General features: G+C 38.0%; 1 protein-coding gene and 1 pseudogene across 4 annotated transcripts; both read right to left on the reverse strand.

Annotated features, from left to right (window-relative positions):
- Window positions 1–9,636: 9,636 nt before the first annotated feature.
- Gucy1a1 (guanylate cyclase 1 soluble subunit alpha 1) lies at window positions 9,637–77,357 on the reverse strand. 4 transcript variants are annotated; one of them, XM_074041768.1, is made up of 10 exons: window positions 77,218–77,353; window positions 76,757–76,830; window positions 47,662–48,023; window positions 40,577–40,638; window positions 36,205–36,263; window positions 34,314–35,023; window positions 31,959–32,444; window positions 27,975–28,118; window positions 23,023–23,177; window positions 9,637–15,977 (listed from the first exon to the last, which is right to left on the reverse strand). In XM_074041768.1, the coding sequence occupies exons 3-10, from the start codon at window positions 47,914–47,916 to the stop codon at window positions 15,773–15,775; spliced, it is 2,076 nt and encodes a 691-aa protein (XP_073897869.1). In that variant the 5' UTR covers window positions 47,917–48,023; window positions 76,757–76,830; window positions 77,218–77,353; the 3' UTR covers window positions 9,637–15,772. The 4 variants fall into 4 exon arrangements, with proteins under 4 accessions (XP_073897869.1, XP_073897868.1, XP_073897870.1 ...); XM_074041767.1 differs by lacking the exon at window positions 76,757–76,830 and having other exon boundaries at window positions 77,218–77,357; XM_074041769.1 differs by lacking the exons at window positions 76,757–76,830; window positions 77,218–77,353 and adding an exon at window positions 76,327–76,464.
- LOC141410930 (oxidative stress-responsive serine-rich protein 1 pseudogene) lies at window positions 36,750–40,551 on the reverse strand (annotated as a pseudogene).
- Window positions 77,358–144,179: the final 66,822 nt, after the last annotated feature.

The following is a 144,179-nucleotide window of genomic DNA, read 5'->3' on the forward strand; positions in this document are numbered from 1 at the left end:
ATATAAAAACTGTGATTAATCCAAACATTTATGGAGCTTGAAAAAAATTATCTGATTTTTATAAGGCTAGATAGACCATGATATCTCAAAGATTCATCTGTTTTGAGCAACAAAAGGTATTTTAGCTATCATTTAGTTAAATTTTTTTCCTGCTGTATTGGGGATTGAACCCAGGGCCTTATACATGCTAAGTAAGCATTCTACCCCAGCCCATGAGGCCTATTAATGTGCCTTACCTCTTCAGCATTAATAAAAAAATAAAATATTATCTAAGGAGAAATAGTAAACTAATGAATTATTTTCAGAATCCGTGGAGTATTTTTTTAAGATTTCCATTAAGTTAGAGAAAAATGAACTTTTCTAAAGTCTCACTCACTGGTAGTCAGAATCTGGCACTATTATGTATCTGTTTCAAAAGCAGATACTCTTAAAAGTATGCAGATATTGTACTAAAATAATGCTCTTCTGTAGCTTATGTTCAATTACATACTGAATATTATGGGTACAAAAGGAAACAGCAGAGCATGAGAGCCACTAATCCAAGTGCCTGGTTACTTCTCTTTTCATCTCCTGCTGTCTGAAGGAAAACGTCTGGGCATAGTATGGCACAATTGTTAATCACATCATGCTTTGACTCAAAGTGCTTGGGTTTTAACATTTCATAGACAGGTGATGTTGGGCAAGTTACTTAACTTCTTCAAATTACACTATTTTTAACTCGCAAAATAAAGTGAAATAAATACCATTTGCAAAAATAATAGGTCAATATTATTTTCTGATAATATTCCAAAATTCTCCAGCATTTAGAAGATTAAAAATAGTACCTACCTCTCATGTTGGTGTGTGCAGTAAATGTCTTAATGCAAGTATGTTGCTCAAAGCAGTGAATGGCACTTGTTAGGTCAATAGAAATTGTTATCTGATAGTATTTTTGAGGTTGCCATTACCACTGTTTTGGAAATCAACAATTAATGTGACTAAATTCTCTTTCCACCTTATTGAAGTGAATGTGTCCACTGGTAGCAATGCATTGGAAAAGAACTGAAACACAGCTACTAAAAGATGCAGATCAGTCTTGTTATTTTTTTGTTCAGTCATCTTGATTGAGCCTGGAAATCCCATTGTAATGTAGTAACCACCTAACCAACCTTCTTCAGTTAAGGTATTGTAAGGATCAAATGAAAGCTTTCCACAGGACCACACGACCTGTTACTGATTGCATGGAATTAGTAATTTAATAACTGAATAAGCAAGTACTCATCTACTAAAAGGCAAACATTCTTTGCTTGGCCAAACTATTGAAAGGTTACTCAAACTTCTGCTAAGTTCATCTGTGGGCTTCCTTGTAAAATCTAGTTTTGCTAAGAAGTATAAAATCCCTGTGTTCTCCTGGAGATCTGACCAGCTTTCTCATCCTTCACCATCCCAAGGTAATCTCTGATCATCTAGCCAGACTTCAGTAAGATTCCTGTTAGGTCAGTTTAGCCAGAATCCCCCTTATTCTTGTCCTCTTCACAATTTTCTGTTCCTTAACTTTTCACACTCCTTCTTGGCTATAAGTTTCCACTTGCCCAATCTTTCTATGCCACATTTGAAGAACCCATTCCAGTGGTCCCTATCCCTACCATAATGGTCCTGAATAGTCTTTGTTAACACATTTTAATAAGTATCATTGAATACTTCTTTGTTTAATAGAATCACTGGTTGATAGTGATAATCTACTAGAAAATCAGTATACTGGCTTCATCTACTTTTCACAATCATATTACTATTCTTTCATTCTTGTTAAAAACAAAATTCACATCTAACTAGATGATACAACTATATGATGTTAGTTTCTCATAAGTATAATAGGAATTAAAATAATAGAAATGAGGTAAATTGTTCATTAAACCAGTTACCTAGAAGACAAACTTTTTTTTCTCCCTAAGTTTAGGTCACTTAAAAATTCATAAAGGTGAAATTCGCTTTCACCAATGACACAATAAAATCTTGGCAATATAAGTGCATTGAATATAACTACTAGTGTGTTTGCCAACCATCAATATTGAACAAAGAGTCAGTTAGAATTCATTTTGAAGGATCTTAACTATGTTTTTTTAAATCTCTCTATGATAATTTCTACATGCCAAAAAATATAAAAGTGCAAGACAGAAACAGAAAGTCCTACACTGGTTTCACCAGATTCAAAAAGTTATTAAAGATGCTTCCTGTGAGAAGCATCAATACCCTATGGAAAAGACTCAAGTGTGAAACAATATTTGTTCCAATGGAATGATTTCTAATGCTATTAAGTTAAAAAAACAAAACAAAACAAAACTTGCCTCTAAATAACCTTAGAGGTTATAAAGTACTTTCATACATATTATCTCCTCTGGCTTTCTGCTAGGTACATGTCACTGATGCCCAGGAAAGTAAGCGATTGGTACTTTAGGGACTCAGTGATCCTTGCAGAGCATTGACACAAAATTCAGGCCTCTTTCTTCATACCATGTTTTCGCTTCAAGTTGCTGTTTGTTTGTTACAGTATCTAATTGCAGAAAGAAGACAAATCTAGAAACATTTAGTAAAGTAGAAAGGTTATAGAAGGGAAGTATCTACAACCTGAGAGTTATGCAAATTGAGGGAGTCACATCCATTCCATTCCATGAAGTTTTCTTCTCTGCAAAACAAAGGCACTATAGTAGCGTCTTGTACACTATCTGTAGTGTTTTTGAAGTGAGTTGACAAAGGGAGTTAACATCTATGAAAGCATTTTATATAGAATACAACTTAGTGCACATTATATTTCCCAGCATTATGATTATCTGAATTACTTGGATTTTAAACATCCTTCATGCAAGAAAATACCCAAAAGAGATCTGAGAAGGTGTTCATATGACCTCTGGTCTTTGGCTCTATTGTGAACAAATTGCTGAGCCTCTCTAAACCTCAGTTTCATCTCCTGAAAATAAGATAATTGTGGGGATTAAATGTGATTGTACTTGTAAAGGACATATTACAGTGCTTGGCACATGGTGAATACTCATCAAATGAGAGCTTTATAATCCATTTAAGCAATGTGTTTATAAAAATATAATCATTTCACATGTGGTGTGTTTGAGTTAAAATAAATTGTTTAAATCCTATACTGGCATTGTAGAGAATATAAGCCAGGATTTCTTATCTCTTCCTTTATTATCTGTCTAGCCCCACAGACAAGAGCCAATGTCAACAGAATAAAGCAACCTTGGATGTGTTCCATTCTATTATTGCAAGTGAATGAAAGTCAGCCCATCCTGGGGTGTGTTTTTAGTGTTCTATCTTCTAAACAATATGCATTCAGTTCATTGAACCACTGCTCATCTTTCTTTCTTCTTTGTACTCTGTTACTTTCATTTGCACTCTGCCAAGAGGCTAATTAAAAAGTCCACAAATAATTGGCCATCATCTTCAAGGCAACTCAGGCCTACTCTTTAGCACCTAAGGGCTGCTATGGGAATGAGGGGGTGGTCTTCAATGTGATCCAAATTAAAACTGATTTTACTCCAGCTAGGGTTTTCTTATATGAAAAAATGGCAGAGTAGTGTGAACTAAGTTAGGGAATCCTGAACTTTGATCTGGATCATCCTACATATATAACACTAAATATGCTGTAGTTGACAGGCTAACGCTTCCACTACAAAATACCTGCTTCCTAATTCCAAGAGCCTTAGACCATGTCACCGTACACATAAAGGGATACAGCAAATGCGTTTGGCAAGGGTATTGTTATTGAAAGATTATCCTGAATGATCTCCCATGGCTCAGTTTTATTACACAGGTCCTCATAAAAGAGAAGTAGTGTTTCAAAGTCAAGGAACCAGAAGTTAGAATCAATAGAAGAAGCTATAAACCAAGATGCTGGAAAAGGGAAAGAAAGAGATTATCTCGTAGGACTTCCAGACAAAAAGTAACCCTGTTGACACATTGATTTTGAGACTTCTGACCTTCAGAATTTAAGTTAAAAAATTTCTTAAGTCACCAGATTTATTATTTTTGTTATTTTTTGCTGCTGTGATTTGTTAGAGCAAATTAGATTGAATTTGTGTGTCCCTCTAAAAATCATATATGATGCTACTTGGGGCCTTAGGGATGGTAATTCAGTTTAGATGAAGATATGAAGGTAGGTCCTCCAAGATGGGATCAGTGTCTATACAAGAAAAGAGAGGCCAGAACATCCTCCCTATCACGTGAAGGCACATGAAGAAGTCAAATCAGGGAAAGGACCCTCACCAAGAACTGCACCAACCAGCTTCATGACCTTTGACTTCCCAGCCTCCAGAACTTCGAGGAAAAAAAAAATGTCTGTTGTTTAAGCCACTCTGTAGGATTTTGTGATAGCAGCCCAAGCTGAGTAAGACAAGTGTACAAGTTTCATTCCTCTATGTTAATCTTTCAGGGAGGTCAATAACAACAGAAAGTCTTCCTGCCTCTACACACATCTCATTACTGTGTGTATCAGCCACTATTCTTCTACCGACTGTGTTGTGTTTCATTGAGAAAAATGGCCATACTGATTCACTGAGCCTTCTGACCTTCAGACCTTCTATGTAAGATAGGATTCCCTGCTCATGGAGGCAAGTTTTTTGGTTTCGTATTTTCCTTGAATGTAGGTGTGTCTCCCTAAGATGGTCAGGAAGATTTTTAGACTCTCTATCACAATTCTATATGACAAGCAACAAAAAAGAGCTATGGATGACTTAAGCAAAAGAGAAATTTATGGATATTAGGTAGCTCAGAAAATCATAAGGAAAACTGAAAAGATGGTAAGAGAAGCATAAACTAGATATAAAGTCTACTCACTTCTTCCATGAAAATTGATGTAAAAGATGAAGATTAGATAAGTGTGATGTATATGTTACAAAATTACAAAGATTTTGGGGTGTCTCTTCACAAAGATATAATAACCGTGTTTAAGAGCTAGTTTTTTATTTGGGCAGTTAACAAAATTGCCTTTGTTCTTTGTGCCAGAAGGTACATTATAGGGTTGAAAGTGATTTTTCCCTTCCATCTTCTCACAGGTAGAAAATTATCTTCCAGCCCTATCAAAATCTGTGGTCAGTTTCCCAAAACTCATCATCTTTTTCATTTTATTTGCACATCAGAAATGTATAGAGGGAAGCAGTTCATCCTGGGAGCTGAAAATTAAGTTTGAGAAAAAGTGGGAAGGCTGAGAAGGAAAAGGGAAATGCCACATGCAACTGCTTATCTCTGTGACAGGGAAAAATGATTCAAAGGAGGTGATAACATTTCAATGACAAGCCTATGAATGAAAACCAAAACTGCTATTTGTCATATATAGCACTGAAAATTATTGATTACGCAATTGAATATAAATGCAGTAAGACCCCCATAAGACTTTCCTAGACCCTACCTCTACTATTCCTCTTTCAATCTATGACTTGTTACTATAATTCCCCATCTCAGACTCTCAGTAGGAATCCTTAACCTTTGTTCCATATGTAACCCTGTGGTGTATGGTCTGGCATTTTAGGGTTCATCCATCTCTTGCTCTAGCTTCAGTAGAGTGAACCAAGGTTATCATTACTCTAACCTACTAAGCATGATGATAAGTATTTTAGAGATCCTGTTGTTCCTTTGCTTTCCTAAATATGCTCATTGTCCAGGAAGCAGGGAGACTATAGATTGAAATGCTTTCCTAGAAATCTGCCTACTTTGAGAAATGCTAGCAGTTAGCAGAGCTTGCATCCAGTGGCAAGACTAGTAGAGTTACCCCTACTTGGGAAAAAGAGATACAAGGATTGCAATTCCAGGCCAGCCCACACGGAAAAAAAAAAAAAAAAAAAAAAACCAACGAGACTCTGTCTCAAAAAGGCCAATGTTTATTATCCCAGCTACTGGGTGGGGAGAAGACAAAGGTAAGAGAATTGAGATTGCAGGCTGGCCTGGGCAAAAACATCAGACTTTTTCTGAAGAAACACTAAAAGTAAGAGGACTGAGACATGGCTTAAGTGTAGAGCTCTTGCTTACCCTAAGCTTCTAAGTTAAAGTACCAATACAAATTAGAAAAATAAAACTACAGACTTTTGTCCAGCTCTGTTATTTTAATTATTGGATATGTAATTATTTTTAAGAATCTGCCACTTTAGCAGGTACTCCTCTTCTAACGATTTTCAAGCAGGTGAATCATTTAGAGTTCTACTATCTGGTTTCCAGATAAAGTAGTAAAGAAGTACAGTGCGTTGTACTTCTGGGCTCCTTTCATCTGATCTCAAGGTTGAAAAACAAATGGCACTCAGTGTGCAGAGAACTCCCTGTGAAAATCTACCAGGGTTCCCTAAGTAGGCTGCAGCCACTACAAGATGAATTCATACAGATGATTTCCAACTCTGGCAGCAATGAGCTTCTCTTAGCAACTGCTTGGCCACAGTCCTGATCTTTGTACCAAATTCCTCCTGGGAAGAAGCTTTCCAATGCGCTGGTAATAAGGGAGGTGACCAGACTGACTACAAACAAGGACTAATTTTCCAGAAGCAGATTCATTCTCCCTTAAACATGTAGACAACATGAGGGAGGGAGCCCTGAAGTCCCTTCTCAGCCCACACCAAGCCAATGACAAGTGGCACACCTATCCACACCTGTCAGGGAAAAGACCCTTCTTTGCCTTTATCAGGTGATAGGGATCCCCTTTGTTTGGGTGTAGGGTGTTCTGCATTCTCCACTTGCAAACATCCCAGGTGTATAAATAAGGAGGACTGTTCTTACTCTCAACTCAGGTGTGTTTTCTCTTTCTCTGGAGCTAAAGAATACAGGCTGTGGTCCAGTAGGCACAGCAAATGTTGGGCATAGTCCAGGGAGCACCATCAACGGTTTTCCTGAAGTGGGAGAGGGAAGAAGGAACTTTAAGCTTTGCCCATGGAGACATATGTTTTCACATGAAGAGTCTTCCTCCACATTCATCTGCTTTCAGTGCCAAATTGCTTCCTAAGCTGAAGGTGGACCTAGTCTATACAAAATCCATGAATGGCATGAATACATGAAACTCTGAAATAATAGACAGTACAAAGTACAGAACATTGCCTGGCAACAACTAAGCCTTCAGTGGGTATTTACAATATGTACTGTGTTGATCACCCAAATCAGCCTCATTTTTCTGAGCATCCCTTACAATGAGAATGCCCATGTCACTATGTTCAAGCTAACAGAATGTGTAAAGAAAGTATGTGTGTCACTGCCAGGATTTAGTATAGCTATTAAAAAGTAATTTTCACACGTTAGCTAACATGAGCACAAATATCACCTTGACATTGAAGGCATTAAGTTTAGACTCACCCCATTGGCTGGGGTCCTTATGAATGGTAGTCACCCTAGATTTTCTTCTCCTGGGCCAAAGTGGAGTCCTATAGCTGCTAACACACCCTGATGTGTCAGGAATAATGTCTATGGCCATTAGAGAAACCTGAGGCTTTGATTTGCTTTGTCACAAGAGTCCCTCTGTTGGAAGTTTGGTCCTCAGCGTGATGATGTGAAAGGTGGTAGGACCACTACAGGTGGGTCTAATGGGAATTCCTTGGGGTACTGTACAAACTTTCCTGGGAAAAGATAAAGGTAGTTTTCATGGAACTCTTACTTAGCACTGATAGAGTTATTATAAAATGAACAACCCTGGCTCCACCAAGCTCTATGGTGTCCTGATTTGTGATGCAATCTCTTGGTCCTATCCTACACCATGGGGCCCTCACTAGACCAAGTACTATGCTTTTAAATGTTTACCTTCCAAAACCATTAGCTAACTAAACCTCTTCTTTATAGTGTTAGCATATCTTAGGGATTTTGTTATGGTAATGAAACATGGGTTTGGAAAATTGGTACCAAATGTGGCAAAAGTCAGAAGATTTGGAAGAGCAGGCTAGTAAAAGCCTAGTATGCTGCAAGTACCACATCAGGTGAATCTGATGTGATTCACCTCAGGAGGTGAGGCTAGTAGGGAAGTGAGACTGGCCAACTGTTGGTGGCAGAGTGTGGATAGAAATGCAGTGAAGGTTAGGCTGTGAGGTCTTAGATGGAAATGATGAATGTATTAGAGATAGGAACATCCAGGGCCCACATGTCTCAAGTGAGCTAGCGAAGTTTTGGTTTGCTCATAGTAGCTATAGATTTCCTCCTTTGCCTTCGATGTAAATGTATATGTAAATGGTCAAAGGATACAAAATTTCAGTTAGACAAGATCAATAAGTTCAGAAGATCTGTACAACATGATGAAACTAGTAACAAGGTATTGTGTACTTGAAAATTGCTGTGAGAGTACATTCTACATGGTCTTACCACAAAAACATGTGGGTGAGACAATGGATATGTTGTCTTGACTTATCCTTCCCACAGTGTATCTACATTTCAATACATCATGCTCTAAATCATAAATATGTTAATTTTTATTTGTCAGCTAATTGTTGCTTTTAAATGTACCTGGTTGACTGTTGCCTGAAGAAGGTCCCAGCCTTGGTCTTGCCGAGAATGGCTGTTTATACTAGTCATGACAGTGAAGTGTACTTGAGGGTGTCAGTCCAGCTGGAGGGAAATACTGCTCTCCCAGAGGAAAGCTAACAAAAAAACAACCAATCAATGTTCTTGAATTTGTTGGTGAATCTTCTTTCATATAGCTGATGTGCAACAATTTCTTCATTCTTCTTAAGTGGACAGTAAGATGTGCACCATTTATTAAAGTGTTGACTATACAATTTGGCTATTACATTTGCTACCAATTCCCATCAACTTTTGCCTCTGACTTCATTAATTAGCCTACTAGATCCTTACCATTCCTCCTCCAGAAGGCCAAGTTTCTGTTGGCACTCATCTTCCTTGCCAGAACTGACAGTAATTAGGAAGGTCTGAGATCTTGCAAGTTAGCAAGTTAGAATGTCACACTTTTCAGACTACACAAGACTCCTCACAATCTTAACAGTAGAGAGTGGGCATCAGTGAGACCTTGCATTGATTCTCTATGTGACAGTTTCTCCAGGACAGCATTACACCTACACAGAGAACCAGTGATACCATGCAGACAGTGGGTGTCATGGTAGGATATGAGAAATCCTGAGTTTAGGAGCACACATCTTTTATACTAGCAATAAACATACCTGTGCTTTGACATCATCTCCATCTTCTAAGGGTGCTTGCTGTAAAACATCCTTAAGAAGATGACTTACAATGAAGACAACCAACACCCTTTTAAAATCTACCAAATGCAAGGGATTGGTGGAAAATTGTGTCCGAAAAGAATGCAGTGGAGACAGATTGACTCTCAAGTTTGTGCTACTAACCATTATATTTACATAAGCAAGTGCATATTTTAAATTTTATTGAAAATAAAATTATTTTTATTTTAAATTTAGTTGTGTTAAATTATCATTTTACATGTGATTTGAAAAACTTCATGAATTTTGCTGGAACTAGGAGCTTCATATATCTAAAGATGTATATTTGAGTTATAATCATACCTTATTTAAAAGTCACTTACATCTATACTGTTGTGTTGGAGGTGTTCTCCATCTCTAGCAGCAAGCTCTACATCAGAACAGATGTATTTGTGTATCTTAGAACAATATTGTTTTTACTTGATTCAACAGTTCATTGTTCTCTTTAGACAAAATTCAATTTAAATTTTAAGAGGATTTTTATTTCAACACTTTTATTACAGTATTTATGTAGCAGCAATATGTAACAAACTTCTGAGACATAAAGTAATGTTTTGATAGATTTTGCAACTTTGCCAGAAGAGAACTCAAAATAAATGTTATTTAAAGCAAATATAAAAGTAATAATAAAAGGAGTGCTGTTAGTTCCAAGCAGGTTTTCAATGCAAAAAGTCTAATAATGATCCTTCTTTGCATAGAAGCAAAATTAAAAGAATTAGTTAATTTAGAAAAGTGAAACACTGATAGCAATGAGCATTTATCAAAAGCTGGAGGAAAATGTTGACATGTATATTAAATGGTTGCTGAAAAGAAAACATTGCTTCCCTGTGGATGAAGTTCCACAAATCATGCCAAACAGTAGGACTGAAACCAAATATTCCCTTTATTCCTCAAAAATCAGAAGTGGTCTCATCTAAACTATTAAGTCATAGACCTTGCCACTTAGTCATTCCCTCCTCATTTCAAACATTATTTACTACTCTCCCTCTCTAGACAGTAAGTTCTTGGTCAAAATTTGCTATTTTGGTTTATTTAGACAATATGGCCCAAGGTACCCTACTAGTGTGTTCTTGGGGTACATTACAGGGAGTTCCAACCTCTGCAAGTCTATATGCCTTGGGGTACAAGAACATATGCATATTTTTGGAAGGGTGATAGTAAATATCTTTTATTTTCTATCCAGTTCTCCAAGTGACATGTGACTCAGTTTAAATGAAGAGCCACTGGCCAATTGTAGGCATTTCTGAAGGAAAACATAACAATGATTCACTGGGGGTATATGACAAAAGCACTATACTTATATTCATGATCATTTAGAAAATAAAGTAAACTGTTCTAGTATGTAGTATATGGATTGATAGAAGCACGTATTTATAAATCAGTATATGTGTGTGGGTGTGGATGTGTGTATGGGAAGAGAGAGAGAGAGACAGAGATAGAGAGAGACAGACAGAGAGAGAGGATGGAGAGAGAGAGAGAGAGAGAGAGAGAGCTGAGATATTGTACTAATAGCATGAAAGAATTCAAAAGGTTGGAGAACACAGTTCTGAGGCAGTGAATACAAAGCCTTAAATTGCAAGACATCCGTAATTTCCATGTGAGAGGAGGTGATGGAACAGTATATTCTCAAATACAAATATATTTCTATCCACTTCAAGTTTACAAGATACAATATATTCAGGTAGGAAGGCAACTCACTGTGATTTAACAGTGCTGGATGCTGCACAGCCTTAGGTCACTGGAAATTGCTACAATATTTTTAAAGGCAGAGAATCCCATGACCACTGTCAGCATAACTTTGCAAAGAGCTTCATTTTTGCTGCTCTTACTCCAGGTATGATACTTAACACACTGTCTGCCCGATTTCTATAACAGCAGTTTAGTTTTGCTTTATTTGTCTTGTTTTGTCTTAGTTTCCTCTAAAATTACCTCGCAGTTCTTTTCTCAATAAAACAGGTTTGGCAGCATTTGGACCAAGCAAACATCCTTTAGGATTTCAGCATCATACTAAGTCACTTTGTGCCAAGCAATTTTCTTCACAACTTGGAAGGTTTGCTTGTAATAGTTTTCTGACATTATATACATTAAAAAATTTTTTTCCAAGGTTTTCAAATACATGAGATGAAGTCCTGGATGAGCCACTTAGACTTTGTCTTGGTTTTTATCCCAAAGATATCAATGTGTCATGAGACTACATTTATTATGATCACAATAAATCTGAAATGATTAAAAAAGCTTGGCCATTAGAATATTGCATTTTCCTTTTGCTTTAACTAAAAATCTATGCACTTATGAAGATTGCTACTTTTTTTTGCAGGCGCTAAAAATAGGAATAAACGGACATAGATGAGAAGGTAAGGTTGACAGTTTTAGATAAGAGAATGAGTGGATTATGTGGCTAGTCCAAACAGATGCAGGTATGTCTAAGAGCAAAGCTGCTTCAAGGGCAAGATAGAGGGTGATAAAATGTACAATGTTTGAAGAGACTTAAAACTGGTATGGAACCTTAGTGTGTATTGTCAGAATAATCAAAGAATCATTTAAAAAGGAGCAACACTTCATCAAAAAACCTGGAAGCTGGCATGCTAAGAGCAGAAGGAAACTGAACTCAACACTACAAGGAACTAATTGGTTCTATCTCTGTGAGTATTTGGCTTTCACGACTGGAGTGATTCTTCCCAGATGAACAAAGACTTTCACATCATGGAAAGTATCCCAACAAAGGCTGCACATTCTGACACTGTAAATCATGGTTCAAAATGACATTTTGATGGTGTCTGCTTAGTACAACAAGCTGTCTGTGCTGCTAACATGTGTATAGACAAGTGAATCGCACTTCCTACTGACTGCTGAGTTTCTGTTCTGGAGGAGATGGTAAATTGTTTTTTGTAGGGATTGCAATACATCTTGCTGAGATCTCCGTAATGACTGCCTATTCACCTCTCACATGTGTTATGTCACCCTCCCTGTACCCTTAAAGTATTTCTCAATTAACTAACCAAGCCCCACTATCTAAAGGGTGAATTAGCACCAAAGTAAGTACATTAGGTCAAATAAACGATGTTTTGCTGTTCAATGAAAGGTAGTGATCTGCTATAGTTTGGATCTGGAATGTCTATGAGTTAAAGGCTTAGTCCCTAGCTTGGCACTGCTGGGAGGCAGTGGAAATGTTGAGAGATGGGGTCTAGTGGGAAGTCTTTAAGCCGTTGAGTACATGCCTTTGAAGGGGATAGTGGAAACTCTGCCCTTAATTGTTCCTCCAGTTCACTTCCCAGCCATAAGGTGAATAGTTTGTCCCACCACATGTTCCTCTTACCTTGATGTGCTGCCTCTTCCACCAGCATTAGGCCCACTCAGTCATGGGTTAAGATCAAAATAAACTGTTCTTCTTTGTAATGATTGCCTCGGTATGTGTGACAATAATAGAAAGCTGACCAAGACCAATACAAGATCTATCAAGTCATTCCAACAAACATATATTAAAGATTCCTTTCACTTATTAATAATATTTAAGCAGGTCAAACACATGCACTGAAAACTGCTGCAGTAATTCATTACCCATTCTCTTTGGAACTATAACAGGTGCTTTCAAGGGCACTTGAGTACAAGTGTCAATTAAAATAAAATACTTTAAAAAAAAAAGAATTATATAGTTAGCCCCTAACTTCCTTGCGGCTTTGTATGTAAGGCTCTTTGGGGACAGTTTCCTACCTGGGTTATCTCAGGGGGCCCAGGTCTATACCCAGCCAACACTTGGATGAAAAACTCATTTGTTCATCTCCTTCATTTGGTCGGCCCACACCACATCCTGTTCTTTTCTGTGCCTTCTTTTAACCTGAACACAGGACAGATCTGGGCAGGGGCTGCCATGGTGTGACTGGTGATATTAGGAGAAGCAATTTGGAAGAAAGGTTAGTAAAAATGCTGAAGTAACTGTTCTTTCCTCCCTAACAAGAATCTGAAGTACTAATGGCTTCAAATTTACATGAAATTCCAGTGTTAGATATCCCAGGCTGCTGTTAATACTTTTGGTAAAATATCCAGGGAACAGAATGAATCATTTTCCTTTGAGATGCAGCCACATGTTCCTGTAGTGAGAGTAAGTCTCTATTCTTATTCCTGAATTATCTGAAACTGCCTTTCAAAAACACCCATCTCCTACCACACTCTTCCTTTAAGAGTTAGTATCTTCCTTGTCTAAAAGTATAACCTGTTGCAGAGGAAGGCAGAAGCCAACAGAGCTGCTTTTGCTTCTTTCCTTTTCTTTTTCCCTAATTGACAGGTCTTCATATGCTAGAGAATCTATCACAAATAATTTATCTTGGAAAATACATTTTTATTTTTTAACAACTTTTTATTTAAATAAAATGCCAAAACTATTGAAAAGTTGCAGGAATAGTACAAGGAACTCCCATACAGCTCTTTACCCATTTCCCCCCATCTGCTCTGTGTGTACATGTGTGTGTTATCACATATACACATGAAAGACACCATTTTTAATTCTCTTCGCAGTGCTAGGATTAAACCCAGAATCTTATGCATGCATGGCAAGTGCTCTGTCACTGAGCTACATCCCAAGCACTGAAAGATACTTTGAATCCTAATTAATTTACAAATTTTTGAGCAGATTATAGTACTAAATTAAGGTCCATTTTAAATGTACATTTGATGAAGATGATATTCTATCTTATGCCTTTTAATTTCCTTAGTTCTTATTATTTTCCCTATAGTAAAGATTCAGTTCCAGAAACAAAATGTTTCTACATCTTTACTTTTTATTTTTAAAAAATGCTTATTGAATTTCATATCATGGTGAGACTAAATATACTTCCCCAAGGCCTATGGTACTTCCCTATAACAGGATGGGTATCCAGTGAAATAATCCAGTCCTTTTAGACTTTGATCAATGTGACACTTTAAACAGTAAACTTTGTAGTATTTACAGTAGTGCTCTTGGGATACTAGAGGCTATCCATGATGACTTTTATTCCTGATGTCATCATGGACAACCTAGGGGCTAAACAGACAGTTAAAGCATTTTTAAACTGAGCTATTTTTCAGAACCCCAATTAAGAATTCAGTGTATTTATGGTTCTGCCAATACTGATTTAAAAACTATAATTAGTTCATCTTTCTCTTATTTTAAAATTTAACTTTTAAAAATCAAAACATTTCTGCAAATCAAAGTCTGTGGTCTTTTTATTTCACTAGAAAACTTAGACTGACATCATTAAAAATAAAAGTCCAAGCTTCAGTTTGTAGCATTGCTCTGTGGTGAAAGCATTTGCCTGGCACACACAAGAACCTGGGTTCCATCTCAAGTATCAAAAACCATTTAATATCCAGAAAAATGTTTAGAAATTTCTAAACATCTAGGAAAATGTTTAGAAATCACAGTATCATTTGCTCCATCAGTACTAGTGGTCTCTTAGAATAAAAATATTCACAGATATATGCCTAATAACATAAAAACTTGATTCTGTTATGCATACACACACCAAAATGGTCAGCACAAATACTTAAGAAAAACAAGCTATCAAAGTATTATATGTCAAAGTCTTATAGTTTCCCACTTCTGAACTTAGACTTTCTTCTTGGAACTTCATATGGGTCACCATGGCACTGGAGGATGTCTGCTGAAGTAGGTTCGAATTATTCCAGGTATGTGAGCAAGTGCATGTGTGTATGAACATTTTATTACTTTCCTTTATGGCAAGTAAAGGCATTTTATTACTTTCCTTTATGGCAGGTCCCTCGGATGCATACTTTCATCCCATGTCACTTCTGACTAAGTTAGAATATTATTGCCTTTTAATATAGATTGGAAGCCACTCTTATCCTGAATATTTTGCTATTATGATACTTAAAAGAATTATTAGGAATTAAATTCATAATGTGAATTAAAACAGCCTTTACAATGTATAGAATAAAAAATAATAAATGTTAAACAAAAGAATATTTTTATTATATGACATATTGTATTATGGAGGATAGTTTTAACTTGAAAAATTGGAACTATTCTTTAATATTTACAGAACTATTTTATATCATATTGCATCTAACCCTTAATTGCTTATTTTTTTAAAAAGATTCAATAGAGAAAAAAAAGCCTATTTTATTATATATGCTAGCAGTTAAATAAAGAAATATAATCAAATGCAAAGCTGAAAGAACTTATAGTACTAAAGGCTATAACTTCTATTCAAAAACTTTTTTAAGATGACACTATCACAAACACAGTTTAATATCCATGGCATTTTACCAGGGCACAGAATGCAGGTGACTCCATCACTTTCACGATGACTGTTGTGACCTGGTATAAGTACAATGTGCTGAATTTTGAGTGCAGGAAGTAAGTGATTGCCACAGAACAAAAACATGCCCTCAAAAGCCACATTTTGAGGTTTGTTTTCTTTAAGAAGAAGAGTAAAAGTATTGAAGTGATTACATTTTTGTCATGTTAAATAGGAGAAAGAGTAGATTGTGACTTAGTTCCTGAAATTTTAATACTGCTTTTCAGCCTTCTCATCCTCTCAGAGTCCCACAAATCCTCAAAGGAGTCAAACCCAGAGAATAACAAGCAAACGCGTGGCTCGCTAATCTATTCCTGATGCTTTGCCTAGAAAATTGGCATTGCCATATTCGACATCTTTCTTTTGGAACCATGGTTTTGAATTTGTTCCTTGTTGTTGATAAGCATCCAGAAAGTGACAGATTCCAGGAATTTCACTAGGGAAATTTGGTGGAAGTTCCTCCCTTGATCGAGGGGTAAACACAAAGCCAGGGCAGTCTCTGAGCAATCTGAAAAGATTAAAATAAAGATACTAGCATTAAATGCTGGCATAAATATTTGACAATTCAAGAAAAGAAGATATTATGACAAAATGAGTATTACTAAACCAGCCAATTTTAGGTGCAATTGACAGAAAGAGTCTAGTGGTGTTTCACCAAAGAAAAATAATTAAAATTGAAATTCACAATAAGAATTTGACTAATATATTTGACCCATATTAGAAAATAATAATTATGAAATATTTTTGTAACAACACAATTCCCAATATTAAAAAACCCAAAATAATCCGTAGACCCAATAATAGTAAAATAAACCCACACATAATTACAATGTAATAATAACTCTGGATAAAGTTTTCTAAATTGAAAATAGTAAGTCATTGTCCATTTGTCAAACATTAATCATATAAATATTATTGAGAAGAAATCAAGGGCAAGAAGTTGTGAAAGAAAAACAAAACTTTAAAAGTGATGTGAAAACAACTTTTGGGTATTTCAGTAGCATTTTTCAAATTAACTTCAGTTGTATATATTGGCATTCTACTTCTATTTGCTATGTGTTTGAATATTAGTTTTCTTAAAATCATCTGTGCTATCAAGTTTTCTTATTTGTTACTTACTTCTTGTCCATTATGCTTAACTCATTTTAAAAAGTGAATCCTACTGATTAATTGATACCTCTTCCCAGTTGTTTCCCTAGCTTTCTATTGAATTCAAACTTAATAAGCACTCTCTAGAACCTACTATTCAGGCATAGATGAAAAATGTTGAATGGCTCTTGGTTCTTAACAACTACAGAAGAATCACTTATCATTTCTGCTTAACCAGACTGTGGCCTTCTATCGACCAGTCTGTTGTGATATGTCTAAATGAAATACAATGATGGTACAGAATTAGATTTTGGTACTGAGATACTCTGTACTGAAGAAACCAATAGAATAGAAATCTGTATCTCAAGAATGAGTCTTTGACAGGGGCTGGGGATGCAGCTCAGTGGTACAACATTTACCTAGAAAGAGCTGATGCCCTGGTTCAATCCCCAGTATCACCACCATCAAAATAAAAGAATGAGTCTTTGAGAGTAACACAACATTGTGTGTTGTGTTCAACTAATTTTTAAAATCAGTGCATCAATAAACATGCTATCAGCAAAATAACAAAACTAATGAAAACTATGCTTTCATCATGAACATCAACATTTTTGAGTGGTTCTTTTATTTATATGGCATACCATTTGGTGAATACACTCTAAATTAGTCATGGATAGAAGACAGACTCTGGCTTACTCATACTCTAAATACATATTATATAATACATGTAGCATGTGAATATAGTGATATACTATATTTGACTCATACTGGCTTATGAGCCAAGAATTAAACATTCAGGAATTCTGCAAGACAGTTAAACCATCTGTAGCCTGAACCCTGTCGAAGGAGGCATACTAACACCACAGCAAATGAAAAATGCGACAAATCAGATTTACTAAGACATAATCACTGCATTAGGAATAGTCAAAATGTATAAACTACATTTATATGAATTTGATCTATATTTCATGTTTTAAAAAATCTTGAAACCATAGTATTGAGTGAATTCAAAGCACACAGGAAAAAGATATGAATATGTCAAGTGGGAACCTATTTTTCTCTGGTTTTATTATTTTTCATTTGGAGGGACCCGAATGAGAGTTACACTCCTGGCCTCTCTCTGCCCTTTATCCTTCCTGATAAGCAGGATTGACGTATCTTATTGGTGAACTGTGGAGAGACTGCTGAACATGCTGTACACAGTGCCCTCCTGTCCCTCTATTTGGGACCCGTCTGCAGGAAACACAGGTTCTCAGCTGTTCCCTCAAACAGGGATACAAGGTCTATTGTGTCAGAGAGTGGGACTACAGATAAGTAATATTTTATTTCATTTACTTTTTATCTCGTATTTCTATTTTATTTCTAATGTTATATTTGTTTATACCTATAATGCATTTCATGTTTTATATGTTATATTATACCTGTTGATTTCATATTTTTGAAGCAGGAGTCTGAAACAAATGTGGTGAATTGTTGACATGTTAAATATTAGTACTGGTTACATGGATATCATTATTATTTTCCTCTGTATGTATTTGAAGATGTTTTGTAGATGTTTAAAAGTTAAATATAAAATGTATGAAACTACATGCATAAAATGTATAAACACTACAAGTGTTTAATAAAAATGTACAAAACTACAGGTGATTGATAAATTTATTTTCCTATCTGCATCAAATTCTAATTTGTAATTATAAGCATAATTTTATGCTTAAATTCATACAAAAGTGTTCAGTATTTACAAGAGGCTTTAAAGTATAACATTTGAATTTAAGTGATTTGCTGAAAAACATCTGGGAAGTGTTCAGAATGCCAAAGCATGTCTTCTGAATATAAGTTCTATGGTATTTTTAAAGACAAAACACAAGCAGAGTGTCATAAAGTTAGAAATGTTCAGTACATTGTCTTTTTTTTTTAAAGACCAGGATTACAAGCAAAACATTTAGATAAAAATGTGATTGCAGAATACCCAGGAATGTCATCAATCATCTGTGCATTCACACAAGACTGAAGGAATTCTCTACTCTAGCTGACCAGACACTACATTATTGCATGCACTCTCCTATTTTTGCTGTATCTCCTATGCTTCTTTATTCACTTTGTTCTTTCAAGTCCTGCTTCTTTATGACTGTATTCTCAGAGCTCCTCTATAAAGGAAAGTATCTGCCTCTCAATAGGCAGCATTCATGTGTACTCCCAGCTGCCCTTTTTACCTTAGTGATCCCAGGATGACCATGAAAACCTGCACCAATAATCCCTTGATGTGCAACTTGAACAATATTGAATGTAGTCTTTCTTAGTTTTCTTTATATCATGATAAGCAAACAAAAATGCAGAATACTGTTGCCTAAAATAAAATTCTTTATGACGGGCAGAAGAAAGCATGTATAATTGTCATTAGGACTATAAAATAGGTATAGTGTGGGTACTGGTGAGAGAGGGAGGGTGAATGGAGGAGCTGAAGGTGAGGCAATATGGTTGATAGGTTCATATATGAAATAGAATGATGCAATTGCTTTAAGGGGGTGGGGAGGGGTTCAGGGGAGATGGTGAGGGTGATCTAACCAATGTACAAAATGCAAGGTTGTAAGGAATTGTCACAATGAATCCCCCCTGTATAACAAATATATCCTAATAAAAATGGGGGGAAAAAGTGAAATTGTAAAGGTAAAGATTTTTCATATGGTTATGTATTCTACATCCTAAATATACACATGCTCCATAAATGTATCAAGGGAGATACTTATATATGATATCAAACAGACTATTTTATTATATGAGAAATGGCATTCCAGAATCCTATGTACTGCTAATAAAGCTCTTCAAAGAGCTTTTTATCTGTTTGTAAGTTTTTTTTTTTTACCTTTTTGTAAAATTTGTATACTATCTACTGTCTTTTTATAAAATACTTTTTAATAAAATTTGTATAGTGTCTACTGCTTGTCTTGAATTTTGAGTGAAACTAAAATGATGTACCCATTATTAATCAAATTTAACAAAGCACGGACATAATTGAAATTTACATTACCTATTTCAAGTTTTCCTATTGCATGTAAACAATGAAATATCTCTAAAAGAAAGAATTTTTTAAATGTTGCTTAACATTTAGTATTTATTTCTTGCCTGAATAAAGTAGATTAAGTATTGCTTCCTCTTTAAATAAGAAATAAGTATTTATAAAAAGTCAGTTATTAAAACCAATAAAAAAATAAAAATGCTGTACTATACTGACTACAAAAAGTAAGCAGGAGAGAGCCGGGCACTGGTGGCTCACATCTGTTATCCTGGCTATTTAGGAGGCTGAGACTGGGAGGATTGAGGTTACAATATACAAGTCTGGCAAATAGTTTGTGAGACCTTATCTCCAAAATAACCAGAGCAAAATGGACTAAAGGTGTGGCACAATTGTTAGAGCACTTGCTTCGCAAACATGAAGCCCTGGTTTCAAGCTCCAGTCCCACGAAAAAAAAAGAAAAAGTAAGTGGAAGACTGGAAAATGGGGAAGATGATCCTGATCTGGTTCAGGTGGGACAGACAAGGGTGTCTTGACTTGGACTGTGGTGGTGAGGAAGATGAGAAAAACTGCATACAGGATGCAACTTTTAGTGAGTGGGAAGGAAGAGAAAGGTCCACTCACAATAAGGTTTATGGTCTGAGTAACTAAGTAGATTGTAATGTCATTTCATGGTGATTAATACAGCATGGCTGGAGGAGACATGACTTTTCTCAGAGCATGGAATATGGAAATCACTCAATCAAGTTCATTTAAAAATGTCCATTAGTCATCATCCAGGAGGAAACACGGAATAAGATATATGAGTCTGTAGCTCTGGGGGAGACCTAGGGAATGGGCTAGAGATTAAAAAAGAGTAAGAGGCATAAAAGGTAATTTTAAAATAAAATTTAATTAATTTATTTTTAGATGAGGACTTGCTTCCTTTCCCAGGCTGGCCTTGTACTCCTGGGCTCAAGCAATCTTCCTGGCTCAGCCTTTCCAGTAGCTGAGACTGGAGGTGTGCACCCTGAGCCCAGCAAGACAGGAGCAAAGGGCAACAATGAAAGGTCCGATGGGGAAGAGATGGTGAAACCATTGACAAAGAGAAAACCAGGTGGGTGTAGCACCAAAAATCTGGTGGGAGAGCCTTGCCCAGCAATCATGAGGCCCTGGGTTCATCCTCAACATGGTAGTGCGTATGTGGTGGTGGTAGGGGAAAAGATAAAGAAGAAACTATTTAAAGAAGGGACTGCTTCTCATCCTACTCAGTTGCTGCTGTGAAGGTGAGGAAGATCAGCAGAGCAAATGGACCAGGGTGTTAGCAAGTATGCAGATGCCCCATAAGGACCATTTCAATGAAGTCGAGGGACAAACCCTAATCGCTGTGAGTTAAAGAGTAACAAGAGAGGGAAAAACTAAAATAGAGACGGTGAGTGTAGCCAGCTCCTTTGAGTTGTTTTGTACAAAGGAGCAGAAATATAAGGCAGTAGCAGGAGGATGACTTGGAAATAAGGAAAATTATCTGTTTTCAAGGTTTTATAGTAAGATACACTTGAATTCGGTAGGAAGTAATCATTTCATCCAAGAGAAGCTGATCATGGAGGGAACAGTTATTTTTAAGCAGCAAAGTTCTTCAGAAAGTGACAGGAAATAGCAAAACTGTATTCAGCAGGGCAGGGCAGCTGATCCATCCAGTACAACAGGACACAGGCCAGAGTCATAGCACTGGAGTCACTATGCTGACGGCACTCCACTCGGATGCCGGGCAGTTCTTATTCCACTGGTCTGTTGTTCCTGAGAAATAGGATACAAAGCTTTCAACCATGTTTGGGCCGGAAATGAAACATTGTTGGAGCTTTCAGGAGAAAAACATACTCCAAAAGTATTCTCATAGGACTGCATGCTGGTGTGCGACTGTAATCCCAACTACTCAGGAGGGTGTGGGTAAGAGAACTGTTTTCCCATGCCAGCCCAAGCAAAAGAAGATGGACTCCATCTGAAAAACAACTAACCAAAAGGGGCTGCAGGCATAGGCCAAGTGGTAGAACAGTTGCCTAATAAGCATAAGGCCCTGAGTTCTAGCCCCAGGAACCTCCAAAAAAGATATCCCTGAAAATTAGAAAGACAATTTGCTGATCTACCAATGTATATCTGGAAATCTTTTTTTTTCTTTTTTAATTTAAGGGTTTCCATTAAACCTTTTTTCTTTTTTAAATGTGACAAAATTTATAGGACAGATTCATTTCTACCTAGAGGAAGTAGCTTATTTTCTAGTTGAAGTAGGACAAGTGAGACCATAATGGCAGATTTTATTGGCTCAGTTTGCCCACTGCATGTTATTAAAGAGACAGAAAAACAGGCCCTCTTGATGCTAGATGACAGAGGCTCCTCTCTTACTATGTCAACTTTTGTTGCTAGTCCACAAAACTCTGCAAACTTTGAAAATGTTTAATGATCTAACAGTTTTCTCTAGTAAATTCTTCACTGTTGTCTTATAATAGGGAATTTGATTGGCATGTGCCCTTGGTAGCAAAGAGGGAGAGTCTAAAACTCTTGGATTTCTTGAATTATAGGAATGTCCTTGTTTTTTGTGGGCCCTTCCAGGGTTTATTCTATAAGATGACTCAGAATGGGGCAGGATTCCAGAACCATCAATCAGGTAATTAGAGGGTTAGTGTGTTGGTCCATCCTGATCCTGGGAGAGGAGAAAAGAGTTGGAAAATGAGTTCAATTAGAACTCCAATGAGCCAATCAATCATGCCTACATAGTGAACCCAATGAATTTAGACACGAGAGCTTAAACCACAGTGGAGATTCTTTGTTGTTGAACCTCCTAATGTGGTCAGAGGGTGACATGTCCTACTCATGGGAAGGGGCCATAGGAGCTCTGCATTCCAGACACTTCCAGACCTCACCCTATCTGTTTCTGCTCTTGGCTGGTCCTGATTTGTATCTTTTATAATTATACTGTAAGTACTGTGAGAGTCAGTCTAGCTAATTATTTGACTTGCGGGAGTCCTGGGCACATTTGAATTTGTAGGCAGTTAGTTAAAAGTGCTGGTAGCCTGTGGACCCATGAAGTGAAGCAGGCATCTGATTAAAGACAGGGTATTGTACCCTCTAAGTTGTGCTTATAATTAGGTTAACTCTGGGGATTAGTGCTAGAACTGTGCTGGAGGACACCAATTGATGTCAGAATGCCTACTGACACAACGAGAGTATTAATAAATGCTTTTAATGGAGATGATGGAGGAAGATGCTAAGAGTTTCTGTTGGGCTACAATCACCTTATGAAGCTAATGAATAGATTAAACATAGGTTAAAATTAGGCTGAAAAAATGTATTGACTTTCATTCTCTTATACGATTACTGAAGTAGAAAAGAGTTACAGAGAATAAATCAAAGCAATAGGAAAAAATGACAATTGTATATAAATAAAGAGATTGAAGGTGCTTAATGCAATTAGTACCTGTAGGTTGTTGGACTGACATTGATTTTCCTTGGAACACTGCAGGACTCAAATTTGTTAGCCAGAGTGACATTGTTTCCAAAAAGACAGTAACGAGGCATTTTGACTCCAACAACTCCTGCAAAAACTGACCCAGAGTGTAGTCCAATTCGCATCTGAAAGCAAAGAATGACACAATGTTCCCTGTCATTGGCAAACCGCTACCCACTTGTTCCTGTTGCCTGAACATGCTGTCTAAATGTTTCCACCAGTAAATCCTACCCACTACTCCCTTGCTCAAAACCCCCAGTCCACTTCCCTCTATGCAAGTAAATGTCACTAGGGCAGAATCAGAAGTTACACCTGGTGACTCCCCTCCATTATATGCTCAGGTTTATTCTTCGGACTATCTTCATTTCACCTCTCTTCAATATCTAAAAGAAATTTCCATACACACCTCTTATTGCTCACTGCTGCAGCATATCAAGGAATCTGTGGGCTGTTGATGTAAATCTGCTCTGTCCATCAAGTGAGAAAGACATCACTTCCAGACTGTAGCAGTGGTTTCTCAAAATTGTGACACAGAAGTGCAAAAGAAGCTAATTCTGAGGCTCTAAAATGGTTTTTATTATAAGCCAGGTGCAGTGGTACACCAGTAGGACCAGCTACTCAGGAGGCTGAGCAGGAGAATGTCTTGATGGTTCAAGGCCAGCATAGACAATAAAGCAAAATCCCATTTCAAAAAAAAAAAAAATCAAACATTTTAAAGGACATTTTGCTTTAAAATAACTTTATATCAACCACCATTCCATTATTCAAATGAATAACAACTGAGGAGAGGAAATTGCAATATTTAAACAGAAAATGACAAAGGAAAAAGAAAATCAGAGTTGCTGAGTGATTATAATCTATACACTATCCTAAACTTCAGACTCATGTGGCACCAAAGCTAGGCCATGCTTAGAGGCAGCCTGGGATGTGCTGAGTTGAAAGTTTAGGAATTATGAATGATTTGGGGAGGCACTGAAGTGGAATATTTTCACGTAGTGTCATCTAAAATATGATTCCTTGATTATCTGAGACGATGTACTCATTCTTAATTCCTGGCTACAACAAAGCAGTAGTGTTACTGGTAATCAGACACCATGCTCAGGATTTTCTAATTCTACATTTAGTTGGCCATTTGAAAAAGTTTTATTAGACATATGCACAACACAAATGTCAAAGACTCAGTAGCTTAGATGTAATTATAAATCAGATGACTTTAATTTTGTCAAAATCCCAGAATCAAGTTTTCAAGGTGTCATATCACAAATCCTGAGAAATTTTCAAAATACATCGTGAGTTAGGAGATTTGCCTTCCGAAACAAACTCTACTAAGTAACTGGCCATATGGCTTTCTGTGTCTTTATTTTCCTCTGATTATTTTCTCATCTATAAAATACAGGATTGGATAATTCTGTTTTTGTTTGTTTGTTTTTTGGTGCTGGGGATTAAACTCAAGGCCTCAAGCTTTTTAAGCAAGTGCTCTACAATCTAGCCTCACTCCTAGTCCTTTTGCTTTTTTAGTTTGTTTTCCAGTCTGTGCTTTTGTGTGGAGAGGCCTTGGAGATCACAATCCTCCTACCTCCACCTCCCAAGTAGCTGATATTACAGGTGTTTACCCCCACTCCCAACCCTTGAATGATTCTTAAAGTCAAGGTTTTACTCTGAAGTAAAACTTAGATATCTGCTATATCTGGCTTTTTCTTTTTAAGAGAACATGGTTTCACAATATAATAATTGCACAATATAAAAAGATGAGAAATGACTATCATCTGCCCAGAAATATAAGCCATGACTATAGTACAATTAGATTGAGACATTTTTTCTCTATTAGACATTCTTTTCCTTAAAACATTTTTTTGTGTAAATAACTTTTCTAGCTTTTCAGATGATAAATATTCCATGGTATTTTAATCTTTCTATTTATTTGTTTATTTTTGGCAGTACGGGGATTTGAACTCAGGGCCTCCTGCTTGGTAGGGAGGCCCTCTATCACTTTAGTCACTCGCCAGCACTTGATCTATTTATTTCATAAATAATATGTAAGTACATTCTCACAGATAAAGCCAAAGCCTCTGATTCTTCCCATACTGCTCTCCTTGATTCCCCTTCTCCAGTTCTCAATCTCACACTGACTCCAAAATTTTCCTAGAGAACTTTTCAAACTTCATGATCATGAAAACAATCCAGTATTGAAGACATCATGCAAGAATGCATCTCTTTTCACTGGAAATAGGCTTTTATGTGAAACAATGCAAGACAAAGAAAATTCTGTCTCCCAATAAATTATGAATGCTAACCTTCTGCAGTAGTTTTCCCACTGGGGACTACTTTTGGTATAGCTCATTTCTTATCATAGTCTTCTAGAGATAGGAAAGGTGGGTACATGTTTGTTTCCTTGTTCACTACCACTTACTGAGTCTGACTGTGATAGTCAGCCCTCAGGGCTCAACCTTCTGTCCACTTGCACTTGTCTAAGCTTAAGTGGATGGATGTTAATGAGGACATCCATAGCGCAAAGTTGGTAGATGTATGATTTGCGCACATGACCCGAGTTTGGTAAAAAAGGGAAACATTCACCGAGTGCCTGTGGCTCACACATGTAATCCTAGCTACTCAGAAGGCAGAGATGGGGGGATCATGGTTTGAAGCCAGCTCAAGGCAAATAGTTCAAGAGATACTATCTCAAAAATACCCAACACAAAATAGGGCTAGTGGAGTGGCTCAAGTAGTAGCATACCTGCCTAGCAAGCATGAGGTCCTGAGCACAAACCCCAGTACTGTCCAAAAAACAAAGAGAGAAGATTGGAGAGAGACAAAGGGAAGTATTTTTTATTCTTTTACTTCAACAGAATTGCATGCAGTAACAGGCAAAAAAAGTAGAAGAAGCCTGGACTTGAAAGCTGAATGGCCAAAACTCCAAATCTGGGCTCCTAAGAGACTTGGCTATTCTTGTTCATCAGTCAGTTGTGGCTTAGTTTTCAGAATGTAGTTAAAAGTACTCAGTGATAACACCTTCATGGCTTCCCTGCCTCTTAAAAATATTCTCCACACTGCCTCTGTGATTTTTCACAGGTGCTCCTGAAGCCATCAGATATTTCCCAGGGCTGTCTTTGAGTACACAAAGAAAGGTATGTTTAATGTCTCACTTGCATGAGGTTTCCAGGTCACTAAAGCTAATCTGTTATTACTCAGGTAACTATTTTTAAAGCTAGCTATTAAGCACTTCTTCCAACTGCAAAATTAAAAAAATACGTTTAGACAAATAACAAAAATCACGCCATTAATTCTGTTCCCCCAACATATATATGTTAAGTACAAAATTCATTTGTGTGGAAATCACTAGTCTTGTTGTTAATGGTCTAGATATTTTAATATTTACTTTGTTGCTATGAATTCTCTCACAAAAAGGAGAAAGAAATGCATAATTATAGAAATAAAATCTGGGAAAGTCAGATGTTATAATTATTTCACTCTCCTGCTACTGAGACATGGGTTCTAAGCCCTTCTTCTCCAGGCAGACTATGATTGTTCTGACAATAGAATGAAATGTCAATGTGTGAAATCCAGGGGTAGGTCATAAACGGCTATGCAGATTCAACCAATCTTATTCACAGGGCTATGAGCCACCATGTAAGAAGTATGACTATTCTGGGACTACAAGCTTCAGCTTGTAGCACTTGGGTTGACAATACCAGCAGAACACAAGCTTTTCCCACCATCTTCATGAAGAACCCAAGCAAACAAGGAAAGTGGTCATCTTGGAATGGATCCTCCAGCTCAGGGTGAAGCAATCCCAGCTATTCCAGGCACCCTTAACTACTTGCTTATTCTTAGTTAAGGTCTCAGATATTATGGATTAAGGACATAGTAACCCTTCTACAACTTATCCAAATTCCTGATACACAGAATCAATGCACTAATAAAGGGTTTGTTGTTTCATACCACTAAATATAGAGAAGTATGTTATACAGCCAATGAGATGACAGCTAGCTTAGAAAATAGTTGTGTGGCTTAGGCCTGTTAAGATTTAAAAAAGCCAAGGCTAATTCTCTATTATAGTTTTGGGTTCTTTTTTTCCTTCTTTCTATACATTATAGCTCACCAGATGAGGTTCAACATTATTTTAAGGGCCCTTTACTTAAGACTGTCACCAATTGATGACCAAAACTAAATGGCAGATTCACTATGAGTGTGAAAAATAAATGTAGGTGTCTCATATTTTATCTATTAAATCAATTCCAGGCATGCTAATTTATTTTTAATTAATTAAAAAAATGTCTAGTATAACATTTTAGCCATGTTATGTCCCTTGGAAAATACTGGTGGATTTGTAATCAATATCTATTCTAATGTATGGTCTACTCTGGCAGGTACTGGAGAACTAGAAACTACATATTTCAAAGTGCCTGCCACCTTCTTAATGCATTCATTGAAGTTTGGTGAATCACAGCATGAGATTTGGAAGACGTGTTTTCATTGTGCCTGCAGGTCTTTTGCTTCACATGAAAGCACATTTGTGGGAGCCTTTGGGGTTTCTATGATGGTCAAAATGTAGGATTTCCATCTTGCTGTTTCCAATCACTGTAAGTGCAGTTTCATTCTGTAGCCAGCAGTAGAGGCAGCAGCTTTCTGAATATGGTAGTTTCCTGACAATGGCTCTGCTGCTTTAGCTCTGGAGTCAGCTTCCAGACTCTGGAGAAAGCAGTGGTGATCTCAGGAGACATGTTCTGAAAGTCCAATTTGTTAAATGGTTTCTCCACTCATCTCATTCTGTAATCTATTTTGTAGCCTGTAGTTAATTTCTTCCCATTTGAACAAGTTAGAGCAGATTTTACTTTCTGCAACTAAACCTCAACTACCACTCTAGTGTTTTGATAAATATTTGCTTCCACGACATCTCCTCAACACCATATCACCTGTCATACCTTGATAGGTTCTCCATGGGGAGACATGACTTCATCAGAGAGCTCCATCATCTTCAGGGCCATCAGCGCTATCTGTACAGCGTGGGTATCACTTTCTCTGTGTAATCCCCCAGCTACACAATATGCATCACCAATGGTCTCCACCTAAACACAATGTATTTTCCATGTTATGGATAGAAGCTCAGGAAATCACTGCGTACCACACATAGCAGAAATCAAGAACCACATAGCAAACACAGATACCTTAAAAGCAACTGAGGCCAATAGGAGAAGGGGACCAGGAACTAGAGAAAAGGTTAGATCAAGAATTAATCTAGAAGGTAACACACATGCACAGGAAATCAATGTGAGTCAACTCCCTATATAGCTATCCTTATCTCAACTAGCAAAAACCCTTGTTCCTTCCTATTATTGCTTATACTCTCTCTTCAACAAAACTTAGAGATAAGGGCAAAATAGTTTCTGCTGGGTATCGAGGGGGTAGGGGAGAGAGGGAGGGGCGGGGTGGGTGATAAGGGTGGGTGGTAAGGGGGGAGAAATGACCCAAATATTGTATGCACATATGAATAAAAAAAAAAAAAAGAACCACATAGCAGAAACTATCGTGCTCAGGACCCACAGAGAATCAGGATTCTACGGAGAATCTCATGAGACCTTCAGATCCTCTCAGAATTGCCTTTCCTTTTCAGGAAGTTCACCCTCTTACTTCAGTGCAGTGAACACTAGATTCACAGGATCACTGACTTCTACTCTAGACTTGCCACTCACCATGTCATTTATCCTCTTTTTTTAAAAAGTGATTTAAAATAGCTTTTATAGAAACAAATGATGTATTTTATATTTGGGATATATAATAAATTGCTTATGATACTGGTATGGGGAACCATTATAAAATAGTGCTTCTCATGAAGTCACCTCCTCAATAAATGTCATATGAATGTGGAAAATGTGTAATATAAAAACTAAGACACTAAAAGTCATAAGAGTAAAAGCAATGTGGCTTTTCTAAAGAACTTTTGCAGATCTTACAGCAATTAAGTGTCCATGTGAATGTGAATCACAAAGGTTAGAAACCAAGTCGTCAAACCAAGTTGTCAAACCAGGAGATAAAACAATGGTGCTTGGAAGGCTATGTGAAATGAAGCTGTTATATAAATTCCAAGTGTTAGCACTATCATCATCGTTGTTGTTAGCCTTTTTTATCTCTCTGTGGTACTGACTACAGAAAGCTAAATGCTAATTTAAATCCAGAAATAAGTCTCCTAATTTTAATACTTGCAAGTTTCTTCTACAAATATTATTTTAAATACTAGGTCACATCACTCTTCTTATCATAGGTTTCTATTATGCAGGGATGAGGGTTAGAAAGGAACAGAAGAAAGGAGGCACAAGCCTTCAGTGGTTACCTTCAATAATTTCCCCTTAACTCAGAGGAAGTGCTGAGGTGCTTATAAAGCCTCCAAAGTTGTGTTTCTATTAATCTCTCTCTTATAATTCTGCCTCCTGCTCATGTTGCTCCAGTATCACTACCCTCATGTTACCCTTCAAACACAGCAAACATGTTCCTACTTGCTCATACTTTTCCTGGCTAAACAACCATTTGGCCTGTTCCTCATTTCCATCAGACCTTAGTAAAACATCACAAAAGATCTAACCACTTCCTGTAAAGAGCTATCACCTTTTACCCTCTGCACTTCTCACCCTTAACCAGCTTTATTTTTCCTCCAAAATATTATGCAAACTGAATACTACAAGCATATTAATTTGTTTAGTCTTTCTCCCCCTCCTAAAATGTAAGCAATCTGAGTTTGTCCATTGTATTCACTTTTATATTGTCAGTGCACAGTAATGAATGAACAGACAGCAATGCCTTCACATAAGGTTTTTCTCAGTAATACATTTATCAGAGGTGCTCATCATAATGGCTAATATATCACAGGTGCTCAACCGTACACTATTCATGTGAGATCCCACCACCCGCTCCTACTTGGAGTGAGGCATCTATTCTCTCTGCTCCTGTAGCAATTATTACCCACTTGAATTGAACTGTCACATTATGAAGAAATCTGGTATTTGTTAATTCTGCTCTTCTTTCACTCTCCCCTCTCCCCCACACGTGAACTCTTTTCACAGGGGTTAGAAACTCTTTCCCCTCCTTCTCTATAGGTATTGCCTATCATGTGGGTAAATACTGGATAACCAATAAAAGTTAGCTATGAGAATGGATAAAGGAATACAGAAATAAGGTAATGATAAAAAGACTGTGAGAAAGAAAATGAAATCAAATAAAGCCCTGGATCAACCAGCTCCTGGAATGAATAATGAAGGCACTGGAAGCCATTACACTTATAAGTCAGTCTATGGTTATCTACTTTGTATATATTAAATATATTCATGGATAAGATCTTCCTTACTCACTTTCAGCTATCTATCGGTATTTTGGTGCAAATTGGGAAACAAAGCGGGGACTGGCAGAGAAGGTGATACACGATCCAGCTACAGTTGCAGCTGGATTAGGCACGGAACCCTATGGCTACCATATTATGGGACAGAGCAGTTTCCAAATCCTTGACAGGGTGTTTGGAAGCTGGAAGTAGAAGCAGGCTACTTGTCTGTCAGTAATCACAGCAACTCACAATGGAGAAAAACCACTTCCTTATCACAGTTCTGAGAGCAGATATTCTCAAGAGAAAAAATGACCACAAATAAACACAGTAAATTCCACATGAGACCATCACACACTTAACTGAAGCCAATTATTTTATCTGTAATTATACATAGACCTCTTTTTTCCCCCAAGGGATTCATGGCTCTGTCTGGAATTTCCTGTTAGAAATTTCAAAAGGAAAAGTTTTGCTTCCTAGCATCTCCAATGACATAAGGCAAGAGTTTAAGGATGCCCATAAATATGTGTTTCCTCATCAATCATTTATTTCACATTGGGCTAAGCTCTCAAATGCCAGATTGGTATGTGGCAAATTAAACATGATTCAAGTCAGAGAAATGGATGAGTGCCACTATCTAAATGGGGCAAAATAACTAAAATCAATAAAAACTCTCAATTCTAATGAACTAGGCTGAACTTGAAATTGCTTCACTGGTTTTCTTCCTAACAGTTACGTATTAGGTGTCTGAAACGGACAGTCCGTTCTGTATCTCAGTGCCCAGAAAGATGCTAGCTCATCATGGGCACTTGATAAACCCTGGATACCTGCTCCATAACATACATTATCTACCACAATCCTGGTTATGAGGATTATGGGGACACCTTGTTATTCATACATATAAACTCTGCTGGTGGATATTGCTTTCTCTGTTCTAGAAATGAGAAAGTTTTTTGCACTTGCTCAGTGCTCAGTTTATAAAGCAAGAAAAGTGGAGAGTTGAGGGCAGATCTCTCTCTCTCTCTCTCTCTCTCATTCAAATGCCTCTGACATTAGCCAAACTGCAAAAATGCCTTAAGTAGGTAACTTTTAGTTTCTGTTAAATGGGTATGAAAAGTATCAGGTAAACTCTTCATTGAGTTGATCTATTTAAAGACAATTTTTATAACACTCCTGTTTCTTTACTTTTAAAGATACAAAGGATAAAGTTTCCCTCTGTGAGTACACCTTGAAGTAGCTCATGCTGAATAATTCAGCTCAGTTTCCACAGTGAAGTGGCTGGTCCACTGACTATTAAATGCTGCCTTTTCACCAGTCTTCCATTCAGCCAGTCCTCCTTCCATTCTATGCTCATTCTTTGAGAAGATACAGTGGCAGCCCTTTCCTGGAGCAATCAGCTCTGTTTCTGAGCAAATTTAGAGCTATTCCTGGCTGGAGAACACCCACATAATTAGGGCACAATGCCTGTTCCCAGGGGTAGCCTGCATGACCCTGCGGAGAAAGCTTCTCAGATGCATTGCAATGCAGAGTGTGGGCACCTCACTTTTTTTCCACAGTGACTTTTACCAGCAAGACAGCCATTGCTTTGCTCCTCCCCTACCTTGTAGACATCCAGCTCTCCACACTGCTGATCAAAGCGAGTGTAGAGGGCATTGAGCATGGTGATGACCTGCAGCGGTGAGCACTGGGAGCAGATGGCGGTGAACCCCACGATGTCCGAGAACAGCATGGTGACGTTACTGAACTTCTTGGCTTGCACTACCTGGCCCTGCCACAGCTGCTGAGCCACCTCACAGGGAAAGATAGAGCACAGAAGATCCACAGTCTTCTTCTTCTCTTCCTCCAGTGCTTGGTGGGCATGCTCTAGGGTGGCCTTGAGCTTCCCCAGCCTCTTCTTCAGGCTGTCTTGAGCTCGAGCTTGTTCACCTATTAAGACCACATCTCTCAGTGCGTTATGGATTGGGATGTCAGACAGGTAGAGCCCTCGTCCTGTAAAGTCTTCTAATCTGTCCACACAGGGTGACCCCAAGAACAGTATCACGCTGGATTCAACAATGTATATCATTTGGCCTTTGAGATCCATAACCTATAAAGCAAAGGAGAACCATTTGGTGCTTTTTTTTTCAAGTTCCCACACTTTTCTGAGACAAAAGGAGTAGATACAATCATAATCCTTTTGTGCTTAAACTCTGTTTTTCAACTTGCTATAGAAGAACAATAGGGTTTTTAACAGTTCTTATTCTCTATGCAGTCTAAAAACCATGCAGATAGATATTCAAAAAATATATTGGAATATAAACTAACAGAAATTATGATTTGCAATGAACATGCAAAGCATTCTTGCTTCAAGGCCTTCCACACATGTGGTGGTGCCTTTGATGCTGTATGCTTTTGATAGTCCCTAGTTAATCTAGAGTTGATTATTTGCATGAAGACCTAGTCTTTCCTTATTTCTTTCTCTCTTTTCCTTTTTTTCTTTCGCTTTCTTTATTTCTTTCTTCCTTTTGCTCTCTCTCTCTTTTCTTTTTTTTCAGTCTTCTATTCTAGCAAGCTTCTCTTCTCTTCCTCTCTCTCCTACAAGCTAATTGTTCCACCTGACAGATATGGAAGGTAAAAAGCCTCCAAAATTTGTCCTAACATTCCTTCTGTCCTGAGACAGAGCTACCTTTTGGACATCATTATCTCCTCAGGGTCTACAGCATGACATAGCTGGGCTGTACTGGGAGGTCATATCCTTTTTTCAATTTTGCCTCAAGCACCTAACCAAGCTGTGCTCCATACCACAAACAAAAGAACAAAGCAGCCGCAGAAAGAAATGTAGCCAGGTGCCCTGAAAGATGCAGGCCTCCAGTGCTCATCCCTTACTATGAGATTTACCTGCGAGGACGTGGGAGGACAAGTGTGCACATGCGTATTCACTATCGCAAGGAGTCAAAAACAGCCCAAAGGCTCTTTAGTAGGAGACTAGTTAAATTAAATGGAATACAACCATGTAAACTGTTTAGTTACAAAAGTAATTGTAAAACAATATATATATTTTTGCTGTAAACAAAAATTTTTTTGTAATAGATATCTTTGAGTAGTACCCGTTTTTAAACATCTAGATATATCACTTTATGATAATAATGATAAAGCTTTTTTTTTGGACATTGGGGATTGAACTCAGGCTTGGCACTTGAGCCACACACCCCAGTCCTTTTGCTTTGTAGAATTTTTTGGTTTTGGTTTTTTCAATATAAGGTCTCATGCTTTAGCCCAGCCAGCCTCAGACTACTATGCTCCTACGTCTGCCTCCCAAGCAGCTGGGATTACAGAAACGCACAACCACATCCAGACAAGGTGCTTTGATTTTGGGGAACAAACAGTGCTTCTGATGGGATCAGATATTTCTAAGACCTCTCTCATATCTGTTTGCCATGTCAACTATGAGTTAGCAAACTTTCTTTACTGAAAGTAAATAATTGTCAAAGTTCTCTACTATGAAATGGCAGAATATGTCTGCATTCTGTAGCAATTAATGAAACAAATTATTTTTCTATGTCTCTTAAATATTGATTAAAAATCCATTTAGTTGTCTCCTAGAACACACAGTTTTTGTTTATTGCAAAATGATATCTTTTTTATTCAAACCAAATCAATTATTTGATAATAGTTGAAAACAATTTTCATGTAAACATTTATCTAATTTAGTCACAAAGCAATCCATTAAGATTTTAAAAGGCAAACTGCATTCAATAAATATTTGTGAAGAAATGAATAAACTAAGGGAGCAAATGAATAGAGAAAAGATTCTGTTTTAAGTCTATCCTAGCCTTAAAATTATTTGAGTTGTTTTAAACATAAATGTGTTATCAATGCATTTGAAGTGGTGTGTACATTTTTACCTTTGAGCGTTTTGGTCCTTGACTATGAAATAACTTACTTTATATTAAATATAATATTATGCCTTCCTTACCCTTGAAGACTTCTTCTCAGAGTTGTCCCATCTCCTCACTCGGATGACAAACTGCATGTTCAACATAGTCATGATCCCACTGAAGGTTTGGTTGATCTTTGGAGTCAGAATTTCAAAGTGCTCTTCAAAACTGGGCTTTCCTTGGAAGTCCCTCTTGTTCAGCAGCCTTCTAATGCCATTGCCAAGTTGCAGGATAGTCAGGTCTCTGTCAAACATGAAGTGGAATGGGAACGTCTTACAGAAGAGGGACACAGGGATCACCAGCGAGGACTGGGGTTTGCCAGGAGACAGGGATGGCTTGGTGCTTTTCACAAGAACAGAGTACAGCAAATAGGGCTGATTGACAAATTCAGGGCAGTCGCTTTGGAAACAGGGAGGCATTAGGGACACTTCCACTTCGCTTTCGTACAAAATGTGAGCAGCTGCCTTAATGACGCCGGGAAGAATCAGGGCTGTGATTCTCTTTGGGAAGAAATAGTAAACATTCAAGAAATCATGATCTTTATCCAGGCATAGGATGGAGGCGTCTTCCAGCCTGCCCTTCTTCTCAGCTTCTTGGCAATGGCTGCTCTGCTTCAGAAGGGTGCTGAAGCTGTTTAAAAAGTCCTTCAGAGTGCCACCCACCACGCCCAGGATGTGCTCGTCTTCCTCGTAACAAATTTTGAAAAGTTCTTCTCCCAGAGATTCTTTGATGCGCTCCACTGGAACTCCTGGAAGCAGATAGCATATTTTCTGCCTCATCAAACAAGTCAAGTGGTAGCACTGTGCTTTTACACCTATTTTCAACTTATTTAATTTGCTTATTTAATTCCTTTTATTCCTTTTAATAAGAGTTCCAACCTAATTCAGAAACCTATATTTAAGTTATCAACATAGATGAGCTTCTAAAATGTGGTAAATCTGAATAAAAATCCTCAAATTTTTTAAAAAATGATTGACACATTACTTTTTCTTTTTTTTAAGTTTTTAAATTTAACTATCAAAGAATGGTTTCCTGTCATCTTTCTGTGAATGACAAAAGCAATAAATATTCATGAAGGGCCTCTCCTTTCAGAAAGCCTAGATTAGCATAAGTGTCACACACTGTAATTAATTTAAAATCAATAGTTATGAAACGATTTTATTTGGAAGTGTTTATGAAGTTTGGAGTTTTTTCTCAGTACAGTAGCAGTATTGTCCTAGTATTTAATGTGACCTGTGTGAATGTTTGCTTGAAATGTATCATTTACTTTCTAAAGCTTCTTCTAAAACTTCCTTTTTCCTTATACTCTGGTATGGATGTAGGAAAATATATAAAAAATAATACTGCCCTCTTTAAGGCACTATTGGGATATATGGGGTATACTGAGAATAGTGTGGCTCCTCATAAGAGCTCAGTATAAATTAGACATTATTATTATTATAATTTTTAACAACTTTGGCTTTTAAAAGGATGTAACCTCTAGACCAATGTACTCAAACTTTGAAAAGGACGGTATGACAAAGTCACTCATCCTTTTTTTTTTCCTTGAGCTAATTATTAATGTGAGAAAGCTAATAGTCCTTTTCTCCACGGTTGCTTCCAACCTTTAAGAATATTATTTTACCTTATTGAGCAGAATTTTTTGTGTATAAATGAGGAATGCTTAGGTTCAAAAGCAAAGCCTGTGAATGTCTGTGAGTCAGGTTCCCATCCATTCTTATCTACTTTTTAGCAAATAAATATGAAACAAAGAGGAAATGTTTGGGATCAAAGAAAACATACAGTGTGAAAGTTACTCTTTCATTAACGGAATACATTTTGTTGATCATTTCATATTAGGAGACAATAACAAATAAATACCAATATTTTTGGAGAAACAGGTATGAGATATGCTTCCTAATTGCATATATACTTAAACAATTCTGATACCTGCAGCAATTGCTTGGTCTGCAACTAGTTTTTCAAAGTCTTCTCTTTCCAAGGATTTCCTAGAAATAATTCAATATCTTGAATTAGAACACTCATAAATGAATGCTATAATTTCAGATCATGTATGATATATAGAAATGTTGACACATAATTTTGTAATGGCAAGTCTTGATTAGCAATTAAACAGGAAAGGAACAGTGACATGTTTGATTCAAAACCATGTTGGAAACTGCAACATACACACAACACGGAATGTCTTATCTGTCCTAGGGAAGCATATTTACCTCTGAGGTTCACTTTACATAGGCCAACACTAAGGAGAACCTGTGCTGGCAGGGAACCAGAAGTGTGAACTGATCAAGAGGACAGAGAAGCTGGGGACATAGCTTATAGTGTGTTTGCTTTGTTTGCTAGAGACCTTGGGTTCTACCCCCAGCAGTGCAAATTAAAAAAAAAAAAAAAACAAAGAAAAGAAAAGAAAGGATACATATGTATATATACGTATATATATATATATATATATATTTTTTTTTTTTTTTGTGGCACTGGGGCTTGAATACAGGGCCTACACCTTGAGCCACTCTATCAGCCCTTTTTGTGTTAGGTATTTTTTGAGATAGGGTCTCATGAACTATTTGCCCTGGCTGGCTTTGAACTGCTATCCTTCTGATCTCTGCCTGAGTAGCTAGGATTATAGGTGTGAGCCACTGGCACCCAGCCACTATATGATATTATATCCACTTTGGATCTGGAGATCCTCAAATCCCTTGGGACGTATTTCTCTATTAGAATCAATATTTACATGTGCTTTTCCCACCCCATTTAAGTAATTTCTGTTGTTTTCTAACAAAAGAGATCAAAAGTCTTCATTCTTTTTTTAATGAATTTTTTATTAGGATATATTCGTTATGGGGGGGATTCATAGTGACAGTTCCAATTAAGTTTATATTGTATACTAGTTACATTGCCCCCACTGTCTTTCCCCTCCACCTTGTCCCTGCCTTACTTACAGCAATTGCAAGAGATTTCGTTGTTCTATTTCATAGAGGTATATGAAGTCCGTCAACCATATACCCTCACATTAATCTTCTTCATTCAAAACCCTTCATTCTTTTTTTTTTTTGAGATGCCAAGAAAAGTTTTTATTGCAAGCACAGTGAGCAGAAAGAGGTGTCTTCTCACAAAGTGGCCACAAGGTCTGCCATTAACTAAATCTCTGACAACCCTTCTTTGGTTTAAAGCATACAAGTTACCTTCTTGCTATCAGGTGTACATCATTTCTGCCATATGGGACATTTTCTTGGGAATATACAAGTAATACACCATGTGGCCCAATGGGTCCTCAATGGTGACATCATTCACATAGACTCAAGCTTGCTCAGAACAGGAGCAGGGAGAGCCAGACAGAGTTCTGGTGTGCAGCGATTGAGAGTAGTCCTCCAGCGTAGATCTTCATTCTGGGGCCAAGGGAGGCACATTCTGCAGACCTGAAAAGGAATACACTTCCACATCATGCCATCTCTTACACTGGCACTCCTTGCCTACACATCCACATGGCTTGCCCTGGCTTAGCTCGGAAACAGATTGAAAGTCAGAGAGATCATTGGCCTTGAGACTTGCTTGGGTAGCATCAGAGGAGTCTTCTGTTTTACTCTGATGGAAGCCTTGGCACCGAAGTTCTCAGAGGCTCAGTGACTGCCACTGTGTGATTAGTATCGAGAGAAGCAGAGCTTTCTCCTGCATTGAACTCTTTAGGGGTTGAAATTCCCAGCCCATTACTGCCATCACCAGGGTCAGTCTGGCTTCTGTGCTTGAGCTGGCTTGCTGGAAGAAGTTATTGTACTGCGATGTATGAACTTTGGAGGATGAAGGACGGGAGACTTAGAATGTCTACGATGCTGAGTTCTCACTGCTCCTCATGAAGACTTCCTTGTAGACCCATGCCAACTGTCTTTAGATGCACATGTGGTTTTAGGTTTGGTATCATCTGCTGTCGTTCTGACTGATGCTCTGACATTTGTGCCTTTTCCAACAGACCGCGATACAATGGACCCTGATGCATCCACTCTTAGTTTCTTGAAAGTAGTTTGTAGACTCTCCTTCTCTCCATCCTTAGCTTCGGATTTCATTGTGAAAGTTTTTGCTCTACTAGGGATGTTCCCGTTGATACTCCTCGCAGATAGGGTGCTCTAGTGATTCAGCCCCTTTAGTTCAGATCGTCTCTCTCCCGCTGCCGCGCCTGACTCAAAAACTCTTCATTCTAATGCTGCCATTTCCCAGCACCCACACTATGAGATGTGAGCAGAGTTTAGCTATTCTAGACAATCTAGAGTGCAGTGCAGTGCAAACTAAATTCCCTACCCACACTTTCTAAAAACACAAGCCAGCATGAGCCCTTGCACTGACCAGCAAGCATATACTCATGCACCACATGTGCGCACACACACACACACACACACACACCAGCCATGAGTTCATACACACTGTGATCTGATCCCAGAGAAAGAAAGGAAGCAAAAGCTGTCTGAGCAACTAAGTGGAGAGGTGTGACAATAACTATATGGAAACTCCTTCCCTTTAGAAAAGTATTAAGTAGGGAGGGGAAGGAGTCCAGTCCTACAATCAAGGGCAGTGTATTGTTTTGTGTATTTTTTTGCCTTTCAAATCCCAGAAAATAATAAAAGGAGTTGAAGCAGTTGAAATTGCAGCTCAGTTGCCAAAAAGCAAGTGACAGAAAGAAAGAGGATACCCAAGAGCTAAACAAAGCAAGGCGGAGTCATTTAGCATATCAGCAGGCAAATCTTATCTCAAGAGAATAATCAGTATTTGAAAGTATTGCCCATTCTTTTTCTTTTAGAAATCAGGAAAATGGGGGAAAGATTTTTCAAGATTTCCAAATGAAATGATTATGAGATGTGAGCCGAGCTTAGTTATTCTAACAGCATAAAATTTTTTGATGATTTGAGATTCATTTCAAGAGGTACATGCTGGGAACACATCCTCATTGCATATCTGCATGTGCCTGGAGGAACATTTCAGAACACAAAGCCCTGAGAATAAATTTGGAGGGGAACAGCTGCCAAGGACTTGAGCAGACAGATCCAGTAGCACAGCAAGAATGACTTGCGGCTATCTTATCAGCTTGACTGAGAATTAAGGTCAGAGGCATCTGGAATGCTTTTCCTATCACTCCTATAAACAAAGCTTCTGTCAGACACATTGATTCACACTCTCTCCTTCTGGACCAGCCATGACCCTTCTTGGCTTGGTCTTGCTGCCTGCAGTTGGTGCCAAGTTTGTCAGCAAGGAAAATCCAGCACAGATAATCCACAGGGCAGATTATCCACTCATGGGTAGGAGACAGATGAATGAATTTATAAACTATACACTTAAAGTCTGTTGGTGTAGCTCAACTGGTGAAGTACTTGCCTGTCAAGCACAAGGCCCTGAGTTCAAATCCAAATACCTCAAATATATATACTCAGTGGTGGTAATGATTTACAATACTCCAGTGTTCTATTTTGCAAATTTAAACTCGTGTTTACTCTATAATTCACAAATTAAAATATCCCTTGAAATTTCAGGAAATCAAAACCAGAGTCAAATTATCCAATCAGCAGTAAATATGCCAAGTTACTTTTGAAAACTTAAATACAGAAATCAGAATTTTTTTTTCAATGTCACTTTGCATTAAGTCTTTTTAGAAACCTTTTTAAGTACAATTTTAAAACAGACTTCAAGAAGAAAAGGATAAAGAGTGCTGATATTCAACAGTGAGACCAAACCGGTTGAGCATACTGAACTACTTTTCTAAGGATTGTTTAAAGCCTTTGCTCCAAGCCTGAAATCTTCCCCCTCTCACCCTGATACTGGCACGTCCTGGATGAGTTGCTAAAGGCTTTACAGTTGAGATGTGAGGGTCAGGGTGGCAGGTGTCTATTGTACCCTACTTGGACTTTGGTGGCTTCTTAAACTAAGAATCTGTTTTGATTTGGGGGATCTATGTCCAAATTGCTGTTAAACACTGAACACATTACCTATCCCTCAGTATGAAAGAATAGGCCTTATACAACTTGTTAAAACTGGTAGCATGGTTAAAGTCACAGGCTCTCAATAAACTCATCAGCAAGCTTGACCTGGAGCTCTGACTTTTCCTAAATAACTGTAAAATGCCAAACATTTTCTATAAACCCAAGTCGAGTCATCTATAAAATGTGAAAAGTAAACATACATTCAAGTCAGTAGCAGCTAAAACACTTCAGGTCTGGCAATCCATAGTGAAGCAATAATGTGCATACATTCAGTAAGTGATGGCTGTCTTCAGCAATATAGGTAGTTGTAATTGGGTTCATACTATGAAAGTCAGACATACCTGCTTTCTTTTATTTTATGCTTTGCCAATGTTCTCTGAAGTGCCAGGTTCAGCTGTTCAAACTGGAAATGAAGAGAAATGTTTTAAATCTTTCCTTGCATAATAATTTATTTGAAAACATATATTTTAGAAATTTATAAGGCTTCTTAGGAGGAAACAGAAACATTTTTACTTGAATGTCAAATGTAGTGGATTTGCCTTTTGAAAACTGGGTCTCTTTCTATTTACTTTTTAATCTTAAGGAGAAACAATAAGCTCAGAATAGTTTGAGTCTGATTGTGTGACGGTCTCATTGACAGCCACATGACAGTCAAGCTGAATCGGAATTCAAACAGAAGATTCCAGTTTGAAACATCAGGTCTTCTTCAATGTACGACTCTGTCGGCATCACTCCTCTGGATCAGGAAATCTCTCTGGTGACAGTGCCACTACTGCCACCTGGGCATGACTTAAGCCAAACAAATTGCTGTTCCTTTCCTAAACCCCGCCCCAAGCCACCCAGTGACTTCAGTGCTCTTTGCCTGCACATTCATACTCACACTTCATATATTCTAGTCTCGAAATACTGCAGTTACCTCTATTTCTTCCCTTTTTTTTACAAATCCATTAAATCAACAGTCACTAAATCAGTTAATCTTTATTTATTTAAAATGAGTCTTGGGGTTTTCTTTGAATTCTCAGCAAATAATAACTTTGTTCTTTTTATTGATTTCTGAGTATTTCATGAGTTTTCTGATTTTGCAAGACAGAGGGATATAAGTCTCCATCTTAATAAATACTTGTTGACTATTAATCTCTGTTAACATCCCTTTCTCTCTAAGTAAGAAGTAAAACATTGATAAGCCTTGTTGACTTTTTTTGCATTCTATAAAAAATGTTACATATCTCTGTGGTATAAATAGCCATTGATTGATTTTGTAGTTTACTCAGAAGAAAGTAAAGAATTTTCTGGCCGTGTTCCAAGTTGGGAAATTCCTCTTTCCTTAATAACTATAGAGTTTCCAATGGTCAGATCAGGCAATGGTGTTAAACAAAATAGAACATTTTTGAAAAGGACCTTTAAATTTTAAATGTGTAGGTAAAATTTAGAAATTTAAAATTTATTGAAAGAAAATGTAATCATTAAAAAGGAATTAAAGAGAATTTAAGTTTACAGCATGGATCAATTTTTCTGACTGATGGGGAATAGAGATGGAGGACACATGTGCCACAGGACATGTTCCTTGGGACACATGAGTAGGTCCTGGTGAACTGTATGACAATGAAAGGCAGGAAGGCTGGTAGGTGAGGAATAAGTTCAGAAAGGAAAACATGGGCGTGTTCCTTGGCAGTCCTTCCCATCAAGAGAGAAGACAGCTCAACTGGTGAGCCTGTGAGGGAGGCACAGCACCCAGGGCACATGAGAAATGAACTTTCTCAAGTGTCTACTATTACTCAGCAGAGCTGCTCTGGCATTACTAGCCACAGAGTACTTGTGTAATACAAACCCATGCAACCATGGGCTTCCAGCACTTCCTTCTTCCTGAAGAACACATTCCTGTGGGGAAAGGGTCAGGAGTAAAATGAGGGCTGCTGCCTCTGTATGCACTCCCAGTTTTCCTTCAGAGCACTGCTACCTAAGAGAGAAAACTATTATCTGTTTCTTCCATGGGAGAAAAAGCTCCTGCAGGGCAGGGGGTACTTGTTTTGTTCACCCCTATATGTCCAGAACCTAGAACAGCACCTGCTCATAGGAGATGTTCAATACATACTTACCGAATGAATGGAGAAATGAACAATATTCCTTCTGTCAGCTACTCAATGCCTTGAAGGCTTAATCTACAAAATTTTATCAGAGAGGTGTTATAATCAAGTATAGTATTACTCTTAGCTTGCTTAAAAACAAATTATTTCCAAATTAAACTAATTTTAATTATATTTGTTTATATACGAATTGCTGCTCTGATCAGGAATTCTTAATTTTTTTTCTGGGGCTGTGAATTAAACTCAGGACCTTGCACATGCTAGGCAAGCACTTGCTCACTGTGTTATACCTCCAGCTCTAGACCAGAAACTTTTGATGGGCTAGGAGGAAAAAACAATCCGACCAATTCTGTCACTGGAGAATTTTCCATCCTCCTTAATACTACTAGAGACATTTTTCCCTTCTTTATATTTCTAATTGAACCATCAAGACACTCTTTTGCCCTTTCAGTCAAGATCCTTCATGGTGTTTTTGTCCTTCCCACTGTCACTAGAAATGTCTTTTATTGGTCTGTTTTTCCTAACATACACTGTCATAGTAAGAGGCGGAAGGCAGACTGCTCCTGTTCCCACCATTGCTGGGCTTGGTGAAGCAGATGTATTTCTGACTTTCCATTTTGAATCAGAACTTATTTTCTTAGAGAAAAAGTGTTGATGTGTTAGAAAGCATTAGTAGCAGACTTTAATGACATAATGTGTTAATGGACTTTTGTGAAACTCTACCTTCATTTTATACCATCGTTTTTCTGGTAAATGTTAAGTTCAAAGCAAAACACACGCACACACAAAATCCAACCTATAAGCTTTCCAGGGAAACCACTGATCAGTAAAAGTGTGGTTCATGGACTTTCCTACCTCACAGTTGCATTTCTTGTGATACATCCTGAGATGACATGAGACCACATGAGAGATTCAGCTTTAAGTGAGACCTGTCACACACAGTTAACCTCAGGGCCTCATGACATAAACTCAACCACTGCAAGACTGCTATGTATACCATCATTCTATACACTAATTTTTTACTTTATTGTGATATTTTAAGACTAAATACAATATTGCCTCCAAATTATTATTCCTTACAATTCAACATATATAGAGCATTGCACTCTTCTCTGTTTCTTAGCTGTCCAGCATTCAAACTTCCTTATATTTTGGAATTTGGGATTTGTACAAATTAAGTGCTCTTACATCTAAAATCCTCAGATCTTAAATCTAAATTTCTGACTTACAGAAATCTGTTCTTAGAATTAAATAAAGCATTACTTTCAAGTTAATTTCTCTCTCTCTCTCTCTCTCTCTCTCTCTCTTAGTAGGATTAGGGTTTGAACTCTGGGATTTGAGCTTGAGCTACATCTCAAGTCCAAGTTTGCTTCTCTTTAATGAACAATTGTCTTTTGACTTAATGGAGGATACACAGGTACTCTTTAATAAAACCATATTAGTTACCATATCATTAGTACATTATATATGAGTATTTCAAGAGCAACTGTTATTTGTTACTCTGAACACTGAATTTTGATAGACAGCATTTTATTGTCATAGTTTATGGGTAAGTTACTGCTTCAGTTGACTTTTCATTTTCCTATATTTTTTATTGTTGTGCTGAGGTACATTTTGGCATTTACAAAAGTTCTTACAATTTATCAGATACATCATACTTAAATTAACCTCCTCCATCATTCTCCTTTATTCTCCCTCCCCCTATTCCTGGAATAGTTGCAACAGATCTCATTTTTCCATTGACATTTTAAATTTTTTTCTAGATGGAGAATGTTTTAACTCATAAGGATAAACTGTAGTAGCATTCCTTTTTCTCTCCCTGCCACTCAGTGGTCTGGACCATATCTAGAACCCCATGGTTCTCTTAAGATCCTTTTAGTCTCACTAGTTCATTGACTGGGGTAATGTTGTTTATGTAAGCATATCCAGTTCAACTGATTCCATTCAATGAGTGAACTTTGATTAACTATAACTGTGGCTAATACTCAAGTACAAGCTGCTAAAAGGCACTATGCCTGAGGATAGTAAGGAAATGATACATATGAAAAATGCTCAAACAACATTATAGTAAAAAACATCAACTATTAATGAGATGCAGAGAGTTTTTCATCACTCCAGTTATCTCTTTCACTTTAAGCAAGTGATCTAAATTTATGTGCTTCAATTAAAAAAAAATAGAAGCAAAAAGTTCTCATTAGATGATCAGGAAGACTTTTGGAAACTCAGATATCCACTTTTCTGGAATGACAGCTCATATTATAAATTTGCTAAAGATAATGAATATTAATACTTATTCCCCATGAATACATAACTGGAGAGTTAAATCTGATTATAATTATAATATAAAATAGTATTTGAGGTCTCTACCTTTAGATTATTGATAGAACTGAAACCAAAGAATAGGGTAAACATTAAATCTGTCAACTCAATAAAGCATCAATCAAAAATAGAGGTATCTATCAAAGATGGACAGATATTTGGACAGTTGATGAAATAATCTGAATTAATGACTACTGGCTGTCAGAGCCAGCAGTGGGACTGTGCCTGTGTGATCTGGCATTTGGTCTTGTGAGAAAGCTCTCAGGAACTGAGGCAAAGGTCTCAGAACCAGACGTCCAGAAAAACAACAGTGCTCAAGGTTCCCCAGATGCTAAATCACACAGGCACAGTCGCACTGCTGGCTCCGACAACTGTCAATCACAGGCTCATGCCTGCAAACCGTAGGAACAGCTCAAGTGTGTCAAATGCATTCAACACTGGGACATGTACTGTTATAAGACAAATGACTTCAGTGGTAGAAAACTGTTACTCAATAATATCACATGTACTTCTACCTGCCAGAATTCTTATAGCCTCCTTCTTTCTGTTACAAGAGAGTGTAGTCACATCTTGATGATTACTCTTATGACTCCATGAAAAAATAACATAGCTTATTCTAAATAAAAAGTAGAATATAACTTATATTTGGTATTGTACCCTGGCCTTTCAGTTCAGTCTCTTAGAGAAGTCAAGACTGTTTATAGCAATCTGCATTCTCTTTCAGGCTGATGGGAGGCACATACCCTGTGCCTGCACATGCACCAAAAAAGTTTCAGAGGCTCCCATAATCTATAGCTGGACTAGCTGGTGAAGAATCAAGAGTGTGTGACACAACCAAAGGAACAAAATAAATCTCTAGTAATCAGCCCTAAAGAAATGAGGATCTATGAATTGTCTAACAATGAATTCAAAATAAAATCTTTAAAAAGCTCAATAAGCTACAAGAGAACCCAGAGAGCCAATCAAGTGAAGTCAAGAAAACTATCCATGAACAAAATAAGAATATCAACAAAGCAATACAAACCATAAGAAACATTCAAGCAGAAATTCTTCAGTGGAGAATAATTTAACTGAACTGAAAAATTCAATAAAGTGCTTTAAAAGCAGACTTTATCAAGCAGAAGAATCAATGAATTCAAAGTCAAGTCATTTGAAATTATTTAGTCAGAAAAGCAAAAAGGAAGAAAACTAAAAAAGTAAAGGGAGTCCAAGGGCATTGTGGGATACTACCAGACAAACCCAAGTGTTTTTGTTTGTTTGTTTGTTTTTTAAAGATTCCAACATGTATATGATTCCTGTTACAGTAGTTCAAAATGATAAGGTAATAAAACCATGATGATGACAGGACTCAGGGAAACTACAAAACCTATTGAGTTTCCACAAGTACTGAGTGTTCATGTCTGCATGTCTCACTCTGTTCTTGGAATTAAGTGTATTAAGCCACTTCCCAGACTATAATGCAAACCAGCTGCCTAAGGAGGGCTACGTCTCTCATCTCAGACAATGACAGCTGTCTAATGAAGGAAGTGGGGTGAGAATAATTAAAGATTGCCATTTCAGAGGTCATTAACCAAAGTGCAATTGTGATAATATCAGGCTTAAACCAGCTCCCTCAACATTCTGCTAATTCTACTTTTTATCCTACCTTCAATCTTCAATTCAAGTCTCTTCTTTCTCTGTCACTCTGGCCTGCATTCTTGAAAGCAGTTATTGCTCTCCCCATCAAAAGCTGTCTGATTCCGGTCAAGTCACTGAACTTCTCTAGAACTTTCTACAGATTTCTCTGAAATTTCTTTAGTCCTAAGTATCTATGAACTTTCTTTGTTCTTCAGTGCTTTTCACAATATAGAGGGATGTTTTTCATCAATTAAAAATTATTAATTTATCATGATAGTTGAATTCTGATTATGTTGATGTTCAACCCTATAGATTAAATGAGTTTTTATAAAACTGTGAATACTCACAGAGGAAGACTTCATGAGGATTTTTAACTGCTCTTCTCTTTAGCCCTGCAGGGGGAGAGAAGCTCTCTACATGTTCCCTTCATTTATAGGATGTTTTTGCCTTGTTCTCAGAGTTCTTTTAATGGCAGATGGAGTGAAGGTGCTTCAGATTTGAAAACGGCATTATACAACACAGTTCACAGAGCAAGTATCAAGAAGCATCAGAGCTAGTAACACAGATGCTGGCAGTCACAGAGCCATGGAAACAGGTCAAGGGTGGTTTGAGCACCCTTAGACCGAGTGGAGAAAGGCCAGAAATAGGAAAAGTTTGGGAGTCATATGTAAGTTGGCCAGGGTTGGCCCAGTCCACCTGCACCTGACAAGGAACCACCCATGCCCCTCCCCACTCACTGATTACTGGATGGAAATCTCCTGTCTCTGCCCTCCCCATAGGTTTTTAAAGCACCTGAAAAAGAAAAGCACACCCTCTCTGCTGGCAGACTCTACTGGCACCCCACTAAGCTCTCTTTGTATTTCCCTTTCCCTGTCATTTAATAAACACCATTTATATCCACGTGTTCTACTTGGATTCTTCCATGCCAGAATGCAAGAACGAAGGCCTCTGTAAACACTGCTGTTTACAGACTCAGCAGGAAAATGGAGATTTTCACACCTCTGAAAATTGTTAGGCAATATGTGATGCACTTTGCAATTAGAAGAGGAAAGCCAGATGACTTCATTTAGTTCTCAATGAAACTCTAGGAGGTAGGTAGAATTATTATTTCCATTTTACAGATGAGGAGTCTGAGTCTGAGACAGGTAAAGCAGTTGCCCAAAGTCATAAGGTTTGTCAGAATGCAGAATCCTTTTGAAAAGAATTCACAATGTTAATCATTTTAAGATTAAATATAATTTAGAATGAGTTTTAAAAATGTTTTCATTTGCTTAAAGGAAATATAGTATATTTATTATACCCTTAGAAGTGAAAAAGCAAGGGTTTTTAAGTAGTTTCTTTAGAAAACAATTTCTTAAAAAACAATTTCAAAGTATCATTAAAATCTCAAAAGGGCAAGTACTCACCTCTGGGAAAATCAGTTTGCAAATACTCTCGGCCAATGTGTGAAGATAGACTCGGCTCCGGCTGGTCTTTCGTTGAGGAAGACTCTCTTGTGCATTCTTCTCAGGGAGGTCCTGACAGATGGGCCGGGTTGCCTTACAGCTCTCTGAGCTTGCTGCTACCTCCTCTGCTGGCTCCTTAGGAACCTGACCTGGGGCCAGTAGGGAGAAAGGACATTCCCCGGTGATTTTGAGATCCTTGAGCTTTGTGCAAAACATGGTGTTGCTCTCGCTCAGCTGTGCTTTCCTCTGGAGGAAGTGATGTCTGATGTGGGAATAACGAACAGTAGCTGTTGCCAGTTCAAGGACACTGATGACCAGGATGACTGTGGGCAGCAGAGTCAGAACAGAAAGAGAAATGAAAGGGAGACCACACACTTAAGAAAACAGAAAAAGACAGGTACAAAAAGACAAAGATCATACACTCATGTCATTTCCAAGTAGAAAAAAAATTCTGATGGAAGTGCCAATGACAAAATGAGCAGAACATCTGGGAAAGATCTTTAATATGTACACATTTCAGTTCACTGCAAGAGTAAAATACCTGCCTTAAGTATTTTAATATTTTCCAAATAAAATATTATTTTCTCTGAAATGTCTGAAGCACAATCTACTGATTTCCATTTTTATAATCCACTTGGTCCAGTGATTCCACAAGAGTGGAAATCATGAGAGAAGCCAAGTCTAAATCTGTATTTAATCATTAGTGCTTGTACTACCATATTTCACTGTGCTGTCTTTTCTAAAAGTCAGAATAATATAAAACAATGTTTCTAAAAATACCTACAGGGAAAAAGAATGTATGTGTGTGTACCTCCACATAGACATATCTACCTATCTATCTACCTTATATGTAATGTTGCTCAGGAACGTTTTCAGATCTGAAACATTGACTTTTAGATGAAAAAAGATCAATGAAAATGACTGCAGCCAACATCTGTGGTTAAGCCTTTAATCCCAGCTATTCAAGCAGTGGAAATCAAAGAACTTTGAAGGGAGCCCAGGCAAAAAAGTTAGGGAGCCCCTATCTTAAAGAACATGTGGTGGTACATGCCTGGATTCCTAGCTATACAGAGAATTAGGTAGGAAGACCCTGGTTGGAGGCCAGCCTGGGGCACGGTATTGGGGGGAACATTGCGGGGGGGCAGCACAAGACCCTATCTGAAAAACAACCAAGGCAAAAAAATGTGCAGATGTGGCTCAGTTGGTAAAGTATTTACCTAGAAAGCTCAAGGCCCTGAGTTCAAACCTCAGTACCACAAAAAGTTTATAAATAGTAAAATAACTTTAAAATAATATTATAAAAATGATAATATTTTTCAAAGAACTACTGATCTCTAAACACATGTTAAAAGATTTGCATGGATCTCTGACTCAGATAAACCAAGCAGCCTCTCTTGCCAGAGATACACGGAAGTCCTGAGCACTGCTGTGGGCATATTTTCTATTATATGCTTTTGTTAGTGTCATGGTCTTAAATCCTTACACAACTCACAGCCCATTTATTGTCAGTTATTTGTAACTAGAACTATCTGGTATGAATTCAGCTCATCAACAGTAGTAATAACTTTCCTACTCTTGAAAAATGAAAAAACACAGGAGAACCCATATCTATTAATTCTCTACTATGTGCCTGATATGGTGCTGGGAAGTCTGTATGTACATTTGATCTTCACAGCCACCATCTGACATAGGCATTATCATTCCCAAAGGACCAGAGGCTCAAAAGTTCAGGTCATTTTCTCTGAAAGGCTAGGAAATGACAGTACCAGAATTCAAATGTAGGTTCACCTGTCTCTGAGCCAATATGTTTCTACTATCCCAAACTCATTCCTAGTTGGATCAGTTTCTACATAATGAGGCTTAGTTTATCAACTGATTAGTTGATCTTGAAAATATGGTTTACACCAAATTAGTAGAATTAGGAATGCAAAAGGGGAGATAACAACAAACACCATGGAAGTCCAGGAAATCATCAGAGACTACTTTGAGAACCTATATTCAAATAAATTTGAAAATCTAAAAGAAATGGACAGATTTCTAGATACATATGATCATCCAAAACTGAACCAAGAGGAAATTAATCACCTGAATAGACCTATAACACAAAATGAAATTGAAGCAGCAATCAAGAGTCTCCCCAAAAAGAAAAGTCCAGGACCTGATGGATTCTCTGCTGAAATCTATCAGACCTTTAAAGAAGAACTGATACCAACCCTCCTTAAACTGTTCCACGAAATAGAAAGGGAAGGAAAACTGCCAAACACATTTTATGAAGCCAGTGTTACACTTATCCCAAAACCAGGCAAAGACACCTCCAAAAAGGAGAACTATAGGCCAATCTCCTTAATGAACATTGATGCAAAAATCCTCAACAAAATAATGGCAAACCGAATTCAACAACACATCAAAAAGATTATTCACCACGACCAAGTAGGCTTCATCCCAGGGATGCAGGGGTGGTTCAACATACGAAAATCAATAAACATAATAAACCACATTAACAGAAGCAAAGACAAAAATCACTTGATCATCTCAATAGATGCAGAAAAAGCCTTTGATAAGATCCAACATCATTTCATGATAAAAGCTCTAAGAAAACTAGGAATAGAAGGAAAGTTCCTCAACATTATAAAAGCTATATATGACAAACCTACAGCCAGCATTATACTTAATGGAGAAAAATTAAAACCATTCCCTCTAAAATCAGGAACCAGACAAGGATGCCCACTATCTCCACTCCTATTCAACATAGTACTGGAATTCCTAGCCAGAGCAATTAGGCAAGAAGAAGGAATAAAAAGAATACAAATAGGTAAAGAAACTGTCAAAATATCCCTATTTGCAGATGACATGATCCTATACCTTAAAGACCCAAAAAACTCTACTCAGAAGCTTCTAGACATCATCAATAGCTATAGTAAGGTAGCAGGATATAAAATCAACATAGAAAAATCATTAGCATTTCTATACACTAACAATGAGCAAACGGAAAAAGAATGTATGAAAACAATTCCATTTACAATAGCCTCAAACAAAATCAAATACCTAGGTGTAAACCTAATAAAAGATGTGAAAGACCTCTACAAGGAAAACTATACACTTCTGAAGAAAGCAATTGAGGAAGACTATAGAAAGTGGAGAGATCTCCCATGCTCATGGATTGGTAGAATCAACATAGTAAAAATGTCTATACTCCCCAAAGTAATCTACATGTTTAATGCAATTCCCATCAAAATTCCAATGACATTCATTAAAGAGATTGAAAAATCTACTGTTAAATTTATATGGAAACACAAGAGGCCACGAATAGCCAAGGCAATACTCAGTCAAAAGAACAATGCAGGAGGTATCACAATACCTGACTTCAAACTATATTACAAAGCAATAACAATAAAAACAGCATGGTACTGGCACAAAAACAGACATGAAGACCAGTGGAACAGAATAGAGGATCCAGATATGAAGCCACACAACTATAAGCAACTTATCTTTGACAAAGGAGCTAAAAATATACAATGGAGAAATAGCAGCCTCTTCAACAAAAACTGCTGGGAAAACTGGTTAGCAGTCTGCAAAAAACTGAAACTAGATCCATGTATATCACCCTATACCAAGATTAACTCAAAATGGATCAAGGATCTTAATATCAGACCACAAACTCTTAAGTTGATACAAGAAAGAGTAGGAAATACTCTGGAGTTAGTAGGTATAGGTAAGAACTTTCTCAATGAAACCCCAGCAGCACAACAACTAAGAGATAGCATAGATAAATGGGACCTCATAAAACTAAAAAGCTTCTGTTCATCAAAAGAAATGGTCTCTAAACTGAAGAGAACACCCACAGAGTGGGAGAAAATATTTGCCAATTATACATCAGACAAAGGACTGATAACCAGAATATACAGGGAACTTAAAAAACTAAATTCTCCCAAAACTAATGAACCAATAAAGAAATGGGCACGTGAACTAAACAGAACTTTCTCAAAAGAAGAAATTCAAATGGCCAGAAAACACATGAAAAAATGCTCACCATCTCTAGCAATAAAGGAAATGCAAATGAAACCACGCTAAGATTCCACCTCACCCCTGTTAGAATAGCCATCATCAGCAACACCACCAACAACAGGTGCTGGCGAGGATGCGGGGAAAAAGGAACCCTCTTACACTGTTGGTGGGAATGTAGACTAGTACAACCACTCTGGAAAAAAATTTGGAGGCTACTTAAAAAGCTGGACATCGATCTACCATTTGATCCAGCAATACCACTCTTGGGGATATACCCAAAAGACTGTTACTCCAGAGGCACCTGCACATCCATGTTTATTGCGGCACTATTCACAATAGCCAAGTTATGGAAACAGCCAAGATGCCCCACCACTGACGAATGGATTAAGAAAATGTGGTATCTATACACAATGGAATTTTATGCAGCCATGAAGAAGAACGAAATGTTATCATTCGCTGGTAAATGGATGGAATTGGAGAACATCATTTTGAGTGAGGTTAGCCTGGCTCAAAAAACCAAAAATCGTATGTTCTCCCTCATATGTGGACATTAGATCAAGGGCAAACACAACAAGGGGATTGGACTATGAGCACATGATAAAAGCGAGAGCACACAAGGGAGAGGTGAGGATAGGTAAGACACCTAAAAAACTAGCTAGCATTTGTTGCCCTTAACGCAGAGAAACTAAAGCAGATACCTTAAAGCAACTGAGGCCAATAGGAAAAGGGGAACAAGTACTAGAGAAAAGGTTAGATCAAAAAGAATTAACCTAGATGGTAACACCCACGTACAGGAAATCAATGTGAGTCAATGCCCTGTATAGCTATCCTTATCTCAACCAGCAAAAACCCTTGTTCCTTCCTATTATTGCTCATACTCTCTCTACAACAAAATTAGAAATAAGGGCAAAATAGTTTCTGCTGGGTATTGAGGGGTGGGAGAGGGAGGGGGCGGAGTGGGTGGTAAGGGAGGGGGTGGGGGCAGGGGGGAGAAATGAACCAAGCCTTGTATGCACATATGAATAATAAAAGAAAAATGAAAAAAAAATGGTTTACAACCTTACATTAAAGTTAATCAAGACCCTAATGCTCCTCCTCACTGGCTAATGGTACTTTTCTTTTCTATGCTCCTCAAAGTCCTTAATATGTTCTCGGTATATACAAGCAACAGGCTGTAAACTGCCCACTATCTAATCAGTTTAGAACAATGGACAATTTATTTTCTGAACAGAGGTAAATAAGAAGCTATATGCAACAATGACACACTGGAGATGTCATGGAACATTAGGCAAGGTGTGTGGGAGAGACTATGAATACTGTCAGGAGCTGCCAATGTGGTGTATTTCTTGAAGTTATACCCCAAATATGTGGTTGATCACCTGTAATTCATGAAACCTCAAGAAGGCACAAAGCACGATCTATATACTCATGAGCAGGAAGCTTCTTCCAGAAGAGAATGGGCTGTGTATCTCGCAGTCCACTGAGGTAGCTCAAAGGCCATATGGCAACAGGAGAAATGGTTATGTAGATTCGGAAAGATCTAAAAGCCTGTTTCACCCACATTTCTTTCTAGACTCAGATCAACAAAAATGCATCTCAACAGAGTCCTATTATTTTACTATTATTGCTTACTAACTTCTGATTGTAGTTTAAATCTGTCATCAGTCAACCTTTTCCGTAACTAACTGGCAATCCTTTTAGCTTTGGAGTCTATAATGCCTTGCTTGCAATTACTCAATTCTGCTATTGCAACATGAGCAGTCATAGGCCACATACAAAGGAATGGGTATGAATGTGTTCAACTCAAACCTTATTTGCAAAATCAGGTTGTAAATTTGGCCCACAGGTTGTGGTTTGCTGCTGTTTTGTTGTAAAAAGCTGAATAAGATGGCTGAAATACTTTAATCCAAATGGATTTTGACTATAAGGTCAGAGTTACTTTCTCATGTTCTCTGCCCACTTCTCCTCTCTGAAAATAGCAGTTTATGTGGATCCAGGTTTTTTTTTTTGTGTGTGTGTGTGTGTGTGTGTGTGTGTGTGGTGCTGGAGATAGAATCAAGGACTTTGTTCATGTTAGGCTAGCTCTCTACCACTGAGCAATGCCTCCAGCCCATGGATTCAGTTTTGTATAACTTGAAAATAATCAAAAAGAGTAGCAGATAATCTTAGGTAACTATTTATTAAAAAGTAATACTAATATTTTATTAATGCTCAGAAGAAAGAGCTATAATAAGTAGCAGAAGAGGGTACTAAAAAAGGAAATTAATAATACATTTAGTGACAAGCCCTTCACAACCAGGGGCATAACAGTTCTCAGAAACTTGGGGAGGTATTTATTAGCCCAAAAGTTGATTATTAAACAGCCTCCAAATACACTGAATGCTGTGTCCATTTTAGTAGTGAGTGATTAACTTTGCTGTGGAGAGGATAATGACCCAGTCACTGGTCTCATATTAATAACCAGACACATTGTTCAGGCAAGGAGACTCTCCATTATTTAAACTGCAACACTTAACTAAGCATGAACTCCTTGTTTACTCCATGTAACAAGGTCATGTAGATCTGAGGAAAACACTTCTTAGGTACTCTGGGAACCAGATGACTTTTACAACTTAAAAAGCAGATTTCAACATTAGAAATGGTCTGGGTGGGTGGGGGAGCTTATGAATTAGGTCTCCATCATAAAGGCAAACAGCTATAACCAATATCTGATATCAGACCTGGAGCCTAGATACACCAATATCTGCCACTAAAGAGATAGAATTGTTTTTATGATGCCCAGAAGTCAAAGCTCAAGAATCTTTGAATTTCTACCAGACTCAAATCTCCATTCATTTGCATTTTCCTTTTTATAATCTTGACTCTCATAGGCTCTTTGATATCACTGGATTACCCTGTTACTTGCCAGGCCTTCTTCTAGATACCTGGGCCAAGTGATGAGGAAGGTCACAGCCTGCTCTCATAGAACTTAAGTTCCAGTACAAAACCCATGTCTGGGATGTCCATTGCAAGTGTGGCATGTGCCATAAGAGCAAGCGCAGAGTGCAGGAATGCAAATCAGGGATTCAAGCCCTGTCCCATGAGAGACATTTGGGTTGAGCCAGATGAAGAGAGTTCCAGAAAGAATAGGTTGCTTGGAGAGCAAGATGAACCTAGTCGTGTCTAAGGTTCTGAAATAATTTCAGGTAGTCTGAGTAGGGTGTCTAGAAGAAAAGGTGATGGGGGGTGAGAGATTACAAAGCAGACAGTGGGATTTTGCAAGGCTCTGTAAACCATGATGAGCAAGTTGAAACTCTATCCTAAGGCCAATCAGCCAAATTGCTAAGAAGCAAGAGTTGAACAACTTAAAGTGCATTTCTAAAAGATTATTTGAGATATAGGATGAAAAATGGGTAGAGTTGGTCAGATGACAGAGCTGGACTGAGGTGAAATAGTGATCCTGGGATGGAAAGTGGACCAAATGCAGGAGTATGCCAGAGAAAAAACCCATAGGCAAAAGACCAAAAGACAGGAAAGACACATTCCTGCAACTTTACTCTCAATACCACAGCCAAGAGAAACCCCAGGGGGCCACGGGGAGCCATCAAAATAGTAAATAACACATTTCCCACGACTTTGTGATTTGATTATAACTACTCCCAGATGTTAGGTTTTCAATATTATATAACACCTTGTGGGAGTTTTGGAGTACTTCAAATCTCATGTTAAAATATTTTCCTACACACAGCTGTGATCTCAGTACTCAATGAGGCTGAGGCAGGAAAATCCTAAATTCAAAGCCCATTGGGACTTCATAGTAAGACCCTGTCTTAAAACAAACAAACAAACAAACAAAAGAAATAAAGAAAAGAAGAAAGAAAAATAATTTGGGAGAAAATAATTTCTCCTTCTTCTACAAAAGCTACACCAGGGTGAGCTAACCTCAATTTTATATTACTGGACAGAACATTCACTTTTCCAACAGACTACATTATCTGCATGTGGGTGCAAGCTGGTTCCAGATTTTTTTGGCAGTTCTTAGGGTTTCCTGCTTGCTAGACAGGCACTCTACTGCTTGAGCCACACCCCCAGCCCTTTCTGCTCTGGTTATTTTGGAGATAGGATCTCCATTTTTGCTTTGACTGTTTTGGACTTGAATCCTCCCATTTTGTGTCTCCCACTATAGATGGGATGATAAATTCCTGTCACCACACCCAGCATTTTACTATTGCGATGAGGGCTCAAGAATTATTTGCCCAAGCTAGTCTCAGACTGCAACCTTCCTAATTTCAGCCTCCCAAGTAGTTAGGATTACAAGTATGAGCTGCTGGCACCCTGCTGCTGCCAGATATTTTAAAAAAGAGTGGAAGTTACTGACCTTAAATTTTTGAAAATAAAGAACCTGTTCTAGTTAAGTCTTCTAACAAAGAAGCCAACTTTCTCAGCAATGCCAACCACTAGATACAAATGATGCTTAATAAACTACATTAACTCCTCATTAAAAGTAAAAGGATTATGATCCACAGCCTTTCTCATTGAATTAAGGTCAATTCTGTGACCTCTTTGAATTTTGTATACTCTATGGTGGGAAGACAACTACAAAGTTAGCACTTTGTGTTTCTTAGCCTTGATATAAAAAATTTACAGACTGTTTTATAGCTAATGAAAGAACAAAATCTTTCAGAGAAAAAATTCCTAAATATATATATTAAAAAATTCTCTAGTGTAATAATCACTGAAATTTGAATCTATATTGTTAATATCTTTTTAAATTAAATATTATTGTACTTTTGTGGGTCATGCAGGCCCTGAGGAGACAGGATTAACTTTTAAATATTTGGTTCCTGGAATACATAAGATAATTTCCTGAAGCACTTTCTATGATTCTCATAGTGCTGTTGCTCAAATAGTGTCTTACCCTCGTCATTTAGAATATGTTTACTTAGAATACACTAATTATTATGAAATGAGATAAAGGAGAAATGTATAATTCCTTTTTATGTTGTAAAATGACATTTTGTTTTCTTCAATCTATTTTTGAATAGAATTTGTGTATGTCTATAATATGAATTGGCTCAGATGCACCTGTAGATAGGTGAATGCTGTCAGAATGGCAGTCACGCTAGAGCTCCCTCACCCATGGTCCCTCCTCAGCTCAGTGACCGACTCCCTGCCTTGAAGTGCTTGGTACACAGTTTTCCTTTTTTTTCCCCTGACCTTCATACTCAAGAAGTTTAATACTTTCTTACAGTTTCATCCTGTCAAGCAACTTTCACATCTTTTAAGCCAAGGTCTAAAATTACTGTAGGGCAGTTTTTGTAAGGCTACAACTTCTTTTTTTGAGTAAGCTTATTTAACTCTTAGGATTGGTATTGCTTTTGTTAGTGTTCATGGGTGTTGTGAGGTTTCACCTAAAACATTTTTTCCCCACAAGACCTTCTGTTTATAGTGCATAGTTTTGCAGCATACAATGTTTTTCAGCAGTATACATATCACGTTTCATCAGAACTGCCTCTACCCTTAACAATGCTGGATTCAAATTTGCAAGACAAAAAGCTGATTTACTTACCTGGAAGAAACACCCAACAGTATTACATTTCCTAAGGCTCAATAGGTTTGACTATGATTTAGGTAATATAACCTGATGGGGTTTTTTTAAATGAAAGCAAATTCTCGATTGTTAAGCCATTGGGCTGATACATTTCATTCAAGTGACTTATGAAATCGATCACAACTTCCGCATTTTCTCTTCTAAGCTTTGTTCAGGCTGGCTCATCCTTCACATCACTGACAAACAGACACACACTTGAATAAATATGCTTATCTTTCCCCTTCTGTGATAGTGGCATGTCAGAGTGGGGGAGTGTCTGACAAAGTGTGTGCATGTGTCTCATGAATGCAATCAGAATGAGAGACTTCATGGCTTGGAGAGACTGGGTCACATGAAAGTGGGTGCCATGTCCAGTTGTGACCTGAGGTGGTGGAGTTAGCTTGGCAGTTAGAACTTAGGCTGTAGAACCAGGTGGTCCTCTGCCATGTGTCTTAACTGAACTTCACCTCCATTTTCTTCATCTGAAAAATAAATATACTACAAGCAACAATCTCATAAACGTGTTGTGAGAAAACAAAGCAATAAATGTATGGCACTTAGAAAATTGCTGGTACCCAAAATGTGATGAATACACTGTGACATCACAGTTACTACCTCTTCCTAGGGTGACGCTAGACACAAGCTTCTCTGAGCTTCTGTTATCTCACCCATAAAATAGTAAATTGGTGATGAAACAGAGTTGAATTAGGGATTATTCCCTGGATTTGACTAGCACCCATTGATCCATAATTTAAAGAGAAAAGAAGAAGTCCAGGCTTAATTCATTTGCTTCACAAAAGATATGATATCGCATCTACTAGCTACATGGACAACTTCTTACAGCAGGGATAAAATTATCAGTAGTTGACAACTTTAAAGCACCCCACAGAATAAGTACTTTGGGTACACACAACCAAATATAAATGCTCACAACATTCTACACAAGTACCATGTGAGCGAAAGTTACTAAATAAGTGATTAACTATGTTTTTCTATCTTTTCAAAAAGATCCAGCAATGTTTTACATCTATGAAAATATTTTTATCAATTATCAAAAGTCTATTTAAGGGATATGTACCAAGTATTTGGTATCCTACAAACATGTAAAGTAATATTCACTCGAAGAACATTTATGAATACCAAGAAAGTAATATCCACATGAATAGTGAGGATTCCTTTCATTGAAGGATAAAATGATACAATTTGCAGAACAGACCAGAGCAGGAAGATTCTGTTGTGGTTGCATTTTATGTAATTCTTTTAACTAGTAAGGGACATGTCATATTCTTTCAATAAAATATTAAAATATAAAAACTGGGAGACAATACTTGATTTCCAAACACTTTTCTGCTCAAAAAACCAAAAATGTTATATAAATCAAGGAAGTCTTACCCTCTATTCTCTATAAATCCAGATTATTCCCAAGGTAGAATTTAAAAAAATCTGAGCAAAAGATCAGTGGCATCTGACCTTCTTTTCATAGAATGTTAGATTAAAAAATGATTAGTATTTATTATGAAAATAATCTCATCTCTAATCATTGCTTTTATAAGCTAACTGTTCTCAGTATTGATTCAGTGTTACCTCAGAACAAATCCTTGATACAATGGAACCATATTAGCAAGATAGGCAACCAATTTCAGCACAAATTCAGTTCATTCTGAACATGTATGCAATAATTAGTTTGGAAGAAGCCATTACCAGAAATGAATTTTGGCTTCTGAGCATGTACTTAAGGTATATATTTAGATACTTGCAAAGAGCATGTTAAAAAAGATCAAGTCTTTTCCCACTATATCCAAAACCACAGCCCTATTTATGTAGATGCCTTCTGTCTTCTAGTTGATTGAAAACAAAGAAAATTGAAAATATGCCTGTTTACAGTAAACCAATTTTTATTCTTATTTCAGTATCTCTTACATAAAACCCAATATAAAAACACGGACATTTATGTAATAAAATTTAGAATGGGAATAGGTGTTAGAGATTATTTATTGCAATCTCTTCCACTCAGAGATGACAGAAGTCCAGATTTTAGTGGCAGCCCAAAGTCCACCGCCCATGAGGGACAGAAGGAAGTGTGGCACTCCCACAACTTGACCATAACCCCAGAGCTTACCCTCTTACATCCTGATAAGCTCCTCAACTGAAATGCAGAGAAGTGCTCCTCTTTTTGTCAACTCCCAAACCCTGCCATGATTGCTTAGAGAAAATTTTAATACTGCCATTTGTTTGTTTATTTACTTATTTATATATTTACCATTTTTGGTGCTACTGGGGATGAAACTCAGGGTCTTGTACATGCCATGCAAGCACACTACCACTGAGCTTCATTCCCCAGGCCCCACTTAGTTCTTTTTAAGTCCTCTACATAGCAAGATTTTAATGTCCAATCAAGGGTTGCATTTCATCTGCACATCACACAAATAGTAAGACTCACTATAAAATTGTTTTGGCTGTCTGTCTATAGTTTCTTAAATATTTTCCAGATTCATTTTGGTGATTTTCACATCATCTGTTTCACTTTCTCTAGAAGCTGTCATCAGTTCTTTTTCAATTCTGCAAGAACATTTTCTAAATAACCTATTCCCGATGCTATCTTTGTCACTTATCAAAAGTTAGGTATGCCCCAGCCTTCATCTCACCAGCCAGTGCAGATCACAGCTTATCCATTCATGGACTAACCATCAACAAGTAGTTTTCTGCTCAAATTAAATGAAGAACTATCTCCCAGTTGTATGGAAGTGCTACAACTAACATAATTCATTATCAAATTTACTCAATCTTTCCCTTTAATTTCACTAGATCTTTTGTATATGAGGACACAAAGATATGGGTAAATGCTACATGTTGTAAAAAGAAAAATTTTAAAGTCTTCCTGTAGATTTTCCTTTTCTATTTCATTAGTATTAGCTATAGCTTTTAAACTTTTTTGGAAAGGTGAAATGTCACCATACACAAAAGTTTATGAATTTTTCTAAGGTTTGAGTTTGCCAAAAATATCAATAATGCTTATGTAATTCTTCACCATCCACTTCACTGTGAAATCATCTAAGTGATAAACTATATATGCTTACTATGGGTTATTGCTTTGAGAGATGCACTTAGCACAGTATGACATGCTATTGTAACTGAATGAATGTAACTAATGTTGATAAAATATATTAATATTAAACTACTAACTCTAAGCATTATATAAGACAAAACACAGACAAGAAAAATGATAAAATACAAGTAAAATAATACTAGGTTAAGACCTACAAAATATATGACTTCTTGGAAACAAGTGTTAAAATAAGTTGTTAGTGAATTCATTTATAATTTAATTAAAATTTGCTGAGCTTCCGAAAATGATAGTTCTCCTTTAATCTCCTTCAAAGCTTAAAATGGAAGACACATACACACATACACTCCTCCCCCACCACACACTGAATATTCTTAAATGGATGTAATAAAAAGTAGAAAGTGAGCAGAGATAGCGAGTGAACGAAACTAATAAGAAATGACACTTTTAGGTGGTGGCAGCAAAAGGGTGACCAGGAAAGCTTCCTGGGAACATACAGAATTTGAGCTTGTATTTGAAATTGACTAGGGCTTGGACATAAAAGACTTTGGCAAAAGGGCATGCCACAGAAGGAGAACAGCCCAAGGGAACGCAAGGGATGAAGGAAACCGTGGGAAAGAGGCAGGAAAGGATGGTCACTGGAGAGGCTGCAAAATTAAAGCTGGCATGAGGTGGCAGCCCGCTAGATCTGAGGACACAATGACTCTGAGGTTTTGTCTGGGTGTTGAATTTTGTATTGTGGGCATGTTTTTCTTTGCTTTTGTTTTTTTTGGTGGTACTGGAGTTTGAACTCAGGGTCTTACACTTGCTATGCAGGCCTCTACCATTTGAGCCACAATGCCAGCCCTGTATACATGGTTTTAACCATGAGCAGAGCATCCAGGTAGAGATGCATTTGAATACTGAAGTCTTTACTTCAGGAAGATTATAGACTGGATGCATGAATTTGTGATCCTCTCCATCATGACAGCCAGTGAAGTCAGGACTTTGATTCCCACTGGTCAAGGTCACAGGAAAACTGAGAGAACAAACGTCATTTGAGTTTTAAGTTAGAAATTTATGACTGTTGAGGGAGAATGATAGTGGAGTGAATGTGAAAAAATAAGGTGTTAGGATGAATACAATGATCTATCATCTAGTACAGCTTGTGTTAAGACCAATGGATTGAGAGGTAGTAAGTTTGAAACAAAGAATTTTGAGGAAATCTTTTTAACTTTATTTATCTGTACTAGTAGCATTCTGTAAATAAAAATAATTACTACAAAATGTACAAAATTAGTCCAATAATATCAACTACACAGTGCACAAAGTTAGTCCAACAATATCAATTAGGGTCTTCTACTTCTGGTTAAGTCATAGAAAATCACAAAACACTGTCACCCCATCCCTAACAATGAGTATAAGACAGACAGCTACACAATCACAGGGTTTTAAAAAGATCATGAGAAATCATCTGTGAAAGAGTATAGGTATTGTTAACAGTGAAACACTGAACATTTCCCCACTATTATCAGGACAAAGCAAGGAGCTTGCTCTCATTACTTCTGACCCACACTGTACTAAGGTTAGGTCCTAGTTACTGCAATAGGTTAAGAAAAAGAAACATAAGGCAAAAGACGCCTGTTTGCTACACTCATATGTAATTGTTCATGTAGAAATTCCCAAAAGAACCACAGAACAACAACTAAAATAAAGATACAAATTAAGCAAGACTTTGGGATACAAGTCTAATAGACAGAAGTCCACTGTAATGTCTGTACTAACAGCAAAACTTAGGAAATGATTAAAAATATTAAAGCCCACATGTGACATTGTCGACGAATATAAAATACTTAAGAAGAAATAAAATAAGAGGTTTGAAAGATTGTTATACTGAAAAGTACACACATTGGAGAGAAAAATTCAGGAAAGTTTCAGTAAGTAGAGAGCTGTATTGTGTTCAATACAGATAAGGGGTCTGCTTTTCCTAAACTGTTCTGTAGAGTCAATGTAATCCCAATCTGCTCTTTAGTAGAAACTGACAAAATGATGCTCTGATTAACTGGAAAGCACAGGATAGTCAAATCAACATTAAAGAAGAGAGAACACAGAAAGACCCACACTTAATGTAAAATTTATAAAAAGCTAAAATAATCAAGAAAGTTTGGAGCCTTGGGTGGTGGTGCATATCTGTGGTCCCTACTATTCCAGAGATTGAGACAATGAGGGAGAGAGGGAAGAGGGAGAAAGAGAGAGAGAGAGAGAGACGGAGAGAGATTCTTACATCTACAACTATATTTTCATTTGTTTTCAAAACAATAGGTAAAGTTATTTTCATTAAATGACACTAGAAAAACTGGACATCCACATGGAGAAAATGAACTTTCACCCATACTTTATGCCATACACACAAAAAATAATTTTACATGTGCAACTATAAAGTTTCTAGAAGAATAAATGGGAGGAATACTTTGTGACCATGTTTAAAGCAAAGATGATTAAATAGAAAAAAATGCATGAAGCATAAAGGAAGAGCACAATAAACCTGGACTTCAAAATAATAATGAAAAAATTTGTTCTATGAAAGACACCATGAAGAAAACAAAACAAGTCACCCACTAAGAGAAGACACTCACAACACATATATCATCAGGAGTTGAATCCAGAATACACAATGTTTTACAGTTCAATAAGGAAACAAGCAATTCAATTTAAAAATGGGCAAGAAAGCTGAACAGACATTGCCCTAAAGAACAGGTAATATGAATGGCTAATAAACATCTTTTCCTAAGTACAATATTATTATTAGGCAAAAACACTAAAATGTCTAAAATTCCACAGTTTGAGAACGTCAAGAGTTTTTGACAATGTGCACTATGTGAGATACACATATACTGCTGGAGGGAAAGGTATCATCAGTTTACAAAACACTTGGAAGTATTCGACATATGAAACATCCCCTATCGTAAGACTCAGCTATGCTATTTTTACTTACTTACTCAAGAGAAGTGCAGACATATTCAAGCACAGACCTGTATGTAAATGTTCATAGCAGCCTCAGTTGTAATAACCAAAAACTGAAAACAATTCAAACATCTCTCACTGTGTGAATGAAGGAATAAAATGTCACATAGCCATTCATGCACAAGAATATTACCCAACAGATAAGCACGAAAAAGTAGATGAATTTCCAAATCATTATTCTGGGCTTTTTTTTTTTTTTTTCAGTACTGAGGTATAAACTCAGGGCCTACATCTTCAGCCATTCCACCAGCCCATTTTTGTGATTGGCTTTTTAGAGACAGGATCTCATGAACTCTTTGCCAGGGCTGGCATTGAACTATGATCCTCCTGATCTCTGCCTCCTGTGTAGCCAGGATGACAGACATGAGCCACCAGCGCCCAGCCCAAATCATTATTCTGAATGAAAGAGACCACACATGCAAGAGGACTTGCTGTAAAATTACTTTCATGTAAAATCTGGAAACTGAAAACAGATCTGTAAGGATAGAAAGCAGAACAGTGCTCCCTGGGGACAGAAAAGGAGGGAGAGATGGATTGGAAAGGGACAAAGAAAACTTTCCAGGGTGACAGAGTGTGTTATCTTGATAGAGATGGTGGCTGTATATATCTGGCCCAATCTTATCAAAAGATATATTTTATATATGTGCATTTTATTTTGAAATCCTGAATTTTTCTTGCATTTACATGTATATACAAGAGGTAAATGTATTTTGCTGTTTTCTTTTGTGGTAATATTAAGTTTTTTTAACTTCTCTAAATTTAAATCTTTTCACTGAAACTAATGTTAAATATTTAATATTTATCCAAATTTATAGGAAATCTGTTTATATAATTTGTTATATTTGGTGATAGACTTTTGGTTTAAAGAGGAGAGCAGAAGATTTTCTTAACACACAGCTATAGCATCTATATATGCTATGGCGAACCTGATAGCTTCATAATATTTAAAATTTCCTCACGAAGAGAGTGGTGACATTAATTAACGTGACTCTTTCCTACTGCATAATGAATTGTGTCACCATTTGGAAAATCTGTAAATTACAATCAACGTATACTTTCCAAATGACCATCATGATACACGGTCATGAGGTACTATGTCACGCATGAATACAGGAGACATTCAAAGAACATGGCATCTCAGGAGGCAGAGATTAGGAGGATTTTGGTTTGAGCCAAGCCCAGGCAAAGAGTTAGTGAGACCCCATCCCAACTAATACGCTGGTAAGCCGGGTGTGGTGGTTCATGTCTGTAAATCCCAGCTACACAGAAATCACAGATAGAAGGATCATGATAGAAGCCAGCCTGGGCAAAAAGCATAAGACTCTAGACAAAAATTGACTGAAGCAAACCAAGGGGTGTGGATCAAGTGGTAGAGAGCCTTTCTAACAGAACAATGGGTGCTAATGATTTTATATCCTATATTGCAAGCAAATCTTTAAGAAATTATCACTTTTCAATTTTGTGTTATACCAAAGAATATGTACAATTTTCTGACAGTATACACTAAATTATCACTCCTCCTTTTTCAAAGATGTGTCAATTGCTTTTTTCACATACTAAACACAACCTGAATTTGCTCATTGCTAAAAACATACTACTTTTTATTTTAAATAATCACGTAATGATTGTGGGTTCTTTCGCCATATGCAATTGACTAGGAATTGTATGCTGTAAATTTATATCTCACAAATCGTTTGGGCAACACTTAGCTCTTCCATGACTTTACACAAATATCACACTAACTATCTACAAAAGCAGATACTAGGCAGGATTCTTTCTTTCAACTTCAGCATCTACATTCTGTTCTAGACTCCATACTTTCTTCAGGACTTTTCCTTGATAATGTCTCTATCTGCTCTCTTTTACAATCTTACATGTATATGGGTTGAATCACCAAAATCTTTAAGCACTTTCTCAAAAGGTAATATTTAAGCTGAATTTTATAGAATGAATAGGGAAGAGCAAAGATGAAAAGGCATTCTAGAAGCAGAAAAATATGTGCAAAAGACAAAGACACAGGAACAAAAGAACTTGGTAACAAATTACAGCTAAAACAGCTGGGTGCAGCATTATATTCAAGCAGAACACTTCAGATGCAGCTACAGTTAGGCACAGAGTGCTACTGTCAGATGACCATCCTGAGGTTATGAGCAGGCAGCATGCACCAAAAATTGTGGTGATTTTTATTTTCTGGACAATTATCATTTATTAAGAATAGTTAATGTAAAGAATAATAAGCACCATTTTACCATGAATGCAATAGATTGTGACAACATACAGCTGCTAATTTCCACTGTTCACTAAGCCAGATCCAATGTTACAATAAAAAGAGCTCAGCTGATTTTACTCTTGTTTATTTAGATCAGTAATCAAGTCCACAACATGCTGAAGAAGAAAATATCCAAACCAGCCCCAGCAATGAAGAAAGCTAACAGAAAAAAAAGTGTGAAGAAATATCTTTTGGCGGGGGGACTTTCTTTTTTTAGGGAGTGCTTATTTTGTTGGTTTTCGTGTGTGTGTGTGTGATAATGGGGTTTGAACTCACTAGGCAGATGTTCTACCACTGGTTTCTATTTGTGAGACAGGGTGTCACTATGTAGTCCATGCTGGCCTCTCCTCTCCATCCTTCTGCCCTGTCCTGTCACGTATTGAGGTTACAGGTATGCACCATCACTCCCGGCTCCCTCTGCTTTCTTTTTGTGCTCTCTTCCTCTTTGTGCAAGACATTGCTGTACACTACACCTTGTTTGTGGCAACCTTCCTTATCAATGCCCCACATGCTGAGGCACTTTCCTTTTTCTCTCAACTTCAAAAGTCCCCAAATATATGGTTTTTTTCAATTATACTTGTGCATTTTTTATTGTACATTGTGACATTTACAAAAGTTCTTATAATATATCACAGTTAAGTTCACCTCTTCATCATCTTCCTTTATTCTCCCTTCCCCCAATTCCTGGAATAGTTTCAACAGTTCTCATTTTTCCATTTACACACAAATGTACACAATATTTGTACCACAGTCACCCTCTTAAGCCCTCTCCCCACATCCTTCTCCCTCCCACTGGTACCAACACCCTGGACAGGACCTGTTCTGCTCTCCTGTTCTCTGTTTTTTTAAGGCAAAAAAGAGACATTTTTGTTTAAGATTACTATACATTGGTTTCCTTGTGACATTTCCATGTATGTATGTATTATAACCAGAATTGGTTCATCTCTTCTATTTTTCTCCTTTTTAACCTAGTCTCCTTCTTATGGTGATTTCAGAAGGTTTAGAAATTCTACATTCATTCTTGCTGTGCTCTTTACTGAAGGCAAAAGGGCAATTTAACAAAAGTAACTTCTGCTCTTAGGCAAACAAGATTGTACTGTTCTTTTGGATAAAGCTAGCATTGTATAGAATCCTAGAGACAAAATCCAGAAGACCACACCAAACCAAGATGCTCAAGTCCTAGTGCAGGATCAAGGGGGCAGAGACGTTTGTGGATCATAGGCTGGTAGCACCTTCACATGTAACCTTCTTGCTCTTGGACAAACCAGCCAGTGAGCCAAAGGTGGTAACCAGTTTAAGTGAAGATGAACTAACAGATTCAAAGGGAGGAAGAAGAAGAGGAGAGGAGAAGGGCAGCAACTTCAGTTTCAGTGATTTGTTCTCCAAGTAAAGCACAAACTTCTATCAAGATATATCACAGCTGAGTGTTTTTATCATAACTCAATGGCAAGAGCTTGAGCTACCCTGAGCCAGCCACCACAGGAAAGAGCCAGAAATAGATGATGTGGCATATTGAATTATTACATGGGATAGAGGTGGATGAAGGGTAATGCTACATATAACTAGTGCCTGAAAATATTTTTAAACATTTAAAAATTGGAATTTTACCCTGAGTTTTCCCTAGGAAGACTGCCTTTTGGTAATCACGTTTACAAAGGCACAGTGACATTGCAATGTGAGAATATCTTGTTTTAAATCTTTTTTTTTCATTTTTCTTTTATTATTCATATGTGCATACAAGGCTTGGTTCATTTCTCCCCCCTGCCCCCACCCCCTCCCTTACCACCCACTCCGCCCCCTCCCTCTCCCACCCCTCAATACCCAGCAGAAACTATTTTGCCCTTATTTCTAATTTTGTTGTAGAGAGAGTATAAGCAATAATAGGAAGGAACAAGGGTTTTTGCTGGTTGAGATAAGGATAGCTATATAGGGCATTGACTCACATTGATTTCCTGTGCGTGGGTGTTACCTTCTAGGTTAATTCTTTTTGATCTAACCTTTTCTCTAGTACCTGTTCCCCTTTTCCTATTGGCCTCAGTTGCTTTAAGGTATCTGCTTTAGTTTCTCTGCATTAAGGGCAACAAATGCTAGCTAGTTTTTTAGGTGTCTTACCTATCCTCACCCCTTCCTTGTGTGCTCTCGCTTTTATCATGTGCTCATAGTCCAATCCCCTTGTTGTGTTTGCCCTTGATCTAATGTCCACATATGAGGAAGAACATATGATTTTTGGTCTTTTGAGCCAGGCTAACCTCACTCAGAATGATGTTCTCCAATTCCATCCATTTACCAGTGAATGATAACATTTCGTTCTTCTTCATGGCTGCATAGAATTCCACTGTGTATAGATACCACATTTTCTTAATCCATTCGTCAGTGGTGGGGCATCTTGGCTGTTTCCATAACTTGGCTATTGTGAATAGTGCCGCAATAAACATGGGTGTGCAGGTGCCTCTGGAGTAACAGTCTTTTGGGTATATCCCCAAGAGTGGTATTGCTGGATCAAATGGTAGATCGATGTCTAGCTTTTTAAGTAGCCTCCAAATTTTTTTCCAGAGTGGATGTACTAGTCTACATTCCCACCAACAGTGTAAGAGGGCTCCTTTTTCCCCGCATCCTCGCCAACACCTGTTGTTGGTGGTGTTGCTGATGATGGCTATTCTAACAGGGGTGAGGTGGAATCTTAGCGTGGTTTTAATTTGCATTTCCTTTATTGCTAGAGATGGTTGACAATCTTACTGTGACTTTCCAAATCTGTTACATTTGTAATCTTCTAAATAATTCACATAGTGTTATCTGAATTAAACATGGTGCTCACAAATACACAACTCAAAAGTTTTACAGTGGAATATTGAAATTCTTGGTCCTGTGTTTTATTAACCTAACACTAGTCCTCTTATTTATGGGAACACATTCCAAGGCATGTCTCAGATCCTTGAAACTACACATACTATAAAGTCAAATATATAATGTCTTATCCTATGTATACAGACCTACGATAAAATTTAATCTATAAATCAAGCATAGTAAGAGATTAACGATAACATTTAACAATAAAATCTAGCAATAAGAGCAATATGTTGTCAGAGAATCTATTTAAAACTTCAGAATTGTTTATTTCTGGAATTTAACACTTAGCATTTTTAGACCACAGTTAACTGCAAGTAACTGAAACCACAGAAAGCAAAGTCATGGGTAAGGGAGACATGGAAATATACAGCCCATTTCATTCAATTACCTGTAACAGGGCAGACCTGAAGCTGCAAAGTGATTGACAAGTGAGAATAAGCACCTAACAGTTCCAGTGTGTGGGTGTGTGTATGTGTGTATGTGTGTAGTAAAATAAACTTCTCTAGTAAAACCCTGCAGAATTAAAGTCATACATTTTCTCAACCTCATTGATGAGGACACTCAACCTCATGTTATGGCATAAGTATTTATGTCTCCCCAAACTCATATGCTGAAACCTAATCCCTAATGTGATGGTATTTGACTGTTAGTCTTTGGAAGGTGACAAGGTCATGAGTATAGTGCCCTTATGAATGGAATTTATGTCCTTACAAAAGAACCCCAAAAGATCCTTGCCCTTTCCACCATAGGAGGACATGGTGAGAACACAGCCATCTGTTGGTCTATGAGGAAAGAGGAGTTCACTAGACATGAATCTTCTACTCCCTTCTCTTGGAATTCCCAGAATCCAGAATCATGAGAAATAAATCTGTATTATTTATAAGCCACACAGCCTATGATAGTTTGTTATAGCAGACTGAATAGACTACATCACATGGAAGGATACCTAACTATTTTGTAGGTAACTGTAGAAATGCATACCAGATTTTAAAGAACTTGAATTGGTTTGTGGAGGTCTAATTAAAAGTGATACATATGTCATATATCTCTGCTCCAAAACTCAAGAAAGCATAATATGGTTCCACATTACCTAATAAAACAAAGACTCAGCTTGACATCCTGGTCTTTTTGTAATCCATCCCCCTTTTATTTTAAATGTTTTGTACAAATACTCCACAATACAACCTCATTACTTCAAACAACCCCCTATCACAGCACACATTTTTACAGCATGCTTACGTGGTATTAAGCACTTCTACCAAGTATACATAGAATGGGGATTTAACCAAAATTCTTCCTCCTCCCATAAAGTATCAATCTAATGGGGAAAAGAGATGATTCTGCATGCAACCATGATACAGTATGATAATGTTACAGGGAAAGTAGAGGGTGTTGCATAAAAATATAACAAGGCATTCAGACTTGGAATTTCAGAGCAAGTTCTGAGAAGTAGATCTGAGTTTTCAATCTGAAAGTGAGTAGGTATGGACCACCCAATGTTTGAGCAACAGGAAAGAAAGCTAGAAAAGGAGCAGTAGTAGGGATGTTCTCCACACAGAAGAACAAAGCCCAGGGAGATAGAACACACCTGCCATCCAGCTACTCCAGACACTGAGGCAGGAGGATGGCTTGAATCCAGGCCAGGCCAGCCTGGGCAACATAGCAAGACCCTGTATCTTTGAAAAAGAAAAGAAAAAAAAAAGCAAAGCAAAGAAAAAAAGTAGGTCACAGCTGTGGTTTGCAAAAGCTTACTGTCATGCTTCCTGCCTCCACACCTTGGTCTCACACACACAGAGGCATGCCACACAGGCACTCACCTATTCCCTGCAGTGCTCAGATTACTCTCCCCACTACCCTCCATACTTGAATACTACAAGTTCAACATCCTGGGCTTGTTTTAAAATCTCAGCTAAGTCCTAGATCTTCTTTGGTACGCAGACACCGTGTCCTTTCTCCTTAGTTTCCAAGAGAGGAAGTTCATCCTTAAGTGCTGACACCTATAATTTGGAGATCATGTCTTGCTTTTGTTATCTTCCACATTTGGACTTTAAATTTCTTCAAATCAGGGACTGTGTCACAAATTTGGCTCATATCTCTCCCAGTGACAAACCTAATCTGTACTGAGAGAGGTACAAAAGAGTGGCTGATGTGCTGACAGTGTGGTAAACTATAAAAGAGGAAATAATGCCCTTTTAATTCCCCTATGATTGCCATATAAAGTGGCAGTCATGGCATTTTTATTAGATATGAGGGGGTGAAAAAATAAAAGTATAGCACATGATCGGACAGGCCACCTAACTCTTTTCATTGTTTCACCTTTGTTCCTCAGGAAAGAAATGTTCATATTGATAAAAATGGACAAAAATTAAAATGACAAATACAATGCCCAGGATACAGGGTGATAAAAAATATTCTAAATGAGTCTAAATATATTAATGGGGGAAATGATACTACAAAGTACTGAAAACATTCTTGGATAAAATAAGGAGATTGTCAAAATAATTTTTTTAAATATTATGATGAAGAGAAGGGTTAACAAAGGATACACAACACAGCCAGTGCCTGGATTTTCAAAACAGAGAATGTGGATTCCATTAATGCTAGCCCAGGGAGCTTGACACTAATTCCAGGCACTACTCCAAAGAGATTCTTAAAAACATACCATGCGAGCATTCAAAATAGGAAGTAATGTTACCTACAAGCCAGTAAGAGGTCACTAGAACGTGTCATTATAAACTAACCTAGTGTTATTTCCTTTTGGTTTTAATAAGGTTACTTATCTACTTCACAGAAAGTGGAAGCATATTCCAACAAGGAATCTGACCAGATCTGTATGTCACGGTATAGCTTGTGTCACACAAAGGAATGTAAACTCCAAGAAAAGAGTTATTTGACTATAACCATGGAACACTAGAAAGAACATTAAAAAGAGGACTAACTCATACACTAGCCTAATGCAGGAGGAAGGTGTGTAGGATCATGACAAATGTCCTTCCAACTCAGCATCTTACAGTTATTTAGATGAAGACTGTAATTACCTTTTAACAAAATCTATTAATGTCTCTAAATTGGGGGAAATGGCTAATCCGTATTATGGATTCAGAATCCCCAAAGACCTCAACCTTCTGGAACAATAAATAAGCTAAAGAGAAAGGTTAAATTTAATTGCAGTTAAGTATTTTTTAAGGTCCCAAATCAAGGCAGGTATGGTGCTGCATGCCTGCAATGCTAGCACTTGGAAGACTGAGGCAGGAGGATTGTGAGTTCAGACTGGGCTACATAGTGACACACTGTTTTGTTTTGTCTTTTTAAAGTTCCAAATCAAGAAACAGCCAAACATAAAATTGGGAAATGTAATGTATTTGCAGAACAATATGCAAAAGAGATGTATAATTAAATGCTATAGTATGAATGCAAAAAAAGGAAGGAAGGGAGGGAGGAAAGGAGGGATGGATCAGGCAGATCTTTCCCTTTGTGAGGTAAATTTTACTGCATAGTACCTAGTGGAGATAATCCAGTGTACCCATCATTTAGAATTGTTTCCCTTCTCCTCAGTTCTCAGACAGTGCTCTACATCCAGCTCTAAGGACTGCACTTTAAGAAAAACAGCAGTTCACCCAAAGTAGAAAATATTTGATGGTATTGAAAATCTCAACCAATACAGATTAACTGAAATAACTACATATTATCCTAGAGACTGTAAGAGTTGCTACATGTAAAATAATCTTGCATAAAGCAATAAGGCAAAAATATTTTGCATAAGGCATAAGGCAAAAATAAGGCTAAAAGTATTATAGAAACAAATAGCATAGTTCAATTTAAGAGTCATTATGCTCAGAACTTGTCAATAAAGACCTACTATATTCAAGATGAGTCTTGACAAATAATTATCCAAAATTGACTTTAACAATCCTAATTTGAATTAGAAATTATGGTCATCTGCTACTAATGAAGAATGAGGAAGATCTGGGTAGACTAGAAAACCAAGAAATATCAAGAACATGTACTGTGGAGAATATGATTCAGAATGAACCAAGAACAAATGACTTTGTAGCTCTATCAATCAGCTCTTACACTAGAGATGAAGTGGATCAACTAGACACAGCTGTGTTACCTTCTTGTCCACTAAATCCCAGCAAGGAAGGCAGAGCAGACAGTCAGAGAAAGCTGAAGTTGGGAAGATAAGAGTCTGTTGGGTCAAGGAAGAGACAGACATTGGAGCAGACCTGAAATTGCTGTCCAAGGTGAGTATCATAAAAAGAGGGAAACATCAGAGAAATGGGGGTAGCCAGGAAACAAAAATGAGAGGAAGGTGGTAGGTGGCAATAAGTTAGTAAAACACTGGAAGAAAAGACGTTGTAGTCAGAAAAGGAATACAGCCCTATCGGATTTTTCAGTTGGGTTTTCTGAGTGATGAGAAGACCCAGGGTAGAAGAGTGCCTGAGCAAAGGGAGTTAAAGTTATATAGTGAAAGCCACACATGTGCATGTTGAAGCAAGTCCTGAACAACATGGCAGGTTGAAATGTACAAAGAAAACCCCTGTTATTTTAAATTCTCAAGGAAAGAGAAACATTGGAGATTACCAGTGTCAATAGGTACTGGTAAAGAAGCAGCATAGCAATAATGAAGGTTGTAAACATAGAGAAACTTAAATATTCAGTGATAGAAACACCAGCTTCCAAACAGATCTGACAAAATGTAAATGTGAGAGAAGAGCACAGAGAAGGGTCACTTCTCTTCAAAGCATGACATTCCACATAAGCTTCTGACAATACATTGTGCTTTACATCATATTTGTGAATGAAATAACCTATAGCATCAAGAGACATAAATTCTTAATTCAATAATAAGGACAGCACTAATTAGCTCATTAGACACATACTGTGTAGGCAAGCACTCTTAATCTAAGGATGAGGACCTGAGGAAGATCTGAGTTTGGAAGGAGTTGCAGATGTTTTAGCAGGCATTGTCTGTGTAATGTGGCATAACAGAAGAGGATACAGGGAGGTAGGTTAACTACAGGGGGAAAATGCAGGATCATGATTGAGTTGGCCTCACTTTCTTTCCCAGGTCTTCACTCCTAAAGGTATTGTCTTTTGTTGACTTCCTGCTGAGTCTTACTATGGCAAGACCTGGGGAGTTGGTATGTGAATTAGTTAGAGTTGGCTTCAATTTTATAAAAAGGAAGGTTTGTTTTAGTAAAAGTTTATTAATGGCCAGAAAGCATGCCAGGTAAGAGAAGTCAATAACTGTAAGCGGCAAGAGTCACATTTCTGTGGCAAGGCCAACCAGGCCCCAGAGCTGTTCGGTTTTAAAAAGTAGTATTCTGTGAGCTGAGGAGAAGCTGGCCCTAAATTCCTTCACTCCTCCCAAATAATTCTACTTGTATTCTAAACTCCCCCAGGCTGTAGGAACATAAAATCTGCTAACCTGAACTCAAGGGAGAGGAAAAAAAAAATGAAATAGGTGAGGTATTTCAAAACTGCTCTAAAAGAAAATTAAAAAAAAAAAAAGCAACATATGATTCAGGAAGGCAAAGAAATAGCCCCCACCACAACAAATCAACTAGTTTATGGGCAAGTAAACTGGTTCAACAAAAGAACTAAACATTGCCAAAAGCTCTTCCTGTATTAGGTCAAGATGAAGACACTCAAACCAACTGTAGACACTTAACAATTGCAGAATGAATCTAGTTGGAATCTGTAATACCTTAAAAAGAGAAATCTCTGGTCTATACATGCACAGAAAATAATAAACAGGAATGCCTAGAAAAGTTGCTTGGATGAATATTTCTAATTGAGTAACATAAAAACAGTGCTATGAAAGCAAATAAAAGAAAAGCCAAGGAGCTTCCCAGTGAATGTGACATAAAGTCCTTCTGAATTCCCTTTTCCTCCAAATGTTTTCCCACCATAACTTACCTTTGACTTGTTTTATCCAAACAGCATTTATCTTTCCACTCCCTGTCACTTTGTAAGACTAATTTGATATTTATCTACTTCTGAAAAAAGTTTAATTAGGGATTTGGGGGCACAGATCATGCTATCTTAAACTGACCTGTAAACAAAATCAGTAGTATACCCCACCACAATCATTAATTGCTAGAAAATGTAAATAGAGGAATAAACTTTCATATGGTTTCTTACAAAATTCAAACTTACACATATCTTAATGGTTCAAGAAAAGTAATGTTAACTAACGACTTAATTTTTGTGAAGTTTGAAAAATATCTAATTAAAATATCTGGAAAATTTAATTTCCAAAATATTTTATTGGTATAGAATTCACCAAAATTTAATTTGAATGTTTTCACTTAGTTTATAGTGAAATGTAATTATTAAAACAGCTTTTCAAAATGTCTTAAAACAAGGTCATCTAATAAGTCATACTTATGAGATACAAAGTCTAAGCACTGTGAAGTTTTCCACACTTCATTTTCTGTCATTTGAGAATGAATATATTGTCATCCTCAAATGACAGAAGTCTACCTTAAATGTGTTGGTTTGTACATGAACATTTAGAAATAGAGCCTTTGTGGAATTGTTTATATTCCACACACTATGAAACACTGTATCAAGTACAAGTAGTTCATATTTCACTTGGATCCTATTTTTATTTTGTCATATACTAGAAAGACCTACAAAGCAGGAGGTACCCATGTTTCCATTACAAATTTCTACTAAATAAACTCACTGAACCAAGTTTGCTAACTAACACATTTAAAAACAAATGAGTTTTCTTCTATGAAATGTTTAACTATTGTAACACAATTCTGGAAGTTTTGTTATTACTCCATGCCAGCAAACTTCATATGAAGTCTGTTGTTTTGACAATAAAAAGTGTGGATTACATGTTTTAATTCTGCAGTTCCTGTTTTTGCATTGGGTCATGGGTCTCTTTGTAGTCTAGGAAGTCCTTTCTACCACCTTAAAAATGCAGCAATTCAAATATTTGAGAACAACTTCTGGGACTTTGAAATCCCTGAAACAGATTCACAGATCCATTCGTTTTAATAATGAACAAAACATACACAGCCTCCCTCCACCAAGGAAGTAGTACAATAAATATATGACTTTTTGACAAATTAAGCCTTGCTCTAGAATTCTAGATACTCTTATTGTTATATTGTTGCTATTACCGATCTCCACCACTCTTCATTGGATAGTACTTAAAATGAGCACTACTGAAGGAAGAAAAAAAGCCACTTCAAGAAAAGCAAGATATAAAAATTGATATTCCTGATTAAGTGCCTCACTGCTTGTGTAGGTAACAAGAAGGTCAACGGTGTTTTTACCAAGACCTGTGCTAGTATGTGTCTACACATTAAATGAAATCACTACTTTAGTACACATCATAAAAAAATCACTAATGATATGTTATAAATGAAGCCCAAATTGGAAAAAAAAAAAAAGCTATCCTTAAAGTCTAGCAGGTTTTCAGTATGTTGGAAACTAAGATGCCTCAAACCAGTCACGTAAGTGAGCTCTACAGTGTTCTGGCTTACTTCAGAAGATGTAAACTGTTTATCAAATGCAAAATAAAGGAACAAGCATGTGAAACCCAGTAAGCAAGAGAAAAGCTCACAATAGCCACAGCCTAGAATCACGTGACCACACTGCCAAGCAGCCCCTCGCACAAATGCCACGCTGAGGCACTCCGCGGACAGGGTGCAGGCTGCCCAGGCAGAGGCGCGCGCATTGATGGTGGGGACCCCTGTGCCACAGTCGACACTGGACTCTGAATGGGACAGAAGCACGCACGCGTGCGCTTTGCTGGAGCCCAGGCGGCCCGCTCCAAGTTTGCAGGCTGCTGACCAGGCGAACCGCGACCGTGCGGGACGCAGCGCAAGAGGAAGGCGAATCGCTTACCACGCCGCAGCCCGCGGGACTAAGCCAAATCCGGGCATGGCACTGCCACCAGCCCCGCGGGCTCTGAGGTGCAGGCGTCCTTGTATTGCTCCGCTGGCCCTCCAGGCGCTGGAGGCCGCGGCTCTGCGCGGAGCAGGCTGGCTCGCCTGCCCCGCGCCCTGGCGTGGGAGCGCAGCGGCCCCGCGCGTCCCGCACGTTCTCACGGCGCGGCCCCGCGCGCCCCTGTGCTCCGCCCTCGGGCCCCGAACCTGCCCCGCCTCGGCTGCCTCCCTTCTCCGCAGCGTGGGAACCGAGCTCCGGCTCTCTCCTGAGCTGGCCAGCCGGAAGCGCCAGGACAGCGTCCCAAGAGAAGAAGAGGACGAGCCCCCGCCAAAGGGCTGCGACGACCCTCGTGGGGCCCCATCCGCTTGGGTGCGCCGCGATCACTTACTGGGTGGCTTCCCAGACCTCAGGGCTGCGTTTCCAGGTCTCCAGCAGCTCCAAAGCACGCCTCGCAAATCTGCACTGCAAACGCAGAGAAGAGAGCGGGTTGGGGGCGTCAGCGGCGCGAGGCGTTGGCGGGAGTGGGGACCCTGCAGTGGCACCTGTCTGTCCCCGCAAGAGTGCGCCGGGGCTCACACAGTGTCGGCGCTCACACTGAGAGCGCTCGGTCAACCTGCTCAACAGGCTGGGCGGGACGCGACGTGCCTCGGAAAGCTGATGGCCCTTGGTCCCCGAGATGCTCGATCACTGCTTGCCTTTGTTTCTCCCTTGAGTGTCTCGGCAGCGCTCCCTTTGATGACCCCAGACAATCCCTTGCGGTTCCTTTCCGTACGCATTTTTCAGATCTCTCCTCTACTTCCCCCTTCTCGTACTGAAAGACTGAAAAAGAAAGTAGCTGCTAAAACCTACCATAGCGAGGTCACGCAAGGCCCTGGTCACTCCGCTGCAGACAGTACGCGCTCCCTTGCAGGTGCCCTTCGCCTAGAGTCGCCCCCCAGCAATGCTGGTTGCTTTCGGTCTCGGGGTCTAACGCAGGGAAAGTATGGGAAAGCTGCATGGCAGCCTGCTGGTGGAAAACTGGCTGCGCCGAGTCCCACCCACTACTCCCAGACTAGGGCAGGGGAACCGAGTCTCCGCTCTCTGCAGCTGCCCAATCGCCATCCTACAAATTACTTCGGGGAGACAGACACCAAGGGAAGGGGACAAAGGAGGAGCAAGGGAAAAGAGGGAGGGGATTCGAGGAAATTTTGGCACACATAAAAACCAAAACACAAACATTTTCCCCAGTATGCACTAGTCCGGAATAGCTGTAGTTTTCCATAACGAAAAACTGCAACATGTCTCCTGGGAAGTTGATATCCCCTTGACTGGGTTTCTTGTCCCCGATTTCAGGTTTGAAGCGAACCTACTCCTTGCCAAATAGAACTCTATGGTTGCAGAAATTTTGTCTTTTGAGTAAGGTACCACTTATGCTTGACTCAGTATGTTTAATTCTGTTTTTTAACATATATGTGAGAGTGTGTTCTGGTATTGTTTTGAGTTGCCTTTCTGACATAAAATAATTCGATTTGTGCCTTTTCATTGTGAAGTCACAATGCATCCTGATCTCTTTGGGATCTTTCTTTAAATCCAGAAAATCTGAGACAAATTGCTCATGGTACCTTCCTTATATATACTTGCTTCCCAAACCACCATCCATTTTGGTCCCATTTTAGGCTTAACACATTTGCAAACATTTTTGCTTGCCTGCTATGTTCACCTCTGAGCAAACATCAATGAGAATCAGACACACACACACACACACACACACACACACACACACACACACACACACAGGATGTAAGTAAGTCAGGAACAGAATTAGGAGACTCCACAGTACAAATGCAGGTAGCTATAGAAACTTTTACCTTAGTACCCTGCAGAACTTCACAGCTGTAAGGCTGCATTTTAATTTGTTTTCTGCCACCTCAGAAAAGTCTCTTCATCTGCTTGTAATCCACCCTGCTTTCTCAGAACACTAGAACATTTGTACTCAGAGTACCTCAAATTTAAACACAGAAATTGACTCAAAAAGGCAGCAGTTATGTTATTCTTAAAAGTAAATTAAATATGAATTGTTCAGAGGAAGAGATATCTTCTTACAGGGGAAATAGTTCCTAAAGGAATGTTAGATCTTGAGGGATTTGTTCATATTTAGAAAAGGATGAGCTAGAGGAAGTTGATTTTTTTTTTTCCAAGCAGTAGGAAACTCATGAGCCAAAGATATGATAGGGGAAGGTTTAGCACTAACATTCAGGAATGAGTAAGTGAATACCATCAAGCAGAAGTGAAGGGTACAGAAAGGAAAGTGTAGGAAAGACATGGAGACTGGCTGAGGCTGTTTGCAGGTCCTCTATTTGTCATGAGTTGTACAAATACCTTTGGTGGTGTTATTTCCCCTAGTAACTTTACTGTCATCAAAATTCCATTCATTCTGGAATAGGACTTGCTTATTTCATTCATTTTTGCCTTTATCATCCTTAAGTTTTATACTATACTAAATTCTCTGGTAAGTACTGAACATAAGTTCCAAGTACTCTAAGAACTAAGAGCTCCTTGATATTACAGCAAAATCTTTGCAACCTAACTAAGTGCCTAGCAATGAATGTGGTTTATAATGGGGATTCCATAAAATGACTGTTGAGTGGAAAATGATACCTGTATATTCTATCCTGTTCCAGGCCCATTTTTCTGTCTTATGATTGAATCATATGCTAAAGCCTGCTTATCTCCACTTTATTAAAAATAGGAAAGTTGTCATGATAACACAAATATTAATAAGGACAATTATTCTGTGTAAAGTGACTCTCCAATAGCTTTGCTGGTTGTGTTTCTTTTCAAATGCTTTATTCTTTGTGTGTCTACAGCTGACAGTAGAACAGATGTACAGTCTTTTCACAGTTGTAGATGAAGGGATAATGGCAAGCAAAGGTGTGATTTCAGTCCTTGTTACTCACGGTGTGGTATGTGCCTTAGTGACATTAGCATGGCTTGGGATCTTGTTAGAGGCCCCTCCTCAAACAAACTGAACCTAAATAAGCATTCAACAAAATCCTTAAGTGATTCCAAATATTTAAGTTTGAGAAGCACTAATATAAAATCAACTCATGCTAAAATATTAAATCCTGGGATTTCATTTACCATCTTCAAATTCTGGGGTTGCTATTGCCATATCTGTCTGAAAAATCTAATGGGACTAATAGGTTCATTTCTATTGACCTCATGGACCCTAACAACTTCATAAACTGAGAATTAAGAGACAGTGATTACTTTATTTTTAGTAAACAAACCACTGATTGTACCATTTACCAAATCATATATAGACATTCACAAGGCAGTTTGAGCTTGAAAAGATTCTGATGGTGACAGGCATGTTGTACAGTATTACTTACTAAAGAGATGCTATTTATTAGGGGTAAATAAAGTAGGTGCTCACATGATAATTCTCAAAACCTGTGACTGTGCTACATGCTATAAGGAGAATTAAAGATGAAGATGGAATTAGAGTTGTTAATCAATCGTCCTTGACTTAAAATTAGCCCCGATTTTCTGGGTGGACCCAGTGGATTCATATGGGTCCATATAAAGGAAAGGAGGAATAGAGTCAGTGTTAAATCAGTCAGAGCGATGCCATGGAGAAAGACTTGAGGATGGAATGTGGCTTATCAGAAGAATGCAGCCAGCCTCTGGATGCTGGATATGGCTAGGAAATTATTCTCCCTCAGAGTCTCCGGAAGGAAAAGCAGCCCTGCCATCACCTTAGTTTAAGTCTAGTGAAACTCATTTCTGACTTCTTACTTCCACAAATATAAGATGATGAATTTGGGTTGTTTTTAGCACTCTTTGGGGGTAATTTGTTATAGCAGTGAGGGACAACTAGTAGAGATTTTGATACTGGGAAGTGGGTGCTGTTCTAATATATATCTAAGAATGTGAAAGTGTTTTTGGAATCAGACAATGGCAGAGGCTGGAAGAATTTTGTAGAACTAGCTTTTAAGAGGCATATATTTCCTTGAACATACTGGTAGTAGAAATATGGATGAAAACTCTGCCAGCAACTGAGGCCTCAAGAAAAAAGGTTCATAGTAGAGAAAACTTCTGTCATCTTAGAGAGCACATAAATCACCATAGATAGGCTGCTGATAGAAAAATGAACATTGAAAACGCTACCAGTGAGGATGAAAAAGGATATGAATGAAGGATTGTTGAAATTTTGAGGAAAGGATATTCTTTGTATACAGTGGTAGAAAACTTAGCTGAATTGTGTACCATGGATATGTGAAATAATGATCTTAGGTACTTAGCTGAGGAGATGCTAAGCAAATTTGAAGATGCATCCTGGATTATTCTTGCTACTTACTGCAAAGTGTAAGGGAACGATAATCAGGACTCAACCTCAGACAGTTGGGCTCATAACCCTGGGTATTAATCACTCTGGCCATGCTGAAAAGAGCTTATGATGTTTGAAAATAAAGACCCCAGTGCAGATAATCTATTCTTTTGGTGCCAGTAGGAGCCAGGAACCTACAATTTAGTCAGCATCTGCAATCATTCTGATGACTGACGATCACCCTCAGAAACAGTAAAAGATTCACAATAGTAACACTACGTTATTGAAAAAGTCCTCGGGCAAGAACACACTGGAGATGCCATTATGTAGTAGCTACATTCGCAACACCAGCACATCAAACTGTTTTTATTCTTTTTTTTCTTTGCTTGACATTAGTTTAAGCTACCAAGTGATAGGTGGAATGTTAGTTTCATTAACTTGATTTCCTGATGGAATGGTTAACTAAATGAAGAAATGCTATAGTTTGGACCCTCTCAAAGGCCCACGTGTAAATCTTGGTCCTCTGTGAACTACAGAGGTGGTAGAATCTTTAAGAGGTGGGGCCTAGTTAGAGGTCTTCAGGCCTCAGGGGATGCGCCCTCAAAGGGGATGGTGGAAAACCCAGAACCTAGTTACCCCTCTCCCTCTCCTGTCTCCTCTCTATTTTCTCTTCTGACTTTTCTCCTCTCTCCTCTCTCCTCTTCCTGTCACTTTCTGACCATGAAGTAAATAGTTTTGGTCTGCTGCATGCTCTTGCTAAAATGTGCCACCACTCACCCAAAGCAACTGGTCAATCACTCATAGTCTGAACAGTATAAATCTGTGAGGCAAAATAACCCTTTTCTCTTTATAAGTTGATTATCTCAGATATTTGTTTGACTAAGGCAGATAGTATGTTTTCACATTTAGTAGAAGGAAAGAAGGAGATAAATAGGGAGGGAAGACAGAAGATTGTTGAACCAGAGAAGCAAAGCATTGTAAGTATGTCCATTAAAGCTATTTATAGAAGAAAATATTAAGGAAAATATACTCAAGAAAATTTCTCCCAATGCTTCAAATGTCATAAAGATTGTCTTATCCTCTTCATTACCTGGAAGAATGATTTAAATATAAACATTGATTAAATGAATACCTGCTATAAATACTTGAGCATTCTTTAACATCTGTTTCTAGACATTGTATGTATAATCATGTCCAAAGCCACTGAGACTGGAGACCCCAAGCATCTTCTCAGCAGTACAGGTGACACCTGTCACAAGGAATTACTGCACAGCTGAACTGAAACAGTTAAAAAATTACATTCTGGACTGGGGGTGTATTACAACTGTAGAGTACTTGTCCAGTACCCACAAGGTCCTGAGTTCATCCCCAACATCACAGAAAGAAAAAAATAAAAGTGAAAACAAAAAATCATAGCCTTAACAAAACATTACTTTTAAAAGAACACACTTGCTAAAAATTAGAAACCTTCTTAACATGGTCCTTAATTTTTTAACTTTAAAGTTTTTTTAGGTGCTATGGATTGAAATCCAAAATCTTGTGCATTTTAGGCAAATACTCTACAACTAAGATATATCCTCAGTCCTGACATTTTAAGAAATATTCCAACATAACGGGACCTGTGCAAAGAGACCTTTTCTACTGACCTGTAGCAAAAGAGCATCATCTCTGTAAAAAAGATTAGTTTGCAACTTTTGAAAGAATGATAACATAAAAAATTTTAAGTACATTTTAGGGAGTAAAGGATCCTCTTTCATTTTAAGAGAGAAAACCTTTCCTGACTCCTATGGTATACTTATAGGTTTAAAATATACTAAGTGAAAACAACATACCTCTAATTAAGCACCCCGGTAGGAGTAAGGCATGGTGATTTTCACTATTTTTACCCAGGATGCCCACTAATTGGAGATGTTTTGTTATTAAAGAAATAATGTGACTATTTCAGAACCATCTAGTGAATGGATATTGATTTTGCTTTTGATTCTCACTTCCTTTCAGAAACCAAGATGCTTCCTTTGAGCCTCATTCATAGTGTGTTTTAGGCATTCTTCTCCCTCTGGGAAAGTGAAGCACACAGATCCAGAGCTGCAGAAGGCAGCCAGGACAAACGGAAAGATTCTTAAATGATGGTCTTACCAGGGCAGGGCCAAAAGGCACATCCTGAACCATGGTTAAAAAAGAAAGCTATTCAAGTTATTAAGTAAAGACAACCTTATTTAAACATAAAGAAAAGGCAAAATATGCAGAGGCAGACTTGTTGAAGTCTCATTTTATTAAAATGACAGTTATGGCTGCTACTCGCGTATTTATGAAATACTTTGTTTAAATAGTTGACAGTATTACCTAAGGGCAATAGTGTCTTACTAAATTTCTTTTTTATTGTTTTTTAGAGTATTCTATTTTGGTCTGATATTAATGTGAGGGGTCTCCTTCCTTTTCCAACACTTTGGAAGATGAGTAGAGAAACTCTTCCCAAAACCAAATACATGAGAATGCTGGATGAAAGTTGAAGCATGTTTTTAGGCTGAATGGCTATAAAAAGTAAAAGGCTGGGACTAGAAACTATGAGAAACAAGGATGTTACATAAGTAAGCATGGTAACTGCAATTTCCCTGAAGTCACTGTCTATACCTAGTGGGCCTTGGTTATTGGCCAAGGAAGATAGAAGACAAAGCTATACATGCAAATAATAAATGACAACACATCAATAGAAACCTGGCAATGTGAGGAGAGTATTTTCACACAAACTATCTTGTCTTTTTAAGTATTGACTCAGAATGGAGCAGGGGAAAAGACAAATTCTCTCCTAAGAATGCCTAGCCACTTCTATAGTTCTGGACTAGCAATTCATACTAATTCTGTATCTTGAAAATCTCCAGGCAGAAACTTCACTCTTAACATGGTCATGTATTGAGAATGCCTCAAGAGCCCAGCAGAAGCAAATGTACCTCCTCACTGAGGAAATTCGCTCCAAAGATAAGCTTCAAATAATGTTTGCAGTGAAAGTCATTAGAAAATAAGCCTGTAGGAAGCGTCACCAAATACCTGAGGGAAAAAGGTGCCATAAATGACAGAAAGCAGAATTAAAGAAATTAAAAGCCAGACTTAAAAGGACTACAAAATAGAAATTGTGTGTCAGTTAGCTTTCCATCTCTGTGACAAAATACCTAAGTGTTATGATTGGATCTGAAGTGTTTCCTCAAAAGACTCATGTGTTGAAGGTGTGCACTAACCTTATCAATTGGTTAATCCACTGATGAATTCATAGCTGAAAGGGCTATTAGGAGGTGGTGCCTAGTCGAAGGAAGTAGGGTATGCCCTTGTGGAGTACATCTTGTCCTCAGTCCCTTATTCACTCTTGCTCTCTGTCTCTGTCTTTGGGCATTGTCTCAGGCCCAAAGTAATGGAGCGAGGAACATTGGTCTGAAGCCCCTGAAACCAACAGCTAAAATAACTCTTTCCTTCCTTAAGTTGCTTTTTTTTCTCCTTTGTCTCAACAAAGCAAAACTTACTAACACACTGACGTAATCAATTTAAAAGGAAGAAAGATTAATTTTGGCCCATGGTTTCAGAGTTTCAGTCCAGAGCTGCTTGTCTCTGTTGCTTTTGGACCTGTGATTGGCAGACCCTGTGGTGGGGAGAAGATGATGGAGCAATACTGCTCACTTCACTGCAGCTCACAAGCAAAAAGAGACATGGGAAGGGGAGAGAATTCCAGTATCTCCTCAAGGGCATGCTCCCAGTGACCTAACTTATTTCTACTAGGTTCCACCCACTTAAAGTTTCACCACCACCCAATAGCTCCACAGGCTGGTGACAAAACCTTTAACACACGGGCCATAACTTTATTAAAAGCAGAATAAAAAATTAGAATGTTTAATCATTTAAAAAAATAAAGTGTATTCATAGTATAAGAAAGGAACCAGAATATAAAACCTGACCAGTTTGAAACTAGAATAAAAGAGAATTTCCAGAAATAAAAATATAATAATTGAAAATAAAATCTTATGAATGAGTTAAATGACAAACCAAACAAAGCCGAAGAGAAAATTAATGAACTCAAAAATAGATCTAAAGAAATAATTCATTCTTAGCAGGTAGAGATAGAAGGACCTTAGTTTAAGGCCAGACTGGACCAAAAAATTTTGTGAGAACTTACCTCAAAGAAAAAAGTTCATTGTGCTACCTGCCTGAAATCCCAACTGCGCAAGAGGCATAAATAGGATTGTATGTAATCTGAGGCTGACAACCAACAAAAGTGAAACCACATCTGCAAGATGAAAAGGACTAGATGGAGGTTTAGCTCAATTGCTAGAGTGTTTGCTTAGCAAGGAAAAGGAAAGAATTCAGATTTAGGAAAAAAAGCAATATTTAAAGTGACAATGGCTAAGATTTTTCCAGAATTTAGTTCCATCACCTCTCTTTGATTAGCCCAGTGATTTCCAAGAATAACTAAATTTTTAAAAATCATCTCATTAATTCTTTGGAATAATGACTATACTAGAAATATACCAGAAAAATTCAGATCATGTACAATGGAGCAGCATTGTGGAATGATTGTCAGCCTTGCTAACTTCTTAAAAGAGACAAAGGTTGAAGAAAACAGTCTACTATTGTAAAGTTGCTGAAAGAAAAATAACTGTCAATCTAGAATTTTTATCTTCAGCAGCGCTGACTTTCAAATGCTAGGAAGTAGGAGTGGGGAGAAGTTGATCTTAGAGATTTTAAAACCAAACAACCTCAACAAAAGAATTTCTAAACAGCTTCTATAGGAATTGCATTATTTCCAATATGAAGGAAGAATAGTGAGACAAATAAAAAGTAAATAGGTAACACGTAAACCAGGGAAGAGGCTGATATGCTTTCATTATTTTTAATTTTAGAGTTTCTGTTTATCAAAGATAGTCAAGGGACAAGGTAAAAACTAATAGGGCAAATTCTGATACACAACACATAATTAAAAACAGATGAAAAACTTTGTAAATAAATGGGTTTGTTTGCAAAGAAGAAACAGTAGATCATAAGGTAATTAAAAGAAATAGTAGAACATAAGGTAATTTTAAAAAGAAGCCAGGAAAGAACTTAATACTTAATTAGATTTGTGCTGATTATTGCCCTTTCAAGCTAGCTAAAGAAGATTTGCATTATGGTACTCACACAGTGCAATGAAAGGACACAGTTTGGGACTGTGAACTTATTGAAAATTAAAGTATGCATGTTCTCACCCTTCTTATCATTTTTAGAGCCCATTTTTTTATCTGTTTACCAACATTTGAAGAAAAGGGAAATACATTCTCTCTGATTAATTAATTCATTCAACTATGAATTTTGAATATTGAATATGGAGCATTGAACCATTCAATACTGAGTAACAATTATATTCCAGGTGCTGTTCTAGAAACTAGGGAGTAATTAAACAAGGATTCCTATTGTTATGGCACTTCTACCAGGACACGATAGGCAAAAAGATTAACAAATCAAACAGATATGATGTCAGATGTTAATACGTGAATGGAGAAGAAAAAATAAGAGGGATAGTTGGTTGGAGGATGGTAAAGTGGGAGGGGAGGGAGCATCAGCTATTCAGTCCATAAGGTGTCATTTCATTAAATCTCTCAGGTATAAATTATTTTAAAAACAGAGCCCATTTTATCTATTTCAAACAGAAAAGGATGTGAAGAGAATTACTGGAAAACCTGGGGAAGGAATGAAAGAAATGTCCCACTGAGTACGTGAGCTGCAGCGTGCACATCGGTGACAGAAATTTCAAGGTCACTTTGCCCTGCAGGTCGCTGCTGCCGAGCTTCTCCTTTTCTCTGCCATCTAAATCTCACTCAAGTTCAGAATCCAAATCAAATCTCCTTGGTTGGCTAGGGATTCTGGGAACTTCCAGCCAATAACCCTTTGTTTGCATTGCAAAACAAAGGCCAGGAATGATGCTAAGTCCTTACAATCAGATGCAATGACAACGCGTGGGAAAACGTTGTTGGAAATAATGCAAAGGTTTGTTTTCATGCAAGTGGTTCACACAATATATTTGTCATGTGGTATTGAGTTTGCATATCTAAGCTATAAATAAATTCACAAGTTTTGAGTTAATTAACCAGAAATGTGAGCATACAGAGTCGGTATTAGAATAAGGACAGGTAAATAATGAATGATATGGAGATGAAGTTGAGGCAGAGAGGACCACGGTTCTATTGCAATTCCTTCTATGATCTGTTAGGTAGATGAAGAAAATTAAGGGAGTCAAGGGTGAGATGGGCATTAATTCAGTCAATTATATTTCATATTCATTTTATACATTTAAACATTTACTCTACTTTTTCACGAGATGAACTTATGCTATTGACAATATGCCTCAATCATTTATTCATTGATTAGTTTTTCCATTACATTTAGTTGAAAAAAATATGATTTAGTCATGGTTCTCCAAGAGTTCAGAGTCTAGAAGAAGAAAGGGGAGTTGGAAAATAACTGCAATACAATTGTAGGAAAGAGGAAAGATGTAGCACAAGTGACCACAAGGTTCTTTGGAACCCATGAAGGGTCATAAATAATTCTGAAGAGAATTCAAGGTTGTCTAATAATTTTTAAAATAGTAGTGTGTACTGTGATCCCAGAGGTACAGATCAGAAAACTGAAGCTCAGAGAGGTTAACTATTTTTTTTGGTATTGGGGTTTGAACTCAGGGCCTCATGCTTGCTAGGCAGGCGCTCTACCAGTTGAGCCACTCTGCAGAATAGAAGTTCTTAGCATCAATATTTGTTGAGTAGATAGGTGCAGAATGATGTATCTAAAGGATATAAGGGCCAGATTGTTTTTAGAAAGTTTTCCAAGGTTCATCTTCAAATTTCATAAAATCAGGCACCTTATGCAGGACTCAGGTTCTTGTAAGCCTCAAAATATATTTAAAAAACAGGTAAAATTCTTATTGTGATAAAATGTCAAATAATACAACAATGAAAACAACAAAACCTAAAACCTACTTTAAAAGTCATGTAGAATAAAGCAAGTTTGTTTAGAACAAAGGGAACAAGAGAAAAAGAGAGGAACTCATAAGAAAACACAACCACGTTAAAAAGCTTCAACTGAAATAAATTTGTATTTTACAATTACAAAAATACTATTAAGAATGCCTATTTTATACTTACTTTCATCAATGTTTGTAATCTAAGTCAGAAGTCAAAGATATAAGAACTGATATTTGTAATTTTACTCTACAGGCTATGGAAAGCAAGTAGCAAATGTCCAGACACTTTTAACAAGACATCTAGTGGTTTTACCTACTTTAATCATAGTAGAACAGTGAGAACATTTATATCCTATTATGTATTTGCTTTTCTTTACAAAAATTTTTTGTTTTATTTTAAGAGTTAAGATGGGTAATTTATACTTACTGGAGGTTCAGTATGTTAAAGAACAATTGTTGTTAGACAGTAAAACACAGTAATAGTAGTAAGGTTTGTTATAGCTCAGTTTTTTGTCCTACATTCAAAGTGAACTAGCCATCACTAGAATTATTTTTAAGGAACTTTAAAACCACCATCTGAAATATGGAAATAATTTATAATACAAAACCTGTATTTTTCTATGGCAAAGTAATTAAAACAAGGCAGTGAGAGTCAGTATATGAGAAAGTTTGGCTGTGTTAAGTTATTCATGCAATGAGAGACAAGAGTATAAATACCAGAGCCAGTTTGAAAGCCTAGGTTCAGATGTCAATAGTGATGAGACTTTGGACAAGTCACTTAATTTTTGTGAGAAGTCATGTAAAATCAGCTCCCGACTGATATTTTAACTTTGAATAAAATCAAGTTCAGTAAGAAAGGGCAGAGTTTAGAAAACAGACACCTGTAGTTAATGAAGATTAGAATGCTTCAAAATACTTACAGTATTTTGAATGCTCTTCATTTTTTCTAGAAAGCAGTGGTATACCTGTGTTATTACCAGTTTAACACTTATTTCTTTTTGACTTAATTATATTTCCTTAAAAGAAGCAAATAATGTTCTTATTATGTAAGACCTTTGTTTCAGTACCTTCAAACACTTTGAGTTATAAGTTTGAGACTATAAATCTTTTGTAGAAAAGTTTTTCATTTATAGTTATAAACTATGTTTTTCATTAGAGGTAAATTTTACTGACCAACTTTGTGATAATTATATACTGTTTGTTAATGCATTGGTTTCATTTTAGTGAAGTCAGTCAGCATCAAAAGACTGTTTAGAGTCCTTTAAAATTATGAAAATATTTAACAGTATTATAAGCAATTCTATTAGATGACTATTGTAACAGAGTGTAGGGCCTCAAGTTCCCATGATAGTTTAGAAGCATTTGGGAAAGGTTAAGGATTAATGGGGTAAAAATTACCTTATAATTTGAGCTTGTCATATGCAAGCAATTCTTCTTCCTACAGATATTCTTTTACCGGTGCAGGATAAGGCTGCATATATTTTCCTTAATGCCTTTCCTTCAGAGGAGGAAATAGCAGTTCAAATAACAGTAATTATCATAAATATTTACTAATTCAAGAAGAAGCATATTGTAAATTCACTTTCGCATTTATTAAAAATGTAATATTTTAATAAAAAAGAACAGGAATATCAAATTAGTGAAACACTAACTAAAATGAGATTTATCATTTAAAATAAATTTCATTTTTGTTCTTTCAGCATAAACTTTTAGATTTTGCTTAATTTAAACCTGGTTTTTTTTAAACACTCGGTGGAATAAACCCTTCTAAATCCTTACATCTTCTTAGAATTTGATTCTCTAAATGATTGTCTAAATTTCCTAGTATAGTGAATAGTCATACAAATCCTTTAAATTTACCCTTGACTTAGATTTTAACTGTTATAAAGAAAGAATTCTTTCTATTAATTTCAGGAAAGGCCCTAATTTATCCTTTTAAGTGTTCTCACTTTATTTCATGTTTGCTGTATTTTTTCCCGTTCTATAGTCAGAAAATATAGATTGGTTGAGCTGGTGCATGACTGTAAGCCCAGCTACTTGGGAGGCAGAGATGGGAGGATCAAAGTTGAAGGCCAACCTCGGCAAAAAAATTAGCGAGTTCTCATCTCAATTAGTAAGTCAGATGTGGTGGCCTATGTCTGTGGTCCCAGCTACGTGGGAGGCTGCAGGTAGGAGAATTGCGGTGTGAGGTCAGCCCTCGGCTAAAAGATGAAACCCTGCTTGAAAAATAAGTAAAGCAAAAAAGTGCTGGAAGCATGGTTTGCAAGTGCGAGGCCCTGAGTTCAAACCACAGTACTTCTATGAATACCTAAACTGCACATATGTTGGCAGTAGTCAGAATTCTGTAACAGTTTTAGATCATAGGACATGAATCCCACCATAAAGAGAGGCCAAGTCTACTTATAGCACAAAATGGGACATGTTAAAATTATACAAATGCTTAGGCTTTGCTGATAGCAAAATGGACTCATCCAGAACCAAGCATTCATCTCAGTCAGCTAAATTTAATCAGATGCGCATTAGCCTCAAGATAAGTGGAAATCTTTGGAAAGACTCTGGTTATAGATATCTTAAGGGAAAAATGAGATAAATGTTTGTAGGCCTTTTCTTAGGTAGGATTGAATGGCTACTCGGCTTCATTCATATTCTTTGCCATCCAAAGATAGGTGTTAAAGAATCTTAAGTCCATAGGTCAGCTATTCATTCATGCATCTAATGACAATTGCCATATTCCTAGTTTCTGAGGGCTACTGTAGCACAGTACCATGAACTTGTGGGTTAAAACAATTCAGGGGCCCACGTGTCTGCAACATAGGTGCCTTCTGCAGGGTGTGGTTGCTGCTGGCACCAATAAGTGTTCCTTGGCTTGTAGTTGCGTCTGCCCAGTCTCTGCCTGAATCTTCACACAGCCATCCTATCTATGTCTCTACAGCTCCTCTTATTGCTTGTAAAGACTCTCATCATTGTTTTTATAGCCTACTGCATTCCAAGATCATTTCTCTCTAGATCCTTGCTTACAAATGTAAAGACAAGGATAAATGCAGCCAAATAAGGCTACTTCCTGAGGTTCCACTAGGTTCTATTTTAGGAAAATCACAACTCAGCACACTCTGTCATAGTTATCAACAATTGGAGAATTTCTATGTAAACTCTGTTTTGCAAGATGTTTTGGTGAAAGTTTTTAGGAGGCTATCTTGTCATAAACACATTAACCATTATGTAATTTGTAGCATTTGTGGTCTTATAAAACCATCCCTTCATTTGTTGCTGTATACAGATAATGGAAATAGAGCTTACGCTTTATCTTTTCCTTTTCTATTTACTTAGTTTGACTTTTTTACTGAGAAGGTTAGTGTCTCACAGGTCAAAGACCATAATTTTAAAGACATTGATCAGCTTTAAATAACAGCAGCATATCATTTAGTTTTATGTATCAACTTGACTGAGCTAAGGGATGCCCACATAGCTGGTAAAACTCTGTTTCTGAGTATGTCTGTGAAGGAGCTTCCAGGAGAGATGAGCATTTGAATCCATGAACTGAGTGCAGATTGCTTTCATCAGTGTGGGTGGGCATCTTCCAATCCCTTGAAGGCCCAAATGAAAAATAAAAAGCAGAGGATGGGGTGATCTCACACTTCTCTAACTAGAATTTTCATCTTCTCCTGACCAGTGTCCAAGCTCTTGGTTCTGAGGATGTAAGTCTCAGACCTGGACTTGCACCACCACCCTGCCACCTCCCCCTCCCTTTTCAAGTCTTTGGACTTAACTCCCTTCCACCACCACCTTTCTTGCTTCTGTAGTTTTCAGATGTAAGATTTTGGGACTTGCAGGCCTCCGAAACCATGTGAGGTCACTCCTGTAGTAAATTTCATTTGTAGCTGTAAAAATTCTTTCGATTTTGCTTATATGGAGAACCCTAGAAATAAAAAAGATGATAGAAAAAAAATTACTGTTTATTATTTACCAGGATTTTTATTTAATTAATAAATATATTAGCTATTAAAATATGCTTCTTTTTTAAAAGTCAATATCCAAAGTGAACAATGAGTGATCACATTTTAGAGTGGCCTTATTAAAATTTATAATGATATCAAACCTTGGGCCTGAGCTTTATATTTTAGCATATTTTGGGTTTTGCTATATTTTGGTTATTTAAAAATAAATGACTTCCTTGTATATGTTTTTGAGGTAGAAAGTTTTTGTTTTAAAAATCTCTAAAATTCTAATTAGCTAAACTGAACCCGAGGAATATTGGTAAAAGTCATTTCTGTAAGAAATTGGGGCTGGGTGTGTATGAAGCTCAGTGTTAAAGCATGGGCTTCGCATACTTGAGGCCCTGGGTTCAGTATCTAGCACCAAAGAAAAAACGTTTGACTTTTTCTTATTCCCCAACTTCATGCATTGAGATAGACATGAATATATAGTCACATTAGCTGATTGCTTAGTGGTATAAATAAATTTACTAGTGATGCAGTGTTCAGTGATGAGCAGAGAGTAATCAATATTTCTTTACAACCCACATATTATAAAATCTGTTTTTGAATCATAGCATTCTCTCTCTTTCTACAATATTTATGCACACACTATGTATACATTGCATATTATATTGTGCATAATTCAATATATATGGGTAGCTGGGTGCTGGTAGATCGTGACTATAATCCTAGATACTCAGAAGGCAGAGATCAGGAGGATCACAATACAAGGCCAGCCCTAGGCAAATGGTTCACAAGACCCTCATAAAAAAGGGCTAGTGGAGTGGCTCAAGTGGTAGAGCACCTGCCTAGCAAGCATGAAGTGTTGAGTTCAAACCCTAGTACCACCAAAAAAAATTATATGCATATATATCTATGAACACATATATGTATGTGTACACAAAACTTTGCATATAATAAATAGCCATTTTACACATGGCATCTATAAATATTTATATATTTATGCATGTGTGTTTATCCATATCTCTATAATTATACTTTCTTTAATAAAATATTAAAGTATCAACAAGGCTTTGTCAAAACGGTCTTCAGCCCCAGTTTTGAATGTGCCTTTCTGTTTCTCTTTTTGAAGTACCTTTTTTTTTCTGGTTACAGTTGTTTTCAACAGCTTTCTCATTAGATCTTATCTAAAGGCATACTTCCCTAATTCATTACAAGGAAGCCAGACCAATGCTCTTCTTTCCCATTGCTTTCTTTTAGAATAATGACATTTTCTTCTGCATTTTAAACATCATCCTGAATCAAATAATAGATTTTGTAGTTGGACTTGTGAAACACTGGTCATTTCTATTAAAAGAATTTTTAAGTCCTCTACTGTACAACTTTTAGGTAGTTATATCAATTCTTTGAAAGTTTTATATGCCCATGAGAGAAAATTTGTGCCTAACTTTCATGAAAAAGCCAAAAACAGGCTACTAAAATTGGTTTTGATAAATTTGATATCTTTTGGTCTACACAAAAGCATGTCATCTTAAATTCTGTAAATATCACTGGCATAGTGAGTTTTCCAGATTTTCCTTAGACGAGTGGTTCCTACTAGAGAGAAAAAGTTTCGCATCACCTCAAGTTAGAATGTCAGATCATGGATCCTGAGAAGTTTTTCACTGGAAGTCAAAACGACAGACCCTGGCTCACCCCTTTGAAGATGCTGATGCATGCTAGGAAGAAACTTAGGGAGATGACAGGAGGAAAAGAGGCAATCAGATAATATTCTGTGGAACAGAGCTCTGTCATGAGTATGGGTGGAGGAAGACTGTCCTAAGAACCCAGGGCCTAGATCAGAGACCGGGTATTGACATGTGAGGACCTGAAATGATCAAGGCCACCAGAAGAGCTCTGCAGACACCTGTACTCTGGGCACCAGGCAGGGGCTGTAGCTTCTGGTCTTATGTTGTTATTATCTGCACAATGGCCTAAGCCTGGTCCTTGCCTAGGCCCTGCCCAGGATGAAAAATATCCTTAATTATGGACCAGGAGACTTGGACTGAGGGAGTCAGACAACATGCTTTATCTCTGATCCCCAGAGAGTCTGCCCGAGAAGTCGGCAACACTAGAACTCAGCCAATGGGTGCAGAGGGCAACAAACTGACAAGGATCCTAGCTTCGCAGCTCATGTGTCTTTGTCTACACATAAAGTGGAGACCATGACCACATCTAGTTCAAAGGATTGCTTGAAGGATAAAGCTGAATGATACTGGTAACATTATTTCTGTGAATTTTGAAACTTTTAAAGAAGGGATATACAAAAATATTTGTCATGGGTACCCCTTCTCAAAAAGAGAGTAAATTAACATTTTGTTGTCTGATTAAAAAGCAGCCAGCATTTCCTCTCTGACATGCTATTGTGTAACTCAGTACAGCAATCTCTGCCATTAAAATGTAATTCTTCCCATGAGACTCAAAACGTTATTTTAATTTTGAATGAAAGAAAATGAATCTCATAAACAGTTATTTCCCTAAGGTCAACTTTGTTCCACATAAGTTGTTTAAACATAGTTGGTTTAAACATTCCAACTGTTGGTTTTATTTTGTTGGAAGAATTTTAAATGAAACTGTGAGAAATATTCTATGACTTGATAGGAGACTTATGGAGATATGTGGAGATATGGCTTGTGGAGACATGGGTGTACCAAAAGCATCTCCAGAAATTGCATATAGCATTAGTCCAAAGCAAGCCTTCCATAGAACCTCTCAAAGACAGTCCTTAAAATAGAAATAATTTTGTTCAGAGAAACAAATGCCTGCATCTCATACATTTAAAGTATGAGCAACATCATCTAATTCATATTAATTTTACTAGCATTGTGACCTTTTGTGAGAATTTTATTATTTTGCAATTTGAAAGTGAAAGACTATTAGACAATCATCTCAAAGAGGTCCTGCACCTACCTTTTGTTTGACAAAAAGACATCTGAAAATTACTGAGTTTTTTTTCCAAGGAATACTGCTGGCAATGGAAGAAAAGGTTTTTGATGCAGAATTAATTTAAAATTTAAGAACCTGAAATTTCTATAGCTTTTGAATTAGTCATTTACCTGTCTGTATTTGGAAAATGTGAAAACTGTTCCATAATGATTCTAGACAAAAAATGCAAGGCTATATGAGTATGCTCTACAATTGTGAATGCAAAAAATAAATTGTAGGCAATATTAAAACTAGATCATAAGTGTTTTTCTGGGCTTAGTAATTCATAAGATTTACTACATTATCAGTAATTCATAATATTTACTCTACATTATCAGAGGTGAGATTTTACTGTAATGATATTTGTAATTTAATTCTTTGGAATATATGCAAGGCATTTTAATCTTTAAGGCTCAGCTGAATAAATAAATCTTATATTTAGAATACTGAAGTATTGTTTATTCAGGTGGAAAACATAAAAACTATTGCTTAAATTTTGTTTTGGTTATGTATATCTGGAAGATTGTTTTTTGAGGTGAATGGATTTAGCCTTTTTTTCTTTTTGGTGGTACTGGCAGTTGAACTCAGGACCTGGAATGTGCCCTATCACTTGGACCATTCTGCCAGTCCCTTTTGTGTTGGTTATTTTTGTGACAGGGTCTCACTTTATGCTGAAGCTGGCCTGGATGGGTTCCTCCTAGTTGTGTTTCCTTGAGTAGATGGGATGACATGCACGACTGGTCTGACCAGCCATTGGTTGAGATATGATCTCAAGAATGTTTTGTCCAGGTTGGCCTCAAACTGTGATCCTCCCGATCTCTGCATCCCAAGTAGGGAGAATTATAGGACTGAGCCACAGTGCTCACCTTAGCCACTTTTCCCCCCATAACTTTAGTACAGATTATAATGAAATCAAAACTCATCCTAAGCCAGGCATGGCAGTACACATCTGTAATCCCAGCAATTAGGAGGATAGTGAGTTTGAGCCATTCTGGGCTACACAGAGACTTTCAGTTTAACCTGGGCTGCATAATGAACCCTGACTCAAAAATAAGTTAATAAAGAGAATGAAAAAAATAAGAAAAAAAATCTTATTAAAATTGTGTCACACATACTTATCTGTGTATTATACAAATACTTATCAGCAAATGAGCACAAAACCACTTCTTAGAAACTAGCACGTGTGCTTGGTAAAATTCTTGTTCTTTCCTCTCCTAGAAGGTATAACTACACTTTAGGCACAATTCCTGTCCTATTTCACATGAAAATCTGCTAAAGATCTGTGTCTAGACAATAAATCATTATTTTTAAGAAAACTGTAGGCAATTTTATAAAAAAAATTAAAGCAATATTAGTATATGGTAAAAATAAAAGTGAGTTCTCCAAAATGTATCCAATAACTTGATAACAGGCAGAGGTAGTTAAGAAATTGACTAAAGCATGTGAAAGTAGACCAGCTATATTTACATTATGGTTATACACACCTGTAGTTCCAATTACTTGAGAGGCTTATGTGGGAGGATCACTTAGATTTATGAGTTCACAACCAGCCTGAGCTACATAGCAAGGCCCGTCTCAAAGAAAGTAAAATGAAATTAAATTAACAGAAAAATAGCAAAGGTAGTGCAGAGTTCCGATACATTCCACAGCAGACCTCCTCTATTACTACATCTTACATCAATATGGTACATTTATATAATTAATAAAGCAATGCTGTTATATTCTTACTTACTAAGGCTCATATATTATTAGAATTTACTTAGCTTTTAAGTTCTTATTTTGGTTCTTTTCTGGAGCACTGCATTATATTTAGTAGCCAGTCTCCTTTGGGCTGTGATGGTTTCTCAAACTTTCTTATTTTTAAAGTGAGCTTGGCAATTTTGAGGTACTCTAGTCAGGTGTTTTGTCAAATGTCCTCCAGTTGGAATTTGTCTGATTGTCTTACTCATGATCAGATGGGGAAATGATGTTCTTGGAAGGAAGATCACAGAGGTAAAGGTGATTCACATGACATTATATAAAGAGCACAGGTCATCAGCCTAACTCCACACGGTTGACATTGACCTCTGTCACCAAGCTGCAGTAGTGTTTGTCAGGTTACCCTCCTTCCCTCTTACCATATGGTGCAGTTAGTGGTACTAGGGTTTGAACTCAGGGCTTTGCACTTGCCAGGCAGGTGCTCTACCACTTGACCCATGCCCCCAGACCCCATATTGTGCCATTTGGAAGGAAGTGGCCATGTGCCATCTCCTCTTGGAAGTGGGGAGCACTGCATGCTTCCTTGAGGCTAGAGGACCTACATCAATTGTTTGAAATCTTCTGTAGGAGACATTTGTTTCTTCTCCCCCATTTATCCACTTATTAAATTAATTATTCATATCAGGGTAGATGCTTAGATATTTATTTTGTATGTTGTGTCATAATCTTTATTTTGTTGCTCAAATTTTTCCTGCTTTGTCTTTTTGGGCATGCATCCATTGTTTTGGTTTTCAAGTACTTCTTTACTTTGCAGTATTAATAGATATTATGAGCTATAGTTGCAACATTGTGCATTTCCTGCTCTAGTCCTGGATTCAGTCATTTTCAAGAAGCCATGATTTCCTTATATTGAAGAATAATATTAGGGACTAAGTTGTGGCACTATTTTAGTTTGTCACTGCTAGGTTCATTTGCTATTTTAAGACCCTCAGTTGACACAACAAGGAAATATACGTATGCCTACTATGTAGACATGTATTCATTAACATTTGTAACACATCATTGGGAACATAGGATGCTCCCAATTCAATTCGTTAGCACCCACTCCAACGGGGACATGCATTCTGATGTGGAAACTGAAACTGGTTATTTCAGATCATTCTTCTCTCCTAATATATGAGTTTAATGCTATAGATTTCACTCAAAACATACTTTCATCATATTCCATAAATTTTCAAAAGTTGAATTTTGATTTTCATTTAGCTCCAAAAATTTTCTAATTTTTCATTTGAGTTTTTTTTGACTCATTATGTTTGGAATTGTGTTTAATTTATAAGTATTTGGGGGAATTTGCAACTGCAATTTAGTTATTGATATCTAGTTTTTATTGTTGTCCAAGATTATATGTCCTGTGATTTCTATTCTTTTAATTTATTAATGTAGGGCTGGGGACATGGCTCAAGTGGTAGAGCACCTGCCTCGCAAGCACAAAACCCTGAGTTCAAGCACCATTACCATAAAATGAATAAATGAATTTATTAATGTGTGTTTTGTGGCAAAGAATGTGTTTTACATAGTGTGTGGTCCACATGGACTTACGAACAGTAGATTATTCTGTGAATGGCTATAAATTAAAATTGACAAATACTACTAATCAGCTTAAGTCTATTTTCATTGATTTTTTTGCTTTCTTGATCTATTAATTACTGTGTTATTGTCTTTTGCTATAACAGAACACCATAGGTTGAGTAATTTATAAAGAAGAAAAATTTATTTTTCACAGCTCAGGTAACTGAGAAGGTTGACTGGTCACATCTATTTCGGGCCTTCTTACTGCATCATAACATGATGGAGGGTATCACATGGTGAGGAAGCACACATGCAAGATAGAATAATTGGACCAAGCCCATACTTTTATCAGGAGTCCACTCCCATGATAGTGGCCTTAATCCATTCATAAGAGTGTCGCCTTTATGACCTCATCAACTCTTAAAGATCCCATTGGTCAATACTGTTACAAGGGCAAGCTAATTTCAACAACAGTTGAAGCAACATTCAAGCCTTAGTGAATACTAAAATAGAGATGTTGAAGTTCTCAATAGCAGTAGTGAATTTGTCTACTTTTCATATTAGTTCTAGTTTTGCTTTGCATTTTTGTTATGCTTTTTTTTATGTATTTATCACTAAAATAACTGGGTCTTTGTGGAGAATTGACCCTCTTGTCATTATCTGAAGTCATTCCGAATGCCTGATAGTGTTCCTTATGTGGAAATCTGTTTAAATGAGATGAATTTAAAATTACAGCTTTCCTTTTAAATTAATGTCAACATTGTATATTTTAATCACAACAGCTTTAAACTTTTTGTATAATATAAGCTTATTTGGAATTATCACAATGAATCCACCATGTGCAAGGAATATATCCTAATAAAAACTTAATGAAAAAAGTACATTGTTCAATCTCTATGTGTTTTTATATTTTCTGTAATTTCTCTTGCTGTTGATTGCTAGTTTTATCCCATGGTAGTCTCATAGAATAAAAGATTTTTCAATTTAAAAAAGTTACCTTTTAGATTAAGATAAGAAAAAGAGAAAAAAATCTTGATTTATTCTTTCTCAAACATCTTTATTTTGGTAAATCCAAGTTTCTCATGTCCATCATTTTCCTTCTCTCTGAAGAACTTATTTTCATGTTTCTTCATTGTCAGGTCTGGAGACAATGAGTGCTTTCAGTTCTTATCTGTCTAAGACAATATTTCTCCTTCACTTTTTATTTATTGATTTATTTTTGCAGTACTGGGGCTTGAACTCGGGGTCTACACCTTGAGCCACTCCACCAGCCCTTTTATTTGTGATAGTTTTTGTCAAGATAGGGTCTTACAAACTATTTCCCCAGGGCTGGCTTTGAACCATGATCCTAATTTCTGCCTCCACAGTAGCTAGGATTACAGGCATGAGCCACCAGCACCCAGCATCTCCTTCTTTTTTAAGGGCTAATTTTGTTTAAAACACTGTTCCAACCAGGGGCTGGTGGCCTGGTGCCTACAATCCTAGCTACATGGGAGGCTGGAGATCAGGAGGATCACAGTTCAAGGTCAGACTGAACGAATAGGTCATGAGATCCCATCTACAAAATAACGAGAGCAAAATGGACTGGAGGCAGAGCTCAAGCAGTAGAACACATGATTTGGAAGCTTGAAGACCTGAGTTCAAAACCCAGTCCCACCAAAAAAACTAAAAAAAGAATTCCATGTTATGTTGAATGTTGGTGGTTTTTTCCTTTCAAAGGATGCTTGTCAGCTTTCTATTGCTGTATCAAAATACTTGAGATAATCAACTTACAAGGAGGAAATGTTTATTCTGGCTCACACTTGTAGATTTCAGTCTATGGTTAGTTGACCCCAATGTTTTTGGGCCTGCACTTGATGGTGAGGGCATGTTGAGGAGACCTGTTCCTCTCACAGAAACCAGGGAACAGAGAGGAAGGAAAGGTTTGAGTTTCAATGACCTCTTCGAGGACATGCTCCCAGTGACACAACTTCCTTTCACAGGGTTCCACTTCCTAAAGGATCAACCACCCATAACAGTGCTAAGCTGAGGACCAAGCACATGGGCCTTTGGGGAACACTTGCACAAACCATAGCAAATACATTAAATATCTTATGCCACTCTCTTTGCATCTAATGAGAAGTCCACTGCTATTTTTACCTTAGATAAAATTTTCTCCCTTTTCTCAGATTCTTTTAAGATTTTTCTCTGTACTTTTACAGTTTGTATTACACATATAAGTATAGAATTTTTTTTTTTTGTAGTTATGCTCTAACTACTCTGTATCTGGGATTTGGTGTCTATCACTAACTAGGGAAAATTCTCAACCATTATTACATTAGGTATTCTACTCTGTTCTCTTTCTTCTTTTCCTAGTATTCTAATATACATTACACCTTTTGAAACTATCTCAGAGTTCTTGAATATTCTATTCTAGTTTTCATTATTTTTTTCTCTGTATATTTTCTATTTGGAAGATTCCATTGCCCTGTCTTCAAGCTTCCCAATTCTTTCTCTGCTCATTCCCTATTCATCTTGTGAGTCAATTAAAGGTATCCTTCATTTCTGTTGTAGTCTTTCTTGTTTCTTAGTTTCTTTTGATTCTCTTTTAAAGTTTCCATTTCTGTGTACATTGCCCAGCTGTCCTTGCACATTGTCTACATTTTTTTGAGCCTTAACATACTATTTTTGACTATTTTAAATTCCTGATCTGATGATTCTAACATCTGTGTTACATCTGAGTCTGCTTTCAATGCTTGCTTTGGTTCTTCAGACTTTGTCTTCTGTTGCTTTTTCTTTTTGCATGCTTTGTAATTTTTGGTGAAAGCTAGACATGTATTGGGTAATAGAAACTGAGGAAAATAGCCCTTTAGTTTGAGATTTCTATTAGCATAGACTTTGGGTCCTGCTTGATGTTTGTTTTACTTTTGTGGACCAGGGTCTTCAAATTTCTTTAGTGTTCTTTTATTTATCTCCCCTGTTCACTCTGGGCTTCCCAAAGTACTCCCTGCAGGAGGGTCATGTAACAATTTAACCACAGTCCTTGTGCAGTAACTCTGTTGGTGGAGTCATCTTATGAGTGAGTCTCAGTTTTTGAGTTGGACTGTGGTGTTGGGCTGTGACCTCTCACCTGTCTCTCCAGTGCAATAGTTTTTGTTCTTCCCTTAAGTGAAGCAGGAATTTTGGAGTGAGAAGAATGCTCTTTCACCAAACAGGATAAGGTTCCAATAAACCCATTTCCCTGGAGAGCAGGACATTTCTTATGGAAATGGAAGTATCCTAATGGTTTCTCTATCCTTCTATCAGAGACAGGCTGGAATTTTTCTTAGATCGTCAGTGAGAACTTGGTGAGTGTCCTGGAGACAAAATCCACTATAACGTGGGGACCCTTCTGAAACTGTGGTTCAAGCAGCTTCTCACTCTCACACCTGCAGTTCACCAGAATTACCATTACCATTTAAATGGCAATTGATCTCCAGTGACATTGACTGCTGGTGAAATGGGCCTGGCCGGTGAGCTCATCTTCTGTGATTCTCTGGATTCCCCCATCCCTCCAGACTCAAGAATTGTAGTTTATGCTGTTGCTTAAGCTTGCTACTGGGTCTAAAAAAATTGATTTTCAGTTTGCTCAGTTTTTTCTCCTTGTAAAGTTGGGAGAAACAACTTTCAAGCTTTTTACACATCAAAGTTGAAACTAGAAGTCCTGCTTATATTCAAGATAATCAACACAAAAAAGATGAAAGTATTGTGCTCTAATTTATACAGATATATTACTTTTAGAAAAAATGTTTTTGAAAATAGATATAGCTTGAAATGCTTTTGAATAGCACCCAACAAGTAAAACAGTCATATCAACCAAAATCAAACATTAAAAAAGTTATAAAATTTCAATTATATTTAATAGGCTCTTGTATTCTCAAAAGTTTTGATTTATGCTATCAATTTTATGGGAGGGCTTAACACCTAAAGTTATAAATCCCTGAGAAAGCGTTGACTTCAATACCTTCTGGTCCATTAGCAAAGACTCATTGTCCAGCTATTATTGAAAATTGACATATAGTCTTGGAAGTGAACAATGTAGACTATAATAATTAAAGTCTACATGCCTATATTATCTACAAACAGCAAATATCCCCAGTAAGTTGATAAAATTTGTGTTTAACTTCTGTTTCCCTAGATAAAGTAAATCTATTTCTATGAGAAGGAATTTCTTTGATTGTATTAAATTACTTTTATTGCTAGTGGGAGTAGATGTTAGTAATAATAATTTTCTTAGAAGTTAGGGGAAAGGAAACATCTGACTTCCCCTGTTTATAACAGAAATTTCCTATGCCCCACATGAGAAGGGCTAGTAGTTCAGAGGTCTTCTTTTTCTCAGAAGAAAATTTTATATTCTCCAAGTCAGATAAATCAAAAGAACAGCAAAGATGAAAGAGTGGATGTTAAAGATTTTCCCCTTAAATCTTGTGCTTAAAAAGTAAAGGCAACTTGCCTTAAGGCATTTGAGATTGCAGAGTTGAGATGCAATGGGGCAGGCCAAACACCTTGGATGTCAGTATTCCAGTTGACATTTAGAAGTGGAGAATATTACTGAAGTAGAACACTAAAGGAGTGTGTCAAAAGTAACTTAGGAATAAACATACTATATATTTTTTTTCTTCATTAAATACAAACCAGACTAAATGCACACCCACCAAGCATAGAAGTACCTCCATGTTGTGTCAATTTTAGGGAAATTTCTGGGCAATATTGACTTTTCACAATAAAAACAAATTTTAACAAATCAGAAGAACTAGTTCTTTTAAAGGGTGTTCATCATTTAATGCACAAAGTTTGGGTTGTAATTCCATTTTCTAGGAAAATGAAGCAGTGCTTCATGCAGAGATGACCGAGTGTGGGCCTGATGGGGAATGTACAAGATGAGCCTAAAGTACCTTGTGGTGCCAGAAAAAAAGAACACAAGGATATATGCCAAAGGAACAAAGGAGCCACCTGGAAGTTCTTCCAGTGTTCCAAAATGGAAAATTTTAGGGCTGGGTATGGCGACTCATACCTGTAATCACAGCTATTTGGAGATGGAGATGGGGAGGATTGCAGTTCAAGGCCAGTCCTGGAAAAAAGTAGTGAGACCACTGTCTCAAACAACAAGCTGGACTTGGCGGTGTGCACCTCTGGTCTGTGTAGTAGGCATAGATAGGAAGATCCTGGTCTGAAGCCTGCTTGGCAAAAAGCTTGGGACCCTATCTGAAAAATAAGCAGAAAGGGGTGTGGTTCAAGAGGTAGCACACCTGTCTAAGAAGTACAAAGCCCTGACTTCTAACCATCAAAAAAAAAAAAGTAAAATTTAAATTTTGAGCAAAACATGATATTGAATTATAACCCAAAGTATAAAATAAATATCCATGACTCCATGCTGATGTAAATAGTTGAATGAACAAATGGGCGGGTTAGAATATACAAATGTTCAATACAGAAGATTCTATAGTGACTAGAAACTCAGCCCTCAAGAGGGTGGAGCTTAATGCCGGCCCAGAGATGTGCAGCACACAGTGACTTCCTGACAAAGACTAAAAGGGCCAGAGCACGGGAAAAGTTATGGAGGAGAAATGGGCAGACACTATTTCTGCCCAGGGTTAAGGTTGACATTGACTGCCACCAGACCTTGGTGTGAGGAGAATGCCACTTTTTCTGGGTGGCCTTCCTCCCCAAAGCCATTAACTCCTGCCTACCCATCAGAACAGCATCAGAAAGTGCACACATGGTACAGGATACAAAAATCCTGAATAGTACTCTTCAAAGTTGTTCAGGTCGGCATGAGTAAGGAAAGCCCAGCACAGTCACCAGGAATGTGAGCGGACAGGGCAGCCAAATGTAGTGTGGTACAGTCGGTAAGATACTAGAACAGAAAAGGGAATAGGTAAAAATTAAGGGAATTCTAACCAAGTATGGACTTCAGTTAATAGGAACAGATCAGTATTATTGCTTCACTGGTTGTGAAAAATATATCAAGTAGTGTAAGATGTTAATAATGGAGGACAAAAAAAAAGAAATGAAAATAAAAAGAATAGGGGAAACTCGGAGTGGAATATATGTGCAAATTAAATCAATAACAATTTTTCAATCACTGTACAGAATTAGCTGGAGGACTAAGATATTATAACAACTTAAATGGTCTCTCCCTTTTTCTCTATTCCTGCTGTTTAGGGAATGCGGCTCCATTATTCATTTTGCTCAACAAATAGTTTGAACACATGCTGTGTGTGCTGTCCTTTGCCAGGTGGTAGAAATACAGTAGAGAAGAAAATAGTTTTAATATTTTGATCACTAATCAATAGTTAAGCTAGAGAGAAGGGAAATACTAGCCAGCTATATGATTTAAAATAGCCGTAAGTGCTGTGAAAGGAAAATACAGAGACCTCGGAGACATTCAAAAGGCAGATGGGAGGTGGAGACTTGGTTAGGAATTGTCCCCAGGGAGTGAGGTTGAAGCTGAAACATGAAATGTGAAGGAAAACCGAGGGCCAAGTCAGGGAAGGAAGAAGGTTCCTGACCAAAGGACAGCATTTGCGACAGCCATGAGAACGGGCAGCATGGAAGCTGGAAGACCAGAAAGGAGATGGGCATGGCTGGAGTGAGTCCACGGGAGAAAGAAATAGTGATCTTGGCACAGGAAGGGAGCAACATTTTTTGGGGTTGGCCTGAGTTTCAAAGGGCAGCTATTCAGGAGCTGGAGGTCCCCTGTCACGGTCTCCACATTCAGCCTCTTCTGGAAGGCAGCGTTCCCTGTGGGATGTAGGTAAGGTTGGCTGTGCTGTGAGGAAGCCCCAACTCAGGCCTCTGCAGACTGACCTGTGCAAATTTCTTCCTTTCATTCTGCAGAGACTAGAGAGACCAGGCATAGTGTGGACACTCTCCTGGACACTGTCTTCTCTAGGTTCCTTATGGGTGGGAGGTTCCTCATTTCCAGGCCTGAACCCTAAACAGAAGCAGAAGCAGATAATGCCTGTCTGTCTATGCACATTTTAGGACGTAGCACACTGCATTGCCATATTTCGTTCACATCTACCTGCAGTACTTGGCTAGGAGCTTGTTGAGGATAAGGACAATGTCTTACTCATTAGTAAGCAAAAAAATTTATTGAGTGGATTAGTAAATTAGGTTCAATGCAACCATTCAAAAATCACAAGTCAGATGCTGAGCTCATTCTCTTCCGGCTCTGTCTGAGGTAAGTGGACAGGTAGGCAGGTGTCCTTGCAAGAGTCCTTCCAAGGTGACCACCAGGGGCACTTAAAAAGTCCAGAGACAACTTTTATGCCATATCTGCTGACTGGGACTCTGGGAACCAAGGTTTTAATTAATTAATTAATTAATTAATGTATTTATGCATTTTGTTCTTTATTTTCCCATTCTCACAGAGAAGTATGAACTTCCCTTGGCTGGTCTGTATTGGAGGTAAAAATGAATTCTTCAGAGAAAAGCTATTCTTCCTCCATCTTCCTTCCTTCCTTCCCTCCCTTCCTCCCTCCATTTTCCTTCCTTCTTTCCTTCCTTCCTTCCTTCCTTTTTGAGCTGAATCACAGGGCCTCACACATTTTTGGTAAGTGCTCTACCACTGAGCCACACTCTCAACCTTGGTCTTTCTTTTCAATTTTTAAAAAATTAGCATACCATAACAGTACAAGAGTTTTATTATGTTAATTCCATAGATGTGTAGAGTGTACTTTAAACAAGTTTGCCCCCTCCATTATATTTCCTAATCTCCCTCCCTTCTTTTCTCTTTTTAGAATAGTATTTGGTGTTGACCATGTTCTTTCCTGTCCCAGCACACAGAAAACAATGGGCAACATATCACCTATTCCAATGGCACAAACAAGAGACAATAGGTGGAACCCTAATCAGATGGAATCCTAACAGTACTGACTAGGATATCATTGCTCCTCTTAAATTCAAGAAAATCTTATAAAATGCAAATGTCAGTGACATTGTTGTAGGGATACCATGAATCCATTCTAGTTTTCAAGTAAATCTTGCACTCTTGAATGTTTTATGAAAAACTAGTAACATTTTAACCATAGGTCACAACTGATCTTGGCACAGCAAAATTTAGAACTTTTATCCGATGGTCATACCATCAATTTTTACTGTCAAAACTACTGATCAAAATATGATTATCACACCACTTACAGGCTCTCAGATCTGCCTAGAGTTGGCAAAGATGATTATACAAGTTGCATACTGCATAGTCAGGAGCAGTAATCACACATGCTCTTTTACTTGTATAGGTTGTCCTGAAAGTTGTACACAGGGGCTCAGAAGGCCTTTCCAGGATGTCATGTTACATGTATCCTTTACAGGATATCACGTAAATATCAAATTACAGATAATCAATTAAGCACTGTTGGGTTCTAGATAGATCTGAGTTCATTCATGTTTCATTGGTTTCATTCTATGTTTCATTGGTGAACCCATTATTTGAGAAGAAGTCAAATTATTTTTTATGGTTCATTCATACTCCTGAACATATTAAGACTTTACACTTAAATTTTAAATGGTCCTTTGTTTAAATGATTGCTATGCACTGACAGTTGATGAGTTTCATTGTTATCCAATAAAACCTTAATATCATACTATCAAATTCATCTAGAAACCATCAAGTCCTTGATTTCTGGTTCTGAGAGGGGAAACATACATTTTCTCGAAATAATAAGCTTGAGTCATGGGGGGTTGACTTCATTATGCTCCCTGGTGCCCACTGATTCCATACCACGTACACTACGCTGTAGTGTAAGTCATTTTCACTCTCATGTGAGTAAGTGGCTAGTCAAGCACAGTTAAAAGTGTTGTGATCTGTCTCAAAGGTTAAATGACTTTCTAGGGTGGCAGAATATTCTTTAGGAGAATCTGTGAGGTTTTCCTACTCAATGACTGTACAATAGGCCATTTGTTCAATTAATTTTGTCAGTTGAATAGAGGAATAAATCCTGCTTAAAATAAGGTTTTAGTAGACCATTAGTTACTATTATTTACATAGGGATCCTTTGTAAGCCATTATACATTTTTTTCACAGGTTGGATTTATTAGGTTAATTCAAGTGAGTTTTTAATGTGGACTCTTTACAAAGAGGTACATTATGTGCTAATTTATATAAAACACACTTTTGATGACACTGTTCTCAGGTGTTTATTTGCAGGAATTGTATCTTCAATAACTCACATTATAGTGCTATAGATGATGACAGGTCACACACAGCTTTGCATCTTAGCTAAAAATCAATTTCATGCTGTCAGCTAAGAACGACTCCCAGCCAAGAAAACTGAGCCATTACAATGTCTACCAAGCACCTGGTCACACATATGGAACCAGCCCCTACCTATGGCCCTACCAGCCATTGACTGGTGAATGAAGCACAGCTGAAGTGAATCTGCTTGTAAAGGGGACAGATGGAAAGTATGGCCCAACAGATGGGACATTCAAAACAAAAACGGCTGCTTCCTGTCAGCTTGTTTTCTTTCACAAATCTCCCATCCTAGTCATTAACACCCTTTCTGAAGGCCATGCACAATGGTGGAAATAGCTATTTGCCAATGCACATCTGTATGATCTCAAAGGCTGCATGGTGGGACTTTAGAGCGAGACTAGTGCGGTTACATTTGGAAGAGTCTAAAAGAATATAAAAGGAGGAAAATGCCTCTCAATGAAAGGCAAAATGATGTGTTCTAGAAGAATAATGATCATTTTCCACATTAGTGCATAATAAATGTCCATTTTGTTATGGCTTTGCAAACAATAATGAAAAGATTAGCAGAAATATGAAAAAATAGGCTGCAGTCATGGAAGTGATACAAAACAAAGCTCTCATGGGGTTTAAAAACCCACATACTCTTACCTTCCCTAATTAACAGTGCATTTGAAGTGAATGCAGTGATAATTCCTGAGTGAGCGTTTGTCAATTAATAACTTTAAGCACTTCAAGTGCTTCTGGATGGTAGTGAGGGTAACAGAGGACTGGTAGGAGAGTAATAATTCACTGCTCCGTATGTAGTGTCAATGCCTGCAGAAAAGCAGAAAATTACCTATATGTTTAAATACTTGCAGTATAAATTAAGTTACAATAAGATTATTTTACATTCAAAGGTAAAATTGGCATACGAGATATACCTATGGTAGATGAAGTAAGGTGAAACACATATCTAGACTGTTGTCTTTAGGGTGACAAAGAGGTTTTATCTTATGTGAAAATTCTAACTGATTGAAAGTGGCTACTTTGGACATTGGGTTCAGAAAGATTCTGATGACTCATTGCAAACGTGTGTGAGATGTTATTGATGTTTGGGATAGGAGTGTGAAGGATGGCCTATGTTAACTAACCTTCTGTTACTGTAACAACTTAAAAGGAGGGTAAGTTTATTTTGGCTCACAGTTTTGGAGGTATCAGTTAGTTTGCATGTTGCTTTGGATCTGAGATGAAGCAGTGCCTCATGGCCTGGGTGTGTGCTGTGATAGAGGAAACTGTTCACCTCATGGTGGTCATGAGGCTAGGAGAGAAGAAGAGGAAGGGGAGGGGTCCCCACCACACACTGACCTAACTTCCTTCCACTAGGCCCCACCTCCAACACATGGGCCTTTGCGGACACTTATCTAAGCCATAGTATGGTCCTCTGACCCCACACTCACTGCCCCCAGATTCAGTAAAGATGAGAAAACAACTGAAAAAATGTAACAAGTTCGATTATTTGTATATCTTTGAATATGTTTAACATTTTATCCCACAAGCCTTAAAGAAATTTAATTAAACGCGTAGTGAAGGTTTTGTTTCTTTTTTTCTCTTTAACTTGTAACTTATAATTTCTATGGTATATGGAGCCTTGTGTAATGCTTTCACACTTGGGATGTTTTCTGATTTATGAAAACAAAACGAGGAGTTTATAGTGAATAGAAAGCGTAAGTCCTATTCCTAACAAAGTAGTTTTAAAAAACTCACTTAACATACAACCAAGGACCCAAATTTCTTATAAACTGCTTGCATAGTGGGTATGAGAGAGTTTTTAAATTGGAGTTTACAAGAATTCAAGCCCATAAACAATGACAAAAAAGGTTGACTCTCATCCAAATACCTAGGAATTGTTGAAAAGAAAATCATAATTGTGGCTTGAAAATATAAGTTATAGAAACACATTCACTGGACCTCTGGCTTTATAAACACTGTATTTCCTTGTGTCTCATCTCCAGACAAGTCTTTGGGATTTATTTTTTTAAACATAAAGATGTTCAAACATTTTGGTTAATACTAAGAGTGCCAGAAGAAAGATCATGAAGATTTGGTGCCATAAATAGAAAAGTTATCTATTTTTATCATCAAATAAACATGTCTTTCTGAAGGGAAGATGCAGAGATTAGGAGTAGGTTTAGGATTGGGGTTATATATAAGCTAACTCTTATAATTAATAGACACCTCCCAAATGAGCAATATGGAAAGCATCAGTTTCGTTCCAGAAAGACTTTTAAAAGTTTTATTTTCCTTATGCTTCTATGCAAAAGAAGTTGACCCTTATCTGATAGTTGGTTTTTAAGGAACAATGAGTCATGTCAGAAATGTTGTCAATTTTGGTTTTATGAGGTTTGGCTAAAGACTATTTCCTCCATATTTTATGAGATCTCAAAATAGATTTAGGAATTCCCCCTCCCCACTAGAGGAGCACTAAAATACTAACTGGTATTTAAAAAGTGCTTTCTAGCTTCCAAAGGGCTTTGGACTATATCTTATAGTTTCAATAAGAACTTCTTTTTAGCATGGACTGGAGGTATCCCTACGCTTGTCTTACAAATGAGAGAATTAAGACACAGCTAATTGAGGGGTTTTTCCAAGCATATGTGGTTGCTATGAGTGTAAAACCCAAACTGTCTGACTCATTGCTTAATTGTTCTTCTGACCACTCTCTGTTGAGAGCTGTGGGAAGAACTGAGGAAGTATGACCTCTGACCCTTCTTCACGAACAACTGCTGTACTACTGACACAGTAGTAAACTTATGGACAGATATGTTTTTAATAAAGGCTACGGAAAATATCTCCATGGGAAAAGTCATGCTGTTATGTTACGTCTTTTTATCCTTTCTCCTTCCACACCATCTCCTTACATAGAAAAGGTGTTAACTTATCACCCAGTTGACAACTTAATGTTGGGAAACTAGACAGTCTCTGGTGATGGTTTTCTAACTGTGTTATAACACAATGTGGCATGTGGCATCACATCATGGGAGTATGTGTTAGGCATCCCATAGTGGGAGACAAAGCAAGAGAGTAGGGAGAGGCCAGACTTGCTCTTCTATAACAACTCACCCGCAGAGCAACTAACAGTCATGTGAGAACTATATCAATCCCTTCCAAAAGTGAAGCCCCCATGACCTAATTACCTTCCACTATACCTCACCTCTCAACACCATTAACTTGGGGACAAAACTTCCAGCAAATGATCCTTTGGGGACACTAAAGCCACATCCAAATCCTAGCAATCAGTATTCCACAATTTTGCTTATAATCTGCATTGATAATTCTCATCTCCATGTCTAGTTTCCACATCTCTTCCATAGCTTTAGAGCTGCTTGCCTTCCTACTGGAATGCCTTCCAGGATAGCCAGATCCAAAGGCTGCATGTGGAATTTCCCAACTTGTTCCCACACCAACTTTTCCCCTGTGTTTTCTGTAGTGGGATCGGTGCCACCCCTTGCAAAAGGCCCAAACTTGAGCTGCATCTTTACATCTCCATTGTTCATCCTTCAGATCAAAGCATTCCATAACAGTTGCTGAGTCATTTCCCAAGCATCTCTTAAGTCTCATTGGCTTTTGCTATTCTTACTGCCTTTATCTATGTCATGCTCCCATAATTTTTCTCCTAGATTAAAGCCTACTGTTTCTAACTGGCCACACTTTCTGCAATCTGGCCTCTCTTAGATTCTGTTTCCACCCTACCATTAGACATCAATGGCTACCCAATACATATCTGCTAAAATTTTAACTCACTACTGTGACATGTACAGATCAGCTGACTGACTCATGCTAATTGGCCCAGCTTCATCCATTACCACTGTCTGCTTAAGTATCCAAGCTCAAGAAACACTGAAAAGAATCAAGAATTAGACTGCAGGAAGCTCTTTGTCGGTTCTCTCCCACTATCTGTGCCATTGACCAATGACATCTCTCTTTTGGTATGAAGTATAGTTCTCCTCACTATGATGCCTTTCCCTGCCCATTATGCAATATATGCCTTTGGGCACTGGGCTGGATCAAGTGATCTGCTTTGTCTAGTAATATGTAAGCAGCAGTAGCCTGTCCCACTTTTGGACAAAAGCTGTGATAGCCGCTGTGTTTCTCCATGACCTCTGCCTTCCCTCTGCCACAAGATAGTCCAAGCTGTAGAAGGAGTGGGATTCATCAGTCTACATATGGAGTGAAGAAGATGTGAAAGAGAGCTGTAGCTAACACAAAGTAGACATTTGGGATGAATGCAAAATAAGCCTTTGTAGTTTAAACCACTGAGACTTAGAGGTTTTTATTTTTGGTTATCTCAGTATGATTCAGTCTACTTGTACTGCCACCTCTGCTTGGAAAAGTCTACCACATATCCATCTCTAGGTCCTTGGTTCGGTGGCATGCTTGTGGTTATAAAGCTCTCTGTACTTCCCCCAATACTAACACCCTTCATCCTGTATCCAGGCCAGGTGCCAGCCACCCCTATAGCTCAGAGTCCACTGAAGCTTTCAGATGAGTCAGTCCTAAGTTATGTTCTCCATTTTGCTTTTACTTTCCTGTGAAAACTCCAGTAAAACCTCTGACCTAGTGCTTTCCCATGGCTCCTGTCTTCTGTCACCTGACCTAAACCTTGTGCTTGTGTAGTATTCAACAACCCCTCTCTAGGACTTGTGAGTATAACAAAGTTTCTCTTCTTCTGCCTCTTCTGTATCCTTCTGTGGTGAGAACCAATTGGACATCACACAAAAGAACACATAAATGTCCTATGCATACTTTCCCCTGCTTTGCCTAACTCTTTTACATTGTTGATTTATTGGGGTGCTCTACTTGGCTTTTGACTCAACTTTTGCCAAAGGTAATGTCTTAGATTTCTGCTTGATGGAACATATCACTGAGAAAAGTACTATCCCATAACTGACCCAGATTTCCAGGTCTTTGTACCCTAACTCTGGCTTACCATTTCAAATGCTGATTTCCTAGAAAAGGAAAATTATAAAATTACACTCTCTTTAGTTCCCTTCTAGCATCATGAGCATCACTTGGGCCTTGTGGGAACTCCAACTGACCCCAGAAGACTCTGATAAATTAGTGTGAATACCACAATCTGGACACAGATTGTGAATATCGCAATCTGAACAAAAGTCACAAAGTATTAGGACTGGAAATGAATTTACATTACCCAGAATAATCCCTCATCTCTTAAACCAAAACACCTAAAAAACACCTAAAGACAGAGGCTGGGTAATGGTTTACTAGACGTGTAGGTCTAGTAATTAGAAGAAATTACGAATGTAGAAAGTATGTCTCTTAAATTTTTATTATGTGCTCTTTGATTTATTCCATTCTATCCTGTATTTTCTTCCCTTCCTTTCAGCATTCCTCATTCACTCCCTTCCTTCTTTCATTTTTCTCTCTTGCTTACTCATTACAGTGCCTATTTCTCAAATAGTTTCTGGGCCTCATTAGTCTTACTATAGCTGATGTTTTAAATGAAGTCCATCAGTGGACCTGTAGCTGAGTACCAGGCATTCTGCATATAGGGTCACTAATGGACAGTAAATTAAATAAACTGATATCTAAGAGGAATGAATTGGAAGAGAACATAAGAACTAGACCAATGGTTAACTGAAAATTAAAAATGACTCCAGGCTTTAAGCTTGGTAGAAAATCAGCAGATAGTATGTATGTGCTTGGGTAATACCAGGTTGAGATTTTTTTTTTTCTAGAAGAAGGAGAGGGAAGATGACAGATTTAGCTTTAAAAATGGTGAGTTTGAGATTACAGTAACTCATTTAAGTGGAAATATCCAACTGGAAGTAGATGTTAAAAGAAAAAGAAGAAAAGTCAGGGCTGATGAAAGATATAGCTGGGGAGATATATTCTTTAACCATTGTGACTGTGAAGAGAAAATATGGAGACAGGCAAGAGAGGCTTCTGTGCTCACAACCAGTTCTTGTAGCAAAGAAAGCAGAGAAGAAGCAGCCAGAATTATTCGTCTCCAAATAAGAGCAAGATGGTTTCTTGGAGTCTAAGTGTAGAGAGATTCTTCAGGAACAGCCAGAACTGGAGGGGAAAGAAGTATGGAAATGTCCCATCAGAGGCTCTCTGGAGGACATGAACCCTGACTTGAAGAAGTAGGACTTTACTACTACATAAAGATGCTTAGAGGTTGATAAAAACATAGTGTCCATGGTGTAAGAAAATGAGACTGCTTCAGTCACTAGATCTTGGCTGTAAATAGATCCCACTGCCAAGATTATATTGATTTTTCAGTTTTCTTTGCCATGTCCTCGGCTTCCTGTTTGGTGTGAGTTGTCTTTTTCTGCCAAAAATTGTCTGTCACTTAAGACGGCCAGAGTCAGCTTCTGTCATTTGCAACCTAGCTAGCACCTCGTTAGGCACAAGGAGTAACATCATTTTATGCATCTAGAGAGGTATTTTCTTCCACAAGCAGATCAGTACTGGGAATAGCAGGGGTTGGGGCTGTATTTCCACCTGAAGATATCTTTGGTGAACTTAGAGAGATCCAGCTCTATAGTTTGTTGAAAGCGAGGTGTTAGGTTGTAGCAGATCACTGTATAGTAACTGATAGATTAAAGAAGGCTGTTAATACAAGTTTGAGCAATTCTAACTTTGAATTTGGTTATGTATGAGAAATGGGACACAAATGTCATGGGGAGAAATGTGAGAAAATTAAACATGGCACACATGGGCTCAGGAAAGCAAGCACATAACAAGATATATTATAGGGATAGTGTGGCTCAGAGTGGAGAAGGAAACATTTACAGCCTAGAGTATGCTAAGTGGTTGAATGTTAAACTTCTACATGATTGATATTATGTACCAGGGAAATTAGCCTTTGATATTTCCCTTAACTCTCATCAATAGTGTTAACCACTAAATATATCTTGGGTCTTCCAAGATATGTTTAGTGATTAGTATTTTTTTCAGTCCTTAGTATTTTTCCCCCTCTTTCTAAACTACCCAATCTTTGGTGCAGACAACTAGGAACGCTACAGATCATCATTTACCAAAATGAGTTTTTGCAGTGTACTTAGGACCTGTGAGTTGTTAAGGATTTGGGGGATGTGTCTATGATGGGGACAGAGAGGAAATTTCATTGCTGAAGTTCATATGATTAAACATGGTTGAAATATTTGTTCAACACAGTGAATTTGCAAGCCATTAATAAATTAGTAACAATTCTGAATCATATATAGTCATATAACACTGTTATCACAACCCATGTCCATAATTGTGGACACCATCCAAATATTCTATGACACTTTGGTATCCCACTGACCCCAATATGGAAAATGCTGACAGCCACAAAGAAGCTGCTGCCCAGCATGGTGTCCAATGGATCTGTAATCCCAGAACCTCCTGGACCCCATTACAAGGTGCTTCTGAAAGATGTCCCAGTTGTTGCTCTTCTGACAATGTCCTAAGCAAACCCTGAAAGAGACTGAAACAATTCATCGGCTGATAGTGTCACCTTCCATTTCCTATATTTCTCCAATTCCTAGTTATAATCTGGTTTCTGTCTAAAGCATCACCGATACAATTCTTATTCTGTTTCCTCTTTATTTAGGAAATGTAATCATTTCTTCAATTCTTATACTGCTCTGTGAAGCCTACAGCAAAGCAATGAAATATTTGGTTCATTCAAATTTCCCCTGAAATTTTTGTAATTTTAAAGGTTTGTGTGCAGTTCATTTCCTAGGATTCTTTTACTTATTGGTAACTTATGATGGGGAAAACAGTATGTTTTTCTAGCTCATTTGATATTATCTCCCTCGTGGTTTTTTTGTTCAAATCTCCTGACTGGGAATTTCTGCTCCATTGTAGTGGGAGGGTTAAAAAAAAAAAAAAGAAATTCATTACTAAGAATATAAGTCAATCTCAGGTTGAAATTCCTAACTAATTACTTTCTCACCTAAAAAGGAAATGATACCTAATTATTGGCCTTTCATCAAATTAGCTAGCAAAATGACTGAATTAGCCACAGTAGGGTATTGTTAACATCACAATTTATTTGGAATTGGGCTGTGGGAAAGAGGAGTTTCTACAGAAAGTAAGGCCAAGTTAAACAGAGAAGGGAAAAAATACTGTTATTCCCTTTACTCCAAGTCTGGGTTAAAGGGCTGATTATGTGGGAAGATGCCAAAGGGTCAAATATACAAAACTCATGGAATCTGAGTTTCTTGACAAGTACCTAAATATAGCTTATGGTTTTAAGTACTTTTTCCTATTTCATTCCATTAATTTGAGAATTCTGATATAGATTGTTATCAAAATCCAAAGGAAGTAGTTTATTTTTGCTTACATTTTTACAAAGTAAATTTAAAAAAGCCTGATATCATAATGTACTCCTGCATAAATGTTTGTATGGTTTTATACACACCACATTTTTTTCAGTTGTAATGGAGCTGCTCATGCATTATTAGGAATTGACTTAAAATGGAGTCATTAATAAATGTGAGTAATTGAAACCAAACTACAGGAATGATTGCACAAACTTAAATCAAGGGTCAGTGTGATGACATTATCTTTGTTGTTAATAGATGCTTCTGCTGTGTTCTGTTGCTTTTGTTAAGCACTCAATGGTTCTTGGTATTTGTCAATGTAAGCATTACAGTTTTGTTGGCTTAGTAGATACTTTGTGCTGATTATCTGATTGAAGAAAAGATATTGTTTCTTTCCCAAGAATCAGAACTCTGTTATTTTCCTTTAAAATTTATATTCTTTTGGTGGTAATTTTTAGATTTGAAAGAAATTCCCTAAACCCACTTGAATCATTAAACAAGTTTTCCTCTCCTTTTCTCAACTCACTGCCTGCTTGACTTAAATCTGTTTTGAATGAATCATTCTTTTGACCAAGAGCTAATAATTTTTCCCTATTGTTCATTCACCCTACTTGAAGAAGTTCAAAATAGTTCTAGAAATGATTTAACATGTATTTTCTTTCCTTTCTTAGCAAGGATTGCTGTTATTTTTCAATGACAGTAAGCAAACAAAAACACTAGCGACTATGGACTTAAGATCAGACTATAGCCCTGCAATTTAATGAGAATAAACAGGCATTACAGATTTCCTTACGAAAAAAATATTTTTAAAAAATATGTTTTACTTTGTTGCTGTTCTGGAAAAAAGTGCAAAATGACTGCATTTTACAATATGTGTTAGTCTCTTTGAACATACTGTAATTGCAGACTTATTAACTTGGGTATAAATAAAGATTTTTCTTGATAAAATTAATAACTTTCAATTAGAAGAAATGAAAGACAAAGTGAATTGGGTAGAATTATGAAGCTATGGATTTTATGGTTACCGATAGAGCATCAGTGCTTCTCTTGCCACCTAGTGAAACCAGAGTTTGGACCCAAGGCCCAAACTCCTGAATTCCATATGCGAGGTCTGGTCTCCCTCCCCTAAACCCCATCTTTGGGGTACAGACATGAACTATATGTTTAAATAGACAAAATAATTGGTGGCAAGGGACAAAGTTATGCATAGTTCAACAGTCCAGTCACAGGTGGTCCTGTTGGTCTCATGACTGGTAGGGCCTGCGATCAGGCAGGTGGTCTGGTCCAGTTTGGGGAAATTCTCACCTGCAGGATTAATGTGGCTCCTGTTTGAGAGGACTACTTTGGTTTGGGATGTGAACTGGTCTCACTGGGAGGGTGGCAGCTCCAGATAGCTCTGGCTCCTTGTCATAAAGATGTTCTATCTTTTTTGAAATCCAAGGTGATTGTAAAGTGACTGTAAAGAGAATGGCTTAGAGAAGAGACAGATATAAAACAGAAGCTGGAATGCTAGCTTCTCCTGTTTTTAGTTAATTTGTGGGCCCAAGTAAGGAGTCAGTATTTTTTTAGAGCATCTCTTACACTAGAAAATTGGAGAAGTTGAACTATTTTCACTTCAAATGTAGATTGCTTAGTCTTTGGGCCACTCTGAGACTCAAGAGAATACAAAAGGCAATTCCTTTTTTCATTTGCCTTCACTTCATGTAGAAAATTTTGAAGACAATTGACAGTTTGATAGCATTTTGCACTCAACCCTTGGAATTCTCTGATCCACCTTTAATTTTTCAAAACCACCATTGAAACAGTGGAGTTAGCCCAATGATTAATCTCTCAAAATTTAAGTTTTTGAAATTTCTGTGCATCTGATAGGGATCATAAGTTTTTGAGTGAAATATGCTTTGCTAGAGTAATGAAAGGGTAAAGACAAAGCAAAAGGGAAGGTGGAAGTGAAAAGCAAGATGAGAGGAAGCAGGAGGAAAATAAAAAGAAAAGAATGGCTAAGAATATGTGATAGTGAGGACAGGGTAGAGTGAACTGAGTGAAAGGAGGAAGGAAAATGATAGAAGGAAGATAATCAAAAGCAGTGGTATAGTTTGGATATAAAATGTCTCTGAATAATCCAGGTATTACAAATGTTGTTATTGGGAGGTGGTGGAACTCTTAACAGAGGATGGATGGAAGAATTCCCACAGCTTCACAGCTTCTACACAAAATCCCAGGTCCTTGAAATCCACAGATGTGCAAAACATTTTAAGGTATCTCACAACAAGGAGTCTCACAAGGTGGAAGTTTTAGCAAGGATTTATTTTAGTATAACAAGATAATGTATGGAGAGAAGGAGAAAAGGAAGAAACATTTCCTATTTCCCACACAGGAAAACAAAGACTCCAAATGGTGGTTTTGAATCTGTGGTCTTACACTTTCTTGGGATAGGGAATTCACACCGCCAGAAGTCCAGCAATCCTAGCCATTAGATGATTCTGAGTGCCCAAGATGGGTGCTGCTTATTATTATAAAATATGAAGATATTATGTAGGTCTACCCCAAACACAGAGACAATAGATGAGCTTTAAGACTTTCCTTTGCCAGATAAGCCTTTTCCTCTACCAATTCAAGGATTCTTGAAGCTTGTTAACATCTCAAAAAGGAAAGTAGAAGCAGGTGGCTCCTTATATTGTCTTCCTGGACCTGTAACTTAACATCTAAAAAGAGATGGGAGGGGATTAGCTGCTCTAGCTCTTTAGTCTTTATTTCCTTGTTCCAATGTCTGAGTCTATCACTTTAAATATTTATTAAAATAATATAATTTCCCTGTATTCTCATCTATCTCTCCTGTCTCAGAACCTTTAAGAGATATGGTCTACTGAGAGACAGAATCATTGGGAATATGCCCTACACCTTGACTAAAGTGGTCATAAAGCCTGAAAAAATTTTAAGAGGGTAGTGAAATATACCCTATTACTGTACAAGTCAATGCCCATATCATATTGCAAAAGCAATATAGGAGCCATCTTTGGGAAATACTGTTAGCCATAGTCAGGGAATAAATTCAAAGAGTCAGGGACAGTGACCTATTGGTAGTGGTAGTGTAAGAGGCAATCAATTGCTTTGGTTTAAAAGCACTGACTCTTTACTTGGGCCCACAAGTTAACTAAAAACAGGGGAAGCTTAGCATCCCTGCCTCCATTTTGTATCTGTCTCTGGTCTAAGCCATTCTCTTTACAGTCACTTTACAATCAACTTGGATTCCAGACAGGACATAGCTGATAACAGCTCTGAACAAGGGACTGAAACTTCCAATAAAGAACAGTGGAACTTGCAGGACAGACCACCCCTCCAAATGAGGACAATTCCCCACTCCAGAGGAACTAAAACAGAAACCTTAAAGCGACAGAGGTTAACATGAGAAGGGGATCAGGAACCAGTGTAAAGATCAGTTAGAGATGAATCAACTTGGGTTATAACACATTTGTACATGAAAGCAATGCTAGGAATCTCTCTGTATAGCTATCTTTAACTCAACTAGCAAAAACTAGTTGTCTTCCTTGTTATGCTTATGTCTTGTCTTCAACAAAATTAGAGATAAGGGCAGAAGAGCTCCTGGCTGGAAGTGAGGGGGGTGAGGGGAAAGGGGGGTGGCAGGCAACGGGGAGAAATGACCCAAACAATGTACACACATGTGAATAAATGAATAATAAAAAATTTTAAAAAACAAAAACAAATGAGGACAACTACCTATAATGATGAAGCTGCACCCTGGAGCAGGAGTAATCATCTCATGGGAACCAGATTGCTCCCCTCAAGTGATGGCAGAGGTAACATCTTCTCTGGAATGCTTCTGGGAACACTTGAACTGAGCTAATGGTCAACCAGAACACACCTGTGTCTGGGACTGTTTAACTATGCATACCTTTGTCCCCTACCCCCATTTCTTTTGTCTATTTAAACCTATAACTCATGTCTGTACCCCAAAGATGACTAAAGATGAGCTGAGTGCTTACTCTGCCTCTTCCCATGGCATGTCCCAAGCCATATAATAAACCTCCTTTCTCTACCTTCACCATGCCTCTTTATTTGACATTTAGGACAGGTGGCCAGATCTGGCATATGGAATTCAGGAATTTGGGCCTTGGGTCCAAAACTCTGATTTTAGCTTTGGTGAAACTGGGAGAATTCTAGCTGACTAGTCTACTAAAAAAGAGAAAGACAGTGTCCAAGAGCACACTTGGAATTAATGTAATTGTGTGTCGTTGTGTGTATTTTGTGTGTGTGTCTATTATTATATGGCTAAAATGATTGGCTTATTACAGGCTAAAAATCTGATAGCTATGGCCACAGTCTTATTGGAGACTGAGACTGACTTTTCTAGCATTGACTTTTGCTTCAGCTATCAAGTCTCTCCAAATGATTTCTAAAAGAACAGCATCACAATCTGCTCTTGGAATTTCAAGATATAACTGACTAAGCTTTTGAAACTATGTGCACTTAAATTAACATTTATGACATGCTTAATTTAGAACTTTTTGCATATGCATACATTAGTATGTGAACATCATTAGTGTTGGGGAAATATTGTCTGATGAGAAACCAAGTGACACTCAGAGAAGTAGGAGAACTCAGACTTTATTTTATGCCAACAGTCCTAGATGAGCTCATATTCAAAATTCTGGGCCTGGAGCAGTGAAATTATAGGATTCTTGTAAGAAAGTGCAAGGGATCAGGTTATGGGTGAATTTGCTGGCTGCTAATAGGTGGTCTCACACTGGGGGTTAGGGATTGGGATTTGTTTAGGTGGGAGCAGCAGGGAACCTACATCAAGATGCCTGTTCACAGAAGGAGACAGAGAAAGGCAGGAATGGACAGCAGGGGATCTGTAGTGGGAAATGTGTTTACAGAAAGAGTCTAAGAAAGGCAGGAATGGGCAATTATCTCTGCACGGGGGGCCTGTTATCTTCACCCTGGACCCATTTTATGGCTTAACTAGTAAATTCTCATGTCCTAATAACCTGTTTTAGGATGACTTTCCTGTTCATTCTCCCCTTTTGATGCTTTTCCTCATTGTGGACAAGCATCGTCCCTAGTTTCCAGAGATTCTATCAGGTTCCTCTTGTCCCAAGGGTCTGCACTGGGTCACCAGGAGCTGTAACTTTATTGCCTCCATTCATGAGCTAATGAAGTGAGTGATGGCATTGAGAATCCAAGGGCCAATAATAGCATGAAAAGAGGACCAATCAAGGGGAGAAGCCATGAGGCCCAATTACAGATGTCACTCCATCTGTTCCAGGAATTCTTGTCTCCTACGTGCAACTCAGTCTTGTAATTGCTGGGCCATATCTCTGACTGTTCCCGACTGATTCACATAGAAGCAACATTCTTCATTTAGAAAGAGGCAGAGTCCCCCCTTTTTGGCAGTGAGTAAGTTCAACCCTCTCTGATTTTGGAGGACCACTGATGCCAGGTGTCCAGTTGGTCCTGCATGGCCATTATGGACCTAGCCACTTGTTCTATATCATTGGATAGGTCCACAGATAATTGATTATAATAAGAGGTTGATGAGGCAATTCCTCCTATGCCTGTTCCTATTCCAGCTGTTAGCCCTAATTTAACTAGTAAAGGTATGAATTGGATAGCTCTCTTTGTCCATGTGTGGGCTGCCAAAGGTACAGGGAGGGTCTGATTGTTAGGCACTATGTTTATCTTGGGGGTGAGCAATGCTAATATGCAAATGCCCTTCCAGTTAGCTGGCAAGCACTGATAAGCAAGGGTCCTGCATACAAAGAAGGTTCCAGGGCTGCTGCACCATAGTCTGTCAACTGTACATCTAATGGTGGTGGCTGCAGTTTTGGATTTGGGCACACTGGATAGCAGCCAGTTCTCCCACTGGATAGTTTTCCACCGAGTTGTAGATACAAATTAGGGGCCCTCTGAGATAGCTGTAAATTGCTTACTTTGGGCTTTGTGCTGGTAGAGTTGGAAAAAGCATCATGCACACTCTGGAAAAGGGGGCTCACTGGGACCACTACATAATGGAGGACAGGCAGAGCCAACAATCACCTGCCAATGGTAGGTTCATAAGATTAAGAAGGTGGTGAGTTGCATTTAACAGCCTGTATAGTTGGGGTTCCAAGTTTAGGTTCCCTGTCCTGGAAGGAAGCTTTAATGAGGGTTGTGGTGGTGGCAGATCAATGTCTTTTATAGGCTCATAGATGTCTGGGTAATCATCTTTGGATGGCCTCTCTGAATCTGTGGCTTTTACCTTTGTAGACTGACATGGGAATGGTTGGGGAGGACGCCCAGACATAATGAAGTTTTTTTCCTCCCCCTGTCAACTCATTATTCCATGCCTTTAAGGAGTCCCCAGCTTTCTTCCAGCAAACTGTCTGCCCTATAGTGCCTTTGTTCTTGCAGGACCCTGTCAGGCATGTCACTTTTTCTTTATAGTAAATTGTTCCCCCTCTGGTACATTCAGAAATTGATATGCTGCATGCATGTGACAAGTATTGGTAATAGGTGAAGGTACACTGACGTTTTCCCTGGAAGGAAAGAGGTTTTACACAAACTGAACAGTTATCCCAGACTCTAGATGAGACAACCCTAAAATGTGATAGAGTAAGAAGGCAAAAGCACATTTAGAGGCCTCATGCTGGAGACTGGGATCTGGACTACAGATAGCACCAAACAGCAGTAAGGATTCCTATTATAAGGAGATAACAGGAGGTCTGCAGTACCTTGTGGCCTATGTTCCAATCCTGGGGAGCACTGATGGCCTGCCCTAGTGTGAACAGTGTTGCAACAATGCTAATCAGCAGGATGGGGTAAGGGTGGCAGAAAGGGGATACATTTATGTTCTGGAGGGCAAATCCTCAGGCTTCCACGGTGCATTGACCAACCAGCTTCTGGAGGTAGCTGGGGCAGGGCTGGAGCTCTCCTAGCGATGGTGTACAGCTGTGACATCCACTGGAACCTCAATTTGAGGGGGTTAGTTGGATCACAGCCTGCCAGTCGTTAGGGTCTGCAGGGGCTGCTGCTTTCTTTATCCGGGAGTAATGAATCCAGGGAGTGATACCTGTAACTTTAAGAATCGTGGGGGTTCCTAATATTACTAGATGGGGACCTGTCCAACTGGGTTGGAGTGGTTCTTTTTTCCAATCTTTTACCCATATCATATCCACAGGCTGGCAGGGATAGGCCCAGTTACCCATGGGGATTGGGGTCTTTTCTAAGACTTCCCAGGAAATGTGGTGTAGGGCTTTTCCTAGGGCCTGAAGATGTCAGGACTTGTCTAAATTTCCAATTTGCCTGAGGTCCCCTCTAAGCCTGTTTATTATGGGAGGAGCCTGTCATAGAGAATCTCAAAGGGTGACTAGAGGGTCTAGGGGTATAGTGTGCCCTGAACAGAGCCAATGGCAGCATGTCTATCCAGGGGGATTGTATTTCTTGGCAGAGTTTGGCTAACATGATCTTGAGGGTCTGATTCATGTGCTCTACTTTCCCGGAACTCTGAGGCTTGTATGCTGTGTGGAGCTTCCATTTTATTTTCAAAATTTTAGCCAGGCCCTGGACTATTTCTGCCATGAAGGCTGGTCTGTTGTCTGATCTGATTGAAGTGGGGAGCCCATATCTGGAGCTAATTTCTCTCAAGAGGGCCTTTATTACCTCTCGTGCCTTTTCTCTGTGTGTGAGGTAAGCCTCAAACCACCCTGAGTAAGTGCAGACAAGGTCCAGGACGTACTGGTATCCTCAGCAGGGCTTGACCTCTGTGAAGTCCACTTCCAGGTCCTCAAAAGGCATGGTGCCCGCTGCTTGTATCCCAGGGCTTGGCTTAGGTCCTTGACTTGCATTGTTTTGTGTGCATGTAATGCACCAACACTTATTTGAGCACATAGGGTGGGGAGCTTGGGAATGAAATAGTATTTGTTCAGCAGTTTTTCTGGGGCTGTTTTTCCCAAGTGTGTTAGCTTGTGTTGTTGTTTTACCAGAGGGGCTGCTACAGCACTGGGGACAAAAAGTCTCTGGTCAGGCAACTTCCACCATTCCCTCCCCCCCTTTTTCTTTTATTCCTTTTCCTATTTTGCCCATTGTTCTCCCTCCTTGGTGTAATTCAGGGTGGGAGGCAGCTCTGGAGACAGCAGAAGTTTGGCAGTTTGCTCCAACACTCCAGGGGAACTTCGCTCTTCTACTGCTCTCTTTGCCACCTGGTCAACCAGGTGGTTTCCTCTGCTAATGTAGTCTGTGCCCCTTTGCTGGCTTCTGCAGTAGACCATAGTCACTGCAATAGCCAATGAGACAGCTCCCAGATTGCTTCCAGCAGTTGGAAGATTTCTTCTTTGTTTTTAATCTCTTTTACCCTTGCTGTCATTGGTCCTCTTTCCTTGTATATTGCTCCATGCATGTGTGGTGACAAAGGCATACTTTGAATCATTGTAGGCGTTCTCCTCCTTTCCCTTTGTGTATCACAATGCCTGGACCAGTGCCCAAAGTTCAGTTTGTTGTTCAGACCACCCTTGTGGTAAGACTTCAGCCTGTACGATGTTAGCAGTGGTGACTGCGAACCCAGCCTTTCACTGATCTCCTTGGACAAAACTACTTCCATCCATAAAGAGTTTGAGCTCTGGATCAGAGAGGGGGGCATTTGTTAGGTCTGGCCTACTGGAGTACACTTCATCTATTACCTCTTCAAGTCATGATCTGGGGGCACTTTCCTGCTGGCAGAAAAATGGCAGGATTTAAAGTTTATACAGTTTCAAGTCTGACTCAAGGATTCTCACATAGTAGTCCTAGTAATGGGCCATTCTGGAGCTGGTCAGCCATTTATATCCCTGCCCATTCACTAGGGCCATGACTGCATGGGGGACCTTAATGTTACTGTCCTGCCCTAGAGTGAGCTTGTCAGCCTCCCTGATTAGGGTTTACCATGACAGCCAAGACCCAAAGGCATGGAGGCCACCCTGAGGCCACCGGGTCCAGGCGCTTCAACAGGAAAGCCACCAGCTATTGCCATGGGCCCACTGTTTGGGTGAGAACCCCCAGAGCTGTGCGATTTTTCTCTCAGAGAATGAATGGTCTTTACATCTGGTATTCCTAGTGCAGTGACACTGGTTAACAGTCTCCTTATCTCAGTTTAGAGGGTCCTTTCCAGAGCCTGCTGTGGCCTTGTAAAGCAGTTTGGCCAGGCTTGAATACCTGGGTATCCAAATGCAATAGAATCCTGCCACTCCCAAGAATTCTCAGACCTCCCTTTTGGTCTTTGGCTGTGGAATGGAGCAGATGACTTGTTGCCTCTCCAGACCTAGGGTACGTCATCCTTCTGAAATGATGAACCTGAGGTATCAGACCTCTTGCTAGCAAATGTGAGTTTTTTTCAGGAAACTTTGTTGCCTGCCCTGGAGGGTCAGGCTAGCAATGCCTTTGTCACTTCCCAGCATTTCCCTTGACTGTGGCTTGCCAGGAGCTAATTATCCACATATCGGAGCAAGGTACAACTTGGGTTTTTTTTCTGGGAAAGTCAATAAATCTGCCACTAGGGCTTCCCCAAACAAAGTGAGTGAGTTTTTGAATCCTTGAGGAAGCTTGGTCCAGGTCATTTGTGTCTTTCTTCCAGTACAGGGGTCTTCCCATTCAAAGGCAAATAGAGGCTGGCTAACCAGGGCCAGGTGGAGGTAGAGGAAGGCATCCTTTAAGTCCAGACTGGTGAGCCAGCTTGCTTGCAGCAGCAGAGGGCTCAGGAGAGTGTAGGGGTTAGGAACTACAGGGTGCAATGTGATAATGGTATTGTTGACTGCCCATAGGTCCTGAACAGGCTGGTAGTCATTTCCTCCTCCCTTCTTGACTGGTAACAGTGGGGTGTTCATGGCGATTGGCATTCAATCAGTATCCCTGTGTCCTTCAGCCACGTAGGTGGGCCTCAATTCCCAGTTGTGCTTCCTGTGGCACTGGATATTGCCTCTGTCTACCAGGGAGAGCACCAGGTTTGGATCTACCATTATGGGAACATGGTTGTGAGACAGGCCAGGGGGTCCTTTTTTAGTCTAGACCTCAGGAAACTCCTCCAGCAGGCAAGTAGGCTTTATCAGGTTCCCCTTTTCCAGGCAGTAGAGCTGCCATTCACCTTCTGTAGGCATAATCACTGCCATAGTGAGGGTGTTTGGTTCTCTCACTGTAAGGCTTCTGAGCCCTCCCTGGGTGAAGGTGATTTGTGCTCCAAGCTTTGTTAGTAAATCCCTTCCTAGCAGGGGATTTGGGCATTCTGGTAGGTACAGGAATTCATGAGTCACCATGTACCCTCCTAGCTGGCATGTCCAGGGTTGGCAGAACTGCGGGGCAGTTTGAGTGCTGGTAGCTCTGACTATTGTGGCCCTGTAGTTAGTGAGTGGGGCCACAGGTTTAGTGACCACAGAATGCTCAGCGCCAATGTCCATCATGAAGATCATTTGTTGGCTCCCCACTTTCATTTTGACCATGGGCTCTCAGGGGCTTACTAGTAAGGAGCCTGGTCTGACTCAATTCTTGCTTAGCCAATGAGGTCCTGGGCCTCTGGTTCAGGTTGCCATCCTGTCTTCTTTCCTGGAGCAGTCTTGTTTAGGCTCTGATGTTGGTTCCTTGTGGTGAGGGCATTCATTTTTCCAGTGGTCAATCTTCTTGCAATAGGCACATTGGTTCCATCAAAGCAGGGCTCTTCCATTGGATCTCCCCTTCTGCAGCTAAGCTGACTGCTTGTTTGGGTCCAGCTTTCCCAGTGCTACAGCCAATAAGGACCCCTTTGCTTTCATTCTTTTATTGGCCTCTCATTTTGCCTCTTGGTCCTGATTTACAAAATCCTTGTTTGCACTTCTAATAGCTAGGTGGCATTTATTCCAGCAAAGCCTTCAAGTTTCTGAAGTTTCTGGTGAATGACAGAGCACGACTGGGTCACAAACACTGTATTAACCATTTGCTGGTTTTCTAGCACTTCTCAATCAAAGGGGGTGTACACCTGGATGGTCTCACAAAGTCTTGCATAAAAATCAGTTGATGATTCCTCTGGCTTCTGGATAACTGCTGCAGTTTTGGACATGTTGGTTGGCTTCATGGCTCCAGCCCTGAGCCCATGTAGGAGGGTGGTGCAATATTGGGTGAGGACTCCTCATCCTTCTGCAGTATTGAAGTCCCAGGTAGGCCAACCATCAGGAGCCACCTGTCTTGCCCAAGCTTCTGTGTCTAGGGTTCCTGCTAGGGCTTGCCCTTGGAGCCAGCCATAGGCCTCCAACAGGATTTGCTGTCCTTCTTCTGTGTTGAAAAATGTCAGTAGGATCTGTTGCAGTCATTCCATGCCATGGCCTGGGGCTTCTCTGAATAAGGTAGTATGTGGTTCTTCCAATTTAAGAGGTCAGTTGTACTGAAAGACTGGTAATAGAGGATAGATCAGGCCATCAGCACCAATCTTCTGGGGCCCTTGTGTCTCATGTAGCGGCATTTGGAGGGCACTGGCCTGAGGGGCTGGTGCCTGGGACAAGCAAAAGCAGTGGTTCAAGGTCTGTGGACTCAAACTCCAGGCCAGGGATGGGTGTGAGACATCTTTAGGACTGGGAGGCTGCTGATGGGGCAGAGGGGGTCTCACTGAAGGTGGTGGAGTGCTTGGGTGAGGTGGCACTGGCTGCTCTGATGGTGGTGGCATTCTGGAACATATTGCAGGGGCACAGATGGTTTGTCTTCTGGATCCCCTTGCAGAACAGGCTTGGGTAGCTTCTGGTCTTTGGGCTTCATTACCTGGGTCCCTTTTTGTTGGTACAGAATCTGACACAAGGGGGCATGGTCTGAGTCACCTGAAGCTAGAAGTCGATATAGGGGAACTGATTGGGAATCTGGGGGTTCCTATTACAGGCCTGATAAATGACCCTGATGGTGGGCAATTCTAGGATACTTTAGGGGGCCAGGTGACCCCAAAAGTGGGCCACTCCAATTCACAACAACATACGCAGATTTCTAGGAGACATTTTGATCCCATAATTTCCTGTGAATCCCTTTTTAAAATGTTTAAGCATACACTCTAGGACCATGGGTTTTGAAGAACTTCTGCCTATGGCAGTTAGAGGTGTCCCCTATATTCACCCTATGTATTCCCCCCTGCATCAGTGGTACAAAGACAAACAAGGGTGGGGTCCCTGCATCAGTGGTACAAAGACAAACAAGGGTGGGTGTCCCTTCAAGAGAAAAGGCCAATCAGATGTCTGCCTGGCCATGTCCTGAAGGAACTTAGGTGCCTCTTAGTATCAATGGCGGGGTCAGCCTTGTGACTCCGGATCAGGTTTCCCCTGATGCTGCCCTAAGCCATGTGAGGATCACAATGGAACAGCAAGACAGACCCACTTGGACTCCATAGATTTCAGCCATAGAGCCACAAACTTGAGCTTCAAGTGAGGACAAATCAGGCTGCTCATTCACACATACATTCACACCAGAAGTTATTACAGTTTTTCCTTTCTCCTCCCTTTTGAGGAACTCCCTGATCTGTGGATTTCCTCTCAGAGATTCCTGGGAGTTGATCAGACTCTGCTTGTGCCCAGTGGGACAGGACCTGACTGAAGGGTGACTTTCCCAGAGGGTCAAGGTGGGAGGGGTGCTTACTGAGTCCAGATGAAATTGCCAGGTGAGTTGGTCCACTTCTTTTTGGAGTTCAGCCAGGGCAAGACTACTCAGAGGGTAGGAACTCTAGGGTGAAGGAGGACCCAGAACACAATCAGGTGGCATGCCACCTTGTTCAGTCATGAGTCCCACCCTACTCTGGTGAAGCCCAGCCACCAGCTGGAGTCTCAAGCCGCCAGAAAGGTTGGAATCTCACTGGGGCCTTCAGAAATGTTGCAGAAATATTATCTGACAAGAAACCAAGCAACATTCAGAGAACTAGGAGAACTCAGACTTTATTTATGCCAGTGGTCCCAGATGAGCTCATACACAAAATTCTGGGCCCTGAGCAGTGAAATTATAGGATTCTTACATGGAAGTGCAAAGGATTGGGTTATGGGTGAACATACTTCAAGAAAAAATCTAAATTAATATGTGTGTATGACATCTGTGTAGCTATTATGCTAATCGTTGTTGGCTCTTTTGTCATGTATTCTCTCCAAATATCTAAGCCTTTAGAAATGCAAAGCTTAAAAAAAACATTACCATGTAGGTGTTCTTCAAATTAAAATATTTAGTGATGCTAGTCTTTTGCAGGCTTGTGTCTATGTGTTCCTAATTGTAATAAGTAGCACTTAGTGTTGCTACTGGAATGCTGTCAGTCATAATTTATTATCCTAAAGTGCTATCTGCAGTAAAAATAACTAGATGTTCTGACAATTGCTAAATTGCTTTTCAGTATTTTAACCATGCCTATTCTAAGTCTTGTCATTAGCAGTCCTGGTCCTTCTCTGGAGCATTTACAATCAAACTTGTAAAAATGACTCTAACAGGTATTTATTTATCAGTTTTTTAAATATTTGTTTTTGTTGACTTTTTTTCTTTTTCTTGTAAAACTTTTAATTGTTGTCTATTGACATTCTATAGCATTTTTAAGATGTCAGGACATCATCCACAGGACAAAATTTTAAAAAATAGATGCCAGCCTAAGGACCTCTTCTAAACCACTCAGTTACTTATAATTTGGCCAAATGGGTCTTACTGGCACTGACTCCCACCTGACCTGCCTGTTGCTTCCCCTCCAGCATGGGACCTGATCAAAAAATCAGGAAAAAGTTGTATTCCTGACAACAATGTTCATTAAATAGAATGGTTAATTGGAGAAATCTTCAGAAGAGACTGTTCAAAGACAAACAGTTTGGAGACAAGGGGGCAAAGCTGTCATAATCCATATGGAATCACTTGTGCCAGACCTTACAAAATTTACTAAAGCCAAAAGGTTTTTAAAAAAGTGTCCTATACATGGCTACTTAGACATTCAAACCCTTACAGGCACATCTGACAAAAGGCAAACTCATTATTTTTGGCCAAGACTTCTATTTAAGTAGAGACAAAAATGACTGCCTTATAATGGGGTCTCTAGTTTTAGAATTGGCTTAGCTGTCAGTTAATACAGCTGTACAAATTTCTCTGGCCAAGAATCTCTAATTCCCTCAAGATTAAGGAATGTTCAAACCTCTAACCTCCATAAGCCTTTGCATTTCTATCCTTACCATTAGCTATGAGACATAATTCTTTATTGATTTGTGAACTGGATTTTTTTTCTTTTTTACCACTTTTAAAGTATGCATTAGACATATAATTATGCATATCATCTCATTTATTTTCTACAAAATTCATGAGACAGACGTTCTTCTTCTCACTGCACATAACCACATCAATTACAATAGTTTACATTATTAACTATAAGCTTATAAGTTCCAAAATGATAACTTCCATTATCTCCACTCTAGATATCCAAATTTATTATCATTGGTATACCAACATGCTTCTTATTCAAAGTCACCATTTTTCCAGTTGTCCAAATCAAAAATACATGATTAGGCACAACTGCTCCAAGGGTTAAAGGAATAGTGCTCTGTAATTGAAAACAAAGAAAGACATGCATAGTATTTCAGCACAAGGAAGCAAAGGCTATACTTGCAGGGAAATGTGAATATCATCAGTAGGACCCATGTAGACCATTGGCAAGAGATTAACCTTTGTAGTGGAAGAACTCTACTATTCCTATGTCCTTGCAAGACTAAGAAAAGCAGAAAGACAATAAAAGCATTTTGTTGCTTTAAGAGCAAGTTAGGTATATCCTGGGACTTGAAAATTTCCATCCCCCAACCAAGCAATATAGGGGAGAGGAAAGAGAATAGTCACAACTCATCATGCATCTGGAACAGAACTGTCCAAAAGAACTTCCTTCACTGATGTCATGTTCTTATCTGCAGTTTCTAGGGACATATGGCTATTGAAAACATAAAATATGGCTAGTAAGACTTAAGGAAGTAAAATTTTCATTTTATCTAATGTTGATTTAAATATCCATATATACTATAAGTAGGGCTAACCTGTCGACTGAATAGCTTTGGAGACTATGGGGTTTCCTTTAACATCTTAGGGAGTCAAAGTGATATTTTCTGCTGAAGGGCCATGAAACAAAGGGTAATGGATGTCTTACGCTAATGGACAGAAGAAATGAAAAGAACAAGACATTTGATGAAAGTAGAAAGGAGGAGACTTGAGAAAAGAAGAATTTCCCATTGTGCCTTTGCACATAATGCTTAGTACCCTTTATTTGTCAAATAAAAAGGGTTTGGAACGAAAATTAATAAATCTGGGGCTGTTATGTGTATACTATTTTACTATTATAATAACACAAAACTGAACACCTAAAATACCAAGATTGAAAGTGAGTGTTCCTTTCATGGAAGATCTTTTTAAATAGCCTTTTAAAAAATTATAACAATAATAACATGTTTATGATAAAAGATTTTGAAACTATGGAGCATTTTAAAGAAAGAAAATGTTAACAGTTAATTCACTATTAAACTGTTTTCTTAGTTTGGTTGGACTGGGGTTTGAACTTAGGACTTCCTGCTTGCAAAGCAGGTGGTCTGCTGCTTGAGCCACAGCCCCAGTCCTTGCTGTTAAACTTTTGATAGATAATATAATGTTTCAACTTTCCTGTTTGCATTTATGCATGTATATGCTTTGTGCATACATATATTATTGAAGGTATAATTACTGAAACCTGGCTCCAGAGAGTCCCAATGGACTAGACTCTGCTACCTTTCCCAGAAAAGAATGTCAATCAAAGACAAACAGTCCTGGTCTGGCCAGTGGTTTGGTTGATCATTACCTCAAGCCTTTATATCAGGATCAGCCATGCAGAGCTATGTTGGTGCTAAGAAGTTCTCTGTCACTTAAGGGGTAGTTTCATTCCTTTGTCTTAAGATGTTCATCAATCCAACACATTATTCCCAAGATTCGAGGTAGCCGATTGTAGGAGAGAAAGACTCAGGAAGCTCAAGAGGAACCAGGTGATTCCCATCCAATAATCAATGAATGGGGAGCATGGGTGGTTCCTGGCCAAGTGAGGGTGGTCTGGGCTGTCCCTGTGCCAGACGTAAACAATCTACATATACCCATGAGTTCCAAACGTTCCCTGCTTCTAGCCTGCCTCATCTTAACCGGTCTGTATCTCAGATTTCTCACCTCAAAAGGTTGTTCTGACAAATAAATCAGTTACTACATGTAAAGAGTATGTTCTATCTAAAACATTGTTAGGGTTATATATGAGCTGTTAGTATTATCATTTTTATTGGCTTAATATTATACCATCCTATGAATATATCATAATTAGAATAACAAATCTCAAAATATTTCACATCTGTAAATAGCTCTTTTTTAATACTTATAAAATTTGACAGAATATACCAGCATCTCTCACAGTGTATTCATTGCTCAATGAAGTAGTGGTTTATGTTACAAGAGATCAGAGAAAGAGAAAATGAAGTTAGTTTGGTCTCTGTGAAAGTACGTGCTTCTTCATGAAGAAGAACGAAATGTTATCATTTGCTGGTAAATGGATGGAATTGGAGAACATCATTCTGAGTGAGGTTAGCCTGGCTCAAAAGACCAAAAATCGTATGTTCTCCCTCATATGTGGACATTAGATCAAGGGCAAACACAACAAGGGGATTGAACTATGAGCACATGATAAAAGCGAGAGCACACAAGGGAGGGGTGAGGATAGGTAAGACACCTAAAAAACTAGCTAGCATTTGTTGCCCTTAATGCAGAGAAACTAAAGCAGATACCTTAAAGCAACTGAGGCCAATAGGAAAAGGGGACCAGGAACTAGAGAAAAGGTTAGATTAAAAAGAATTAACCTAGAAGGTAACACCCATGCACAGGAAATCAATGTGAGTCAATGCCCTGTATAGCTATCCTTATCTCAACCAGCAAAACCCCTTGTTCCTTCCTATTATTGCTTATACTCTCTCTACAACAAAATTAGAGATAAGGGCAAAATAGTTTCTGCTGGGTATTGAGGGGGGGAGCGGGAGGGGGTGGAGTGGGTGGTAAGGGAGGGGGTGGGGGCAGGGGGGAGAAATAAACCAAGCCTTGTATGCACATATGAATAATAAAAGAAAAATGAAAAAAAAAAAAAAAAAAAAAAAGAATTAACCTAGAAGGTAACACCCACGCACAGGAAATCAATGTGAGTCAATGCCCTGTATAGCTATCCTTATCTCAACCAGCAAAACCCCTTGTTCCTTCCTATTATTGCTTATACTCTCTCTACAACAAAATTAGAAATAAGGGCAAAATAGTTTCTGCTGGGTATTGGGGGGGGAGAGGGAGGGGGTGGAGTGGGTGGTAAGGGAGGGGGTGGGGGCAGGGGGGAGAAATGAACCAAGCCTTGTATGCACATATGAATAATAAAAGAAAAATGAAAAAAAAAAAAGAAAACCATTAAAAAAAAAAGATAAACTCATGATAATTATTTTAATGCATAGAGTCATAGAATTTACTAAAATTTCTAGAGAAAACTATGCTCTTGGATGTTTGTACGGGTGTGAATACATATTCCACTGAATCTTTATACATGAAAGACTAATGATTTAAATAATGTCTTAGAATTAATATGCTATTAAAATATTGTGGTTACGGTCCAGCAAGAAAACCAGAACAACACACAAACAGCAAATCAAGTGGAAAAGATCTTCACAACAAAACTCGTTTCTAGAACATACAGTTCAATGAGAACATTAATTCTGCTGTAATCAAGTGACCCTTTGTAAATAATTGAAATGCAGGTCTCCGTTGGCAACATGTTCACACTAATTTTCTTTTGCTTCAAATGGAGATCCTGCTTAAAGACAACAATGTGACTAGGTATGTGAGTGAACACATTACTTGACAGGAAATCAGAAATGATTCTTCAGAAGCGACCCTTTGTGCACATATTCCAATTCCTGTCCCTGGAACATGGGAAATCCCACAAAGATGAAGGTAGGCATAGGAGGGAGAAATCACATCTGATTACCAGCTCCAACTTGTCAGATTCAAGGTTAGGAGATAACTGCGGTGCAAAATGTAACGCCACTCACCAGCAGGAAGCTAGTGTGTTCAAAACCCTCTCTCTTTGCTTATCTCTTCTGTAAGCCTTTGCCAAATTCATAATTATATGCTCTCTTTGAATTTCGTTAAATAATTCAACATGTCTGGCAATGAATCAAAACCTAAGACATTTTAGGAAAAGGCCCAAGTTTCTGTGATTTGTGTTCTAAGAACACAAAAGTTAGGATAGGAGCTCCTGAAGCATTTGGGATGTGGCTGACTTACTCAAAGTGACGGTGGTCATGCTGATCCTTTTACTCAAAAGACCTGGAAAGAACAAAGTTTTCTGAACCCAATTATTCTGAAAACATGATAATTCTAAAAATGTCCTCGTTTTTCCTTGCATGATAACCAAATAGTACTATTTGGTATATTACAACAAACACATATGAAAGGAATGAGGTAATTAATGTGTTATTTTCTGTTACTGTTACAAAATACCAAAGATAAACAACTTAAAAAGAGCAAAGGTTTATTTTGGCTCATAGTTTGAGGTTCCAGCCCACAAATAGCTGGCCCTGTTGTTTTGGGCCTGAGGCAAAGCAGCATATCATAGCAGGAAATGCATGGTAGAAAATATTGTTCACCTCATCATGGCCAAAAAGCAAAAAGAGAGAGGGAGGGGCTGGGCCCCAATATCTCCTTCAAGGGTACCTCCAGTTACCTAACTTTTTCCTTCTAGGCTCCACCTCTCAAAGGCTTTACTACCTACCAATAACATCCTAGGTTGGTGACCAAGCCATTAACACAAGGACCTTTGGGGACATTTACTCAAGCCATAGCAATTAGAAAATCACTAGGTCACTTACTATAAGGAAATAAATGATACAGGCAGCAATGACAATCTGCTAAGCTAAGGGCAGGGGAAGGCTTTCATCGTGAGAGAAGCAAATAGAACCTGATCAGACTTTGTGCGGTTCTGCCTTTGCCGGTGGATACCCTAATGGTTCACTCACTCTCTTCTTTCTTTTCTTCTTTGCACATCCTTTTTTTCCCTTTTCTCTCCCTTTTTTCATTCCTTACAACATTCTTCCTTTCAGTTCTCTAATAACTGTTTACTGATACCACAAGATCCTGTTTGTCAAGACTTGACTTAAGTCAATTCATAACTAATTCTCTCAAAACCCACCCTGTCACATCATCCTAACTTTCCCTCCCCACTTGCACTTCAACCCTGCCTAAGTCACACTTGGTAAAGCTCATCAGACACCAGTATGGTTCTGTAATGTTATAGTTTTATTTGTATTTGGTGAATTACTTATTATTATAGTGATTTATGTTGCATGGTGTTCCAGAATAGTTTTGTAGAGTTAATGATTAGTTGCTTTGCCCGTCTTTCATGACAGAAAAGATATCCATCATAGTAACACATTGGGGTTTAAATCTTACTACCAAAAATGAGCATTTCCTGAAGTGTTTAACATAATTTAATACACAGCCTCAAAGTAATGGAAGAGAATTACCACGTACAGATATATGCCATGTACTGATGCATGGTGAACCAATGTAGCATAGATCTAAAATAACTACTGAAGCCACTGAAGCTATTGTGCTTAATCTGTCCATAGAATAAAAGAAATGAATAATGAAAATAAGCTAGTCAAAGAATAGGGTTAGGCTGGAGGTCATAGACATAGTTTTGAATGCTTAAGTCTTCCAAAACTAAGAGCTTTATGATTCATGAAAACAGAATACTCCTATCTGCATGCCAAGCTGAAATAAATGGCATGTAATGAATTTGTCTTCCTTGTTTTTGTGCACTGTTTCAAAGCCTGTACCTTCTCTCAAGGGAAATATTTGCAGCTTGCTTTTAGTCGGTATACTGATTAAAGGAAGGCATGATGCTGAAAACATGTGGTCCCAGATTTGGCAACTCATTTGCAGTATGTAGACTGCACTCTGCTTGGCACACTAGGATTGCTGTTCCCATGCTGTGACTTCCTGAAGGAAGAAAGATCAGTTTCACAAGCCATGCTCTTCTTTCTTCACATCATGAGGTAGACGCACTTTGAACAGCAGTAGGTCTTACCAGATGCAGGACTTATCTTACTAATATTTCACATACCAACTGATATAATCATTTAAAGGATGAAAAGAATGCATGAAAAGAATCTTTTGTAAGGACTAAAATGTAGGAACAGTAAGTCTAGGATAGGGTACAAACCACCCACCCACCCAAACAAACAAAAAAGCCAGGAAAAAGAGTAAGTTGTAATCAGTCACCACTGGACCAGCTTGAGTTGTTAGTAACCAGGCAAACAAAATTTATGGCTGCCAGTGCATGCTATTCTCAAATCACACTTGTGAGCCCAAAACAAGACCAATTTCTCAGAAGAGACCATTTTTTCCAAGTTCTTATCTTACATGCGCTTGGTCACTATTATAGGGACATCTGCCTCACTTAGTGGACCCATCATAGCAGGTATTTCTGTGCCTTTCTTTTGAACTGACAGATACAGCCTACTTTCTTGTCCTGTGGCAAGTCTGATTAGGATACTCTATTAAAGAAATTACTTGGTTAGAAACTGACTTTTCTGTTAAGGAGTATTGGCCTAGATAAGCAAGAAAATAATGAATTATTTTATTAAAAAAATCAATAATTATTGAGATGGTGAAACAAAATACACAAGTCACCTAATTGCTGCAAATAAATTCATACAAAATAATGGAGTTTGCTAACCAAAATGCCTTGCTAAATAAAATAATTCAACAGTAAATGCTATATAATATTCTGAAAAGCCCATAATATCAACTGCACATGAATTTCTAAGAGAAAAAACATCTGTTAGGAGAACACTCTATTTCTTATAACCTACATAATTCCATCATAGTATATTTGATTTTTGTTATTTGACAGAACACATCCACAAAAGTGCAACTAACACTTCCAACAAATTCCATAATTGAACCCCAGACCTCATGCTTGCTAGGCCAGACCTCTACCACTGAGCTTCAACCATAGCCCCTGCAAGATTTAAAGATTCTTCTTTTGAACTAGCAGAACAATGTACTCAATATAATTTTAGGACCACATTATTTGCCTTAGTTTAATACATTGAGAAAAAAGCATATCCATATAGTGTTTTTTTCTTCAAACTTGCCAAATTATTAAAATTCCCTACAGGAGGTTTTCTTTTTTCTTTTCTTTTCTTTTTTGTCTGTCTATTCTCTTTCTCTCTCTCTCTCTCCCTCTCTCCCTCCCTCCCTCCCTCCTTTCTTCTCTCCCTCCCTCCTTTCTTCTCTCCCTCTCTCCCTCCCTTCCTTCCTTTCTTTCTTATAGAATATACCCTGGATATTTTGATTCAGTGATCTGGGGAAAGACAGGGATCAGTTCTAACAAATGCTCTAGGTGATTGTTAGGATCACTGAGAAACACAGGTACAAAGGATGAGTAGACGAGTACCTCCATGTAGGGGATCCTATTTTCTATCCTGACCCACTGCACCCAGTTAACTTTTGATTTGAGCCTTTTAGTATCAGGTTTAGTAATATGCAGAGGTGATAAACAACACTTTTCATCCTAAGAGAAGTTCATATGAACATAATTTAGATTTTAGAATCTCAAAACGGGGAACTGAAACTTTTAGAAAACTATGAACTGATATGAAATTTATTTTTAAAATGGCAAGTTTACAAAATAAGTATAAATTAATCCCATTACATTATAATAAAGTAAACATATAAATAAGTACTTACATGAATTGAAAAACAGACTGGAAAGAAATACATCAAAAGGGTAGCAGTAGTTTTCCTGATTCTAAAATTAAGGTTAGCTTTGGTTTTATTCTCCTTCTTTTATTTGTATTTTAAGCCTTTTAACAATTAGAATGTGGTATATTTATAACAAAAAGTATTGAAGATCATATAACTATCACATAGCTTTTCCTGAAACATTACAGAGGACACATTTCTTTTACTTGTTTTCAATTCCTCCTTAAAAATCAGCTTTGGAAAGTTCTGATATTTGTACATCAGCCTAAGCAGTAAAAAAAAATCAGCTGCCAAAAGTTCAGACTGAAAGGTGTGTTTGATAAGTTGACATTAATAATATACTGTCAATTCTATATTCAATGTATCTTTAACTCACTTGGAAATTTTTAGCTCTAGATGAAAACAATTCAATCTTTTGTTCAAAAAGAAAAGGGAGTAATGTGCTGAAGAAATAACAAAAGCTTTAGGGAAAAGATTATGCATGCAATATATAAGTAATTCTTAAAATTCCAAACTATCTTTCAAAATAAAAATTGTATTTTTGATAGTTTTTTAGAGAGAAATCATGGTTGGATGTAGTGCACTGGGCTCTAGTGTCACTAAAGGAGTGCGGTGGTGATAGATCAGCATGGATTTCCTCAAAGAAGCAATGCTAACACAATTATGCTCCCCAAACCCTATAGAGGTTATATGAACATGAAATTAAAATAAATAGGGATAACTCTGAAGTGTTAAATCACTCTAACACCCATATTTGGATCTGGTCAAGTTCAAGTAAAATGGAAAAGATTTAGTCTCCTACCAGAAACAAGTAACACACTAAATAAAATTCATGAAGTGATGTTCTCAAAGATTGACATCAGGCAGAGCAAGGGAGTAGCCTCTGAAAAAGAAGGAATACACACACTGTGCTTATTAACTCTATGTTTATAAATGCTATGTTTAGTAAGTCAGCAAGTTCTATGGTCGTTCCACTTACTGAATATTAGAGGGCCCCAAGGTCTCTCTGACTTGAAGAGTTGTTGAGAGTCCGAGAATGCCAAGGAGGCTCCAAGCATGCATAGAATACTTGAGAAAAGAAAAATGCACCCAGAGAAAAATTCAAAAGACTCCAGAGCTTCTTTCTCAAGTTTTCAGCTGAGTAATGATTGTCATGCATGAGATGAAATTAGTGGATGCCGGGAAAACCACTTTTGTCTCTTGGGATTCACAAAGCACTGAGAATAGTTTGTGTTCTCAACAGTCAGAGTTGAAAGACCTTATAACTGACAGTGTCTCACTCAGAAGAGCATTAGCTCACTAGGAAGGGAAAATTAGCTTCAGACTACAGGCTACCCTGGGTCCACTCGTAAATCTGAAAATAGAAGGAGCTGCTTCACAGTATCTTAACTACATTGCAGAACATTAATAAGAAAGCAAAAATATTGAGCACAGATAAAGGTAGTATTAACAATTTATGATATCCAATCAGAAACTAAGAGGCATGTAAACTAGTAGACAAACGAGACCTATAGCTAGGACAAAAATCAATAAAAAGCAAACTCAGATACAGCTTAATGATAGAATGAGTAGAGATAGACTTGTAAGTTTGTTTTATACATTCACAAAGGTCGAAGAAATATGTTCAAGAAGCACATGATAATTTGAAAAGAAACCAAATAAATACCAACCTAAATCAGACCTCTAGAGATAATAATACTGCTTGAAATGAAAATACACTGCATAGGATTCATAGACAATTAAGCACTGAAGAAGAAAAGATTGTGAACTTGGAATTCGGTGATGGAAAGTTTCTAAAATGAAACATAGAGAAAAAAGAATACAGTGTAAAGAGCACCAGTGAACTATGGGAAAACTTTAAGATACCTCAAATGTATGTAATTTGAGTCATCAAAAGAAAGGAGATGAGGAGGAGCAGAAACGAGCACAGAAAAACTTTGAAATGTGATGAAAACGTAGAGCCACAGGTTTCAGAATTTCAAAAATCACAAGTATAAGGAACACAAAATTATCTCAAGGTACATTGTAATCAAATGGTTTAAAACCAGTGACCAAGAGAAAAACATGAAAGCACTCAGTGAAAAGAAGACAAATTAGGTACAGAAAGACAAAGATAAGAATGTCAAGAGAATTTTAACCAGAAATAACTGCAAGTCAGAGAGAGTAGTGAGCATCATGAAAGTTCTGAGAGGGAAAAACTAATCTGGCATCCTGGAATTCTTTTTTCTATAATCTTCTTATTAGTCTATAATAGTTGTACAGGGGGGTTCATTGTGACATTTCCATATATGTATATAATGTACCTCAGTTCAGTTCATTTCCTTCATATTTTCTCTCTTCCCCCTCCCCCTTCTGTTAATGACTTTGACAGGTTTCAATGTTCCATATTCATACACGTGTAGAAACTGCATCAACCATATTCATCCTCCTTTACCCTCCCTTTCCCACTAGTACCCTTCCTTTAACATGCCCTGTTTTACCTGGAATTCTATACTTAACAAAAATATCTTCAGAAAATAAATGTCACAAAAGCATCTTAATATAACAGTTGTGCAAATTTGTCACCACAGATATGCACTATAAAAGATGCAGAAGATGAATGAGATCAAATGGAATCTTTTTCTACATGAATGAATGACAACAGTGGAAACAGTACATATATGGGTAAAATAAATGTTCTGGCTTATTTCTAATTCTCTTAAAAATATAACGGGCTGTTTAAAACAAAAGCAATGGTATTATGAGAGCTTTATAATATATGTAGAAATGAAATGTATAACATTAATATTAGCCCAAAATTAGCATAGGAAATAAAGGCATTTTGTTGTAAAGTTAACTTTAAGTAAAGTGGTACATTATTACTTAAAGGTAAACTGATAAATTAAAGATATATAGTATTGATTAGGGATTGGCAGACTATTTTGTTAACATTTTAGGCTTTCTGACCATATAGCATCTATTGTGAATGCTCAACTCTGCTATTGTAACAAGAAAACAAAGACAACACAAGAACAAATGAATGTGTCTGTGTTCCACTAAAACATTATTTGCAAAACAGACAGCGAGCCTGGTAGCATGGTGGCACAGGGCTGTAATCTCAGCATTCAGGGGAAGAAAGCTAGAGGATAGCAGGTTTGTAGCCAACGTGGTCTACATAGTGAGACCCTGTCTCACAAAAGCAAGGACTAGGAGTATAGCTCAGTGGCAGAGAGATTGCCTAACATGTGCAAGGTTCTGGGTTCCATCCCAAGCAGTGCAAACAACAATAACAAAGTTTGAGTTGGATTAGGGCTACAGATTAATTTGCTGCATCCTTAAAGAACTCTTAAAAAAGAATTGTAGAATTTTTTTAAAATGTGGAATTATAAAATTAAGCCAACAAAGGAGACAAAATGAAATGGTAATTGAAAAAAGTCTATTACCCCAAAGGAATGCATAAGAGATGGAAATAGGAATAAAGGACAAATAAGAAAAAGGGAAAGATAGTAAGTTTTAAGATAAGACATGTTAGTATCATATTAAATGCAAATGACTTAAAAACCTAAATTAAGAAGCAAAGATTTCTAACAGCTGTCTATGTAATAGCCCCCATGTCATAAATTCTATGATTATCACAAAGGATCTGTTATAAATCAAGAGACAATGGAAATATTCTTTTCCTTCCTTCCTTCCTCCCTCCCTTTCCCCTTTCTTTCTTTCCTTCTTTTTCTTTCTTTCTTTCCTTCTTTCCTTTCTTTCTTTTCATTCCTTCCATCCTTCCTTCTTTTTCTTCCTTTCTCTCATATCTCCTCTCCCTCCCTCTCTCCCTCCCTTCCTTTTTTCCTTCCTTCCTTCCTTCCTTTTTTTTCTTTCTTTCCTTCTTTTGTGAGATTGGGCACCACTGTGTATCCCAACATGGCTTAAATGTTCAATCCTGCCTCAGATTCTCCTCTTTATCTCTTATCTCCTCTTTAGCTCATAGAGACAAACTTGCCTCTAATTAGTATTTGTCAGGTGGGTTCTTACATAAAGGACACAGAAATAGACAACACGTTTTTTTAAAAAGGATGTGACAGTTTTGGAGGGCTTACATTTTTCACAATTTTAAAATCGTACATATTTATTCAGACTAAAAATTTGAAATGTCAGTTTCAAAGAAGTTTAAATGTTAAGGTTCAAAATCATTAATCTTTTTCAAGATTCATAAGCAAGTGCCCCTATTCTTGGTGCTAATGGAACTCTCCACCTCCCTTGCTAATAGCTATAACCAGATTGAGTAAATTACTTTTAAATGTTGAGAAACAATGTAAATCTTAAGGCAGGATACAGCTTTTCATAACATTTGATCTCCCTACTTTTCTATAAATTAATTCCCTCTTTAAGTTCTCATTTTACTGGAGGGTAGGAAACCTAACTTGAGAGAAAAACTTTCCCAGGTATAATTTCTCTGATACTCCACATATTTTGGGAAGTGCCAGGCTTAGTGTTACATATGTGATAAGATAGCTCACACTTTCTTGGACAAATGTAGCTGCAAGGTCATCATTTGAGTCTTTATGGACCAAATATTTCTAAGATTTGAAAACCAGCAATAAGGATAGCTATGTTTCCATGTCCTCTTGACTTCAGACAGCATCCAAAGAGGTGGAGGGTTAATTCAAGCTTCCTCCCAACATATAGTGGGAACCCAAGTAGCCTTCCTTCTTGGCAATAGCTGCAAGTATTCCCCATGGGGAATAAGTTAATTTCCCATGGGGTGTTGTTTCTGAAGTTCATCTTTGTCACTTCAATGTCTCATTTTCATCAATTTCTAATTATTACTGATACAATGCAGGTTACATTAGTATTAGTATTGATTGCATGCTCATCTGTTAAATAACAAATTAACTTTAAGCCATCAAGCATATCAAACATAAGTAGCTTCAGAAATCTATTTATACATAGTTTGGGACATGCCGTTATTAGGTGATGTCTTCTTCAGTGTTTGTATGTTAGTTGTGCATATGCAGATGGTTTGTGATAAATCTTTCAGTAGTAAGATGATTGTTACTAGAGCTTACACTATCAGTAATCATTACCTTGTGTGGGGAGCCAACAGGTGTATTGAATAAGCTGAGTGTTTGAGTTTGGTACGCCCCTAAACCACAGAAGGGAGCAAGTACAGTTATGCCCAGTAAATTGCATGCTTGGATTGGCACAGCCTCAGCTGCAGAAGTGGGCAAGATGCAGTACAGCTGTTTTTGCCTTTAATGTTTATGTTTGGAGAGAAACTGTCACAGGTTTCTCCTGTTCCTGAGGATTGCAATGTCATGGTCCCCCCCCCCACCGAGAGTCACCCCTCCACCTCGTGTTGTGACTGTATATAATAAACTCACTGGTGGTGGAGGGGGCTGCTGTGCATCCATCCGAGCACCTAGCCTTCCCGGCCCCAGCTTTGTGCATGCTTTTTCTTCTGTCTGTTGTCCTTTCTGCATCTCTCGTCACCCTCAGTATGGTTTCCTTGGCTTGCACTTTTTATTATACAAATTCATACAACATCAATTCATTTAGAAAAAAAACAAACTTCGACAACAGGAATTCAGAAAGGCATGAATCTTAAACTTGAATTAAGTTTCTATACTTGAGGTTGCTATAAGAAATAGTATAGGAAAGGGAAGAAAAGGATGATATTCTTTTTTTTCACATGGACTTTGTTATTAGAAGTAGTGATTAAGTTCTTTACATCTCAAATAATTATTTGCTTTCCTAATTCATGTATAACAAGTCTCAAACCAAAACATTACCTTTATAAGTGTACAAGAATCTTCATGGGACAGATGTAATTAGAATGTCTCCTTTATTTTATCCACTAGATGTAAAGCTAGTATTTTTGTTTGTGTGAAGTTGTTGTTTAATTGTGTTTTGGGTGCTGAGGGTTGAACTCAGAGCCTCACACAAGCTAAGCATACTGTCTATCGCTGAGCTACATAAACAGCCCCTGAAAAGCTTGTTTTAAAAGTTCCCATTATCTTCTTCCATGGAGACTTTATCTTATTCTTTGGAACTCTTGCCTTCAATATATGCCAACCACTTTTTCCTATGGCCTTGTAAAAGTTTTAGGTCTCAGGTCCATCTTCCACTGTGACATATATCAGGTTCATCCACCTGCCCTAAGACACCAAATAAAAGAGACAAGTGATGGTGGAGGTCAGAGAAAGGTTTTTTAATTGAACCACCACAGGCATACTCTGGGAAGAGGTATTTCAATGCATCTTAAATAAAACCTTATCTTAAATAAAAGATAAGGTATTGGAGGCAGAGGGAAAAGTATGCATAATTATTAAAGCAGTCCTAGTCAGAGTTGTGTTTCTGTGGTCATTTGTGGTGGCCTTTTATGGTTTTAGAAACTCATTGTCTCAGGATTGATCAGGTTGGGCCTTGTTACAATGAGAGTTATTGCTGCCTAGTAGGTGTCCTGTCCTGTAGAGATCCTGATAGTCCTTTCCTTAGGGGTACTTTCCATTGTAAAGATGTTATGGAATCAGTCTTGTCCTTGAATTCCAAGGTGGTACCAAGGTGAATGGCTCAGAGCAAAGACAGATACAAAATGGAGACAGGGATGCCAATGTTTTCTCCTGCCTTTAGTTAATTTATGGGCCCAAGAAAAGAGTCAGTGATTTTCAGCAAAGACAACTTTTGAGTATCTGTTTCAGCCTAGCTGTTTGTTACTCTGTAGTCCTGATCAAGAGATCCTTAATACTTACCAGACTAACTGTGTTTTTCTTGCTACAAGGTAAAAAGCTTTTAAATGGACAGAAATTCTCATTCCATCACAAATTAATCACTGTCACATTGATGTACACACAATTGGCAGCACAAACATACCTCCTACCACCCCCACACCTACTCCTGTAACCAATATACTCATTGCTGCACATGCAGATCAATCACTTCATGTCCAAAAGTGGCCTTCCTACTCCTGTGGGAGAATAAGGAATGGAAGAGCCTTAGTGGGGTGATATTGCACCCTAAACTGAACTAATTCTGCAAGCATCATGAGGAAAATATCTCTACAGAATTTATAGTTTCCTGCAAGCAGATATTT

The sequence above is a fragment of the Castor canadensis genome, chromosome 9 (assembly GCF_047511655.1).
Source record: "Castor canadensis chromosome 9, mCasCan1.hap1v2, whole genome shotgun sequence".
Classification (NCBI taxonomy): domain Eukaryota; kingdom Metazoa; phylum Chordata; class Mammalia; order Rodentia; family Castoridae; genus Castor; species Castor canadensis.

What these genes read in the sequence shown, in the direction of transcription:
- Gucy1a1 (XM_074041767.1), bottom strand. Translation starts at nt 47,916, where the DNA reads ATGTTTTGCACAAAGCTCAAGGATCTCAAAATCACCGGGGAATGTCCT. An exon ending in AGACCAAGCAATTGCTGCAG is followed by an intron (nt 35,024 to 36,204) that starts GTATCAGAATTG and finishes ATCTGCTTCCAG; the next exon opens with GAGTTCCAGTGGAGCGCATC. An exon ending in CCCATGGAGAACCTATCAAG is followed by an intron (nt 23,178 to 27,974) that starts GTATGACAGGTG and finishes CTTTGCTTTCAG; the next exon opens with ATGCGAATTGGACTACACTC.